The sequence below is a fragment of the Siphateles boraxobius genome, unplaced genomic scaffold, assembly GCF_051911475.1.
Source record: "Siphateles boraxobius isolate OS27281-9 unplaced genomic scaffold, OSU_SipBor_1 61, whole genome shotgun sequence".
NCBI lineage: Eukaryota > Metazoa > Chordata > Actinopteri > Cypriniformes > Leuciscidae > Siphateles > Siphateles boraxobius.
Window position 1 is genome coordinate 1,903,558 of NW_027509188.1, and position 144,179 is coordinate 2,047,736.

Consider the following 144,179-nt stretch of genomic DNA (forward strand, 5'->3'; position numbering starts at 1 on the left):
TTGATTTTGAAGAAGAAAGGTTAGTTAGAAAGAAAGAAAGAAAGAAAGAAAGATTAGTTAGAAAGAAAGAAAGAAAGATTAGTTAGAAAGAAAGAAAGAAGAAATATTAGTTAGAAAGAAAGAAGAAATATTAGTTAGAAAGAAAGAAAGAAAGAAGAAATATTAGTTAGAAAGAAAGAAAGAAAGAAAGAAAGAAAGAAGAAATATTAGTTAGAAAGAAAGAAAGAAAGAAAGAAAGAAAGAAAGAAAAAGAAAGAAAGAAAGAAGAAAGATTAGTTAGAAAGAAAGAAAGAATTAGTTAGAAAGAAAGAAAGAAAGAAAGAAAGAAAGAAGAAAGAATAGTTAGAAAGAAAGAAAGAAGAAAGATTAGTTAGAAAGAAAGAAAGAAAGAAAGAAAGAAGAAAGATTAGTTAGAAAGAAAGAAAGAAAAAGAAAGAAAGGAAGAAAGATTAGTTAGAAAGAAAGAAAGAAAGAAAGAAAGAAGAAAGATTAGTTAGAAAGAAAGAAGAAAGATTAGTTAGAAAGAAAGAAAGAAGAAATATTAGTTAGAAAGAAAGAAAGAAAGATTAGTTAGAAAGAAAGAAAGAAAGAAGAAAGATTAGTTAGAAAGAAAGAAAGAAAGAAAGAAAGAAGAAAGATTAGTTAGAAAGAAAGAAAGAAAAAGAAAGAAAAAGAAAGAAAGAAAGGAAGAAAGAAAGAAAGAAAGAAAGAAAGAAGAAAGATTAGTTAGAAAGAAAGAAAGAAAGAAGAAAGATTAGTTAGAAAGAAAGAAAGAAAGAATTAGTTAGAAAGAAAGATTAGTTAGAAAGAAAGAAAGAAGAAAGAATAGTTAGAAAGAAAGAAAGAAGAAAGATTAGTTAGAAAGAAAGAAAGAAAGAAGAAAGATTAGTTAGAAAGAAAGAAAGAAAAAGAAAGAAAGAAAGAAAGAGAGAAAGAAAGAAAGAAGAAAGATTAGTTAGAAAGAAAGAAAGAAAGAAAGAAGAAAGATTAGTTAGAAAGAAAGAAGAAAGATTAGTTAGAAAGAAAGAAGAAAGATTAGTTAGAAAGAAAGAAAGAAAGAAAGAAAGAAGAAAGATTAGTTAGAAAGAAAGAAAGAAGAAAGATTAGTTAGAAAGAAAGAAAGAAAGATTAGTTAGAAAGAAAGAAAGAAAGAAGAAAGATTAGTTAGAAAGAAAGAAAGAAAGAAAGAAGAAAGATTAGTTAGAAAGAAAGAAAGAAAGAAAGAAAGAAGAAAGATTAGTTAGAAAGAAAGAAAAAGAAAGAAAAAGAAAGAAAGAAAGAAAGAAGAAAGATTAGTTAGAAAGAAAGAAAGAAAGAAAGAAGAAAGATTAGTTAGAAAGAAAGAAAGAAAGAAGAAAGATTAGTTAGAAAGAAAGAAAGAAAGAAAGAAAGAAGAAAGATTAGTTAGAAAGAAAGAAAGAAGAAAGATTAGTTAGAAAGAAAGAAAGAAAGATTAGTTAGAAAGAAAGAAGAAAGATTAGTTAGAAAGAAAGAAAGAAAGAAAGAAAGAAGAAAGAATAGTTAGAAAGAAAGAAAGAAAGAAAGAAAGAAGAAAGATTAGTTAGAAAGAAAGAAAGAAAGAAAGAAGAAAGATTAGTTAGAAAGAAAGAAAAAGAAAGAAAGAAAGAAAGAAAGAAAGAAGAAAGATTAGTTAGAAAGAAAGAAAGAAAGAAAGAAAGAAAGAAAGAAAGAAAGAAAAAAGAAAGATTAGTTAGAAAGAAAGAAAGAAAGAAGAAAGATTAGTTAGAAAGAAAGAAAGAAAGAAGAAAGATTAGTAAGAAAGAAAGAAAGAAAGAAAGAAAGAAAGAAGAAAGATTAGTTAGAAAGAAAGAAAGAAAGAAGAAAGATTAGTTAGAAATAAAGAAGAAAGATTAGTTAGAAAGAAAGAAGAAAGATTAGTTAGAAAGAAAGAAAGAAAGAAAGAAAGAAAGAAAGAAAGATTAGTTAGAAAGAAAGAAAGATTAGTTCCCTTTCAGTCGATAACGTCGGACGTAGTCGACGCGACTGAAATGGGATCACGCTAGGGAGCCTATCGTCTTCGAGTATTATTGAACGAGCCAATACACATTGGCGTGCGAGATTTGCATCTCACACTCCGCCCCGCAGCGCGGGTATAAATACGGAAGTGGATGCACGCACCATTTGCCTTTCGCTTCGGAGCCGAGCTTCATGTCTGGATCTGAAGAGTGTTGTTGTACAACGAGCGAGTGTGTCGGCGCTTCTTTGGGAAGTCTCTCCTGGTGTCGGTGGTTACAGCGCGAGTGCAGCGGTGATCGCGAGCTTCAAGCTCTCAACTGCTGTTTTCACAGCAACCAAATTTCTGTTTGTGTTTGTTTGTCTGACGGTCGGTTGAGGGCGAGAAAGTGAGTGCTTCACTGGCACAGGGTGCACCATTCCTGTGTCAGTGTTGCCGCGGTCATTCCCCTGTGTGCTCCGGCACTGGTGAGAGGTTTTCACTTCCTAAAAGAGCAACACGGGTGCGTTTGCGTCTTTTTCAAGATGTCATTCCGCCCGTGCGTTTCTGGGTGCGGTCGTTCCCTGTCTCTCTCTGATGGTCACAATTGTTGTATCACGTGTTTGGGCTTACAGCACGCTGAGGCAGCTTTTTGTGGACAGCTCATGTTTTCACTGTGGGAACATGACTGTCGCAGTGTTGAGGGCGAGACTCGCCTTCGTCCGCGGAGAGCGAGTCCCCATTGCCATGCCCCACCCCCGGGTGCTGCATGGGATGGGTGACCGGAGGGTAGTGTTGGATGTCCCGCCCGGTAACCATTCCCTGTGGGCTCCTCACCCCTCCCTTCCACTGCTACCATTGGAGCCTCCGGTGTTATCTGCTGGTCCATCTGTAATGGGTGGGCCAGCGGTTCCACTCGGGGCTCCCCTGGGGGACAGGATGTCGATTGCAGCATCGGAGGGTGAGCTGATGTCTGGAGATGACGACTCGGCTGCGTTGTCTCCCTCCGGGAGTTCAATGTTGCCCGAGCCGGATCCAGAGTTATCAGCTATGCTGAAACGGGCCGCCGAGGCTGTCGGGCTCGAGTGGAACCCTCCACCGTGTCCTGTTCAGTCTCGGTTGGATGATTGGTATCTCGGGGCGGGCCGTGCTGGTTCTCAGCACGCCGCCCCAGTGCCCTTCTTTCCCGAAGTGCATGAAGAGCTTACTTGGTCGTGGACGGCACCTTTTACTGCTGAAAACGACTTGAGTAGTTCTTCCTCCCTCACTACCCTTGTCGGAGGAGCGGTGAAGGGTTATGAGGCTATCCCTCCAGTGGAGCGGTCTGTTGCGACTCTTTTATGTCCAACGGCCGCTGCATCCTGGGTGGGGGATCCTTGTTTCCCCTCGCGGGCCTGTGAGTTCGCGTCAGGATTGGCGGTCAGAGCTTACAGGCAAGCCGCTTCCTCTTTGCATGCCTTGGCGTTGTTGCAGGTCTACCAGGCCAAAACACTCATGGACATGCACGAGGGTAGTTTGGACCGGGCGCTCGTGAGTGAGCTCCGCACCGCCACTGACCTCGCCCTCCGGGGTACGAGTGTCGCGGCGTGTGCGGTCGGTCTAGCGATGTCCACTTTGGTGGTCCAGGAACGCCATCGTTGGCTCAGCCTGGTTGAGATGGCGGATGCGGACAAGGTTCGGTTCCTGGACTCCCCAATTTCCCAGGTTGGGTTGTTCGGCGACGTGGCGGAGAGCTGCGCCCAACAGTTCTCTGCCACCCAGGTTCGGACGGAGGCTCCCCGACACACCCTATCCCGGCGGCCCGCTGTTGCCTCCACCCTGCCGCCGGAGATAGTCCCTCCGCCCGTTCGTCACCGAGGGCGCCCCCCTGCCGCTGCCTCCGGTTCCGCGGGGTCTCCGCAACAGCCTTCACCCAGGCCCCAGCGTAGAACCAGCAGCAGGCAGGCCGCCCAGTCTGTCTCAGTCACCGCCCAGCCAGGGGGCGAGTGTAAGAAACGTTCCTGAGACAGGCCACCCAGGGATGGAGGGACTAGCTCTTCAGATGGTTACCGTTCCACCATTGGTTCTCCGGAGTCCAGTGGTACCCCAATTGTCAGAAGAGCGAATTTCTCCGTCCCTGGGTCCCAAGAGGGCGAGGCTGGCGGCTTGCGACCCTGTGGAACAGCCTTGCTCCCCCCAGCCCCCTCTTGTTCGCCAGCCCGCAACACGAGGCGGTCGAGGACCCGGTCATCCGCCTTCTCTCCCGTCCTCTGTTGCCCCGTGGAGACAGGTAAGTGCAGCACGGCTCACTCAGACCCCGCTTCGGGCCGCCCACGGGCCTTCCGAGCCGGGTCCCTGCCCTCCACCGCGCTGCCCCACCCCGGGTATGCCTGTGTTACCCTTGGTCCCCCTGGTTCGGTTCGTCGAGGCCTGGAAAGTGCTCTCCAACCCGTCCGGCTGGCTCCTCCGTACCATCAGGCTCGGCTACACGATTCAGTTCCGCCGGAGTCCGCCCAGGTACAGTGGCATTCGCCACACTTCAGTGTCGAGCGAATCTGCTCCTGTCATGCGCGCGGAGATCGCGGTCCTGCTGGCGAAGGACGCGATAGAGCCGGTGTCGGTAGCCGATATGAAGGCCGGCTTTTACAGCCCGTACTTTATTATACCCAAGAAAGGGGGTGGGTTACGACCAATCCTGGACCTGCGAGTCCTGAATCGGGCCCTTCACAAGCTCCCGTTCAGAATGCTGACGCAGAAACGCATCTTCCAATGTGTCCGTCCCCAGGATTGGTTTGCAGCGATCGACCTGAAGGACGCGTACTTTCATGTCTCCATCCTGCCGCGACACAGGCCATTCCTGCGTTTCGCGTTCGAGGGTCAGGCGTATCAGTACAAAGTCTTACCCTTCGGGCTGGCCCTGTCACCCCGTGTCTTTACGAAAGTTACGGAGGCAGCCCTCGCTCCCATGAGAGAGCAGGGCGTTCGCGTTCTCAACTATCTCGACGACTGGCTGATACTAGCTCAGTCTAGGGAGCTGTTATGCGAACACAGGGATTTGCTGCTCCAGCACATCAGCCAGCTGGGTCTTCAGGTCAACTGGGAGAAGAGCAAACTCGCCCCTGTGCAGAGGATCTCTTTTCTCGGTTTGGAGCTGGACTCGGTCCAACACACGGCGCGCCTCACAGAGGATCGCGCCCGGTCGGTGCTGAACTGCCTGAATTTTATCAAGGGCAGAACAGTGGTTTTTCTGAAACAGTTTCAGAGGCTCCTGGGGCATATGGCAGCCGCAGCCGCAGTTACGCCGCTCGGCCTGCTTCATATGAGACCACTCCAGCACTGGCTTCGCGACCGAGTCCCGAGGTGGGCGTGGCGGAGAGGCACGCTCCCTGTGAGAATCACCGCGGCCTGCCTCCAAACCTTCAGCCCGTGGTCGGACCTTTCGTTTCTCCGGGCCGGTGTGTCCCTAGAACAAGTGTCCAGGCATGCTGTGGTCTTCACAGACGCCTCCAACACTGGCTGGGGGGCCACGTACAACGGGCATGCAGTAGCTGGCACCTGGACGGGGTCCCACCTGCATTGGCACATCAACTGCCTCGAGTTGTTAGCAGTACTCCTTGCTTTGAGACGCCTCAGGACGACGCTGCTTGGCAAGCACGTACTGGTCCGGACGGACAGCACTGCGGCCGTTGCGTACATCAACCGCCAAGGTGGTCTACGTTCCCGCCGCATGTCACAACTCGCCCGCCACCTCCTCCTATGGGGTCAGAAGCATCTGAGGTCGCTTCGTGCCGTTCACATCCCTGGCCTGCTCAATCGTGCCGCCGACGAGCTCTCACGACAGATTGTGGCCTCGGGAGAATGGCGGCTCCATCCCCAGGCGGTCCAGCTGATATGGGACCACTTCGGGGCCGCACAGATAGATCTGTTTGCCTCTCCGGACTCGTCCCATTGCCAGTTGTTTTATTCCCTCGAAACGGATGCACTGGCTCACAGCTGGCCCCGGGGCCTCCGCAAGTATGCGTTTCCCCCAGTGAGCCTTATTGCACAACTACTGTGCAAAGTCAGGGAGGAAGAGGAGCAGGTTTTGCTAGTTGCCCCTTATTGTCCCAACCGAACCTGGTTCCCCGAACTTTTTCTCCTCTCGACAGCTCCTCCCTGGCCTATTCCTCTGAGAGAGGACCTACTCTCTCAGGGACGGGGCACCATATGGCACCCGCGTCCAGACTATTGGAGACTCCATGTGTGGTCCCTGGACGGGACGCGGAGGTTTTAGGTAGTCTACCACAGGCAGTCGTAGATACCATCACGTCAGCGAGAGCCCCCTCTACGAGGCTTGCTTACTCCCTGAAGTGGAAACTGTTCGTTGAGTGGTGTGCTTCTCAAGGAGAAGACCCCCGAAGGTGTTCGGTCATTTCCGTGCTTTCTTTCCTGCAAGAGGCTTTGGAGCGTCGGCTGTCCCCCTCCACCCTCAAAGTGTATGTCGCCGCTATTGCCGCACATCACGATGCAGTAGACGGGAAATCCCTGGGGAAGCATGACTTGATCGTCAGGTTCCTGAGGGGAGCGAGGAGGTTGAATCCGCCTCGCCCCCCCTCTATACCCTCTTGGGACTTATCTCTGGTGCTAACCGCACTGCAGAGACCGCCCTTCGAGCCTTTGCAGGTAGCAGAGTTAAAAATTCTGTCCCAAAAGACAGTTCTCCTACTTGCTTTGGCCTCCATCAAGAGGGTAGGGGACCTGCACGCATTTTCGGTCAGCGAATCGTGCCTGGAATTCGGGCCGGCTAACTCTCACGTTATCCTGAGACCCCTGCCTGGATATGTGCCCAAGGTTCCTACCACCCCCTTTCGGGACCAGGTGGTGAACCTGCAAGCGCTGCCCCCGGAGGAGGCAGACCCAGCCCTGGCTTTTCTCTGCCCCGTTCGCGCCCTGCGCTTGTACGTGGACAGAACGCAAAGCTTTAGGACCTCAGAGCAGCTCTTCGTCTGTTATGGAGGTCAGCAGAAGGGAAAGGCTGTCTCCAAGCAGAGGTTGGCCCACTGGATAGTGGATGCCATCATCTTGGCGTATGAGTCCCAAGGTGAACCCTGTCCCCCCGGACTGCGAGCTCACTCCACAAGGAGTGTTGCCGCTTCTTGGGCGTTGGCGCAGGGTGCCTCGCTGACAGATGTCTGTAGAGCTGCGGGCTGGGCGACACCTAATACGTTTGCTAGATTCTATAGCCTACGTGTCGAGCCGGTTGCTTCCCGTGTGCTCTCTTCTCGTAGAAGCCAGTAACACCGTGAGCCCCGGTTCAGTGTCGGCTTGCTGCGCCATTCCCCTCTTACGGACCGGATACGTGCGCCATTTCGCTCCGGTGGAATTCCCTTGTCCGGAACCTGTTGAGCTCCTCCGTACCCCCCCCGACGTCGGACGTGGCGGAACGTCTGGTGTTAGGCCTACCACTCGTATGCAGTGTGGAACCTGTGTTAGGCTGGGTCCATATGTTGCGGTCCCTACGGCGACCCCATATGTGTATTCTTCCACGATACGGCTCCCCAAGGTGAGCCCGTGTCTTTCCCTTGGCAGAGTCCTGCCGTCACTGTAAATTGGTGTGTCTCCCCCCTCTCTAGGCTGGAGCCACCCCAGTGACATTCCATATGTTATACTACCCGGCTCTCCGCCCAGTTCATATGTGTATTTCCCCCCCCCTTTCGGGTTGGTTGGGCTCCGCAGCGTCCCTTCCTTCCAATGTTGGGCACGCTTTCCCAGTGTTACCAAGTCTAACTGAGTGGGTCTTGTGGAACAGCAGCGACTTCCTGGCCTAAGCCCTGTCCTTTTCCGCTAGAACGTCGGGAGGATCAGAAGGCTTTTGTCTAGGCACTGGAAGGTGGCAGCGTTAGTGGCGTGTTCAATGGTTGATCCCATTTCAGTCGCGTCGACTACGTCCGACGTTATCGACTGAAAGGGAACGTCCTGGTTGCGTATGCAACCCACCGTTCCCTGAAGGAGGGAACGGAGGACGTAGTCCCCTTGCCACTACCGCTGGACCACCGCTGACTCCGAGTTACGCTCGGCTCCTCAGCGAAAAGCAAATGGTGCGTGCATCCACTTCCGTATTTATACCCGCGCTGCGGGGCGGAGTGTGAGATGCAAATCTCGCACGCCAATGTGTATTGGCTCGTTCAATAATACTCGAAGACGATAGGCTCCCTAGCGTGATCCCATTTCAGTCGCGTCGACTACGTCCTCCGTTCCCTCCTTCAGGGAACGGTGGGTTGCATACGCAACCAGGACGTTAGAAAGAAAGAAAGAAAGAAGAAAGATTAGTTAGAAAGAAAGAAAGAAAGAAGAAAGATTTGTTAGAAAGAAAGAAAGAAAAAGAAAGAAAGAAAGAAAGAAAGAAGAAAGATTAGTTAGAAAGAAAGAAAGAAAGAAGAAAGATTAGTTAGAAAGAAAGAAAGAAAGAAAGAAGAAAGATTAGTTAGAAAGAAAGAAAGATTAGTTAGAAAGAAAGAAAGATTAGTTAGAAAGAAAGAAAGATTAGTTAGAAAGAAAGAAGAAAGATTAGTTAGAAAGAAGAAATATTAGTTAGAAAGAAAGAAAGAAGAAATATTAGTTAGAAAGAAAGAAAGAAAGAAAGAAAGAAAGAAAAAAGAAAGATTAGTTAGAAAGAAAGAAAGAAAGAAGAAAGATTAGTTAGAAAGAAAGAAAGAAAGAAAGAAGAAAGATTAGTAAGAAAGAAAGAAAGAAAGAAGAAAGATTAGTTAGAAAGAAAGAAAGAAAGAAAGAAAGAAAGAAAGAAAGAAAGAAAGAAAGAAAGAAAGAAGAAAGATTAGTTAGAAAGAAAGAAGAAAGATTAGTTAGAAAGAAAGAAGAAAGATTAGTTAGAAAGAAAGAAAGAAAGAAAGAAAGATTAGTTAGAAAGAAAGAAAGAAAGAAAGATTAGTTAGAAAGAAAGAAAGAAAGAAAGAAAGAAGAAAGATTAGTTAGAAAGAAAGAAAGAAAGAAAGAAGAAAGATTAGTTAGAAAGAAAGAAAAAGAAAGAAAGAAAGAAGAAAGATTAGTTAGAAAGAAAGAAAGAAAGAAGAAAGATTAGTTAGAAAGAAAGAAAGAAAGAAAGAAGAAAGATTAGTTAGAAAGAAAGAAAGATTAGTTAGAAAGAAAGAAAGATTAGTTAGAAAGAAAGAAGAAAGATTAGTTAGAAAGAAGAAATATTAGTTAGAAAGAAAGAAAGAAGAAATATTAGTTAGAAAGAAAGAAAGAAAGAAGAAAGATTAGTTAGAAAGAAAGAAGAAAGATTAGTTAGAAAGAAAGAAAGATAGATTAGTTAGTAAGAAAAAAAGAAAAAAGAAATATTAGTTAGAAAGAAAGAAAGACAGAAAGAAAGAAGAAAGATTAGTTAGAAAGAAAGAAGAAAGATTAGTTAGAAAGAAAGAAAGAAAGAAAGAAGAAAGATTAGTTAGAAAGAAAGAAAGAAATAAAGAAAGAAAGAAGAAAGATTAGTTAGAAAGAAAGAAAGAAAGATAGATTAGTTAGTAAGAAAGAAAGATAGATTAGATAGATAGATAGATAGATAGATAGATAGATAGATAGATAGATAGATAGATAGATGGATAGATGATAGATAGATAGATAGATGGATAGATGGATAGATAGATAGATAGATAGATAGATAGATAGATAGATAGATAGATAGATAGATAGAAAGAGATAGATAGATGGATAGATGGATAGATAGATAGATAGATAGATAGATAGATAGATAGATAGATAGATAGATAGATAGATAGATAGATAGATAAGTTCATTAGTACATATAGAATGGTAGTTTAATTGAGTCTTGGGCTTCAGGGAGTTTAGATTTGAGTTTTTGTGTTGTACACTGCTGGGCCACCGTAGCCTTGGCTCAATTTGAACTGTTGCAATGAAAGTCAATGGGATTTTTATGATTTTTAATATTAATTTTTAAGAAATCTGAAAGTCAAATCAGTCTGAAAAGATATAGCACACTAAGTCAGAACAGTCTGAAGGTCTGACCCGAGTTTGGAGTTTGTAGAGTTAAAGCTCTAGGAGGAGTAGCAGTCAGAAAATTTTGGTTAAGAAAAAGAAGAAGAAAAGGAATAATAATAAGTTTAAATAGGATTTCAGTAAGTTGGCTTTCACAAACCAACTTAATAATAAATAATAATGGTAATAATAGGATAATAGCTGGTAGCAGGCCAAGCAATGGAGAAAGCCTACCTGATATTCATGATATGTAGTAGGCTAGCTCCACCATCTTATAGGCTAGCTATACTGTCTTGAAATTGTCTTTTGTTTCAGGGAAAAGGCAGAAGACATAAACAGTACAAACAGTACCTTTGCAGCACTGGTGTTGAAGTCCCTGACAGAATTTTAGGACGTCATGACAGAGAAGTAAGCTAGCATATATAAAGTATTTTTTTTATGATTATGACATTGCATGGATTACAACGTGTAATGTTTTAAGGCAAAAAAACTAGCTTAATTCCCAAATTGCTTTGACACACTGCAAAAACTGCTTATCTAATAAACATTTAACCAAGTGATATTAAACTTATATCAAGATCAAAAAAGTAGTTGGTATTGTTTTCAGACCTACCTAGCTCTTTCTCGTACAATCATTTGACTTAATTTAAGAAGAGTTTGACTTAAGACGTCTCATCCTGAAAACAAGTAAATTTGCCTCCCAGTGCGTTGAGCAAATTGGTCTTGATAAGACTCCTTCAAATAAGTCAAAGTCTTTTTAAATTAAGTAAAAATTATCTTTCAAGAGAGTAAGTCTCTTCATACTAAAAACAATACCAAAATCATGTTTTCGTCTTGATATAAGATTAATTACACTTGGGTAGATTTTATTTTCTGCACTGACATGGATGGTGACAATTGTTTTGCTTACAGCCTCCAGCTCTCCATGATGCACCACTGCAGCCAACAGCAGGAAAACAGAAGAGAACTGACAGTAAGGTCAGGACACTGACAATGCATAATTAATTCCTTATAGCCTAATTGTCTATTCTTTACTTTTTTACTTTGTAACAATGTGACCAACAATTGTTGAATTACTTACATTTGTATGGTTTCCTGTAGACAGCAGTATGCCTGTGTGCCAGTCTACAGCCTAATGTAATGAACTATCCAGTAACCCATGTCTGTACCGGATGTCTGTGTGGAAACTTATGTCCAGTAATAACAAAACAGTCAGTCTTCATGATGGAACAATGTATGATATTCACATAAATCATACACCAAATTGTTCAGGATGGCCAAAAAAGTGGGTTTCTGTCTATATGTGTTTGGGTGTGTGTAATACAATATGGGGCAGAGTGTAGTACAACAAAATATCTAGTAGTAGTAACCTATAGGTTAGTGGCAATAGTGTGCAGAATTTAAACAAAAAAAAAACATGCAGGTCAGGACACAGGTAATACACATTTGTTCACTGTGTTAGTTTATTGGTATTTTGTACTTAGAGGAACTGACTCCTACAACGTAACAAACTAGCTCACACATTTTTCAAATTTCAGAGTGGAGCAGTTGGAGCAAGTTGCCAAAATAACACCAGATTCAGTGACTAACTTGCCACACACTTTTTGCCAACTTCAGAATGGATCAGCTGCTGAGGACGATGTGGTTGATATAGGAGAGCACCAGACCATGCAAGGACCAGAGGCTGAGAGACCCAACCCAAATCTGCCACTGGTAAGATTACAATTACTTACAGGCCAGCGTTCATCTTTGTGCGTTAAGTTTATCTTTTACCGGAGTGATTTGCTATGATGACTTGATGCACACAATCTGAACAACAAATTTCATTCCTCTGCCATAGAATAGAATAGAATAGAATAACAAAGACTTTAAGTTTATTGTCAGGCACTTCAATTTTGCTCAGTTGGCCACAATAAAGCTGAATTGAGATCTCTGGCTTACATAAAACCATGCCCAAAGAGTGCAGCAAGGCACAAGATTCTAGAAATTATTGATCATAGTGATGATAGACGTAGCATTTTACTATATGGTCTGATGTTTGAACTCAAAAAATATTTGAGATACTGTGTTGGACCACCCAAAACTAGCTACACACAAGGAATAATGAATATATTTCATGTGTAATCATATTTAGCAAATAACATGTCAGAAATAATTATAATCTTTTACTCGTGTTAGATTTTGCTCGGGTAGTAGAGCAAAGTTAATTTGTACTGTGTCATTCATATTGGGCATTTGTAAATGATTAGAAACTTGACAAGATATGATAAACCTGAATACTTGAGAATGTTTTGTTCATTGTACTGAATGTTTTTTTCATTCTCAGTGTATCATTTTGTAGGATGGAAATTGTGGAGATGACCTTTTGTACCCTGGAGCACCAATTACCAAAGGTCAAAGTTTGCTCCTTCTAATGGCCTACGTCCTGAGGCATAACCTGACCCGGGATTGCTCTGGACCATCTTTTACGGATTTTTCATGAACTTTTCCCGGCACTGATACCAGCAACCTCGTATCTCTTCCATAAATCCTATGGCCAATATGGCGAGTATGTGCCCCATTTCTACTGCCATCAGTGTTCAAATTACATTGGAATAAAAGAATGTGGTTTGACACAGTGTGTTCTGTGTGAGGCAGAATTTGATGTGGATGCTAGTCTAGAAAAGGGTTCATATTTTTTGGTTATCAGTTTATCTTTGCAAATTAAAGAGATTCTGGAAAATCCCAACATCAAAATCCAAAGACATACATCAACTCCAGGTTTAATTTGTGATGTGCAATGTGGAGGGGAGTATAGGAGGATGAAAGATAGTGGTGAAATAGGTGATGATGACATCAGTCTGATCTGGAACAGTGATGGGATCCCTGTTTTTACAAGCTCTAGATGCCAAATATGGCCTATTCAGTGCCAAATCATAGAACTACACCCTACAGACAGGAAGAACAACATATGTGTTCCTTGTCTTTGGTTTGGAGAGAACAAGCCTAATATACAGACGCTCCTAATTCCATTTGTAAAAGAGCTACAGGAACTTCAAAGTAATGGGATCACCTGGGGAGATGGTTGCACTTCAAAGGTGCATGCACTTGTATGTAGTGCAGATTCAGTTGCAAGGCCACTTCTACAAAATAAGAAACAGTTTAATGGCATTTATGGCTGTGACTTCTGTTACCACAGAGGTGGAGGCTCCTATCCATATGTTATTCCTGAACCCTGTCTTTGTATAGATGTTTTGACAATGCCATGAATGCAACACCTCAGCAGCCCATAATGGGAGTGAAAGGCCCAAGTCAACTAATGAAACTAGACAAATTTCAAATGGTGCGAGGCTTTGTTCCAGAATATCAGCATAGTGTATGCCTTGGAGTTACAAGACAGCTGACCTCTCTGTGGTTAGATTCCACAAACCATCAGCATGGTTGGTACATAGGCACCCAAACTTAGCAGATCGACGAAGTGCTTAAAAATTTTTTACCACCAACTGAGATCACAAGAGTACCACGATCTATGCAAGAAAGGAAGTTCTAGAAGGCGTCTGAGTGGAGGACGTTTCTTTTGTTTTATGCTTTGCCTGTTTTAAATGGCATCCTCCCCAGAAAATAATGTAATCATCTTTTCCTTTTAGTTTTTGCAGTATATCATCTACTGCAAGAAAGGATCAGAGAGGCCGAGGTGGTGATAGCCGAGCAGGTATTGAAAAAAATTGTCAGGGAGTTTCAGCGGTTAAATGGCACAGCTAATGTGTCATTTAATGTGCACCTCATGACACACTTGGCTGCGAGTGTGAGGAACTGGGGACCATTGTGGGCCACATCCACATTTTCCTTTGAATCTTTTAACGGCACCCTGTTGACATTTCAATGGCACAACTCATGTCCCTGTCCAAATAATGAAAAGGTACCTTAGGGAGAGGAGTCTCACAAAGAAAGGAGCAACAGTTATGCATAATGCTAATGAGTATGTCAAAGATCTTTTCTATGAACTACAAGGCAGAAAGTGTTCAACTGACAAATCAGTTCAGATCAGTGCCCATGTCAGAGCTTTTGGTAAATCAGTACAGACAGATGTCTCGGTTTTACACATGGTTGCAATAGATGACTTAATAGGTGTTAGAGTGAAACAAGCCTCCTACTACAACCGTTTCATTGTGAATGGAATACTGTATCACTCTGACACAAACAACCGCCTACAGAAAAGAATCAACTCTGTTGTTGAGTTGCAGAATGGCACATTAGTCAGAATTGTGAATTTGGTCGTTTCTGGTGCAACTCACTGTGTTTTGGTCAAGGAGCTTGTTAAGTCTGGAAGGAAGCTGTGCAGAGACATAACACTTAATATTGCATCAAGCTTTGTGTATGAAGTGTCTGAGTGCAATATAGTGTATGCCATCCATCCAGAGTCATTGAAACGCAAATGTGTCATGGTTGAATCCAGGAAGAAGGTATACGTTATTCCTCTGCCAAACAACATTGAACGAGACTAATTGGCATCAAGAAAATTGCCGTAATACTGCCAAGAAGTCCAGAGATTCCCTGAGACCTATTGAATTGACATTTAAATACAATATCTGTACAAAGAATGGTAACACTTTAGAATACGGTTCCTTCGTTAATGAATAACTACACAAGAACCAATGAGTAACACAATATTAACAATCTAGTAACTACTATTAACTAACAAGAAACTCTGATTAACGAACTAGTAAGTGATAGCGCACAGATGAAAGTGATAGTTCACTATTAATTAATCAATAACTACTATTTTTTAAATGCTTCCCAGAGAACTACTGAACATTTTTATTAACAATCTAGTAACTACTATTAACTAAAAATAAAATCTGATTAACAAATTAGTAAGTAATAGAGCACAGATGAAAGTGGTAGTTCACTATTAACTAATCAATAACTACTATTATTTTAATGCTTCCCTGAGAACTACTGAAAAAGTTTAATAATTCATGCAAAACTAATCAATAACCAATGCATGACAAATGACTAGCACTACATTAACATTTTAACTGCTACTGTAAATGAATACACAAGGTTGTTTAGGACTGGCATTGAATCACTAGAATCATGGTGAGTACTGGAACATATTCAGTCATCAGCCATCCAAATACCATACACAGTGATTTTATTATTTAACATACCTCACAAAAAAATATGTTTTTATGTATGTCTCCTAGCTCTCATATATATATATATGTGTGTGTGTGTGTGTGTGTGTGTGTGTGTGTGTGTGTGTGTGTGTGTGTGTGTGTGTGTGTGTGTGTGTGTGTGTGTGTGTGTGTGTGTATATCTTGTGAGTGAGAAGATTCTACACTTTATTGGCTTTTCATTAGTAACTACTGTAAGAATCATGGGAACTAACTAGTAATGACTCAAGTGTTGCTACATACTTCTAAAGGAATTACTAATTATTTGGATCCGTATTCTAAAGTGAAGATCATGGGAACTAACTAGTAATGACTCAAGTGTTACTACATACTTCTAAAGAAATTTTCTAAAAGTATACTATTTAAAAGTTCACCGAAAATTTCAAACGCTTGAAATGACTTTTGTGTTTGGTTGATCATGAATCATTGAAATCATGAAAAATTGCTTTAAACATGAGGCATGAAACAAGTAACTTTTATTAACATTTATACTTTTTATAATTATTTATTAAGCGTCTGGTACTATTTCCATTTAATGTAACAGCTTCACATAAACATAAAACCATGTGATGCCTGAAGTGGAAAAAACAATTTATTGCCTTCTAGCATACAGTATTTAATTGCTGTAATGCCTTCTAATCCTAGAGGACCTTCTGTGTGCTTGTATCCCAGCCAGTAAGTCCACTCAATAAAAGACAAATGTTCTTTTAGAAGCTGCTCTGTCCTATTTCCTCTCAGTCCCCAAATTTGGCTTTTGTAGGTTAACCAAGCTCTTTCAATATTTTGTGTGTGTCCACCATGGAATGGATCAACAAACCATCTGCTATGGTTTACTGAGTAGTGAGTGTAACCAAGACTTGATAGAGCTCTGTAGGGTCTCCACTCGTCGCTTAAAATGGTTGACCCTTGGCGAACATGTCTTCTAATGATGGGAAGCAGGTGATTTCTGGAGCGCCGTTCTACAAGCCGCAAAATTGGCAGTCTTCTTTGACCCTTTATGGCCAGCATGCCAAAGACCCACTTCTTTGTCCTCCATGTCTGACCAGCTCTTCCTTGTCGATACTACAATTTAAAAAACAACTTCAATAACTTCACATCTTAAACAAAACAAATCAATGGCATTGACATATATTAAGATATGCTAGTGCAAGTTGCTTTCAGTTAAAACAGCTCAAACATGCATTTTAGTAGGACTAGGATTAAGCCTTGTCTGTGAAATCAGGGGTAAAAGTGCAAAAAACAAGTAAATGACTAGTATTTCCAAGTTGAATCGCAGCGATATCGTTTAATTGACAACCAATGTAGTTAACTAATGTTAATGCCTTTATTCTCTATTTGTGGCTCCACAGTTTGGTTTGTTTCCCAAAAGCATCATTAACCAACTATGGTTGAACAATTCATTGTTACCAACACAGTTCAAAGATTTGGTGTTTCCAAAAAACACAGTTCCAAAGAATTTGTGTGGTTGGAATTTAAGCCCTCAACCTGTGGTTAAAATCTTTTGCAACATTATAAATGGTTTTACTGTCACTTTTGATCAATTAAATGTATCCTTGCTGAATAAAAGTATTAATTTCTTTAATTCCCCCCCCCCCCCCCCAAAAAAAAAAATATATATTTTTTCGAACTGACCAAAAACTTTTGAACGGTAGTGATAATGTTACAAAAGCTTTCTATTTCAGATAAATACTGTTCTTTTGAACATCCTTCTATTCATCAAATAATAATGATTTTTTTTTTTTTACACAACACTGATAATAATCTTAAATGTTTCTTGATCATCAGATAATCATATTATACTGATTTCTGAAGGATCATGTGACACTGAATACTGGAGTAATGATGCTGAAAATTCAGCTTTGATCACAGGAATAAATAATTTTTAATTGTAAAAATATGTCACAATATTACTGTTTTTGCTGTATTTTGGATCAAATAAGTAATGCCTTGGTGAGCAGAAAATAATTATTTTAAAACATTAAAAAATCTCACCGTTCTAATAATTTTGGCCTCCATGTATGTATATATATATATATATATATAATGTATATATATATAAGTTGTTCGACCTTATTTGTTTTCACTTTAAAAAATAATTAAAAGGATATCCCACCTTCCTTTTATGGCGGAAGTTGCTTTCATCTATCACAACAAATTCCGTTCTTCCCCCCATGTGTTGTCCTGTCTTCCTTTTGAACTTCTTCAAGGCTTTCCTGCAGACTAATCTCAGTTTACAGGTCATTTTAGTAAGGGTGGCGGAGCTTCCAGCAATGCCATCCTGGACCATGTCGACCTGCAGCAAACGTAATCCTTGACAGAATCTGTCAGCAATAGTGAAATATTTGTGTGAAAAAAAAGAGATTAATGTTTTAACTTTAAAAGGCAAAAATAGGTTATTCAGCATGTTGTTACACCTACCTATATATAAAAGTCATCCAATTTTGTAAACTCAACTTGGTCTTGTCAAAAATTGATTCTGATATGCATGATTTTGTCACTTTTTCATTGTGTGCTCCTCGTTTGCATACCCTTAAAATACAAAAGTACAGTAACACTTAGCATTTAGATTTAAATTAGGCTACCAACCTGACAAAAAAGGATCTTAAGGATCTATATTTACCATAGGTATCCATCTTTGTTGTGTGTCTTCCTCAATTTCATATTTCGTTTACATTGTCTGCATTTCTTTGTAGAATCCATTAGCTTGTTTTTTTGAAAAGCCATTTAGTTAACTTTCTGTTTCCTTTTATGTCCTTGTGCTGACAGAGCGATACAATCTTTCTTGAAAGTCCCATTGTTGGACTATAGCTACTCTCAGTCCTTATACATAACGACGTAACCTTGAAGGCGCATTTTCCCACGTGATTATCCGTGAAAAAAAAATCTGTTGTATGTCATCTGTCGTAATGTACACTTATTGATACAAAAGTTTTTTTTTTTTTTTACATCTTAAAACGGTCAGGAAGCATATTAAATAATTGAACTGAAAAATATTTAATTAGTCCTTAATAAGTAAATAAATATGTAAGTAATTCAAATTTGACCGGATGTGCCTACTAACCAACCACAATCGAGTGTTCTGTCTTGTTTAAGCAAAAACATAAAGATGGATTTTATAACTGGTAATAAAAACAAGGGAAAATCTAAAAATATAATTAAAATGTTAAAAGATTTGAGAATGAGTGGTGTAAGGCCAGTGATTAATTTTATAACATATTGGGACAACGTAACTGAAGGGGAGGAATCACTTACGGCGGTCGAGTTCATCTGTTGGGACGGAAATTGATTTTTATTTACAAGACGTTGGATCAACGGCGACCTGATTCGGCAGAAAGTTCAGCAGGAGAAGGCATGGCTGATCGAAGAATTCCACGTAAAAGGGTACCACCCAATCGCCTAGTAGAGGAAAATGATGATGATACTGCCGGTAATTTATGTATTTGAAGTTCTATGGATATTATCATACGATTAGCAGCACATGCGTGTAGTAACAGTTAGGCCTAATTAGCAAATGCTCGTTGACAAGGTCGGTCAAATAGTAATTGGCGAGGCAATTTAAAGTTTATTAGCAAAACTGGGTCAATATTTCATTCAGCAATATACAAATTCGTTATTTAAGAAATCAAGGAAAGGTCTGAATTGCACATTTGATTTTATTCTCCTCTAAACCCAAAAACCATACTGTTTGCAACAACTTGAGGGTGAGTAAATGATGACAGAATTTTCATTTTTGGGTGGAGTATCCCTTTAATATGGCGAGATCTCGTGGCATGAGATCTCGTCACACCCCCAATATTTATTGTTTCTACATTAACCCTACATTAAAAAGACACGGAATTTTCCGGGTTTTATGAAAAAACGCTTCCACGCCAAACACGGAATTTTCCGGGTATCCGTTTTTTAGGTGGTATACGGTAAGGAAGACCAGTGCGCATGTTTTGAAAGAGTACGCAACTTTTTGATCAAAGAAACAGACTGCGATCGTCTCTAACGTGAATGAGTGGAGTAGTGAGAATGTAGGTCAAAATATCAGACAGACAAATGCAGAGGTATAGCTACGGCTGATCACGTACTGGAGGTGTTGATGGACTCGGAGTCCGATCACTCATTATTTGATCATTCTGGATCTGATCGGGATGAAGTCAGTGAGAGAGATGCAGATGTTGTCTCAGAAAGTTCTAGTCATGGACGTGACGCAGATAGATTATTCACCCGCATAGACTGTAAAAAAAAAGACCCGTCGATCTGGACGAAGACAAAGTTCACCTGTGTGTCGAAGATTGGACAGTGACAATTCAGACTGTGATACTTCGGACAGTGAGTGGACGCATTCAAGGCCAAGATCTCATTCGTTGTTCCAAGGTGCCAGAACGCATAGAGGTGAGACAAGATAAGAAAATATTTGAGAAAGTGTTCTATCTTTATGGGATAATAATAATAATAATAATAATAATAATAATAATAATAATAATAATAATTATATATATATATATACTATAATTTTTGTGTGTGAGTGTGCAGGCATTTATGTGTGGCTGTGTGCATAAATATGAGCGTGTAATGGCCAAATTGTTTCTCTCTTTGTGCACATTTGACACATTGTAATATGTATTTATATATATGTGTGTGTATCTAGGTCTGTTTATTAAAAGTAATTCAAATTATTCATATCATTATTCACAGGTAGAACACAGCGAGGCAGAGGCAGAACGCATAGAGGTAAGACAAGATAAGAACATATCTGAGAAAGTGTTAAATCTTTATGGGATATATATATATTTGCACTATATAAACACTATATTTGTGTATATATATATATATATATATATATACACTATATTTGTATGTATATATATATATATATAAACTACAATATTTGTGTATATATAGTGCATGCATTTATGTGTGGCTGTCTGTAAATATGAGCGTGTAATGGCCAAATTGTTTCTCTCTTTGTGCACATTTACCACCTTGTAATATGTATTTATATATGTGTGTGTATGTCTGTTTATTGAAAGTAATTCCAATTATTCATATAATTATTTACAGGTAGAACACAGCGAGGAAGAGGCCGGATGCGTCAAGTACATCAACATGGTGGCACTGTAGGGGTTGCGGAAGGAGACCTCGTTCTACTGCAAAAGTTGTGGTGTCCCCTTACATCCTGGGAAATGTTACTCTGTGTACCACTCAAAAGCAAATTATAGTGCCTAAATTGGATATATTTTACATTTATTTATATTTTAAATTTCTTTTGGTTTTATATACGAAGGAAACGACATCTGAATGTATTCCGCTTGAAAATGCACTTATTTGATAAAAAGGCCTTTTTCTCAGCTTTTTGTCCAAAATGTTGTGTTTTTGACAAAACCTACCTCTGTTCAAGTGGCAATAAAAAAATAAAAAAATGAAGATAAAAAAAAAAAAATTGTTTAAAAGTAGAGGCTCAGATCTTTATTTTGATATATAGCATCTTCATATATTCATGGAAGAAAATATTCTGCAGGCCATTAAATTTGAGCAAAAATCGTAAAAAAACCCTGGCGGTGACTGGAAACTTTTTTTAAAAACGCTGGCGGGGAAAGAGTTAATGGGATCTCCTTAATCAAAGCTTTCATATTCTTTAATTTTGTTTTTTTGTTTTTTATTAAACAAAAATACATTTCCTGTAATTCCTTCTAAATACATTACTGTATTACCATATTCTTGACTTAATTAATTATGCATCATGCATTATCTCACACCTTGGCAATAGCATCGCCATTGGCAAGTAAATGTTCTAGTTTACTCACAGAGACTAATATAGATATAATATAGCTATTTAGATAGAGTGTTAAAGTGCAACAGTGTTTACAGTGTTTTTTATTATTATATATTCCATCAGGAGCATCAGCAACAGCACCAACTCAGCAGGTGTCCCTACAAAAAATGAAGGAAGAAAATGCTTTTTTAAAAGCTAAAATCAAGTTCCTTGAGGATAAATGCAAGGACATCGAAAGTGAGAGAGATTTCCTACGTAGCAGTCTGACCAATGGTAAATTGCTGAATCTCTAAAAGCAACTATACCTTACAACCTGTTTTAAGAACTAAGGGATTAAAGTTCTCCGTCGCTACGACGGATTTCCGTTAATGGGCTCTATGCACGGCGGTGCATGACCTATTTCCGGTGAAATCTAAGGATGCTGGAATACTTCCGCCGATCGTAGAGTGCTGCTATACCGAGAACTTATATGGGCTTCTATACTCTTTGGCTATACACTAAAGCAACGTTAGTCACAAAAACAGCAACCTCTCATTTTGTTTATGCTTATTTGCTTTATTTTAAATAAAAATAACTAATATATATATAATGACATCTAAACGTATGAAAGTATCGTTTCAAAGACGGGAGGACAGCACCTCTAGCCACCACTGCTGTGTACAGCATCTGCTAAATATAACACATTTCTCAGTTTCCACACGTTTCCTAAAGACAAGGAAATACAGAAGAGATGTATAGTTAATATAAGACGAGACCATTTTACAGTTACAAACCAGACAAGAGTGTGTAGCCGACATTTCCAAAGTACAGACCTGATCGAGCCGCAAACGGCAACCGGACGCAGACGTCTGAAGAATGGAGCTGTCCCGATGCTTTTTCATTGGAACAACTTCAGTCTTCCAGCCCCACGGACTGGGGTTTGGGTTTGCATACCGAAGCCCCCTCTATGGATGTGGAATATTCGGACCACGACTACTGCTCCAGTGCTGAGCCCTGCTGCCCTGGATTTGTTCCTGGACCACACTGAAGATCAAAGTGCGGAAATAGCGAGGCTGCAAAAACGAATTGAGGAGATAACCCTCAGTAGCAGGTTCTGTTTGGAGCGGTTTGCTGCCTCCGATGATGACAGTAGGTTTTTCACAAGGTAAGCACACATTAATTTTCCTTCACCTAACCATATGTACTGCAGGAGTGACCAACAACAGTAATCTCATGCAATCCCTCTCTTGCCTATGGCAAGTCCCAAAGGACAGAATATGTTACACACCGATATGTGTATTATTCTGTAAACGCTGGCATTAGGATTTGTATTCCATCTCATAATATGTTGTTGTATTAATGGGAATTACATCAAGGATGCTAATAAATCTGCTTTTTAAAACGGTCTATGGGCACTTAACATACCATCAAATAAAATATGGGTTGAGAATAACACTATATTTGACGGTGTCCCTGTTAGTGTAATTTTATATTTAAGTACTGAGTAATATTAATGAAATAGATATACTTACTGTAGGGTTAGGTGCATGTAATTATGTCTAATTTATAGTTATCACTATAATAAATACATGCTAAATCTGTACATTTAGTAACACATTAAAGTAAGGAGTTACTTAAATACTGTATGTCCCACAGGTTTGCAACTCATGGCCACTTAATGGCCTTTTGGAGGCAGATAGAGCCAGCAACAGGCAAGATCGTGCGCGTGACAAGAGGACGGACTGCAGCCAAGACAGATGAGGTTCCTCACACTGCCAATGCAACGGTACATGTATTCTGAAACATTTAATATGATTAAGATATCTTTTTGTTTTACAATCAAACTTTCTGTGCCAGTTATGGTGTTTGTGTAATAGTAATAAATAAAATATATTTTCTTCATTTCAGTCTCTTCAACCCATGGATGAGTTTTTCCTTTTTATGACATATCTGTCATTGGGTCTGGTGCAGAAGGATCTGGCCCACAGATTCAGAATCCACCAATCAACTGTAAACCGCATAATCAACACATGGGCTAACTTTCTCTACACTGTGCTTGGAGCTGTGGGCATTTGGATGGATGAGGAGACTGTCAAAGCTCACATGCCAGATGTTTTACAGTCTTACTCTGATACACAAGTGATTTTGGATTGTACTGAACTGCGGTGCCAAACACCAAACTCTCTTCTCCTTCAGAGCGAGGTATTCTCTAACTACAAATCTCACTGCACTTTCAAAGGCTTGATTGGGATGGCCCCTCATGGTGCTATAACCTTTGTATCATCTCTCTATGAAGGAGCCATCAGTGATAGGGAGATACTTAAGCAGTCTGGTATTGTGTCTCTTCTAAAACCAACAATGGCTGTAATGGTGGATAAGGGTTTCCTTGGGGAAGACTGTGTGCCCTGCAAAGTCCACATACCGACCTTCCTGTCAAAGAGAGCACAACTGTCTGGGCCAGAGGTCAGGAAAACACAGTCTATTGCAAGACTCAGAGTCCATGTTGAGCGACTCATTCGAAGGGTGAAGGAGCACAAGATATTCAGTACAGTAATGCCTCTTTGACTCACAGGAAGCATCAATCAGCTTTACACAGCAGCCTGTCTCTTTGTTAAATACCAAAACGGGCCCTTAGTTAAAGCCTGGGCAAGCGATTTCTAATGCTGAAGAAGCAAAATTAGACAGGCCGAAATGTAACGGAATATCTAAAAATGTTTTTTATTACTGTATAATGACCTGAAATAATAATTTTGGTTTTAACCTTAGAATGAGTCCTTATTCGCTGTACATAAATTTTAAATGAAATTGTCAAAAAATATATAATTGTGAAACAAATCTTTTAATCAGATGACATTACAAAATAAAATTACATGTTTGTAAAATCATGCATCAAGTCATTTCCTCAACACTCTTTAGTTACTTGTGCATAGAGAGGTATTTTGGCAGATATGTAAAAAAGAAAAACAAATCACACCTCTGTTTCAGGGAGCTTAACACAGAAGTGTCTCTGTAAATGCGCTGCACAAACATGTCATCATGGGCACAGACAACAAAGTCGCACCATTCCATACCTGTCATAAGCTACTGCCGCTGCACTTGCCAATAATAAGCATGGCTTTCCTTCAATGTATATGTTCCATGATCAACTCTGAGGTACCTGCAGTCAATGTAGCTTAGTGCCTTCGGACATTTCATCTCCACCAAGCCGAATGATGGTCTCTCAAGCGGGTCATATCCCAGCCCATCAGGTGACGCACCCAGCCAAGGAGCATCTGGATGAATTACCAGTCCACATTTCCTCAAGTTCAGGTTTTTAGAGTTGCATAGTCCTTTAAGGCATCTGCCTCCATATTCAGTCCCCTCTTCATGTGTGTTGTTTGTCGTGTCCCTCGGATGATCCTCTCAGCTAGGTTTTCTGCAGCATTTGGACCTCTAACATGGCTAACCTCCCTAAAATTTGAAGCAGTCACCCTCTCTTTCCTCAGTGAATGACACTCAGGTGCTGCACTCTGACACCTGGTTGCCTTTCAATGAGGTGTGACTGCAACAATGTCACAGATAGTGAGTGGAGATGCAGCTGTTCCTGGTTTGTTGGCACATATGTACAGTCGGTTGGCTTTAACTGGTAGCCCTCTGGTGGCACTTTTGGGAATGGGGGTGCATCCTTATGGGTGATAACACCATCAGGTGTAGGTGGTGGATGCTGATATGATAGGATACTGCCAGCTTGTACCTTACCGAAAATAGAGTCCACGAGTGGCTTGTCAGGTGAGATATGCATTGTGCAGATAAGGGGAAGAGATCCTGGTTTGAAGTCAGCATAGGCAGCTTTAGGGTCGAGTGTTGATGGATCTGGCAGCTCACCACTGTAGGCCTTGTAAAGTGCAGATCTGGAATAACATGATCAGGGAATAAATAAACATTTTTGCTACACAGTGTAGTATGGCATTCATGGTTACACTGACTGCATACCTGATTCAACTTGCTGAAGTAGCACCTGATTTGGGCTTCACTACCACCATGGTATCCACCGGTCCCGGCTTCACTCCCTATTTATTAGATGCCATCAAAACTATAGCAAAAGACTATAGCAAAACAAACATTGTGCCAGATATTTAGGTGATACAAACCATTGTTCGTGGTTTATGCCACTTCTGTTCTGTTTGGGTGCATGATAGGACAGGAGGCGCGACAGACATTCCACATTCATAGTAATGGGCTGTTTGGTAAAGCAAAGCAACCAAATGGTTTTACATCCCACTCCCAGCCACACAGGAGCAGGAGCTGTGAACCAGCACAACTGGCTCTGAATCACGTAATGTCATCTGAAATACACAAACAAAATGTGTTAAAAAAAAATCAAGTATAGTCATCAAGTATACCAGCTACTCAACAAAGTTGGAACCATGTGTCTATGCTGTGAACAAGTAAAGACAACAACAGTTTCAAGGTAGAACATGAGCAGTAGCTGAGTAATATGGCGTCAAATGGTGGACAAAACAGCGCAAGCGCATAAACACAGCGCGCAAGTGAATTGCAACAGTGTGAGAAAAAATGTAAACATGCAGAACTCTCAAATCCCAAACTGGAGCACAAAAAATATGATTGTGCGCACAAATTAACAAGTCGCAAGCAGAAATAAAAGCCGCGAGTCCTGACAGGTTCTACACGCTCGAGTTCTTATCTACACGCGCGCGCAGATTTGAACACACGCTCGAGTTCTTATCTACACGCGCGCGCAGATTTGAACACACGCTCGAGTTCTTTTCTACACGCGCGAGCAGATTTGAACACACGCTCGAGTTCTTATCTACACGCGCGAGCAGATTTGAACACACGCTCGAGTTCTTATCTACACGCGCGCGCAGATTTGAACACACGCTCGAGTTCTTTTCTACACGCGCGCGCAGATTTGAACACACGCTCGAGTTCTTTTCTACATGCGCAGCTGAAATCTTTACGCACACGAGTCAGTTTTAACACTGTAAGGGGCGGGGCTCAGACTTTCCTGTTAACAAATGCTATTGGCTGCTGGCCAAATCCTGTATTGATTGGCTGCATCTCTTCAAATCTCTCGTGATTGGCTGTTGTTGGGCGAGGACAGACAGAAAGCGGAATCGATGGGAATCGATGATGGCAGACAGTAAAGAGGTAAGTTAACGCTATGGGTTATGTCTAAATTCATATTTACTTTCTTTCTTGTAGATGTAAGATGTTTCGTGTATTTATTTCTATAAATCTGTCTTTGATAATAACTTAAAATAGGTGGAAATACAGAATTCAGCAAGGCGTTTACTGAACCTGTTAAGCGATACCCTGATGCAGGCCCATCTAACGTTAATGTTGAAGGGAGCGTTAGTGTTTCACAAAATGGTAAGTGTAAACAGCTATTACGTTATGTGTCAGATAGTTAAACAGCTTAGTGGCCATTCACTAGTCAAAAGCCTCCATATGAATTCATAATGTAGATGAAATGCAGGCACAGAGAGGAAGCCAGTCAGGCCCTGGGACTCTTGGGGCTGGGAAAGCACAGTGGGTGCAGCAGAATATGGCCAGGTTAGGAAATTAAAGGGTTAGTTCAGTTTTTCTCTAAAAGATCTCTTCTTAATTCATGTCTTGTGCATTTTTCACAGAGCATTTCCTGGGCTTTTTAAATCAAAAGTGGCTGGAAAACTGGCCAGAAAAAGAGGTCGAAAGTCAACTCCAGTGCAGTTCTTCCTTCTGGATAAAAAACCGGGATCGAACACCAAAAGAAAATGAAGATGCTATTCTCCTTCAGGCAGGATTGGGCCGAAGAACCATAAGTGTGCCTGAAGAAGCTGACCACTCAGAGGTAGGCCAACCCATCCACTTTCTTGCTTCACAACTGATAGGTGTAAGAAAAATATTTTAAACTATTAATATTTTAAATGTGCAAGAAGCACATCCTCTGTGCTGTTGTGTCACGAGACTCTGGTCTCACAAGTTTCACGCCATGCACTTCACCGATTTCAATGGTATTTAGTTTAACAAGTTTAAAATAGTTTATTAGTATTTATCTTACACACACTATCGTTTTGCTTCAGAAGACATTGATTCATCCACTGGGGTTGTATGAATTAGGGCTGCTCGATTATTGAAAAAATCATAATCACGATTATTTTGATCAGTATTGAAATCACGATTATGTAACACGCTTATTTCACATGAATTTGGGAACGTGTTGCAATTATTAAAAATACACGGTAACACTTTACAATAATGTTAATTAGTTAACATTAGTTAATATATTAACTAACAAACTAACAATGAGAAATTTACAGTATTTATTAATATTTTTTAATGTTAGTTAATAAAAATACAGCTGTTCATTGTTTGTTCATGTTAGTTCACAGTGCATTAACTAATGTTAACAAATACAACCTTTCATTTTGATAACGTATTCGTAAATGGTGAAATTAATATTAACTAAGATTAATAAATGTTGTAGAAGTATTGTTCATTATTAGTTCATGTTAACAAAGGAAGTTAACTAATGCTAATTAATGAACCTTATTGTAAAGTTTTAACAAAGACACCTTTCAACAATTCTTAAAAAAATCGAAATTTGAACATTGATTGTACTTTTTGAACCATTAAAATAAATAATATAACAGATAATACTTCAATGAGTGTTTTAATAATTCCCGCAGGTCTACCACTTATAATGCGGGAAATTCCCCCACAAACATTGATTCACTTTAGCATGTAGACGAGTAGCCTAAATGAATTCACACAGATTATAAAATCAAATCAATAATTAAAAAAAAAAAATTCCAAGACGCAATTTCACAAACCCCGTGAGTGTTCAGCGGTGCTGCGTCTTTGCTCTCTCTGTCTCTCAAAATGGGTTGGACAAGGTAAGCGTCGAAACTACACTTTTGCGTTTAGGAGTTGGGACATGACGGAATTGTCACTTGCACAATCGGGCCAGCATTGCATCGTAACTAAAGTTGATCATTTTCACTTCTTTTTAAAGGAACACTCCGACTTTTTGGGACTTTAGCCTATTCACCTTATCCCCCAGAGTTAGATAAGTCCATACATACCTTTTTCATCTCCGTGCGTGCTATAAGTCTGTTTGACGAGCATACTAATCCAAATAAGTGACAAAATAACGCAAACATTTTCCTATAAACATGTTGTGATTTGAATAGACACGCCGTGGTGAGGAGCAGAGAGTTCGTTCAGAGTTTTTTGACAGAAGAAACAACGGTACGTCTCAGGTGCTGTGGTTATCACTCCACCCAAGTAGCAGTGCTTCGCCTTAGTTCCCAGTATTTATACTGTTAAAATAAATCTGTGTCTCATGTGACTTTGTTTTTTGTACACTCTGTGACTATACAAATCACAACATGTTTATAGGAAAATGTTTGCGTTATTTTGTCACTTATTTGGATTAGTATGCTAGCTGCAACCATTTACATCCAGTCTTTTTTGCTAAGCTATTAATAATAATAAAGTTATATGAAATTATATACAAATTTAAATGGTGGCTGTCATAAAAAACTTTCCAGATTTATTCAAACAAGCATTAAATATTGATGAACATTAAAAAGTATAATGAAATATGTAATATGGTGCATATATTTAACAAAATGCTCCTCTCTAGAATTATTTTTTCTAACTGACTAACAAGTTTATGGTCACTTGATATGGTTTTCTGAGGCAAATTTGACGTTACATGACATTGTTTACTAACGTCTTTCCACGGTTGAAAAACTGATTGAGCGATTCCATGTGACATGATATGGACTTCGATAAGTTATACTCTATTTTTTAAGACACTTTCAGACGCTCATTCATGTTTATTTCGCGCTGTAACTGGTATTAAAGGCGTAAGAGAAGATCATGTGCTGCTGCTTCTCTTAAGCTGAGCTCAGAGCTGCGCCAGAGCGATCTAAAGCCACAGTGCCTAAATCAGGGTGTCCGCGGGGTCTTAAAAAGTATTAAAAGTTGATAAATCTATTTAGAGAAAATTAAGGCCCTTAAAAAGTATTAAAAAGTCTTAAATGCCATTTTCCAAGGTATTAAATTTTGTATCATCTTTTCGTTATGTATATTTGTCCATAAAGTATAAAGTTTGCCTGAATTTAAACATTGCGTCGGCGAATAGTGGGGTTCTGTGTAGTTTATGGAATCCTGCTAGATATGACGTCATATGTTACCGCGCTTCATGACTGACTGCTGCGTGATAGCGCATATGTCCCGTACGCGCGGTTGTTAAACAACATCGTTGACTAATAGGGAAATTAAATATACGCAACAAGCTTAAGTTGCATCTTAAGGTTTCCTTTCAGTTGAAAACATTAAACAATATGTGTAAACAAAAATTGTAAAGAAGCATTTAAGATCAATCAGTACGAAAGGGAAAAAACGCTAATAAAACGGACCGTTCCACTTATCGCACAGAACGAGGGTATACAGGTCCTTCTCAAAAAATTAGCATATTGTGATAAAGTTCATTATTTTCCATAATGTAATGATAAAAATTAAACTTTCATATATTTTAGATTCATTGCACACCAACTGAAATATTTCAGGTCTTTTATTGTTTTAATACTGATGATTTTGGCATACAGCTCATGAAAACCGATATTGCGATTTATTGGATGAGATGCACGCTACAATGTTCCAGTCATTCATCAACTGAAAACAGGATGACTGATCGATTCTTGGGATTTAAGAATCGATATAGTTTCGTAAAAATGAGAATCGATTAATATCGAGAAATCAATTTTTTTTACCCAGCCCTAAAATGTTCCGCCATTGTATAAAATAGCTTTTTGATGCATCACTTTTTGATAAAATACAAGTTTCTCTCCTCAACTCTTTAGGTTGATGCCGAATTCCTAGAGCTTGCCCTGGCTCCCATATTCAGCGAGGAAGGATCTCTCCGGTGCCACAGAGAGTGCCGCATTATTAACTTCTTACAGGACTTTATACAAAAGTTGGAGGATGATGGTGAGTTGAGTAACATTTCTTAACAAATTGAGTCATTTCTCATTTCTATTACTGAAATGTTTTTTTTTAGAAGAACTTGCCACTGCAGAGAAAGAGGAGGGCGTTGGAAACATCAGTCAAAATTCCACCACCGTAAGCAGCTTCTTCCAGTGGCTAACGGGACAAGCACACATCCCACTGATTGCTGCACAAAGAGAAGCCTTCAAAATCCGCATTGAGTTTGACCATGATTGTGACGTCCGTTATGGCCATCATAGCACATGCTACCCTGTCGTAAATGCTTGTGCTGTCTGCATTACATTCCCGACAAAACACCTTGGCACATATCAGGAGTTTCAAAATATCCTTTCAGAAGCAATAAATAATAGCCAAGAGTTTGGTCGCCACTAAGTACAAAGAACAAGAATATGAGGTCACATATTTCATTACCTTTTTATATTAAATGGTTGTTGTTGTCAATAATTTGGATACATAGTAGTAAAAGCTGTAACAGGTTTTAAGATTGTTATGACAGCATTTAAGATTTAATTTAGCTTACTGAATTGTTATGATGACATTTATGAAATAATCAATTTGCAAGTACAATTTTGAAAAGTTATTGATAGACATTTCATTTTGTGTCATTTAATGTACAATACGAGATTAGCACCAGTTCAGCATATTATGTTGAAATACTGCTCTATCAAACTTAGTCAAATCAAGGATTCCACTAAAATGACTAGAGATTACATCTGCCAGCCACATACTCACGGCAGATTATATAAAGGTCTGTAAGTGGAGTGTTGGGATCATCTGCCAGCCACATACTCACGGCAGATTACATAAAGGTCTGTAAGTGGAGTGTTGGGATCATCTGCCAGCCACATACTCACGGCAGATTACATAAAGGTCTGTAAGTGGAGTGTTGGGATCATCTGCCAGCCACATACTCACGGCAGATTACATAAAGGTCTGTAAGTGGAGTGTTGGGATCAGTCTGGTGTATAAGAGAGTTAAATTCTGCCAGTTCCTCCTCATTCAAAGGACACTCAAACTCTGGGACCAATACTGCACCATCCACATTTTCTCCGTCATGGTCTGCTGCTACTTCCCAATCTGGCTCTTGACTATTCTATTTTGCCGCAAAATAGAGTAAGAGAAAAAATTAATTAGGAAACATGTCATTGCACTTAATTTATAAATGAAAAAGATTTATGTCAGAGAACAACCTCAAGATTCTCTGGCTGATCAATTTGTGTCTGCATCAACCCAATGTGCTACTTCTGCTCTGGGCTCAAATTTCCCTCTGTGCGTAGTGGATGGTGGTTCCAGCCAGCAGCAAAAATCTCTAAGTCTGCCTTTAGGTTAGGTAGAAATATGAAGTGGACACAGAAAAGGTCCGTGCCAGAGGACAAATCAAGTTGGTGATCTCTTTCCAGGCTTTGTAGTGTATCACAGTACTTAGAGGTGACACAGACCCTTACATCACGCCATAGACGTTCAATCCTATGAATGTGAGAACAGTGCTAAAATGACTAAAAGAGAAGTCATAGAATTATTTATTTTTTTTCTATTCATCATTACATTTATATTTTAAAATGATATGGTGCACCTCTGGTTATGAACACTTTTTCCTGTCATAAAGCTCCCACGGTCAGTTCCACGGACTGAAAACATGAACTTTGCTATTTCCACATTCTCCACCCCCTGGTCTGCTCTGACTCTGGAATGAATTAAATTATTAAATATTAGTTGGAGAATTAGGAACATTGAATGAGGGCAAAGAGAAAAATACAATCTACCTCTATATCAGAAAAGTAGAGAAAAACAAATTTTTTTTGAGAGTGAGAGCCTTAAGTGGGATAATAGATTAAATTAGAGGTTAAAACATAAGACGGATGCAATGTAGCAGCTACTTAACTGAACCATGTGACATATGTAGATGAGAGTTCTTTTGGATTTATCATTCAATCATATATCATCAATATTATCATCCACTCATTCTCATGTTGTTTTAAACCTTTATAAATAAAAAAAAATCAGAACATGAAGGAAGATATTTTGAAAAATGTTGATAACCAGACAGTTTCGGTTGCCATCGTTATCCATTGTATAAAAAATACAATGAAAATCGATGGAAACAAAACTGTCTGGTTATCAACATATTCAAAATATCTTCCTTCATGTTCTGAAAAAAAAAAAAGTATAAAAGTTTAAAACAAAATGAGGATAAATAAATTTAAGACAATTTTCCTTTTTGGTGAATCTCGTTAAGTCTTTATCAAGTATGCTTGCTTAGTTTGCAAGCTCCTTTAAGAATAAATAAATGTGTTTTACCCAACCAGTAATTGCATATAGTATAACAGAATATAATCTGCTGCCATGGTTTGTTTGAGGAGACTTAAACACAAACTCTCCTGACCATGTTATGTATTGGAGAACAAACTGAATGATGAATTTTGACTCTTAAATTATTCTTATTATTATTAAAAATTGAAAATGTGTCTGAATAGCTCATGCAACTTTGATGTGAAGAAATGCTGGATAATGAAGTGGTTTTTCTTTCAAAAACTGACCTTGAGGGTACACCATATCGTTCAGTTGCCTCTTTGAAGAAGCAAAGGGCTGTCGATGCACGGTTAACTGTTGCAGCATTCAGGCACATTATCTGTAACACATGAACTTGGTGATACAACCATCCATCATATAAGAATTAGCCTAACTGCAATGACGGAAGAAAAACAACAGGAGTCCTTACCTTCCGGGAGTATCCATCCACTGCTCCAAAAATGACAATGTTATACCTATTAAGCAGGGGGTTGAAACAAAATGAGCATTTTGTATCATGATTTCTACTAATACTATGCAAGTAAACATGGGTTTATATTACATTTTCGCCCCGTTTCACATACAGGGCTTAAACCACAGACTAAAGTGCATGTTTGAGTTGTTTTAACTGCACTGATATTTATTTAAATATGTTAGTGCCATTGTTTTGTCTCAAGATGCACACCAGTAATGTTTATAAAAGCTGGGCCTATACTTAAATGCCATTATCGAACCAAGGCATAAACCTGACTTAATCTAAGCCTTACCTGTGAAACCAGGCCTTTAACTATTAATGTTTCATAACCAAAATATCTTAACATCTTATGTTAACCCTTCGGAGTCTTGGGATATTTTGGCTGTTTTTGAGTACTTTTTATTTTTTTTATTTTGCGACATAAACAAATGTTTACCATACCAATATTGGGTATCATTTTTTTCAGCACAACATCTCCTATATGACCAGATAATTAGTTTTTCACTTTGATGTACTGTATCAACATACTGGACCCAAAATCACACAAAAAACACAAAATCCGAATTGAAAAATTATAGTTTTTTTACTACAAAAAACACAAACATGCTCAGTGAAGCATTTTAAAAGGTTTAAAATATAAACACAAGTTGTACATGGCAACATATACAGGAACAATTCAGATATAATCAAGCTATATACAAAAAAAAAAAAGATTTACAAAAAAAAAGCGGGTGTAGCCATAGGCTTTTTTTTTTTCTTTCTAGCTTTGCCACTTTTTAAAACAGTTTATGCACACAATTATACAGAGAGCTATATTTAAGGCCTTGCATTCTCAGAGTATGAGGGTTCCCAAATAGGGCAAATACAACATAAAAAAGGTAAAATTGAGATAAAATCAAACTATATACAGCAAAAAAGCAGGTGTGGCAATAGGCGTTTTTATCTTTTCTTTTTTGCTTAGAAACTCAAAACAATTCATGTACAATTACACAGACAGCTAGATTACAGGGCTTTCATTCATTAAGAAGGGTTCCTAAATAGTGGAAATATACTATAAAAAAGGTGAATGAACACAAAATCAAACTATACATACTACTATTTACAACAAATATCAGGTGTTTTTTTTATTTTTTTATCTGTGCCACTCCTCAAAACAGTTTCTGTCAACAATGAGACAGAGGGCTACATCACAGGCCTTGCATTTCCATAGTGTGAGGTTCCTTTTCTTCTCCACTTGCCGGCAATGATGTCAGATCCTGCGGCCTTGTGTGGCTTTCTCTTTGACATCTGTAGCCACGCCAATGGCAACAGGAACATGGTCGGTGCTCCTCTGGATGGCAACTCCTGTCTTGTCCACTCCCCACAGCTGGGACACCAGTTCTTCCAGGAAGTTCTTGTGTGTCATGTGCTGAACCTGTTGTGTGTGGCTTATCTCACAGTGTAGGATGTAGGCATTTGTTGTAGCAATGTCCACAAAGTGCAGAAACAGGGTACGGTACCAGCGAGCAGTTCTGCGATGGGTCGAGTAATACTGGAGAAGCTGGTCTGACAGGTCAACCCCTCCCATGTTCTTGTTGTAGGCAACGATGGGGGTAGGGCAGGGAATGTCTTTCACTGCCCAGTGTCCATCTCCACCCTTCACTCTCCTCTGGACAGCCTCACCAGAAAACGCTGGATGGATTGTGGAGCACAGCGACACCTCCCGTGTGTCCATCCACTTCACAAAGACCAGGGGGCCCTCTCTGATCCATCTTATGGTGCCTATCTTGGATTATTTGTTGAGGGCATTTGCTCTTTTACTTGGACACCCTTTCCTGTTGTCCCTGTAAGTACCACAGGCTCCAAAGTTAATGTTAGCCAAACCAAGGAACAGTTTGGGGCTTGTGTAGAAGTTGTCCATATAAATATGGTATCCTGTCCCAAGATGTGATGGCTGAATGAGGTCAATGACAGCATCATACGACAGTCCATGCACGCTTGGTGTGTGTGACTTGCCCACATACAGGTTGAAGTTGAGTGTGTAGCCATTACTTGACTCTGCCAACACAAACAGCTTGATCCCCCATTTTGTTGGTTTGTCGCCCTGAATCTGTCTCTTGTCATGACAGTGGCTGACGACAAACGGCACAGACATGAAGTGGTTTTTTCTCCAGTAGTCCTGGAGACTTGGCAGTGACACTAATGATGTGTACATGAGGAGACCTAGGTATTTGTATAGTTCCTCAACTTCAACATCAGTCCATTTGTACTTATTCCCCATTCCCTGTTTTTTTGCTGCCTGCTTGTTGGTGTTTTTGCAGAGTGTCTTCATGGTATTCCTGGTAAAGTACAGCTGGAACAGGTCCATTGGTGAGTGTACTGAATGCATATTCACCTGGGCTCCTGGTGTTCTGCGGGGCATGAACCTACTGGTTTGTGGGGCAGTATCAGGATCACTCTCGGTTTTCCAGGGCTCAGAACTGTGGTGTGGCTGTCCTGACTTTGCTGGAGATCTTGATCTGGTTTGACTCTTCCTTCCACCCCCTCTCTGTGTAGGCCTCTGTCTGCTTGTTGTCGGAGTGGTAGATGAACCAGGCTGCTCATCATCTCTGTACATGTCAAGACACATGTAAAATGATTAAAGATTGTACATCAAAGTACAAGATGCTCATTGGCACATATGCACAACAATTACAGTGAAGAAGTCGTTGGCAATTAAATTCTTGTTCACAAGAGCCACACACACACACAGACAAAGAGACACACACACACACACACACACACACACACACACACACACACACACACACACACACACACACACACACACACACACACACTGACACACACACACACACACACTCACAATATAATATACAATAAGCTAGCAATAAATGTACAGTACAATACACAATGTACAATAACAGACAGACACACACAGACAGACAGAGACACACAGACAAAGACACACACAGACAGACAGACAGACAGACAGACAGACACACACACACAGACAGACAGACAGACAGATACACAGACATACACAGACACACACACACACACACACACACACACAGAGACAAAGACAGAAACACACACACACACACACGCACGCACGGAAACACACACGTGCGCGCGCGCACACACACACGCGCGGGCGCGCACACACACACACACACACACAATATAATATACAATAAGCTAGCAATAAATGTTCACAAAAAGTTTGTCTCACCTCTCGTTGTGAACCACAAAAGCCGAGTCGTCAATCTCATCATCACCACTTTCTGATTCCGACGATGAACTGTAAACAGCGTCCTGGTCGTCCAATCGATAGAACAAGTCGAGGGCTTGTTCAACCGAAAACATTTGCTTCATTTTACTTCCACAAAAAACTCTAAATCTACTCCTAAACTACCTAAACTATCTACACTACTCCACTCCTCTAAACTAGCAATAATATCTCTCTCAGTACGTCTCTCCTTGTCAACTCTGTCAATCTCCCGCCTTTCAATTTCGCTTCTTTGCTCAGTTGGCTCCTCCTCCACTCCCTAAAGTGTGCAGCCTGAAGAGCAGATTCAGCAGATTTACACATTTTTCTCCGTTTTGTTTTATGACAAAAACCGACAAAGTTATTAGAATAAATGCAACGCCTGTCGCATCCCATCTTGCGTTCTTTTACGAACGCGTCAATATTTTTCAATATTTTTTTATATAAAGTTTAAATGATCATATCTCCGTTTTTACTTGGTCAATCAACACAAAACAAAAAGTAGAATAGAGTTTTAAGCCAGCACTTTCGACAGAAGTGGACGGCAGTGCTCAACGAGACTTTGTTTTTATGCTTCGACGTCTTAAACTGGTCATGTGACTTGATCACGCCGGCGTGATCGGCGACTCGGAAGAGTTAATAAATAAGAAATACTAATAAAAGTATATGACAATGGCTCAACCTTATTAACTTGTGATTAGTATCCACATGCCAGAGAGACAGGGGCCCTCTTACAGAATATGTGCGGCGTACCACACATCCCAATCCATACATTCTGGACAGGACTCCTATCGAATCCACTTCATGCATCGAAGCAACTACTCTTCTCAACTGAATGTGAATCCCCATGGACTGAAGCCTGCCTTTGACCATTCGGAATCCAGCAGAGGGCATTTCATTTTTAATCTGGGCAACCAATCTATTGAGGTCTTGATCACTGAGATTACTGTATTTTTTTGTGGAAAGACCAAACTCTTTGATTAGTCTACTGACAGTGCAACATTAAACTCCCAGAAGTTTTGCAATGTAGTGTACAGAGAAGTTTAGTTTGCAAAGTTCAGACAAAGTCTCTATTTCAATGTTATATTTCGGACGCCCTGTCCTGCTCTGTCTGTGGGGCTGTATATTCGATTTGCTGTCTGACAAGGGAAAAGAGCTCCTGCAGGGCCTGGATGACTTGTGATGGCACATCAACATGTCTTGACAGGGTCTGAAATAAGTACATTTCTTGGCGACATGTAAATTCCAGAAAATCAAGATCAACTGGTGATCTTATGAGAGCTATTTCCAATTTGGACAGCAGTCTTGAAAGAATTTGAAATCTCAGAATTTCCTAAGAACACAAAGACAAATAAGTATCAGTAAGCAATCTTTTAAAATAATACTGTTAGTCTACATTCCACTAATACAATGAATGACACATTTACTTTAACCATAAAAGTGTTATATATCCAGGGAATACCAAACAAACTCACACACATGTAACCAGGTTGAAATTATATTTTCTTTTTTTTGTTGAAACTTCACCAAATCCTGATAAATATTGAATAATATGTGTTTTATTAAGTTCATAACATGTTTTGTACGGTTTAGAGTATATTCAAACTGAAGTGTTAATACCTGTACTGTCGCTTTAAGAGGTCTCAGTATTACGACGTCAACTCTGCGCCTCTCTCAGTTCACGCTTTGCTCACTGAGAGGAGGTAATGATTTTTCCGCTGGTTATCATTAAGAGTTTATTTCGTTTTGTAGATAATATAATATAACCATATGCAGTTATAAAGTGAATGCTAGTCTTAAGAGTGTAAACATGCAGCCGTGTTGTCAAAATGTAAGCCCTGTAAATACACTTTTGCAAGTTATACGGGAGACACATGTTTTTCAGTGCTACGGGGTTTCCTGTGTGTTTATTTGCTAATAGGAGACTGACGAACTACGTGTGTGGAAGAGATTGCATGTTAAAGAGCATTTTTCTGTCTTCTACTGATTTGTACAGATACCACTGCCATACGGCTTGCATTAAAGAAGCAACCAGTAGCTGTTTGTAGTCCGGGTCCTTCCTTCCATCCATCAGCCTAGTCACAATCACAATCACAGAACACAACGCAGATCACGCAGACGTCAACGGATGTGCATTTAGCCAGATATACGGCAGACCACGCACACCCGTTACAATGGTGCCGTGACCTTTCCAGGATTGGTCTAAAGATCGACGTCAGCTCGTTCACCGAGGGAGGCTGTTATCACTTTGGATACTCAGGTATTTCTCTGGACTGTGCCAAGTATTTCACTGGACCTTTTTTTTTTTTATATATATAGTTAAACCCACGAACTGGGCTGTTTCAGCGAAGACCGGACATAAAAAGGAGAAAAAAATATTGGCCAATATAACAACATCTATGAGACTGAACGATATGGTTGTTCAACTTTGTTATTTGATGCTCTTTGATTTTTACCACATTGTTGCTGATTCTATTTGATTTTGTTTTTCTCAGTTTCATTTGTGTGCAGAGTGACTGAAACATGGCAGAAGGTAAAACATATTCAGTTGAGAGTGAAGGTGATGATGCCGAACGTGCTTCCTTTGAGTGCCAGTTTGGTGTGGGTAGGGGGTTTCTCCATCGACCTCTAGAGACCAGAACACCAGGGCCTAGTGTTGCAGAATTAGGCTCTCCACGATTTACCTCTACCCGATATGTAGATCATGTCAGGTCAAGGCAGGGTGAGCAAAGCCCAGACTTAGGTTCACTAATTACACAGTTAGCTGAACAGCTAGGCAAGTCAATTACAGCTCAGCTACAATCTGACAGGGCCTCACATAGCATCACAACACCCACCCCTATACAGCCTACAGAGACGACGCTACCTAATGTTAGTGTCATCATGCGGTCAGATGCAAGGGAGCCACCTATATTCAGAGGTGACGGCTCAGACAAGTTTACAGTTCACGAATGGGAAAATCTAATGTCTTTGTACTTAACGAAGCGAGCAGTCCCAGTCTCTGAGCATTCGCAAGAAATCCTGGCAAGGCTTATGGGCAAAGCAGGGGATGTGGTAAGGATAAAGCTGCGGAATGACAAATCTATTGACCACTCTGCCAATCCTCACATAATCTTTGACATTCTGAAACATTACTTTAGCAAACTAACGTACTCAAGCATGCCTCTAGCGGATTTCTATAATACACTGCCCATGCCAGGTGAAGACGCTATGGAGTATTGGATCAGGCTGAATAAGACAGTGGATGTAGCAGTTGAGTGTCTAAAGAGACAGGGCCGTAGCATCGATGACCCAGGCCATGAAGTCAGCATGATGTTTATTAAACACTGCCCTGATGAGTCTCTCGCAGGTGTTTTCAAGTTCAAGTCTGCAGAGAAATGGTCGGCCTGTGAAATCCAAGAGAGGCTTGATGAGCACATGCAGGGTAAGAAGGCTCGAGCTGCAGCTGTTAAGCCACCTGAGTCATGCACAGCAGTGCACAAAGTTCACTCCCAGTGTCAGGTGCCTGTGACTGACTCACCTGTTTCGCACATCGCTGTTCCTGTAACTTCCCCGAATATTGCTGGTGTCGACAATGACTGCATGAAGAGCTTGGTAAGCTTGTTAGACCGACTAGTCACACAACAGACACAAGTGCCAGCTAAATTCGTCACTCAAGCGGCTTTGCCACATTTCTCCCAGAGGGCATGTAGGGTCTGTGGGACTCCTGATCATTCAACACTGTCTCACTGCAGACGGGAAAACAGATGTCTGAAGTGTTTATCCCCTGGTCACTGGAAAAGGGACTGTCAGCAGACCAACCAGCGCAACCGCTTTCAGCCTGGCGACGGTGCTGGTGGGCAAAATCAGCAGTTAAACTAGGAGACCCACACCCGGGGAGGGGCGGTGTGGGTAACGTGGATGAATCCCTCTTTGACACCTGCGACCTGGCAAACCTGTATGCGGATAGTTGCGCTGCTGCACCTAAGGGGTCCCGCATAGTCATCCAAGCTGCTCAGAAGATCCAAGCCTTTGGCGAGCTGTTCTACACACCTGTCCTTGTCAATCACGATGTGCAACTTACAGGCATGTTAGACTCTGGCTCGATGGCATGTAGCATCAGTGAACACGCAGTTGAGAGACTCAGCTCTGCCGGTGTCTTGCCTGAGAAACAGCACCCTGAAGAGAACATTGTCCTGATTGGCTGTGGTGGCTTGCAGGCTCGGCCTGAGGACTTTAATGACTTGGAGATGCAGATTTACGGTGTTCGCATTGTTGTACCCACCTTGGTTGTGCCCGGTCAGCATGACGATCTCATCTTGGGCTCCAATGTCATTAAACATCTGATACGGGTCCTGAAAAGTGACGACGGTTACTGGGATATTGCATCCAGACATGACCATCAGTCTGAACCTGAGGTTGATCGCTTCTTGTCGATGTTCACCAATGTCGAACGCTGGAGAGGGATTGCAGCCCCGGAAAAAATAGGCACTGTCAAGCTCACTCAGGCGGTGACACTCCTACCCAGACATGAACACTTGGTTTGGGGCAGACTACCTGCTAATGTACCTATGTCACCTGGCAGCACAGTTGTCGTGGAGCCGACCAGTTCAAAGGCCGTGCCACGAGGTGTGCTCGTAGGTCGTCTTGTCACACCTCTCTGGGGTGATGGGTGGGTGCCAATGACAGTTGTGAACACTTCTGAGAAAGCGATCACCCTAAAGAGAAATTGCAAATTGGCGGATGTATCTCCATGCTTGGCAATCGAAGACCTAGATGCATTCCAGGGTCTACAGGTTGCAGAGAAACCAAATGACACAGAGCAACAACAATCCCAGGCATTTAAGCAACGGCCTAACAGAGATAAACAACCAGATGCAAAGAATCCGGGAACTAACATCTCTTCCAGTGCCTGTCCTGATACTCCGCTGACAAAGAGTTTGGTTGAGTTAGGCCTTGGCGACATTGACATAAGCTCGTGTCAGGTTAGTGAAGCCTGTAGGTCTCAGCTAACGCAGCTGCTAACCGAATACCAGGACATCTTCTCCAAGCACCCACTGGACTGTGGTGAAGTCCAGGGGTATACGCACCGCATTCATCTCACTGATGATCGGCCTTTTCGCTTACCATACAGGAGAGTTCCCCCAGCCCATTACCAGAAATTGAGGCAGGTTCTCACTGATATGGAGGAGAGAGGGATTATCAGGAAGTCGTCAAGTGAATATGCTTCGCCACTGGTGATGGTGTGGAAGAAGGACGGTGGGTTGCGTATTTGCACCGACTTCAGGTGGTTGAATGCCAGGTCTTTAAAGGACGCCCATCCATTGCCACACCAGTCTGACTGCTTGGCTGCCCTTGGTGGCAACTGCCTCTTCAGTACAATGGACCTCACCTCTGTCTTTTTCAACATTCCGATGCACGAAGACGACAAGAAATACACAGCTTTCACGACTCCCCTTGGACTGCATGAATACAACCGTATGCCACAGGGGCTGTGTAACAGTCCGGCATCCTTCATGAGGATGATGACTGGGATCTTTGGGGACATGAACTTCACGAAACTCCTGTGTTATCTTGATGATCTTTTAGTCTTCGCACCATCAGAGGAAGAGGCTCTGTCCAGGCTCCACACAGTGTTTCAGAAGTTACGGGAGAACAACTTAAAACTGGCCCCTAAGAAGTGCTATCTGCTGCAAAAACAAGTCGGCTTCCTTGGTCATGTCATCAACGGTGGGGGTGTGTCCGTTGACCCCACCAAGGTGGAGGTAATTTCTAGAATGAAAGTTCAAGACCTGATGGAGAATGATGAGTGCACACCCTCTGTTCGGAGGATTAAATCATTCCTTGGCATGGTGTTTTATTATCAGCACTTCATCCCAAACTGTTCCTCCATTGCAAAACCTTTGTTTGCACTAACGGCAGGGCAAAAGAGACGAGGGAAGTTGGCGAACGACAGGAGGTCTCTCGGTGTCTATCGCAAGCTTACTCCTGCAGATTGGTCTGTGGAATGTGAGGTCACCTTTGACCAGTTGAAAACCATGCTGTTGGAATGTGTCGTACTTGCCCACCCAGACTTCGATGAACCATTTATCTTGTCAGTTGACGCGTCATTGGACGGGCTTGGTGCGGTGCTGTCTCAAGTGCCCCAAGGGGAATCCAAGGCCAGACCTATTGCTTTTGCGAGCAAGACACTCAGTGCATCACAGCGGAAATATCCTGCCCATAGACTGGAGTTCATGGCTTTGAAGTGGAGTGTATGCGATAAGTTTAGCCACTGGCTGAAGGGGCATAGCTTCACTGTTTGGATGGATAATAATCCACTTACTTACCTTCTAACTAAGCCAAAGCTTGACGCGTGTGAAATCCGCTGGGTGTCTAAACTTGCATCGTACAACTTTGATCTCAAACACCTGCCTGGAAGGAGAAATGTGGTGGCCGATGCCCTGAGCCGTGAACCTTTTTCAAAATCCATTGGACGGAGGCTGCTGAAGGAGCCGTATTCCAATCTGATTCAGGTAGCCAATGCAGTGGAGGAGGATTCTGTGCAGGATGTTTTCAGGGTCAGCTGCCAGTCCCAGACCCACAGATCTATAAACAACTCTGTGTGTAATGCGGCCGAGATCAGAGCTCTTTGTCAGGCACACTGTGACTGGGTGGATGCGGCAGAGTTCAGAGCACTCTGTTTAGCCCAACACGTTCAGCAGCTATCAAGTGGTCTGGATCTTTTGCCAGTGCTCTCTGCCCAGGAGCTACAGTTGAGTCAGCAGCAAGACATTGTCATCTCTCAGGTTTTGCCCTTCATTGCCACCAGGAGGCGACCATCTAGGCGAGAAAGGCATGGTGCTGACTCAAATGTACTCAGGTTGTTCAAACAATGGGACAAGCTGGAAGTTCGTGATGGTGTTTTGTATAGGGTGACAAGGGACCCTGTTTCCAAGCAGAAAAGATCCCAGTACGTGTTGCCTCAGGGTCTAAAGGATAAAGCGTTGTCAGGCATCCACGATTTGGCAGGTCATCAGGGTCAAGATCGTACTCTTTCACTTGCGAGGCAGCGCTTTTATTGGCCTGATATGGAGAAAGATGTACGGGCGTATGTCAGATGTTGCCAAAGATGTGTGGTTGGAAAAACACCGGAACCTGCTACTCGTGCACCCCTGGAAAGCATCAAGAGCTCTGCCCCAATGGAGTTGGTGTGCATGGATTTTTGGTCGGCAGAAGACAGCAAGCTGCGATCTGTGGACGTTCTAGTTGTCACCGACCACTTCACCAAACTCGCTCATGCATTCCCATGTCCCAATCAAACAGCAAAGCAGGTCGCAAAGAAGCTCTGGGATAATGTGTTCTGCGTTTATGGTTTCCCTGAAAGGATACATACTGATCAGGGCGCCAATTTCGAGAGCAGTTTGATTGCAGAGCTACTCCGGCTGGCTGGTGTTGCGAAATCCCATACAACAGCCTACCACCCAATGGGCAATGGGGGGACAGAGCGATTCAACCGCACTTTGGGCAGTATGCTCCGTACTCTTCCCCTCAAAGAAAAGCACCAGTGGCCTCAACAGATCCAGACCCTCGCGTTCGCTTATAACGCCACTGTTCATGAGACTACAGGCTACGCGCCCTTTTTCCTCATGTTTGGGCGTGTCCCTAGACTGCCAGTTGACGTCATGTTCAAGCAGGGGTTGAATGACCCTGGAGTCGTTGACTATGACTCGTACGGCAAGTCTCTGCTTTCCTCTCTGCAAAGTGCTATGGAGATCGCCCAGAAACACTCATCAGCCGAGCAGCAACACCAGGCCCGGCAATACAACAGACGTGTCAAGGGTACTTCCCTGTCTGTAGGTGATCGTGTTCTGGTGGCAAATAAGACAGAACGTGGGAAGAGAAAGTTGGCCGACAAGTGGGAGGATGGGGTGTACACAGTTGTGGGTGCGAATCCCAGCATCCATGTCTACAAAATACAAGATGCAAATGGACACACAAGAGTTGTGCATAGGAATCTGTTACTTGAGGTCAACTTCCTGCCATTCCTTGGGATGTGTCAAGATGAATCTGAACATGCTGGTGACGTGTCATTGGAAAGTGAGGAGTCTGATCAGGAAGATTGCGACTCTGGTGATGAAACAGCTATTATGGTTGGAGTGATGCCTCAGGAAGACACTGCACAGGACTTGTCATGCTCTGGGGATGAGACGGAGCCTGCAGTCTTGTCGCCTGGAGACTGTCCCGAGTCTAAGTTGGCTGATTCACAAGAACTAGTCCCATCCAGTCCAGTTCCTAGTCCTGCTAGGGTCATTGTTGACAGTCCATCCACTGCACCTGCACCACATGTTGACACCTCAGTTCGCACTGACTCACACTCACACAGTGGAGCGGATAGCCACATTAGGACACGTGCAGGGAGACTGGTGAAGTCAGTTAACAGATTGATAGAGTCAATGATTCAGAAACCATTTCAAAAGGGTCCAAATATTTTATTTAGTGACTATTGAGCTATAACATATGTTGAAAGTTTGTATGCACTGAGATTTTTGGTTGAGTGCCAAAATTTGAGTGATAGTATGTGTACAAATGTCTACAGGATAATATTTTCTGAGGTCAAGTGTTGTGTGGCGTACTAGGCGTCACATTAATCTAGGGGAATTTAGAGACCTGATCAACCTCTTTCTTTCCTGAACCTCGTATTTGAGGTAACCTTTAAGTTAACTGTGGACTAGGTCTACCTTTTCACTTGTGCCAGTTTGTGTCAGTAGTAGACATTTCCTCCTGTAAGACATTCCTCAATCAGGATGTTGGTGAATTTCAGGAGGGGTGAATGTAACCAGGTTGAAATTATATTTTCTTTTTTTTGTTGAAACTTCACCAAATCCTGATAAATATTGAATAATATGTGTTTTATTAAGTTCATAACATGTTTTGTACGGTTTAGAGTATATTCAAACTGAAGTGTTAATACCTGTACTGTCGCTTTAAGAGGTCTCAGTATTACGATGTCAACTCTGCGCCTCTCTCAGTTCACGCTTTGCTCACTGAGAGGAGGTAATGATTTTTCCGCTGGTTATCATTAAGAGTTTATTTCGTTTTGTAGATAATATAATATAACCATATGCAGTTATAAAGTGAATGCTAGTCTTAAGAGTGTAAACATGCAGCCGTGTTGTCAAAATGTAAGCCCTGTAAATACACTTTTGCAAGTTATACGGGAGACACATGTTTTTCAGTGCTACGGGGTTTCCTGTGTGTTTATTTGCTAATAGGAGACTGACGAACTACGTGTGTGGAAGAGATTGCATGTTAAAGAGCATTTTTCTGTCTTCTACTGATTTGTACAGATACCACTGCCATACGGCTTGCATTAAAGAAGCAACCAGTAGCTGTTTGTAGTCCGGGTCCTTCCTTCCATCAGCCTAGTCACAATCACAATCACAGAACACAACGCAGATCACACAGACGTCAACGGATGTGCATTTAGCCAGATATACGGCAGACCACGCACCCGTTACACACACACACACACACACACACACACACACACACACACACACACACACACACACACACACACACACACACACACACACACACACACACACACACACACACACACACACACACACACACACAAAAGGCTAAGGGAAGGAGCTGTGAGTGGGCCACATTTCTGATAAAATTACTGAAAATTCGGTTCCTGCAAATGCTGAGGTCATGTGACTCTTAGATCGCTATTAAGCAATAAGTAACATGTTGTGAGAAAACAACTGACATAATGGAAAATGTTAATATCTTTAACACATTTATTAATTATTTACACAGAGAAAAAATGTGTCTAGCTATTTTTAGTTTATAACATCAAGAGTTGGCTGTGTTACCTTATCTTAAGTTACACATGTCAATTATGTAAAAATCTCCTAAATATTTAAATCACTTACATGCAAACTTGGATCGGCCATTATAGAAGAATCAGGTCAAAAGACATCCTTATATCGAAAACATAAACAAAAAACACATAAAAAAGACATCAGGCATTTGTAAATGAACAATTTTGTGTTAATTCTACCTAAATGATAAATTTAACATATAAACACGTGTGTATAACTTTGAAAGAAAACGTACCTTCTTAAGGTCTGTCACCCCGCTTTCTGTTTTGAGTGTCTTCGTTCGGAGAGAGCCAACAACAGTCAATCGCAACAGGAGGACATCAATCACGGCATAGCAACCAATCAAAAGATTTTCAGGTCTGAGCCCCGCCCCTTAAAGTGTTAAAACTGACTCGTGTGCGTAAAGATTTCAGCTGCCCGCGTGTAGATAAGAACTCGAGCGTGTGTTCAAATCTGCGCGCGCGTGTAGGAAAGAACTTGCGCGTGTAGAACCTGTCAGGACTCGCGGCTGTTATTTCTGCTTGTGACTTGTTAATTTGTGCGCACAATCACATTTTTTGTGTTAATTTATGCGCACAATCATATTTTTTGTGCTCCAGTTTGGGATTTGAGAGTTCTGCATGTTTACATTTCACGTGCGAGCTTTGTCACGTTGCTCACACTGTTGCAATTCACTTGCGCGCTGTGTTTATGCGCTTGCGCTGTTTTGTCCACCATTTGACGCCATAGAGTAAGTCAAATACAATCTGCAACTGCAGCCACCACGTCCGGTAAAACAACATTTCATATCACTATTCTTCAGATTTTTAAAATATAGTCCCATTTACAGTGTTATGGACTAACTAGAAAGCCTGCACACTCTGCTACCCTGTATCTGCAACTGCAGTAAAGTTAGTTTCATATATTCAGATGTTTGCCCTCAACAACTTTCTTATGGTGTATGCAAAATTATTAATGAGTAAATTATTTTTAAAAACAAGTATGACTATCACCTACAACTCTTTCCTCTTGTAGTCGTTTTTTACATACAAAAAAGATTTTTTTTGTAGCTCATTGTCAATGATATTAACTCTTTTGCATCCACTGTTGGAAAGCTACTGACAAAAAGTCTGCATGTGCTAATAGGAAACAAACTTTGCAGAAGTGTATCTCCATTACCACTGTTTCAGCTAGAATTCGCAATAACGCAGTGCTATTCATCTGTCGTTGATAGAACTGCATTACATTTTTATTATTATTAATTTTGTACAATAAACATCCATACTAGTTAAGATAACATCTGTGGTTATCCAAAATGAACAGTGGTAACGTTAGAAAAGTAAAAACTTAGAACATGTTCAACAGAACTTTGAACGTCACTTTCAAACTACCAGTCCTACTCTTAGTTGGTGTGGAGTCTCTGCTGTCCTCATAGAGCGGTAACACTGAGCTTTCACTGAGATCTCATTTGTGGCCCTGATTTTACCTGACACTTTAAGACAAAATTACAAACACATTACATGCCAAACATTTATATTAACGTGATTAGCCTGCTGCTGGCCGGAATGTAAAAATAATAGCACAATGTTAGCCATACTAGTTCAGGCTAGCTGAATTTACCTTCGTAATTGCAGAGATAAGACGACACATAAAACTTGAAACCTTTCTCAAGCTTGCTCTGTGGCGTTGTACTGCACATTCGTACAATTCTTCGCACATCATGAATACTAAATTTGGGCAACTCTAGCAAACAACGAGAAAATTTTGAAGACTCTGCCATAATCCCGTTTTCCTCCGCTTTAAATCTCCGCAACCGGAAACGGAAGAGCAGCCTTGCGTCAAAGGCGGAAGTTATGCGTGCATATAGCCAATCGCAGCGAGTCTATGACGCATGATAGAAAACAGAACGCGGGTCAATATTGGCCGTTTCTCAATACCAAGTACGCAAACTTCGGACTTGCCAAGTTCGACTCGGGAGAACAATTCCCGAGGACGCAAGTCCGGTTATTCTGCAAACAGAACAGTGCGTTCTTGATCGCGTCACTCAGCACGCTCTGGCTGCTCCGGTTATCTTTATGTATATGGGTTAGTTTAGAATAAATATATAACATTACACAACCCTGTCTCTTTTTGTTAAATGTCAGTTTTAATGATCAATAATATCCAGTATAAAAGTATAAGTAGCCTAATAGGCCAGGCTACAAGAAGCTATACAATGAGAAATAAATCAAACAATTCAGTCAAACATTAGTCAGCTCTTAAAATAGGCTACAAAGTTAAAGTTCAATAGCCTAAATATATAAAGTTATGAAACTTCACTTTGCCCTCAGCCAAAACGATTTGCCATGGAACAAACTATATATTAATATAGTTTAGCATTGTTTGGTCTTATAAGATAAATAAAAAACATGCAGTGAAGAGTTATGTAGATGGTTGATTATTTGTCAAGCTAATTAAAAAAATTTCATAGATTAAAATAGCTTTTAAAATATGCAAACAGGCAATATTAAAGTGGTTTAAAACATCTACCCTTAAAACGCTATTGGTCTCGACTATTTAAATAAAGTTAAAGGAATATGACTTGGCCTGAAAAAAATTTCAGTCAGAAGAATTTTTTTCACTTTAATCCCTGTATTTAGTAATGTGTACTACAAATTCTGTTGGCTCTTATCAGAAATTGTTTGATGTTCCTCATTTTTAATTTGCTTTGAATAAATGTGTCTGCTAATAATTGTTACTGTACAGCATTATATGGTCATAACACTTCCGCCTCTTGCACATTAAGAATAGCTTTTCACATGTCAAGCCACTGGCATGAGGAATCTTCATCTCATACAAGTGTTTCAAAAGTGATATTAATTAACTTTTAACTGTGGAAGGCTTACAGAGTCTACATTATAACATATCCTGGCATAAAAGTGTACAGTGTACTGTAGTCTGAGGCCTATCTGTTCTTGTTTTTGTTTTAAAGTTAGATCTTGTGGTTTTCGTTAACAAAGGTAGCAGAATATTTACATTAAACAATGCCATCAAAGCTGGTAAACGTGGAAGAAATTAGATGTAATCTTAATATGATGTATTCCTTATCAGCCTTGTCAGCAAAGGAAGACATGATGGGAGCTCCCTGCAAATCCAAATTGGATGATGCTGTATCACAGTCTTCCAGTACGGAAGATGACCTTCATACAGAAAGGGGAAAAAAGGCAAAGAGAAGAGGAAAAGTGCTGAGGAAAAAATAACATTGCAAAGTTGACTCATCGTCCTCCTGTGTATCATCAACCTCATATGAATCCTCTTCATCCCCTGCACCCCGTAAATCCAGCAAAAACAAGGATAAAACCAAGAAAAGGAATGCAAACAAAAAGCAGAAATTCACAATAGGTATGTATTTTAAATGTCCTTATAGTAATCGTTGTGTACAGTAGGGGTGTTTTGGTTCAGATTATTCACGGTTCTGGTTTTTATTACGGTTTTAGGGTCGCAGTTTCAGTACAGTTCGGTATGTGCTATGTTCAGTAAAACATAGGAGAATGAAGGCTTTTTATTCATTTCAATAACTAAATTAAATTAGTTCCCTATCAGGGAACTCGAGCTGCATGACAACGCTTTGGGAACGCCCCTGTGTGAGTGCGTCATGTAGCACTTATGAAATCAGTCCAATGGCGAGACGGACCGTCATAGGCGGGTGACGTCATCGACCAGGAAACTATAAGCACCCCAAAACACAAGCGCGTCAGCTTCTGAGTCTTCAGCAAGCGCTCTGTGTGTGAAATCATATCAGTCTGTCTCTCAAGTGTTTTTGTCTGTCCCTAGAAGTTGCTAGGCAGGAGTTTTTCACATTTAAAAAAACTATATAAAAAGATGATATACACACACATATATATATATATATATATATAATGGCGAGCGAACAGCAGTTCAGAAAGTGTGTTCATCCCTGCCCACGAGGGACTCGAGGGAGCTGATTGTGTGCATTGCGAGCGTTTGTCCATGAAAACGCTCCGCTCCCGCCGAGCCCTATTCGAGAAGAATGGTTCGCTGCGCTCTCCCCGCGGTTCGGGTCCCGCTGCTGCCGAGGCACAGCGGAAGCGTCAATCGTGGGGCTCGCAGATGGATCTATCAGCGGGGATGGAGACGGGCTCTGCCCTATCTCTGCCCTTACCTGGTAGATCCAGCGCCTCATATCCGGGTTTGGAAGCACGCGCTGCGGTTTCTTCCGCCCGGGCTGAGGCACCATCACTTCAGCTATCCAGTTCTGAGGAACTGGACGTTGAAAGTGTGGATACTGCAGAGACTCGGGACTCGTCACTTCAGTCTCCTGCTAGTGAGGAGCTTATAGAGGTATTAACTCGTGCAGTTGAAAAATTAAGCATTGAGTGGCCAGCTGATAGACAGGAGTCTAGATCTGAGAGCAAGCTGGATGAGAGATTTTTGCCATCTCGCGCTGCACCTCTACGCCGGTGTCTGCCATTCTTTCCTGATCTCCACACCGAGGTTTCGAGATCATGGAAAAGACCGGTTTCATCCAGAATATTCACACAACAAACATCGTTATATTCTAATATTTCTGAGGCGAAATCTTATGGCTATGGGGCAATGCCTAAGGCTGAGGAAGTGTTGGCGAGTCACCTTTCTCCTGACACGGCATCGTCCTTCAAGACACCGGCGTTGCCCACCAGACCACTAAGAAACACTTCGGCTCTGGTGGGCAAAGCTTACTCGGCGGCTGGACAGGCAGCATCCTGTTTACACACTATGTCGATTCTTCAAGCCTATCAAGCTGATCTGTTGAAAGATATTAGTGAGGGGCAGGAATTGAGTGCGGATGTATTGAGAGAGTTACGTCAGGCAGTCGATCTCTCTCTCCGTGCCACCAAGGAGACGGCCAGATCAGTAGGCCGTTCTATGGCAGCCCTGGTGGCAACGGAGAGGCACTTATGGCTAAATCTTTCCAACATGAAGGAGAAAGGGAAATCCTTCCTTCTGGACGCCCCGCTGTCGACCGCTGGCCTCTTCGGTGACTCGGTAAATACGGTCATCGAGAGGTTTCAAGAAGAGAAGAAGCAGGCGGCGGCACTCCAGAAGTTCCTCCCCCTCAGGGTGCATGTCCCCGGGGCTGCTGGGCGGAAAGAGCAGCCCCGGCCGTCGAGTAGCTCCTCGCACAGGGCGCAACAGAAAAGGAGCGTCGCGTCTCGCGCTCCTCCCCAGCAAGACTGGGCCGAGGCGCGGCGCTCTCAGTCGAGGCCTTCCAGTGGCAAAACCGATTTGAGGACGGTTATTGTCGCCAGGAAGGCTTCGTCGAAGAAGCCCTGACGCCACAAACTTCAGGGTACTGAGGGTGGTCCCCACCAAGAGAGAAAGGTGTTCGTCGCAGTACACGGCGCCCGTTCTCTCTCGGTGCCCTCAGGGGCCCGTTCTGCCAACCCCGCCTGCGTGCCGGGGCGTAGATGGTCCCAGCGAGCGCTTTCCCGAGGGACGCTCGCTCGCTCCGAGAAGCGGTGTGGTGCGGTTAGACCGGTTGTTCCCAGCCGGTGCGCCGTTACAGGGCACTGCGTCTGCCACTCAAAATATTCCAGAGGCCAGTCTCGAGAGACTGGTACCCTTAGTAGAATTTTTGGCAGAGTGGAAAAGCCTTCCAAATGTATCTCATTGGGTCCTGCAGACTATCGAGCACGGTTACGCGATTCAGTTCAGATCACGCCCGCCACGCTTCAGAGGGGTTCTTCCCACAGTGGTGGACCCCGAGCAGGCTCTGGTTATGGAACAGGAGGTGAAAACTCTGCTGCTGAAGGGGGCTATAGAACGAGTTCTTCCTCCCAGCAGAGAGTTGGGTTATTACAGCCGATATTTCATCGTTCCGAAAAAGGATGGGGGGTTGCGTCCAATTTTAGATCTGCGCCTATTAAATCGCTCAGTAGGGAAGCTCAAGTTCAAGATGCTGACTCTCAAGCAGATCGTGTCACAGATCAGGTCCGAGGACTGGTTTGTCACGATAGATCTAAAGGACGCATACTTCCACATTTCCATCCTTCCACAACACAGGAAGTTCCTGAGGTTCGCTTTCGGGGGCGAAGCCTACCAATATCGGGTTCTTCCTTTCGGCCTAGCACTGTCTCCCCGAACTTTCACGAAATGTATGGATGCAGCCCTGGCTCCGCTGCGACTCCAGGGCATCCGCATTTTAAACTATATCGACGATTGGTTGATTCTGGCTCAATCGGAGCATCAGGCAATTCGGCATCGAGATGTCGTTCTCGCCCATATAAAGAAGTTAGGATTGAGGCTCAACGCCAAGAAGAGTGTGCTTTCTCCAGTACAGAGGACCACCTTTCTGGGCGTGGTTTGGAATTCGACGACGATGCAGGCACGTTTGTCTCCTGCTCGTATACCTTCGATTCTCTTAACTGTCAAACAGGCAAAGCTAGGCCAGTCACTCACTGTAAAAGAGTATCAGAGAATTCTGGGTCTAATGGCAGCTGCGTCCAACGTTATATCTTGCGGCCTGCTGTACATGAGACCACTGCAGTGGTGGCTCAGGTCCAAGGGGTTCTCCCCGAGAGGAAACCCGCTCCGCAAGATCAGGGTCACGCACGGTGGCTCTGTGCTCTGGCTATGTGGAAAGAACCTTGGTTCCTGACCCTAGGTCCTGTGTTGGGGGCTCCGTGTCGTCGTGTAACACTAACAACGGACGCCTCTCTCACAGGCTGGGGGGCGATCATGAGTGGTCGCTCGGCCCAGGGTCTGTGGCAGGACCATCATCTTCATTGGCACATAAATTGTCTAGAAATGATAGCGGTGTTTCAGGCTCTGAAACACTTCCTCCCAGACCAGAGAGGTCACCATGTTCTTGTCCGATCAGACAACACATCGTTGGTCTCTTATATAAACCATCAGGGGGGTCTGCGTTCGCGCCCGTAATACAAGCTGGCTCGCCAGATCCTTCTATGGTCCCAGGGGAAGCTTCTTTCACTGAGGGCGATTTATATCCCAGGGTATTTGAATCAGGGGGCATACATTTTTCTAAGTCCCCCCCTCTGGGTTGGCAATAATTGCATATTTCCTCTAAGCTATGGGATATGCTCCCCAGTGTACCTTGGTATTCCTGTGCTAAATAGGAGTCCTTCGTCCGTGCCAGTCTCAGGACAAGGATCTCAGATTTACGCAGGGCACTGGAAGACAGCCGAGTGGCGTGATTAGACTGGTAACCCCATTCGTCGTCATCCGACATAACTCGGAGTGACAACGAAAGGGAACGTCTCGGTTACGTATGTAACCCTCGTCCCCTGAGTAGGGAACAGAGACGTTACGTATGCCTGCCACTTTCCGCTTTACCGCGGGTATCGCCTGAGCTCAGTCTTGGCTCCTCAGCGAAGAAACATCTGCATGTTGCCGGCGTCCTCCTTTTATACCCACGAGGTGGGGCGGAGATACGCTATGCAAATTCCGCAGACCCATGGAATTTCTTTGCCATTGGCTCGTTTGGTAATACTCAAAGTCGATAGGTGTTCTAAGCAAAACCCCATTCGTCATCATCCGACGAAACGTCTCCGTTCCCTACTCAGGGAACGAGGGTTACATACGTAACCGAGACTTTTCTTATCTTAGACAGTAGCCTATTTATAGCCTGGACAACTCACATTTCCCACATATTGAAACGGGCCATATGAATGGGTTTCTTTTCTGTAAACGAAATGTCCAACGATAACAACCTTTTGAGCTAAAAATGGTAAAAAAAAAAAAAAAAAAAAGACTACTGTGTCCGTGACTATGGAAAGTGAATGTTTTGCCGTCACATTGTGACTCAACTGAAAACATTGTGATATCAACACTTGAACATGACAATCAGGCCACGTTTACATGCACAACTTTTGTTTCAATCGGACTGGATTCATTCCGATCAATGAATCCGTACTTAGTGTTTACATAAATGCTAAACATGTGATCGGGTTGATGTGCGTGTCACAAGCTACAAATATATAAAAAAAAATTTAAATGCCCAAAACCAGTCGTCTGTGGATCAAGGTTATTATAGTTTTGCATTTTTCATTAGTTTTTATTTTTATTTCGTTTTGAATTTTTGTTTTCAAATTCAGTTAAGTTTTAATTAGTTTTTAAAGCGGGTTTGCTAGTTTAGTTTAGTTTTTATTTTTTTGAAAATGCTTAGTTTTAGTTTATTTTTATTAGTTTTAATGTTAGTTTTAGTCTTTTTTTGGATTTTGGGTTATTTGTCAGGGGCAAGATTCAAAAAGGTCAGAAAAAGAATTGTGTAATAATAACTCAACGAAAACATCATACAATTTTAGAAATATCTATTCAACAATAAAACCAGTACATAAAATGTACATATGGGCACAAATATGTAAACAGTCTGCACAAGACTCCGCAGTAAAGTGCAAAATGTGTAAGTGACGTGTGCCAGGAAAAAAAACTAAATAGCAAATAGACTAAAGACGACATAAACTGCATTTCTAAATAAGTAAGAAATATTGTGTATTGCCTATCTTGCTAGGTAAGTCTTGCTAGTCTTTGTCCTATTTAAAGTAGGCTAATACTGAACGTGAAACAAAATCTGGAACAAAAAAGTGGATTAACAGTTTTCTAGCAATATTAATTATTAAAATTAAGCACAAAAAAAGAGTTCATACCCAAACAGAGTATTAAAAACCTCCTTGCAAGGTAAGTATTGCTAGTCTTTGTCCGATTTAAAGTAATACTGAATATAAAAAAAAAAAAAAAAAAATGTGGAACAAAAAAGTAGATTAAAAATGTATTAAAACAAAAATAATACTCAAGAGTATTAAAAAACTCAAAATACATGGAGAAAATCATTGAGCAAATACAGGCTATTTCTCATTAAAGAGCAGTGAATTCTTTTCTCTTTTTATTTTGTTGTTTGATTGATATTAAGTGCACAGACGGCATTAGGTTTATTACGCACTGTCACTTTAAGACCGAGTGCAGATCCAATTGCACTGATGCACATCCGATATTCTCACAACTGTATGTTCTGTAAAGACATAACTGACTGTGTTTACATGAATACTCACCTAAACGGACATTTATACATAATGCTGTGTATTTGTCCATTCAGACGCGAAAGAGAGCTCAATTCAGTTCTCGCGCGCTGTATAGCTGTCTATCATTTGTCATATAGTAATAACACCTTGTTTTATTTTATTTTTTATAAGTTATGAGCTATAAATAATTAAAGTGTGATATTTAAATTACGCAATTGAAAGTGCGCAGCTCTGAATGCACGAGCTCTGCCTAGCACACACAAACTGACAGCTTTACCGCTTGTTTCGCTATTTGTTGCGCTTATCAAGTTAATGGTTACATTTCGGAGATATCAAGTAGCTATATAAAGCTACATTAAACATTCCACACACATCGCAATGACGATGATAAATGTTATTTTTTATTAATTGACCCACGGATTATCCAAAGCGTCCGACTCCGCGGTATTAAACATATAGGCTACATATAAGGCACACTGTCTAACATTCGCACAACCTTTGAACTAAAAATAAAATAAAAAGTGCATTCATCTTTTGCATGACGCGGGCCATAAAATTAATGTCGGACCGGCTACTCATCTGTATTGAATAATGACATAACATTATTTAATATTTGAATCACAGCTTATATATTTGACATCAACAACCCAAGTGCATTTTACCTCAAATTTGCGACTAGTTAACTTTCTAAAGAAGGCGCAATCGCTTCTCGGGTCGACATTAACACACAGACAATAATGTATTCAGAATTAAAAATATTTTTGCACCACTTTTTAATGTGTGATTGTGTAAAGGTGTTCACGAGATACCAACCTTTCGCAAACTTGCTTTCAACGTCGAACCCTCGTTTTGATGGAGACGCGGTGTGCACGGAGGGGAGGGGCTGTGTGTGTGTGTGTGTGTGTGTGCGCGCGTGCATGTGACAGAGAGACGGAGGGAGAGCAGGGAAAGGAAATGCAGCTGAACGAATACACTGCGTGTTTTAAATAGCGTTAAAATGAAAGACATTGACAAGGACGAAAACTAAGGACATTTACTCTATTATTTTATTTTATTTTAGTTAGTTTTGCCAAACACACATTCAGGGACGTGCACAGGGGGGTTGCTCAGGTTGCCCGGGCAACTGCCCATATGCCCTTCTCGACTCAGGTTGCCCTTCCGAGAAAAAAATAATAAAAATCGTACAATGGCTGCAGAATTTCACATAGGCCTAGATACATTTTTTATTTATTTATTTTAAATCGCAAAGCCTCATTCACTTCCATTCGTGCACCGAAAGTGAAAGTCAGTAAGGGAAGGGCAAACTGTTTACGTGGCTGCAGCGCTGCACGCGACCGGTGCGTAAGACCCCACAAATTACTTAAGGCCCCGCCTCCATCTCGTGTCATAGCGTGTCAATTAATGTGTACAACATCCTTGACAAAATGAAGCGAAACTATCCTTCTGGTCACGAAAAGATGAAGAAGAAAAAACCCATGAGAGTGAATTGCGGGAACAAAAATCAGGTAAACTTGTGTTATCTCCTCTCTAAGTTTGATGTCAGCAAAGTTTGATGTTTTTCGGTCTTGCTAACCTAGCTGGGCAGGCAGTGCATCTCTTGCATCACTTTGTAGGTATGTGACAAACTGACCTATATACGCACGAGCGCTTTGTTCCCGCGGCTGTGTTCCCAGAAGGTAATCAGCGCCAGACGCGTTGGTGACTTAGGAAATATGTCGTATCTTTGCTTTGTGAATACCTCTAAAGCCCATATACTAGTGACGTAAATTACGTCATCACGTTGATTCTCACGTTCAAATTTCCAAGATGGCTGTAGTAAGAAGAAAGTTATAAGCAAAGCAAAATTTCTCTCAAGTTTGGCATCAAAATCCGCTATGAAGGTGAGTATTTTTTTGTTTCAAACCCAATACTTTTGATAGATTATACATTTAACTTGAATTAGGTGAAGTTTGGGATTGATTGTAACATTCGCATGTGTTTTTTTACGATCCGCAAGTGACGTTGTTGTCAAAAGCAGAATCGGCCATTCGATCATATTGGCTTCCAAAACTTCTCCCAGTTTTCATTGATCCGTGCAGTATTTTTCAAAGTAATCATACAAAACGAAGGTTTAGAATTTCTAGATTACATTATTGGCATGATTTCGTCAAATATATAAATAAATGCCATGGATGGTTATAGATTTGTTTAGGAACAACTGTGCTTCTGGCTGCCTGCCAGGTCATGTGACCCGTTTCTAGCAAGCTGATTGGCCGAATCTTACAAACATTTCAGCCCATGTGTGCTGTATTATTCTGCACAGAGTTGGTAAAATTTAATTATTTGCACAATTACTGAAATGTCTTCTTTTTTTTCAAAAGTAAATCAAAGCAGAAAAAACAACCAAATCTCTGTAGTACTTGAAGGCCTCATAGCTGTGTGTTGTGAGAATGAATTTCTTTGGCCTACTGATGTTTATTCTTAAACAAAATTCAACATACATGCGATGCATTTATTGATTTGTAAATGATAAATAACATAATCATCAATTAATATTACTTATGAGAAATAAATAATTGTCTATTTTGTAGGTATTTTTACTAATATTTTTACTTCTTGATGAAACGATGCCAGTGGTGGGAAAATAACTTTACGTCCATATCATCCAAGGTGAGTCGTTTTTCACTGAAATAAATAGAATTATGGAATAGTAATCTTAATATATATTTATTTTAAATTATACTGAAAAACTGGAGTAGGTCCTGTGGTGTTTACTAGTGGTGGAACGGTACACAGAAGTCACGGTACGGTTCAGACATCATGGTTCGGTACGATTTTGGTGCAAAACAAAAATGTATTAGGCATTTATCTCACCCACTCACCTCACACACACACACACACACACAAACTCACCCACTCACTCACACACACACACACACCCACTCACTCACTCACTCACTCACTCACTCACTCACTCACTCACTCACACACACACACACACACACACACACACACACACACCCACACCCACACCCACTCACTCACTCACACACACACACACACACACACACACACACACACACACACACACACACACACACACTCACCCACTCACACACACACACACACACCGATCCGATGTACCGTTCCACCCCTAGTGTTTGCATATTTATATTTCCACAACAACAAAATAGAAATTTCTTCTAGATGAGCGATTTTGGAACGACATTCAATATTCATGAATTAAATTGGATATAAATTAAATAACTTCTTTTTTCCCCCTAAGTTATACCATCATGCCACCTAAGAAAAAGTCAAAGCGGGGATCGTTTTCTCCTCAGCCTGGCCTGTCTCGTCAGTATTTGATGGAACATTTCACTGCTGTACCAGCTAATCATGAGGAGCTAAAGAATGGTCACGTGTTACTCTAATTCATCTCTAATGACCATTCTTGGACAAATGTTGTCCGGGATGTAAGCAACAAAATTCCTGGAATCTCAATTCTACAGCATCAAGTTGTGTCCCTTGTGTCCAGATCATTACACAGATTTAAGAACCTCTCTCGTGATGCAGAGATGGACAAATTTAAGGAGATCTGCAATGAAGTTTTCCCTGTACATCATTCCACTAGTTCCAAGACTGATCCTCCTACCTCTATGAGTGACAAACCCACCTCTCCACAGTTAGAACCTACATCATCAGTTGAGAATACACCTTCACCCTCAGCCTTGAGCCCTGAATCGATCACCCTTCCACAGCTAAGGGGAGATGTCTTGACTCCACGAAAACTCAAAATGAGGAGAAGACTGGAATTCATGGCAAAATCTAGAAGTGAAATGAAGCAAAAGCATGCTATAGAGATGAAGTTGTTAAGAAAGCAGCTGAGACCGCATAAGAGGGAGAAGTACCTGAACCAGTGTCTTAAAAGGAAAGATGAAATCATAGAGAGGAAAAAATCTACAATTAGGATTATTCGACATAAACTGAAAACCACAAAATGGGCTATTGAACTAGAGGAAACTAAATTTAAGTTGGCCAGACTGATAAAGAAGCACCGGAGATTGAAGCAGTCCAACAAGAACAGGCGTCTTACTACCATTAGTAAAAAACGTAATGAGAATGACCATACTAGACTCTCAAACTTGTTAACGGAGAAAGATGACGAGATAAGGTACTTAGAGAATGAAACACTCTGTCTTAAAGAATCCATTACTAATGAAGCGTCTGTTGTGGAGAAAAAAACTAAGAAAGATGAGAAAACCTTCTCATTAGATATGAGACAGATGGTGTATGATTCAATAATCAACCAAGTTCCTACTAAGAATATACCAGTACTCATCAGAAGGTTTGCTATGCGATTTGGAGTAGAGATTACTGCTGTTCCCCACAGAAATACTGTCGAGCAGATGGCCCGAGAGCTTGGTGTGATATCGGACCTACAAACCGCTGAAGTGGCAATGACTACCGAGAACCTTACATTAGGATTTGACTCAACAACACAGGAAGGTGTTCATATAAATAGCATACATCTTACAACTAAAACAAAGTGCTTTGTAGTAGCCATCGATCAGTTACCCGGTGGCACTGCAGAAGACTATGCTGAACATGTGACAAGTTCTATTGATGAACTGGCTAATGTTTATTCAGTTTTATATTCCTGTGATTACCAAGACTGCCGTAAATCTATTATCATCAACATTTCAAATGTTATGACAGACCGCGCAGTTGTAAACCACGCTGCAATCCAGAGAATTTCAGAGTCGTGGGGCAAACCTCTTAATGAGCTTAACTGCCACCTTCATCCCATCGACACCATTGCCAGTTCATGTCGGGCTGCATTGAAGACATTGGAGACTTCTAAGGGACATGTATTTGGTAAAGACTGTATGGCAGCAAACATTGTCCTCCAAATGAACAAACTTCGTTATAAGGATGGGAAAGGAGACCCAAAGGGTTTCACTACTTTTCTTGAAGATGTCAATTTGCCCCGTGGCTTGTTACCCCGTTATCGCGGGAATCGTCTCCATGTACTTTTTCACCTATGTGGCAAATACATAGAGCATTATGAACTGTTTGAGAAGTTTTTGAGAACTGGGACCGTCTCATGTGGTGGATTGCTGTCAGGCTTGCACAAAGACTTCATTAACCCAACTGCCAAGTTGGAAATCCAGGTCCTCGGCTTGAATGGAAAACTATTATCAGGCCCTTGGATGAAGAAGTTTTACACTTCCGTCGAAAAGCAAGTTGATCACCTGGAAGGAATAAGTATTGTCAAAAATGTTCTGTCATCCCTCAAAGAAGCTCAACAGGATCCAATCAGTGTCCTCACTCGTGATACCGATTTTTTTGGTGGCACTCTTGACAAGTGTGACTCAACATTAGCCAGACTCCTAGAGTTTCCATCGGACAAAGATTCTTTTGTCAGTATGATGTCTGTCTGTCTTTCTGCTACAACTGCTGTCATAGAAAGACAGTACAAACGATATTTTGAACTGGTTGTGACTGATGAATTACGGAAAGAAACAGAAACAGCTAGGCCACACAACATTGACTCTGAAGAAATTATGGGTATGTTTAGTGCTGCCAAACACCGAGCTCCTAATGCCACCCTATGCTTCATGTCATCTAGGATGAGGGCTCAAAAAAACCATCTAGTTGAGTACCTCGATGAACTGAAATATCCTAAAAAGGAAAAGATCATCTATTGGGCAGTAGGTATGGCTCGAAAGAAAAGACAAATTAATCGGCAAAGTCATGTGGAGATGAGGCGTGAATTATCACGAAGGGCTGCCCTGAAGCGTCAAAAGAAGGATCAAAAGGAGCGAAAAGCAATTGAAAACAAACTTAAAGTGTTAGACGTGTCCCTGATCGAGAGTGAGTTTCCTGAGTTGGAAGAAAACTCCATTTCTGCTGTGACTGAGATTCTCTCTGGTGCTTTAGTGGGCCGTAATATTTGTCATGTATGGTTTGATAGTGATTCTGGGGAGAAGACTGTTTTCTCAGGACGTGTCGAGAAACTGAAAAAAAAGAAAAAAGGAACTTATGTAATTGCCTATTGGGGTGAGAATGAATCATATGATGATGCTGTAGACTTTGAAGTGTCGGTGTATGAATTAGCAGCAGACTTTATATGCCAAGATCTAACATTATCCTAGAGCTGAAACGAGTAATTGACGACTGATCAATTATTAAAATAATCGTCAACTATTTTAGTAATCGTTTTGTTGACAGAATTGTCTGATTTTTAACCGGAATTAAAATAAAATTTTGTATTTTTTGATGAAACCTTGAACCCTGTCTTTTTAGATCTTGTGATGTAAATTAATCTCTAACATATGTAAGCAGAAGTAAAATTGCTTTGTAGATTAAGATGTATTAATAATATTTTACCATTTAAATTGCTTGCCAGCATTTAGTCAAGAAATGGCCTAAGAAACAATGAAATTCATGTGCCAATGCCAATTGTCTGTTTAATACAATAAATATGTGAATACAGCTTTTATTTGAGAGGATTTTGATTTCATATGGGAAAGATATGTGTGGATTGATGCTCTCGGTTTCATCAGAGGAAGTGGTTAATTAGAAATAATAAAATTTTATATATTCATTTTAAAAATAGGTCATCTTAATCTTGTTGGGCTTTTAATTACCTACACTTCGGTGTTTGAATTATACAAATAGACCAAGAAATGAGGAAGTTATGATATTTTGAAGTGTTTGGTCAAGCGGAAGAGGTCACAGTTTTTCATTGTTTTATTGTTTTAATTAGGTACAAAAATGACCCCTAATTTCCGAATTTAAAAATTCCATAACTTTCTTAAATATTATCCGATTTTAATCATTTAAAAACCATTTTAAAGGTATTTTTACTATCTATCATATGGTTATGATTATATATGAATTTTCTAGTATTTTTTTTTTTGTCACATACCTACACTTTGTGCCTGACAAAAGTGAGAGTAAAATAAAAAAATGTATTACGTTTGTTTTTGATAAACGACAAAGTGCAACGGTGTTTGTTTACTGCAGCTCGGAAAACATAACCGCGTCGCGTGTGTTATCGTGCGTTCATATGCGCGTGCACGAAATGAAACTCGCATTTTTCAAGCAGAAATATGTGGAGACCAGACATACTGTACAATACATGCACGTGAATGATGGCACTCCCAATCAAAGTCACATTTATAAAACAAGAAACTGATTATCTAGTCTCAGTGTAGTTAAAAACTCTAAACAACTGCACTAATTATGCAAGATAGAAAGCAATGTATTGACAATTTGACATTGATTGACTATTGATTTATAGGCTATATTGAATTTAAAATGTTGATTAGCTGGACATACTGGTCAATATGGATGCACATCCCTCAGTAAATAATAACCATAAATCAAGAATTGCTTCAACATGCATAATAATAAATAAATAAAAATCATACTGATGCCGAAAATACCCAGGCTGTAGAGAGAACCAAAGTTAATCCCAAAAGCCAAAGCTCAGGGTTATAATTTATTATTTTCTTCTTATTTATGTTTACGTTAATATTCACTTGTTATGTTAACATTCTATAGAAAATACTCTATTCAAAAAATATTGTTTGTTTGAACCTCATTCTGTACTATATTGTTGTACTTATTCTTTGACTGTTTTGTTTAAAGGAGGGAGGATTGTATTGGGAGCACTGAAGTGTCAGGTGTGATTGTGTGGCAATGGCAAATGGTTTGCATAGCTCACGGCGTCACAGGTCAGGTAGAGGGCCCCTTTTGCTTAGGGCCCCAGGGGGAGTTCAGGATCGGCCCTGGGTTTAGCAGTCGATTCTGTTCCCTACCGGAATTCCTGTTCCCTTTACGCAATCATACTACAAATCATGCGTAGTTGCCCGTAGCCTACCATCAGAACTGAATACGAGCAAGAAGCACAACTGAATGTAGGGGAAGCCCTTTTTTCAGGTCAGAGCAACTGCCCCTCATAATTCCTGTGCACGTCCCTGCACACATTACAGTTTTAGTTAGTTATCGTTTTTTTATAATGCCTCGTTTTTATTTTTATTTTAGTTAACGACAATGTTTTTTCCCACCTAGTTTTCGTTTTTTCGTTCGTTTTCGTTAACGATTATAACCTTGCTGTGGATGAGAGTCTGAAACAAGGACTGGTGGGACGTTGTCCTGCTCCACTTCACAGACACAATGACAGGAAAATTTTAGAATGACTGGGGGACACTCGTTTATATGTCAGCTTGTTCAGCGTGACATACGTCATTACGCTATTTCGACTTCATTGCATATGCGCAGTCCTTTCGGTTTCGGTTTTCAATCTGATCAAGTGTTTACATGTTCTCTCGATCGGGAAATAATCAACCCCTTTCAATCGGATCGAAATTTCGTTCGTATCGAGCCCAACCGGATCGATGTGTTTACATGAAGGCTTTTCGCTCCAATTGAGACTTCAATCTGATTACTAATGGATTGTTTAACGTTATTTGATTGCATGTAAACATAGCCCCTGATGATTTTAAGAGGACAGCTCACCTTAAGCAGACTGCCAGACGCTGCTCGGGTCGATTGGTTCCCTGAAGTTTGTGGTTTGTCTCGTCAGATGCGGTGCCACTGTCTGAAGAAGCTCCTCAAATTGTCCCACAGACATCCGAAAGTAAGTTCGGAACCGGCCATGATAAAGTTTTAGCTCCTGTACAAGGTTAGCGTACTCCCATTCAGACTCTCTGTTCTGCAAGATCGGGTGCACCCAAAACCTTCTTTTTTGTCTTTTAAATAAAATGAAAAGCTCGTCTTCACTGGATGATGACGATGAAGTGTCCATGTTTTCTCAGCTGTCGGCACGAAAGTTTTGGAATGTTGAAGCTCTAAACGTCGCAAATTCGCGTCGCGGCTGATGTGAATGGTTTTTAAACGAACTATTCGCACGCGAACTTTTCGCTTTTTCGTTTCGTTTTTCCGTTACGCGTCCAGTGTGAATGGGCCTTTACTACTACTTCTATTAACAATAAACTCAAATAATAATAAAAAAGGTTGTAAATTCTCATCAGATGCATTACTGCATTCTTCTCATGCATTTTCATAAATCAAGAGCCTTTATTAACTTTTGGAATTTATACCATGAAAATAATTATTTTCTTCTCTTTTTTCAGTATATGTTGCAGTCTGATTATTGTAAGTGATAAATCTAGCAGTCATCCTGATTAATCAAAAATCATTGCCGATATTAAATGCACTTTAATTCATACAGATATATCTCACTCATATTTAGACATGTTTCTACTTTCTCTCCCCTTTCTTATGTGTCAACAGCAGCGAATTACACCCCAAAGGCTCTTCTAAGAGCCCTAGCACTGAGTGACTTTGGCTTGTAAGTATCTACGTTTTGAATGCCTGTCAGATACCTTCTTAGTATTTAAAAGTCAGATGTTGGCCCTGGGACTGATATAGATTTCATGATTTAATTTGATTCACAAGCTCTTGAAGTCTATGATCTCATTTCGATTCATGATACCAATATTTACCTACACCAACCCAATCCTAAATTGTGTCACAGTGGATGATCTTTTTTTCTATTTATTAGATTCTACATCATTCTCAAGTTTTTTTCTTGGCACCTTTTATTTCAAGGTAAATAATATTCTTATAAACTCCTGCATTTTTGATTAGTCAAAGATGATTAATGAAAACTGAATGTATTCTGTCGCAGCATTGTAGCACATTAAACTATTAACGTCAATTAACAAAGTAAACTGTGTCAATAGACTGGTTGAACGTTCCCGAGATCTTCTTCAGTACTTTAATGTTGGATAAAGCACTGTTGGTATATATCGCCACTTAACGGAATAACTGTTATTAACATCAAGACCAAACTATGCACAAATCTTCACAGTCACAGATTTCGAGATAAAAAATAAAAAAATAAAAAATCCAACAGCAGCATTAGGGAAACACTAGCAAGACCTGGTCGAGTCCTGTCATGACTTTTTTTTTTTTTAAACCGAATAGATCAATTGAAATAAAAACATTTTTTTCATTACTTAATGACAACCTGAAAAGAATCAATGAAAGTGAATGGTGATAATGTCGACACAAACTACTTTAGGAATATTTTCCAATACCAAAATACAATAACTAATAGTCCTTTTTTTCCCCAGCCTCTGCCTTCTGATTTTTTCAGAGCTTTTCATTAAACCAACTGACTGAGGTAAGTAAAACAAACCTTAACAGATTTATTGTGAGGAATACAATTCAGCTTTTGGGAATACATTGAAAGTATTATCTTATAATTTTAGACATAATACACAACGAGTGAAGAAAAGAGGGAAAGATCAAGGGAATATCTGAGATCTTGGAGAGCAGCCAAACGTGTTTTTGAAAAAAATAGAAAAAAGTACCACAGAAGTCAGAGAACAAGTCTCAGAGTGTCAGACTGACTCTGATGATGCCTCAAGTTCTATGGAGGACTACCTGTCCACTGGAGCATCATTCACATGGGAAGAAAGCGACTGGGTGGATGACTTTGTGGAAGCCATGGACCTTGAGGAAAATGACACAACTGACCAGGAAGACAAATTATCACTTGCAACAGATCTGTTAACCTGGGCATCCCAGTTTCAAGTGAAGAACAATGCTGTTGACCATTTTTTAAAGGTCCTTCAGCAACATGGCCACACAGATCTTCCATCTACTGCCCGTACTCTGCTGAAAACACCTCGGCATGTAACAACCATCCAAAAATCTGGAATGGAGTATTTACATTATCCCCAACATCAAAAGTTACTGGACTACCTGGAGATGTACCCTGTTGAAGAGCTGCAAGACCATGACACCATTAATTTGTCTTTCAATGTTGATGGCCTACCATTATTTAAGAGTTCAGCGAAAGTCATGTGCCCTGTCCTCTGTGCGATCCACCTCAATCCCATTGTAGTTTTCCCTACAACATTAGCATGTGGAAACAAAAAGCCAAATGATCTGCATTTTAGATGTTTTAGCAGACCTCAAAGACCTCCTGTCTAGAGGCATTCAATGCAAAGGTAAAATACACAGCATAAATGTTCTCTGCATTGTCTGCGATGCTCCAGCAAAAGCTTTAGTCCGTGGCACAAAGCTGTGCTCTGGATATTATGGCTGCGATAAATGTGACCGAAAGGGTGAATGGTTGACAGAGTCACCTTTCAGGACACTGAAAACCTCACTCTGAGAACAGATGCCTCATTCAGAACTCAGATTCAGCCCCAGCATCACAAAGACAGCACACCACTGGTCCAGCTTTCCAATGATATGATCAAAAGCTTCCCCATTGATTATATGCATCAGTCATGCCTGGGGGTGATGAAAAAGCTGCTGCACAGTTGGACAAGTGGAGCGAGAGGAGTAAGGCTCTCCAACACTCAAAAGCAAGTAGTAACAACTAGGCTTCTTCAACTCAGAAGTGAAATTCCCTCCATCTTCAGTCGCACGCCTCGAGGTCTTGATGAGGTGGAGAGGTGGACGGCAACGGAATTTCGCCAATTCATGCTTTACACAGGCAAGCTGGTGCTGAAAGGAATCCTTGGCGACGACATGTATCAACATTTTTTTACTTTCAGCGTTGCCATGTCCTTGTTAGTGTCACAAACACTTGTCCAGAGGCATTCAGAGTACCCAAGAAACCTGCTCCACTTCTTTGTCTGTAGAGGACGAGAGCTCTATGGTCAGGAGTTTATATAATTTGTGACCCGTCACAGAAACCAGGGACACAAGTCGGCAGCACAACTTTCGAGCAAAATGAGAAAGAAGAGGTTTTTTTCAAAATTGGTGATTTTAAATTTTTTGGAGAATCTGTTAATTGAAATCACGAAGAAGCCTCTTCATGTTTGAGATAGCAGTATTGGTATATTTAAAAGCTTACATTTTGAGGTTGAAATCGGCTTGTTTTCGGAGATTCTAGCATGCAGTAGGGGCGTGGCGTGTCATTGTCTGTGTGTATTTCCATACTGAATAACCCGGCGCTTTTGCCCCCGCCCTCCAAGTGAACCGCATGGCTACTTATTATGCTGTGCTCTGGCCGGCTCTATCTGATATCAAAATTCAATGAAGATGGATGCCGCAAAGATTGTCGCAGACGAGCTGAACCGTCTGGCAGTTACACCGAAAATGTTTTCGCCGCACTTCGTGGGCTCGGGAAACTGAACCGGAGGTATGGGCGCGGCGCGCGCGCCCTCAGTGCTTGAATACGGCGGCTCGGCTCGCTGACTGCGGTGGCTGGCTGTTTCATATGTGACGTCCCGATTGCATTGAATGGGGAACGTTTTGTGAACAGGGAACAGAGTTAATGGACTGGCAACAATCTCCATAGAACATGAACTGGCACAGATAATCGAAATAGAGGATGCAGTTAAGACCTTTGCTGCGATGAAGGCCTGACGTGCGTGTTTCTGAAATGTAAGTTAAGCTTCATTTGCTCTTTAGTCGTTATTTAAGATGCTGAACCTGCTGATGATATAATGTGCTTGCGGACATTTCATTTGTGTGTGTATACGCACATAAGAAAGTGGTGTAAAGAGATTTGCAACAGTAATTTGAGGAGGTGAAATGTGATTATTTGGAAAATTCCAGAAATGACTGCTTAAAGAAAAATGCCAGCAGGCATTTGCCTCCTGCATAAACTTGAATATTGTTGACATTTTGGGCACACGAGCGTTGCGCACTATTTGCGTTATATGTAGGCCTATGGCTTATTGGTCTTTGTGTGTTGTTGCTGGATTTGCGTTATATGTATATGGCATATTGGTCTTTGTGTGTTGTTGCTGGTTTTGCGTTATATGCAGGCTATATGGCATATTGGTCTTTGTGTGTTGTTGCTGGTACGTTGCAAATAGAGGGGCAGCACAATTGTTTTTCGCCTAGTGCGGCAGAAGTGCACTCATTCGAAGTGCAAAAAAAGCTGTAAAGCACATGGAGGAGCTTTACAGGGGGTATGGTTTATCTAAATGAGATGTAAATGAGCCCTATTGTCACCCCCAGCAGCAGAGACAGGTGAGAACTGCACAATCTTTAGAGGTCGTTTTCTCCTCTTTGAGCTTTTTTAAGTGCCTACTTTAAAATGGCCACAACTTCTCCAAATATACACTTCCAGAATCTATGAATAACTCAAAATGCCCCAGAACCGACTTGTGTCCCTAGTTTCCGTGACCGGTCACATTTATATAAACACGTGTTTTTTCCAGAACTGGTAAAGTTCTATATATGGCTGGATATTTTTAGATTATAACTGAATATATTATGACATTTTGATTTCCTAATCCCATTAACATTACATTCCTAGGTGATTTTGAGAAGGCAGTAAAACGAAGTAAAAATGCTGCAAACAATTCCTCTGTCGAAAGTGATGATAACTGCTTTAAGAGGCCAACAACAAAAAAACAGCATATTTGAAGACAGCAGAGATGGTATGAGAACATGACAAGCCCAGAAAACATTAATTTCACATTAATTTCAATAAGTAAATGAAGTATTCCTTTTTTAAAGATGAGTGGGGAAGAGATCACTGGACACCTACCACAAAAAGAAAGCGTCAAGGTACATCTTTAATTTCCAAATTAGTTACTAAATTCAGCTCCAACATTTAAGTAATTCACATTTTGAATACCATTTAGATGAACCCTTTCCTCGCCTCAAGATAACTGAAAGGGCAGACAAAGATATATATATATATATATATATATATATATATATATATATATATTTTTTTTTTTTCTTTTCTTTTTTTCTAACCTAACATAAGAATTATGGAGATCTAAATTAAAAAAATTCTTTTCATTAAACCATAATCAACAACAACCTATAAATTATTCAACACAATCATAATAGCAATTAATATTGATATTGTTTGGACTGGGAAAATGTGCTTTTAAGTAATATATGATCTGAATTTTTACTTGCCTTATGCACACACTGCAAAAAATTGCCGATGTTAAATTTCATCTACTGAATTGTTTTATTTTTTATGTTTTAACAACAGAAGCAGCTAAACTTCCAATTCCACCCAACCTGCAACTTAGTAATTTTCACTTTTTCCTTTGTACAAATACCACATTAAATAAAGTACAATATTAAAAGTAAATATACGTTAGGGTTGTGCGATAGACAATTCTCATTTTCTAAAATTTGTTTGTTAATTAGACAGTATTTTAGAGTTGTTGTTTTTTGTGTGCTAGTACCTCCCAAGGCTTTGTGGTTAGTTTGCAACTGTAGAAACAATGGAAATCAAATTAATTTACGAAAAGTGCTAAAAATTAATGAAATCCATCTAAATGTTTTGCCGGCATGAGAATGCAAATATATTCTTTGTGTAAGTTCAGCTTTTTGAAATACAACCAAACTCACAAATGGTTAAAAACAACAATTAGACAACACAAATTGCACACCCCTAACTGTGGGCAAATACTAGTAATCTACCTTAAAAAATAAATATCTGAAGTCTTCACAGAATCTTCCCACCGTGCTACATGTGACACTTCAGTTCACCCATCGCATGATTTACCTGAAGGTAGAATTTGATTCATCAATGTAACTTAATATGGGACCTTTAACTTAAGCTTAACAATTGTGCATTCATCTTGCTTGCAGATGTTGAAGAGCCTCCCAGATCGTCCTCAATGGCAGCTACAGATACAAATGGTAAATACATTTATAGAAAAATGTGTAAAGAGTTTAGAGCAAACAACTTGAGCAAACAACAGATTGGTCTATGTATTACAAGATATTTAAACATATGAGACAAGCAAGTTCAATGTAATGCACATTGCACACATAACTTGTTACACACAGATCCAGGGCAATGTTTCAGCTCATTCAAGTACCTGCTATTGAAAGCCTGCCTACTTGTATAATATAAAATTGTGATGTTACTGTTGTGTAATCACATAAAGATAAATGAGAGCACACCCTACTTTCATATCTAGAACAATTTCTCCATTTAGTGTGACATTTATCAATTAGCAACGTAATAAGAGAACACGACAATTACCTTTTTCAGTGGGGAGACAATCAAGGACAAAGGCTTCCAGAGAGGTTCCCATGGCAAAAGATCTAAAAGGTAAGAGATACAACAAGACCACATGTATTTAAATGTGATCAAAAATGATTATACAACTGCATTTACGTAAGGAATAATTGACAACAGGCCGTTGAATTATTAGAAAAAAATTAAATGCACATCCGAGGTGGTAATACGGTCACGACGCGAAGCGGAGTAAGATACCCTTACTTAAATTAAACTGATTTGGGGGTGAATTATTCTGTTAATATTTTACAAGTAAAAGTTACCTTTTTCAATCCTTGAAATATAAATAAATAAAAGTTCACCTTAATTGCAGAAACACTGCAGGTGCTGCTGCAGAAAGTAGACAGTCTGGCAGCCTCCCAGAAGGAAATTCTACTTCTGTTGCGGAGGAATCAGGGTCATCAAAGGGAGGAGGATATCTTGGACCTTCCGACTGCTCAGTGCAAGGATGAACTGGAGGACATTGAGAACCACCTTAAAGACCCTGAATTCCGAAAGAAAGTGGTGGGTGCTTAATTCAGAAGACAAAAATACAATGTTAAAATATGCGACCCCATTTACCTTCTCTTTTCAGATTTTATATCAATGCCGAATATCATTTATAGGATTGGGTAATTTAGAAGTAAATTTTACATTTACCTAAAAATTTCATTTAGAAAATGGCTAAATATGTTTCATATAACGAAACCGGTATAACATTTTACGGCATAATTAGTACACTATTACTTTTGGTTACCTGTATGCCAAAAAATAATTATCTTCCAGATACACCATTGCCTTATTGGTGGGACCAATCCAGGAGATTTTGTAAGGGGGGTCATGCGGGCAGTGGCAACCAACAATGTGTGGAGCCACTAGAGTCTGCATGGGAAGCGGAAGAAGCTGCCTCTGATAAAAACATCAGTGTGCAAGGCTATCACACGTGAGTCAATGTTCAGTTTATGAACAACAGAGATAAATGTGCTATAAATAACAAATTTGACACCGAAATAATACATAACCTTCCGTTTTCTTTTCACAGACAAGGCTTGAGACTAAAATAGACTTTGCTAGTCTCAGACTAAAATGCATGTTTGAGCTGAAATGCTTGAGTTTTTGAACTGAAAGCAACTTGCACTGGCATCTCTTAAAATATGCAAGAAATAAAATCTCTGCTCATGTTTGAGTCATACTTCGATATGTTTACAAGACTATTTACCTGTCTGTGTATTACATAATAAACTAAAATAAACCTTCTATAGCCTATCATATTTTATAGCTAGTTTACTTTAGTTTTTATTTTATTTTATATATATATATATATATATATATATATATACACACACACACACACACACACACACACTATACTTTTACCCAAACTGAATAATTAAAAACAAGTTTAAATGGGTAAACCTTTTTATTTATTTTTTATTCATTTTCTTTTCTGACAAAAAAGGGGGGAGGCTTCCGGTCGGAACATCAGCCATGACGGTCGCACAGTAGATAGCTCCCGATAGAATCCACGAAATTCGATCAAAAGCCCCCTCTATATCGAAGATACAGTAAGAATTTATTTTAAAGATTGGGGCAAATCACTACCGTAAACATTTATCTTGAGTAGTGAAATACAGTTTTACCCTCAACGGTCAAGGCTAACTAGCTCTATTAGCAAATAACAGAAGATGAAGGACTCAGAGATTCTGCATGAACTGAGACAATTCCGCCAGGAGAATAGACAGCAATTTGAGGAACTAAGAAGTGACATATCGGGTCTCAACAACAGACTGGGAGAGGCCGAAGACCGGATCGAAAAGGCCGAAGAACGGATACAGACCTCAGAAGATGCAGCTACACATGAGGTTAGATGAGAAGCTAACAGAAATGGAGAGCCACAGCAGACGCTATAATCTAAGGATTTATGGGGTAGCCAAAGAGACCGAAAAAGAATCCGTTGACATGCTGTCTTTTGTGGACAAACTTCTTCGCGAGGGCCTTCAACTGTCTGATGAAGTGCCTGATTTGCAAATTCAGAGGGCGCATCGCTCACTAGGCCCTCAGCCGACAGCGGGTTCACCGCCTCGCTCTATTGTGGTCAAGTTTTTGAGCTTTAAGGTGAAGGAGATGCTAGCGTGGCAGACAAGAGGATTCAAGTGGAAAGACAATCAGGTAAACCTCGATCATGATTATCCGCCATCCATCATCGCTAAACGGAAGGAGTATGTCGAAATCCGGCGGGTTCTGAAAGCTAACAATGTGAAGTTTCAAACGCTATTCCCTGCAAGGCTACACGCGATGCACGAAGATGGAACCAGAATATATGATTCACCAACTGAAGCAGCCAAAGACCTTGTGAAAAGAGGCTATGTGATCACGACAATGCCAGCACCGCCACTGGCATCTTTGGCCGAACGGATAAAACGGCTGTCCTGGACCCGAGTGAATCGGCACGCATAGAAAGCCATACGCGACCCCACTCGAGACATCTGCTACAAAGAGAAGCTTCGCACATTCCGGAGGAACACCCCAGGCACGACAACGGATTAAATTGAAATGAAGTGACGTGGAAAACCTCCAAGCGATTTCAGTTATTATTAAGACAAGGTGGTGAAAGAATTGTGAAGTCTGAATAGACGGGTTATGGAGGTAGAGCTTTCAAGATGCTGTGTACCAATAAGGACCCCCTTCGCTGAGTCTCAGCTGAAGGGCTTTGCCTTAGAGCACCCCTGGGGGATATTAGGGTCTAAAGGGAAGACCCCCACATAGGAAGTCACCTTTTTATTATTTTGGTACTTTATGTTGTTCTGTATGTTCATGTTTGGAATATGTTTTTTTTCTGTTATACTCTGCTGTTTTGCGCAGGGAAGGGAAGAGCACCGTGTCCATTTGTTTGGTTAACTATTGATTAAGTCACATGTTTAATAGATCTATAAAACTTGTATCACTTAACATAAATGGCATACTTAATCCAGTTAAGAGGTCAAAAATGTTAACTCAACTGAAAAGAGACAAGGTCCAGATAGCATATATACAAGAATCCCACCTTAGTGATAGTGAACATGCTAAATTAAACAAAATGGGATACACAAAAGTATATTTCTCTTCACATAAATCATGTAGACGTAGAGGAGTGGCGATTTTGTTGTGCAATGCACTAAATTTCGAATTCATATCTGAACACAAAGATGTAGAGGGGAGGTACATTATGGTAATTGGCAAAATTGAGGGAACCTTAGTAAGTCTGTTCAATGTTTATATTCCACCAGGAAGTCACTGGTCATTCTACAAACATGTACTTGAAACAATGACAACAAAAAGTCAGGGAGTGTTAATTGGTGGGGGAGATTTTAACATTCGATTAAATCCGAAAAAAGACAGTTCAAATGGCAAACCCGATAAGAAAAAATTACATAAGAAAGTAAATAATTTCATTAAAGAAGTGGGAATAGTAGATGTATGGAGGGAATTTAACCCGACAGGGCGGGACTACAAGCATTATTCTGGGGCACACAATGTTTACTCCAGAATAGACTTAATCCTGATGTTCAAAAACGATATGTTTTGAGTAATAAATTGTGACATAGGAATAAGTGCACTCTCAGATCACAATCCGGTATATTGGTCACTTAACCTTAACGGTAAAATAAAGTCTACCCTATGGAGATTAAATAAGAACATTCTGAATGACAAGGGAGTCAGGAATAAATTGAAATTCGAAATTGAATCCTATCTGGAATATAATGACAATGATGCAGTCGCGCCAGGTATATTATGGGATGCTTTAAAAGCAGTGCCCGTGGGAAAATTATTGAAATTTCTTCTAATGTAAAGAAAAGGAAAAAACAAAAATTACTAGACCTCGAGACTAAACTTAAAGAATTACAGAAAGAGCATTTATCTTCTTCACAGGACTCAGTAAAAGCAAAAATGTTCGAAATAAAGAAGGAGATAAATGAAATAAACACACAGGACATTCAGAAAAAAATATTTTTACAAAACAACAATATTACGATACTGGAGGGAAAGCGCTTAAACTTGTGTCATATAGATTAAGGAAACAAAAAGCGGAGAGAAATTTTTTTTAAATTAAACATCCTGAAACAAACCAAATCGAAACTAACCTAGAAAAAATACAACAATGTTTTGAGGATTATTATCGGACACTATATTCTCAATCACAATTAAGAAGTGCTACTGAAATTGATTCATTTTTATCTTCACTAAATCTACCGAAAGTTACAAATGATCAGAAAAAGAAGAAATTATATCCGCAATTAAGAGATTAAAAAATGGAAAAGCCCCCGGTGCAGATGGATTCAATTCCGAATGGTATAAACTCATGCAAGATCATTTGGCACCGACATTAATAAAAGCATTTAACGGGGTGCTCGAAACGAAGATTATTTCTCCTTCACGGAGAGAAGCTATTATTTCAATTATCCCCAAAGAAAATAAAGACAAACTTGAATGTTGAAATTATCGACTACAAATTATTTACTTCCATATTATGTAAACGCCTCGAGGAAGTGTTACCTGAACTCATACACAAAGACCAGACAGGCTTTATTCGACAGAGGCAGACGCAAGACAATATTAGGAAAGCGCTTCGGATAATGAATCATGCCGGGCAATGCAAATTAGAAACTCTTATAATAAGTTTGGGTGCCGAAAAAGCGTTCGATTCAGTACGATGGACATTTTTATATAAAGTAATGGATGCATTCGGTTTTCATTCCGACTTGATTGGGACTTTTTCTGCACTGTACAACAAACCTACTGCCAGAATAAAAATAAACAGGGACTTATCCAAATCTATTAAATTAGAAAGAGGAACCCGCCAGGGCTGTGGTGCATCGGCTCTACTTTTCTCTTTATTTATTGAGCCTTTAGCTCAGTGGATTAGACAGAGCACGGAAATTCAAGGGGTTTCTTTAAAATCAGGCGAACAAAAATTAGCTCTTTTTGCTGACGACATACTAATATTCTTGACAGATCACACTCAGTCACTTCCTAAATTAATGAAAACATTGGAAGAATATGGTTCTTTCTCAGGCTATAAAATCAATGTTACTAAAACTCAGGTTTTAAGGCTGAATTACAATCCGCCCACAAAGATCAAAAAGGCATATAAATGGAAATGGGAATCAAATAACATTAAATATTTGGGAGCTGTTCTGACATTAGAACCGTCTAGATTGTTTGATGCCAACTATGAGCCTCTAATCTCAAAAATTAAATCAGACTTACAAAGGTGGAATAATGTCCCATTTTTGAGTTTACACTCTCAAGTAGATTCAATTAGAATAAATATCCTCCCTCGCTTCTTGTACCTCTTTCAATGTCTTCCTATTTGGATAACTCAAAAACATTTTGATGAATGGGATAGCATAGTGGCAAAATATATTTGGCAAAATAAAAGGGGTAGGATAAAATATCAAACAATGCAGTTGACGAAGGAGAAAGGGGGGCTAGGCCTTCCCTGCCTCAGGAATTATTATTACGCTGCCCAAGTTAGACCTTTAATCTGTTTATGTTCACCCATTTATTTGGCGGGTTGGAAAGATGTTGAAAGGTCTATTATGAAGAATATACCCATTATGGCCCTTGTAAGTGACAAAAAACTTCAAATGAATAACAATATAACTGAAGATGTTATGTATGAATCTCTCTTGAACTCCTGGAACAGAATATTGCAAATATGCAACTTAAAAAAAGTGTCTAGAATTTTAAGGTGGTGTGCATATGATTCTGACTTCAGACCAAATGCCCTGGATGGAAGATTTAAAGGCTGGGTCTCAAAGGGAATTACAACCTATTACTCGTTTATGCACAAGGGAGCATTTATGAGTTTTGAATTCTTACAGAACAAATATGGTTTAGGTCAAGACGATTTCTATATATACTTACAGGTTAGGCATTATTTTGAACAAAACATAAAAATATCGTTGGGAAAAAACAACTTGGGGTTCCTACAGACTTTCTTAACATTAATTACATCCTTTTCCCTAAATGGGTTGGTTTCTAGGTTGCACAGAGCCATTCAGCATGGGAAAAAAACCCAGCACAGAGTACATTAAGGGGAGATGGGAAATGGAAAGTAAGATACAAATTACAAATGAAAGCCGGGTGAATATATGTAGAGTACAATGGAACACTACTAGTTCGAACACCTGGCGCGAGTTTGGTTGGAAGAATATAATCAGGTTTTTTTATCACACCTATTCAAAAGCGACACCAGGGTAGTGGTGACTCATGCTGGAGGCTCTGTGGTTTCTCGGGAGCCGGCCATTTCCATATTTTCTGGGACTGCCCAATGTTAAGCATTTATTGGTCACAAATATGTGAGCATATTAACCATATATTTGGTAGTAAATTACCTTGCAATTTTGAAAATGTGTATTTGGGCAATGTTGATGTTAATAACTGGAGAAATAAGGACAAGAGGTTGCTTTGGATACTACTGGCAGCGAGTAAAAAAGCCATAACCAGGAAATGGTTAAAACCGGACCTTCCGACCATCGAAGAGTGGGTCAACATAATCTACGAAATCTACAGTATGGAAATGCTTTCATTCACTCTCAGGAATCAAAGGGACATGTTTTACAAAATCTGGACAAAGTGGTCTGAGTATGTCAAGCCCATAAGATCGGATTTTGTATGAATGTTACAGTTTTAAGTGTAAGAAAAACGTTTCTGAACCGATGCTCTTCCCATTGTTGTTCATATTAAAAACAAGGTTAAAAATAAAAATTTAATAAAAAAAAGGGGGGGAAATACGCGCTTGAGTCTGTGAAACTACGACATTTTGCACATTAAGACATTTGAATAGCCTACTTTCTGTAAAGATAATTTAATTAGTGAGGTTTGTATAGTATGACAAATTAATACAAGTAGCCTAATACGATTAATTATTTCAAGTATACATCTACAATTGAACGTATTATAAACACACTGATAAAGCAAGCATGAACAACGTACAATATAATACTTACTGTAACGGTTGTTCTCAGGGACGTGCACAGGGGGGTTGCTCAGGTTGCCCGGGCAACTGCCCATATCCCCTTCTCGACTCAGGTTGCCCTTCCGAGAAAAAAATAATAAAAATCGTACAATGGCTGCAGATTTTCACATAGGCCTAGATACATGTTTTATTTATTTTTTTTAAATCGCAAAGCCTCATTCACTTCCATTCGTGCACCGAAAGTGAAAGTCAGTAAGGGAAGGGCAAACTGTTTACGTGGCTGCAGCGCTGCACGCGACCGGTGCGTAAGACCCCACAAATTACTTAAGGCCCCGCCTCCATCTCGTGTCATAGCGTGTCAATTAATGTGTACAACATCCATGACAAAATGAAGCGAAACTATCCTTCTGGTCACGAAAAGATGAAGAAGAAAAAACCCATGAGAGTGAATTGCGGGAACAACAATCAGGTAAACTTGTGTTCTCTCCTCTCTAAGTTTGATGTCAGCAAAGTTTGATGTTTTTCGGTCTTGCTAACCTAGCTGGGCAGGCAGTGCCATAGATATCATATAGAGACTAGATGCCCTATTTGCCGCTGAGCACCGAGAAATGCGGCCGCCATCTTGAACCGGTCATACTCCTAGTTTCGTTGCTTGGCAGCAGATAAGATGCCAGAGCATTGTGTAGCATTTTCCTGTTCTAATCGCCGGACCATCGAAAATAGGGCTTTTCACAAGTAAGTCTTAATATTACTGTACTATTGGTTGTATTTTGTGAATAGAATATTACCAGATAATCGAGAAGGAGCAAGGATATTTGCTATTACTACTGAAATCGTTGCGAAATACTGTTTAACTTACTGCATCAGCCGGTGTTCACCCGGCATGGAGAGGTGGGGTAACGTTAACTGTTAAAGTAATAATTACAAGAGCTTCTAGGTTATCAGATAAGCATTCAACTGCCCTGTTGTATAGGTTATTTGTGTTTGCGCACAAGATATCAGGAAGCAATGTAATACACGCATGACAGCGATGCGCAAATTGAGTTAGCCCTCCAACTTCTAGTGTTATTGATAACCTATATCTTATCACAAGCGATTTGGCTATTGATATTACAGAAGTCCTGTGGTAAAATTACATTATTAACTTACTCCATCTACCCTTGTAAAGTTAATCCGAATAGGGCTTTAGTCTCGACATTTTCCCCTCCCACATCCACATACAATAAAAAAGGTATAGGCTTAATGTTGTCCGAATTTAATTTTTAAAAATTTCTGATGCAAACACGTTGAAAATCTTCTTCTCAATTTTTATTACAGGTGGCTGCGTTCGGTGGATTCGGTGGCTGCGTTCTGTGTGTGTGTGAGAGAGAGAGAGAGAGAGAGAGAGAGAGAGAGAGTGTGTGTGTGTGTGTGTCTGTTCGTGTTTGTGTGTCTGTTCGTGTGTATGTGCGTGTCACAAATCATAAATTGTTTCTTCAACTTATTAAAATATCTTACTTTACTGCAACTATCTGTTTCTGCTTCTTTATTATATTTATAGTGTGTGATTTATAAAATACATTATATCCTTCATCACACCTTATGTGTCTGGTCACTTTATATCTTATATCAGAATATTATATTACTGTTAAGCCTACTATGGATATTAAAATACGCCGAACCATGTGTCCTGTATCATAGCTACATGAATGACCTTTGCAGCAAAAAAAAACGCGTGAAAATCAGTTCAGTATTCAGTGAGATATGATTAATTTAATGCGCTGACAGCTCATTTCACCTGCCATTCAGATTACACTGAGCGGAGCGGGTGACCGGTTTAAGATGGCGGCTCCAATTCTCGTCCGTGCCAATAGGCAGTAGCGGTCGATAGGGCGTCTACCTATATGATGTCTATGGGCAGTGCATCTCTTGCATCACTTTGTGCCTGACAAAAGTGAGAGTAAAATAAAAAAAATTATTACGTTTGTTTTTGATAAACGACAAAGTGCAACGGTGTTTGTTTACTGCAGCTCGGAAAACATAACCGCGTCGCGTGTGTTATCGTGCGTTCATATGTGCGTGCACGAAATGAAACTCGCATTTTTCAAGCAGAAATATGTGGAGACCAGACATACTGTACAATACATGCACGTGAATGATGGCACTCCCAATCAAAGTCACATTTATAAAACAACAAACTGATTATCTAGTCTCAGTGTAGTTAAAAACTCTAAACAACCGCACTAATTATGCAAGATAGAAAGCAATGTATTGACAATTTGACATTGATTGACTATTGATTTATAGGCTATTGAGAATGAGGAGATGCGTCACGGTAGCTTGCTGTCACGTGACGAATTGAGGCCGCCCACCATTTTGGGAGGACACGCTATTGGTTGCCAGGGGCAACAGTGTAAGAGCGATACAGAGACGGATACAAATTGAAACGGATACACGGATAGAAATTACGAGAAATTATATAAATAATATATATATATATATATATATATATTATATAATATATACATATATAAATAAATATATATAATATAGAAATTAAGAAGAAATGGAGAAGAATGCAGCAAAAGAAAAGGGTCCTTACAGGGAGAAACTTACTATCAATGCCAAACAGAGGTATTTGGAGAAATTGGCTGATATTAAAAACGTCGACCCATACGAGCTGCCTGCAGCTGAATGGAACAGAGACCTAGACTCTTTACCACCTTGTACGTATATGGAAATAGTTAATTACTTGGTTTTTGGCATCAGTTATTACACTATGCTAGAATTCAAAAGCCTGAAATCCTTGGAAAGTTACGAGACATTCTGCTGTGGCTGGGTGCGCGACTTGGCAGTGGCGGTTCTAGACCATTTAAACTGGGGGGGCCAAGATGGGGCCAGTTGTACTGTTAGAGGGGCCAGTTACATTTAGACTTTATTGTTGTCATATCATTTTCTGCACTGCACTGCAGGCATTAACAGGCAAAATACCATGTTTATAATCATTCAATGTATTTGCATTTCCATTATATTTTTACATTTGCATTACATATTCAGTATTAGTCACAGTAACTGTAATTGACATGATGTCCTTCTTTCTCTTCATTTTGGTGAGAACTATAGAGCAAAAGCAATGGGGACCAAGAAGCTTATTAATTCATTTACTGAAAATAACTGACTTGCTAGGTAACTATGTCTAACCGTTTACAGGGTTCCTGCACACTTTTTAAAGTCAAATTTAAGGCTTTTTAAGACCTGAAGAAATCTAAAATTAATACCGTACATTAGGGGTGCGCAATATTGACAAAAATATATCTCAATATTTTCAACGTTTTGTTGATAATAATTAGATGATACTGATTGTGTTTTTGTGCTGGTGCCATGGCTGGTTTAGGCCTGTTGTTGACAGCAGACTCACAAAGATATTCATATTTTCATATTCTATGCAGTGGTCAGCTCACAGCAGTGACAGAAATTAATTTTTTAATTAAGGGCAAAATTTGCCACCTTAAATTGATTTCCAGGGGCAATTTCACCTATGGACATTCTTTCTAAACTTATTTAGAGTTATGCATCAACTTTTATGTCAAATACTAACATTCAAATTATACAGTAATTTTACTTATTTATACAATAATACTTAATTATACAATAATTATACAGTACCACTGTTACCAGTCAAATTAAATCATTCAATCAAAATCCATCTTTGCAGTGCAGAGGAGACACAGAAGCGGCATTAATATATTTACCCTCCATTTACAATTGCATAAATAAAGCTATGAGATTTTTTTTTAATCAATGTTTAAATATGAAATGATTTCGAATTTTGAGTTTTAATTAAAGGGTACTTTAAATATGAAACTAAAACCGCCAGTAGGCCGCGGTAAGTCCCTGTCTTAAGTGAGTTGAGGGAGTCATTCATTCAACCGATTCGTTCAAACGGCTGATTCATTCGGGAAAGAAGCAAGTGATTCCTTTCCAAACGCGGATTTCAGTCAAGTAATCATCGCTGTCTGACTCTGCTACGGTTTCATTTTGAAATTCTAGTCGGCGAAATAAAGGGAAAACAAACAATATTGACAATATTGTGTCTAAAAAGTAACTCCCAATGTTAACTTATTGTTAATTTAATTGTTGTATAACATCAATCACAGTTGCAATTGTGCACGGGAAACAGCGCACTTGTTGATTTGATATTCTAATATAAGAACATAATATGATATAAATATAAGACAAAAACTAATTTGGGGGCATAGGCTACCTATGAACTGCACACAGCAGTGAAAGGACGATAGACAAATGCGATGTCAGCTCACAGTGCCTCCTACTATAGTTTTGATTACAATATCATAATAAAAAATACACATCGCACACCCCATACGCACATAAAGAATGAACTTACAACTGAACTGACATTTACCAGCTTTCTTCTTCTCTCCTCTCTCGCGTGCATGAGACAGACGTTATTCTGCCGCGATTCCCGCGAATGTGATGCGAATTGTCACGTCAACAAGCAAATCCACAAAAATAGAATAATAAAAAATGATAGGCATACAACGATAACAATGATAAACAACGATAGCAAAAAACAGTTTTGTAACTTTGTAAGTTTTGTAATTATTTCACACTCCACATTTAGGGGGGCCACAAGGGGGGCCAAGCTTGTTGTCACAGGGGCACTGGCCCCCCCTGGCCACCCCCTAGAACCGCCACTGCGACTTGGTCATCTACAAGCCCCCAAACTGTGAAAACACCGTTGTACTGGCAAAGGTAAGTTGCTTCACATTTGTCAAGTCACTTTTATTTATATAGGGCTTTTTACAATCCAGATTGCATCAAAGCAGCTTAATAATAGGAAAATAACAAAGTTTGTTTCTGCTGTACAGGAGCTCTGAATCAAACAGTGATGAAATTCAGTTCAAAGAAAGTAGTGTCAATTGGGGCTGTAACAATATTGTGTCACAATATATCGCAATACAAAAATGCAACAATATATCGTGGATAGTGACAGTAGTGTGTATAGTTCACCCAAAATTAAAATTACTGTGTGAAAAAAACAACAACAAGTTTACAGTTTTAGTGTCAGTACTACATTAAACTTCTATATATAAATGTTGAATATAATGTAGAATAATGCACTGGGGGAATATTTGTGGGTCCTGATAATGCAGTATGTCTGATGTTACCAGTAAAAAGTGGCCTACATTATTTTAAATATATTTTGTTAGTGACAGAGTGCAAGCATATTCGTCTAAAATAATTCTGTATTTTCAGCTTCGGAATCATGAATATTTTTATTCTGGTGTCTCTATTGTCCTGTGCATTGGGTTTCCAGCACCAAGTCCAAGCCTATTCATTTACATCCACATTTACATTGTAATGTTGTAGGTTTGTGTGTTGGGGACTTGAGTGCATTAAGGGTGAGAGTGCATGGCGTATTTGTGATCCAGGCAAGGCTGCAGACAAATGGAAATGTGATGTGTGTAACTTGAAAAAATGTGACTTTGTAATATATACATATAACCTCTTGTATTTAACAGGTCATGCATTCAAGGCGGCTCAGCGAACCTCCTCTCACACCATGGGTCATCCTTACACCATCGGGACAAGTGTGTTCAGCCCACTGCACATGCATGGCTGGTGTAGCTGAGTCATGCACCCATGTTGGAGCCCTGCTCTTTATGGTTGATGCCTGTGTCCGGTTGAAGGAAAAGGCCACAGTCACTGATGAACCGGCCTACTGGATGCTGCCAAGCAGCATTGACAAAGTCCATCCAGAGGTTGGCCACAGCATTGACTTCACATCTGCTGCTGCCACACGCAAGTCTCTAAACAGACGCATTGATGGTGAGACCCACAACAGTCCTGCGTTGAGAACACGTTCAACCAAAACAACAAAAAAAACACCCACACCAACACCGGAAGAGCTGGAAACATTCTACAGGGATCTCCATAACACAGGCTCAAGATCAGCCATTTTGAGTGTGCTACCAGAATACTGTGAGGAATTTCGAGACCCTATTCTGCCCATCAGAAGCTTACAGTCTCTGGCAAATGTTTGTGGCACTAGCTTTGATAGGAGTGACCTGTCAGCACTGCAGAAGCACTGCCAAGCCATAAGAAACGTCGCTGATGTGTCAGAGGAACAGGCAGTGCAGATTGAGAGAAGGACGAGGGGACAGCACACCTCGTCACTTTGGTTTGCAGCAAGGGCAGGCAGAATCACGGCCTCCTCAATGCACAGTGTCTATGCAACAGACATCAGCTCACCAGCTCTCTCCACCATAAAGAGGGTTTGTTACCCTACGCGCGGGCCAGGAACAGCAGCCACCAGTTGGGGTATCAAACAGGAGGAGACAGCGAGGCTGGCATACATCACCCAAACAAAAGACCAGCACAGAAATCAACAAGTGCAAACTTGTGGGGTTTTTGTCAACCCAGCCTTCCCACAAGTAGGAGCATCACCAGATGCCATTGTGAGTTGCACCTGTTGTGGAAAGGGCTGCATTGAAATAAAATGCCCAGCTAAGTACAAGGACTACATAGTCCTTGATGCATGTTCATCAGATGACCGCAATTTCTGCCTGCATGTGGTTGATGGTCAGGTGCACCTCAAGAAGAACCACCAGTACTACAGCCAGGTCCAGACTCAACTTTTTGTAACCGACAGTGCATACTGTGACTTTGTAGTATGGACACTGAAGGACTGTGTGATTCTACGCATATCTCCAGACACCTTTTTTTGGAAGGCACGGCTTCTGAAGGCACAGGAGTTCTTCCTGAAGGTGGCTCTCCCTGAACTCGTGATGCAATATTACACAGTACCACCTACCTCCCAAGCATCGTTTGGCCCCAGTGTGCTAAAGCAACAACAGCCACTGGAAGTGCGCATAAAGACGCCAAGAAAGCACCCTGCCAAAAAAGACAAAGCACCTAAGAGAAATAAGTCAGTGTGGTGTCTCTGTGCTGGACCCGAGAAAGGTCAAATGGTGGCATGTGACAACGAGAACTGTACAGTACAATGGTTTCACTTCCATTGTGTGGGGCTTGTGGACACCCCTTCTGCTGATACTCCTTGGTTTTGCCCTTCTTGTGCTGAATAGTGTTTGATGTACATTACATTAACGCACTTTTTATTGTTTACATTAACGCACTTTTTATTGTTTACATTAACGCACTTTTTATTGTTTACAATAACGCACTTTTTATTGTTTACATTAATGCACTTTTTTGTGTTTTTTTATCATTGACTGTTTACATTGAGATTTTTGTTTGTTATTGTTTACATTGCATTTTTTTATTGTTTACATTAATGCACTTTTTATTGTTTACATTAATGCACTTTTTATTGTTATTTATTTAGAGCATATTGTGAAAACATTAATACACTGTTCATTGTCAGTTCTCAATAAATACTGTTAAGTCATATAAAGGTGTTTAAAGAGTTTATTTCATATTTACATTAATTTCATAGTAGATTAGATTACACTTTATTTTAAACAAAAAGTCTGCACTCAGACAACACTTTTGCATATATTTACCAAGGCACAGCAAACAGTGACAATCTTGTCCAACGCCATTATGTTTTCACCTTCACATTTGAGAAGCATGTTCACAGGTACAGTTGAGTGTAGGAATTTAAATTTGTTCCGCACAACACCAATCACCCTCTCCACATGAATCCTGAGATGTGCTATGGCCCTAGTCTCCTCCACATCTTTTGCCTCCAGCTGTGCACGACCCCTTGTGAAAGTAGTTACCTTAACCTCAGCACACATCATACCCACACTTTCCCTGATATTAAATCCTCTATCTTCCAGCACAATGTCACCTGGCAACAGTTTGTTGAGGAAACCACTCTGCTCTGTAATGTGTTTGTCACTAGCGCGCCCACCCCACCCTTCGGATATGAAAGAAATTACAGCCTGGGGTGTAATCACAATCAGATATTTCATTGTGTATGCATGTTTATACTGAGAAAAAGTCTGTGCCCTTGCAAGTACATTTGAGGGTTTTTCAATAAAAACCTCAAAACAGTCCACAATTGCAGCCACATGTTTTCCGAACGATTCCACAAACTGGTGTGGCATACTGGTCAATAAACTTTCTCTGCATGGCCAGTACACCAAAGGAGACAGCCGTGCATACATCACACTAAGAGTGTGGTGAAAGGCATCACTGGCTGTTGTCCTGTGCACCCGAAACATATGGCCGAGATGCTGTATTGGCAGGTCCAGTCTAAGGCGCATAAGAGTCATCAGGACAAGCTGGAAGGGTGAGAGCTTCTTCAAACTACCTTGAGGCAGATATGGCATGAGACTGAACAGAAGTGTCTGAAACATTACATAGGTCGGAAGTCCCGTGTAGTACTTCACTCTGTTATCATCACCACTCAGAAAGTTCTCATTCATCCGGTACTCTTCAAGTTCCTCCTTCAGCTTTCTATTTTCCTCCAAAAGACTGTTAATAACATCCTGTCTAGATGAGCAGAGTGCACATTCCTGTGCCGGGGATGGCGGCTCCTTGTGCTGCGCCAGCGGTGGCACTTGCTCCTGTTGCTGTACTGGGGATGGTGGCTGCTCCTGTTGCTGTGCTGGGGATGGTGGCTGCTCCTGTTGCTGTGCTGGGGATGGTGGCTGCTCCTGTTGCTGTGCTGGGGATGGTGGCTGCTCCTGTTGCTGTGCTGGGGATGGTGGCTGCTCCTGTTGCTGTGCTGGGGATGGTGGCTGCTCCTGGTGCTGTGCTGGGGATGGTGGCTGCTCCTGGTGCCGGGTCCTGCGATTTACTTGTCGCAGAAATCTTGCTTCATCTGTTTGCTTAACATCACTGTGGCCTAACCGCAAAGATGGTTTCCAGTCAGGGTGGTTCTCCTACATCTCATATGATGGTTTACCTAGAACAGAATAATTTGATTAAGAAATTTGATTTGATTAAGACATCTTGCAGAAAAAAGGCTAAGGACATGAGGGAATATGCATCTTTGTGATGCATCCAAAGTGGGGAAAGTTATTGTAGAGAACCACTGTGTGGGGCAAACACATTACTGCGAGCACATTTCACCGACAAGCAAGCATAATGTCATGAACACTAGTTTTGTTAAAAACAACAACATTGATGGCTGTCCAAGTATTTTCAAAGAAACAACAGTTTGATAGATACAGTGCTAAGCATAAGTGAATAGACCCATGCTAAAGTTGACTAAAAAGAGGAATAAAAAATGGCATCTTTTGGAAATTTATCTAAATGCCTTAATTTAAAAAAAATCCAACCTTTCAGACACCAACTTTCTTTGTGAATGAATAATGTATCGTAAATAAATTAATGTTCTTCCTTTATATACAGGGTGCATAAGTCAGGACACCCCATGTTAAATTCCCATAGAGGCAGGCAGATTTTTAAAGGCCAGTTATTTTATGGATCCAGGATAATATGCATCCTGATAAAGTACCCTTGGCCTTTGGAATTAAAATAGCCCCACATCATCACACACCCTTAGTACCAAACCTTGATAATGGCATGGTTTTATTTCAGTTAGCCTAATAGCTGGTTGGATTTGCATTGAGAGATAATCTTATGGAAACTACCCCATGCCAATCTCTAGGTAGAGTGATTTTTACTATTTTTTTTAATTAAAGCAATAAGATCAATTTACAAAATATGATTTTTATTCCTCTTTTTAGTCAAATTTAGCATGGATGTATCACTTTTGCTTAGCACTGTAACTTAGTTAGCTAACGTTAGCAGGCTAGGCAATAACGTCAGGTTAACTTCATGACTTTAAAAGCTGAACATAAACACATTTAAAGCATTTTTAGAGAACATACCCGAATGAAAATGCATAGAACACACTCTCATCGAGTCGGAGATGCGGTCGAAAGTAATGTCCTTTCTTCTAACAGCTGCAACCCAAGAAATCCGACGTCTCTTTGTCACATCGGAGACATGCTCTCCTTCATGCTTTTTCCATTTAGGGAAACGAAAAAAATGTAACAAATGGTTGCTACAGTTCCCACGACGATCGTGTGAGACACTGGAGCAGTTTTTTACACAGCAGTGTTTTCCAGGCATTCTAACACTGCGACAACCTCCTCTACTACCAATATAAACAATACGCGTTGCTAGCGGGTGTCCTCCCAAAATGGCGGAAAGCTGTCTCCGGGGGGCGGGGCGCTGTGTCGTGACGACATCTCCTCATTCTCAATATTGAATTTAAAATGTTGATTAGCTGGACATACTGGTCAATATGGATGCACATCCCTCAGTAAATAATAACCATAAATCAAGAATTGCTTCAACATGCATAATAATAAATAAATAAAAATCATACTGATGCCGAAAATACCCAGGCTGTAGAGAGAACCAAAGTTAATCCCAAAAGCCAAAGCTCAGGGTTATAATTTATTATTTTCTTCTTATTTATGTTTACGTTAATATTCACTTGTTATGTCAACATTCTATAGAAAATACTCTATTCAAAAAATATTGTTTGTTTGAACCTCATTCTGTTCTATATTGTTGTACTTATTCTTTGACTGTTTTGTTTAAAGGAGGGAGGATTGTATTGGGAGCACTGAAGTGTCAGGTGTGATTGTGTGGCAATGGCAAATGGTTTGCATAGCTCACGGCGTCACAGGTCAGGTAGAGGGCCCCTTTTGCTTAGGGCCCCAGGGGGAGTTCAGGATCGGCCCTGGGTTTAGCAGTCGATTCTGTTCCCTACCGGAATTCCTGTTCCCTTTACGCAATCATACTACAAATCATGCGTAGTTGCCCGTAGCCTACCATCAGAACTGAATACGAGCAAGAAGCACAACTGAATGTAGGGGAAGCCCTTTTTTCAGGTCAGAGCAACTGCCCCTCATAATTCCTGTGCACGTCCCTGGTAACATTGATTTTATAGCCTGAGAAAGAACCATATTCTTCCAATGTTTTCATTAATTTAGGAAGTGACTGAGTGTGATCTGTCAAGAATATTAGTATGTCGTCAGCAAAAAGAGCTAATTTTTGTTCGCCTGATTTTAAAGAAACCCTTGAATTTCCGTGCTCTGTCTAATCCACTGAGCTAAAGGCTCAATAAATAAAGAGAAAAGTAGAGCCGATGCACCACAGCCCTGGCGGGTTCCTCTTTCTAATTTAATAGATTTGGATAAGTCCCTGTTTATTTTTATTCTGGCAGTAGGTTTGTTGTACAGTGCAGAAAAAGTCCCAATCAAGTCGGAATGAAAACCGAATGCATCCATTACTTTATATAAAAATGTCCATCGTACTGAATCGAACGCTTTTTCGGCACCCAAACTTATTATAAGAGTTTCTAATTTGCATTGCCCGGCATGATTCATTATCCGAAGCGCTTTCCTAATATTGTCTTGCGTCTGCCTCTGTCGAATAAAGCCTGTCTGGTCTTTGTGTATGAGTTCAGGTAACACTTCCTCGAGGCGTTTACATAATATGGAAGTAAATAATTTGTAGTCGATAATTTCAACATTCAAGTTTGTCTTTATTTTCTTTGGGGATAATTGAAATAATAGCTTCTCTCCATGAAGGAGGAATAATCTTCGTTTCGAGCACCCCGTTAAATGCTTTTATTAATGTCGGTGCCAAATGATCTTGCATGAGTTTATACCATTCGGAATTGAATCCATCTGCACCGGGGGCTTTTCCATTTTTTAATCTCTTAATTGCGGATATAATTTCTTCTTTTTCTGATCATTTGTAACTTTCGGTAGATTTAGTGAAGATAAAAATGAATCAATTTCAGTAGCACTTCTTAATTGTGATTGAGAATATAGTGTCCGATAATAATCCTCAAAACATTGTTGTATTTTTTCTAGGTTAGTTTCGATTTGGTTTGTTTCAGGATGTTTAATTGAAAAAATTGTTCTCTCCGCTTGTTGTTTCCTTAATCTATATGACACAAGTTTAAGCGCTTTCCCTCCAGTATCGTAATATTGTTGTTTTGTAAAAATATTTTTTTCTGAATGTCCTGTGTGTTTATTTCATTTATCTCCTTCTTTATTTCGAACATTTTTGCTTTTACTGAGTCCTGTGAAGAAGATAAATGCTCTTTCTGTAATTCTTTAAGTTTAGTCTCGAGGTCTAGTAATTTTTGTTTTTTCCTTTTCTTTACATTAGAAGAAATTTCAATAATTTTCCCACGGAGCACTGCTTTTAAAGCATCCCATAATATACCTGGCGCGACTGCATCATTGTCATTATATTCCAGATAGGATTCAATTTCGAATGTCAATTTATTCCTGACTCCCTTGTCATTCAGAATGTTCTTATTTAATCTCCATAGGGTAGACTTTATTTTACCGTTAAGGTTAAGTGACCAATATACCGGATTGTGATCTGAGAGTGCACTTATTCCTATGTCACAATTTATTACTCGAAACATATCGTTTTTGAACATCAGGATTAAGTCTATTCTGGAGTAAACATTGTGCGCCCCAGAATAATGCTTGTAGTCCCGCCCTGTCGGGTTAAATTCCCTCCATACATCTACTATTCCCACTTCTTTAATGAAATTATTTACTTTCTTATGTAATTTTTTCTTATCGGGTTTGCCATTTGAACTGTCTTTTTTCGGATTTAATCGAATGTTAAAATCTCCCCCACCAATTAACACTCCCTGACTTTTTGTTGTCATTGTTTCAAGTACATGTTTGTAGAATGACCAGTCACTTCCTGGTGGAATATAAACATTGAACAGACTTACTAAGGTTCCCTCAATTTTGCCAATTACCATAATGTACCTCCCCTCTACATCTTTGTGTTCAGATATGAATTCGAAATTTAGTGCATTGCACAACAAAATCGCCACTCCTCTACGTCTACATGATTTATGTGAAGAGAAATATACTTTTGTGTATCCCATTTTGTTTAATTTAGCATGTTCACTATCACTAAGGTGGGATTCTTGTATATATGCTATCTGGACCTTGTCTCTTTTCAGTTGAGTTAACATTTTTGACCTCTTAACTGGATTAAGTATGCCATTTATGTTAAGTGATACAAGTTTTATAGATCTATTAAACATGTGACTAAATCAATAGTTAACCAAACAAATGGACACGGTGCTCTTCCCTTCCCTGCGCAAAACAGCAGAGTATAACAGAAAAAAAACATATTCCAAACATGAACATACAGAACAACATAAAGTACCAAAATAATAAAAAGGTGACTTCCTATGTGGGGGTCTTCCCTTTAGACCCTAATATCCCCCAGGTGTGCTCTAAGGCAAAGCCCTTCAGCTGAGACTCAGCGAAGGGGGTCCTTATTGGTTCACAGCATCTTGAAAGCTCTACCTCCATAACCCGTCTATTCAGACTTCACAATTCTTTCAACACCTTGTCTTAATAATAACTGAAATCGCTTGGAGGTTTTCCACGTCACTTCATTTCAATTTAATCCGTTGTCGTGCCTGGGGTGTTCCTCCGGAATGTGCGAAGCTTCTCTTTGTAGCAGATGTCTCGAGTGGGGTCGCGTATGGCTTTCTATGCGTGCCGATTCACTCGGGTCCAGGACAGCCGTTTTATCCGTTCGGCCAAAGATGCCAGTGGCGGTGCTGGCATTGTCGTGATCACATAGCCTCTTTTCACAAGGTCTTTGGCTGCTTCAGTTGGTGAATCATATATTCTGGTTCCATCTTCGTGCATCGCGTGTAGCCTTGCAGGGAATAGCGTTTGAAACTTCACATTGTTAGCTTTCAGAACCCGCCGGATTTCGACATACTCCTTCCGTTTAGCGATGATGGATGGCGGATAATCATGATCGAGGTTTACCTGATTGTCTTTCCACTTGAATCCTCTTGTCTGCCACGCTAGCATCTCCTTCACCTTAAAGCTCAAAAACTTGACCACAATAGAGCGAGGCGGTGAACCCGCTGTCGGCTGAGGGCCTAGTGAGCGATGCGCCCTCTGAATTTGCAAATCAGGCACTTCATCAGACAGTTGAAGGCCCTCGCGAAGAAGTTTGTCCACAAAAGACAGCATGTCAACGGATTCTTTTTCGGTCTCTTTGGCTACCCCATAAATCCTTAGATTATAGCGTCTGCTGTGGCTCTCCATTTCTGTTAGCTTCTCATCTAACCTCATGTGTAGCTGCATCTTCTGAGGTCTGTATCCGTTCTTCGGCCTTTTCGATCCGGTCTTCGGCCTCTCCCAGTCTGTTGTTGAGACCCGATATGTCACTTCTTAGTTCCTCAAATTGCTGTCTATTCTCCTGGCGGAATTGTCTCAGTTCATGCAGAATCTCTGAGTCCTTCATCTTCTGTTATTTGCTAATAGAGCTAGTTAGCCTTGACCGTTGAGGGTAAAACTGTATTTCACTACTCAAGATAAATGTTTACGGTAGTGATTTGCCCCAATCTTTAAAATAAATTCTTACTGTATCTTCGATATAGAGGGGGCTTTTGATCGAATTTCGTGGATTCTATCGGGAGCTATCTACTGTGCGACCGTCATGGCTGATGTTCCGACCGGAAGCCTCCCCCCTTTTTTGTCAGAAAAGAAAATGAATAAAAAATAAATAAAAAGGTTTACCCATTTAAACTTGTTTTTAATTATTCAGTTTGGGTAAAAGTATAGTGTGTGTGTGTGTGTGTGTGTGTGTGTATATATATATATATATATATATATATATATAAAATAAAATAAAAACTAAAGTAAACTAGCTATAAAATATGATAGGCTATAGAAGGTTTATTTTAGTTTATTATGTAATACACAGACAGGTAAATAGTCTTGTAAACATATCGAAGTATGACTCAAACATGAGCAGAGATTTTATTTCTTGCATATTTTAAGAGATGCCAGTGCAAGTTGCTTTCAGTTCAAAAACTCAAGCATTTCAGCTCAAACATGCATTTTAGTCTGAGACTAGCAAAGTCTATTTTAGTCTCAAGCCTTGTCTGTGAAAAGAAAACGGAAGGTTATGTATTATTTCGGTGTCAAATTTGTTATTTATAGCACATTTATCTCTGTTGTTCATAAACTGAACATTGACTCACGTGTGATAGCCTTGCACACTGATGTTTTTATCAGAGGCAGCTTCTTCCGCTTCCCATGCAGACTCTAGTGGCTCCACACATTGTTGGTTGCCACTGCCCGCATGACCCCCCTTACAAAATCTCCTGGATTGGTCCCACCAATAAGGCAATGGTGTATCTGGAAGATAATTATTTTTTGGCATACAGGTAACCAAAAGTAATAGTGTACTAATTATGCCGTAAAATGTTATACCGGTTTCGTTATATGAAACATATTTAGCCATTTTCTAAATGAAATTTTTAGGTAAATGTAAAATTTACTTCTAAATTACCCAATCCTATAAATGATATTCGGCATTGATATAAAATCTGAAAAGAGAAGGTAAATGGGGTCGCATATTTTAACATTGTATTTTTGTCTTCTGAATTAAGCACCCACCACTTTCTTTCGGAATTCAGGGTCTTTAAGGTGGTTCTCAATGTCCTCCAGTTCATCCTTGCACTGAGCAGTCGGAAGGTCCAAGATATCCTCCTCCCTTTGATGACCCTGATTCCTCCGCAACAGAAGTAGAATTTCCTTCTGGGAGGCTGCCAGACTGTCTACTTTCTGCAGCAGCACCTGCAGTGTTTCTGCAATTAAGGTGAACTTTTATTTATTTATATTTCAAGGATTGAAAAAGGTAACTTTTACTTGTAAAATATTAACAGAATAATTCACCCCCAAATCAGTTTAATTTAAGTAAGGGTATCTTACTCCGCTTCGCGTCGTGACCGTATTACCACCTCGGATGTGCATTTAATTTTTTTCTAATAATTCAACGGCCTGTTGTCAATTATTCCTTACGTAAATGCAGTTGTATAATCATTTTTGATCACATTTAAATACATGTGGTCTTGTTGTATCTCTTACCTTTTAGATCTTTTGCCATGGGAACCTCTCTGGAAGCCTTTGTCCTTGATTGTCTCCCCACTGAAAAAGGTAATTGTCGTGTTCTCTTATTACGTTGCTAATTGATAAATGTCACACTAAATGGAGAAATTGTTCTAGATATGAAAGTAGGGTGTGCTCTCATTTATCTTTATGTGATTACACAACAGTAACATCACAATTTTATATTATACAAGTAGGCAGGCTTTCAATAGCAGGTACTTGAATGAGCTGAAACATTGCCCTGGATCTGTGTGTAACAAGTTATGTGTGCAATGTGCATTACATTGAACTTGCTTGTCTCATATGTTTAAATATCTTGTAATACATAGACCAATCTGTTGTTTGCTCAAGTTGTTTGCTCTAAACTCTTTACACATTTTTCTATAAATGTATTTACCATTTGTATCTGTAGCTGCCATTGAGGACGATCTGGGAGGCTCTTCAACATCTGCAAGCAAGATGAATGCACAATTGTTAAGCTTAAGTTAAAGGTCCCATATTAAGTTACATTGATGAATCAAATTCTACCTTCAGGTAAATCATGCGATGGGTGAACTGAAGTGTCACATGTAGCACGGTGGGAAGATTCTGTGAAGACTTCAGATATTTATTTTTTAAGGTAGATTACTAGTATTTGCCCACAGTTAGGGGTGTGCAATTTGTGTTGTCTAATTGTTGTTTTTAACCATTTGTGAGTTTGGTTGTATTTCAAAAAGCTGAACTTACACAAAGAATATATTTGCATTCTCATGCCGGCAAAACATTTAGATGGATTTCATTAATTTTTAGCACTTTTCGTAAATTAATTTGATTTCCATTGTTTCTACAGTTGCAAACTAACCACAAAGCCTTGGGAGGTACTAGCACACAAAAAACAACAACTCTAAAATACTGTCTAATTAACAAACAAATTTTAGAAAATGAGAATTGTCTATCGCACAACCCTAACGTATATTTCCTTTTAATATTGTACTTTATTTAATGTGGTATTTGTACAAAGGAAAAAGTGAAAATTACTAAGTTGCAGGTTGGGTGGAATTGGAAGTTTAGCTGCTTCTGTTGTTAAAACATAAAAAATAAAACAATTCAGTAGATGAAATTTAACATCGGCAATTTTTTGCAGTGTGTGCATAAGGCAAGTAAAAATTCAGATCATATATTACTTAAAAGCACATTTTCCCAGTCCAAACAATATCAATATTAATTGCTATTATGATTGTGTTGAATAATTTATAGGTTGTTGTTGATTATGGTTTAATGAAAAGAATTTTTTTAATTTAGATCTCCATAATTCTTATGTTAGGTTAGAAAAAAAGAAAAGAAAAAAAAAAAAATATATATATATATATATATATATATATATATATATATATATATATATATATATATATATATATATCTTTGTCTGCCCTTTCAGTTATCTTGAGGCGAGGAAAGGGTTCATCTAAATGGTATTCAAAATGTGAATTACTTAAATGTTGGAGCTGAATTTAGTAACTAATTTGGAAATTAAAGATGTACCTTGACGCTTTCTTTTTGTGGTAGGATTCCAGTGATCTCTTCCCCACTCATCTTTAAAAAAGGAATACTTCATTTACTTATTGAAATTAATGTGAAATTAATGTTTTCTGGGCTTGTCATGTTCTCATACCATCTCTGCTGTCTTCAAATATGCTGTTTTTTTGTTGTTGGCCTCTTAAAGCAGTTATCATCACTTTCGACAGAGGAATTGTTTGCAGCATTTTTACTTCGTTTTACTGCCTTCTCAAAATCACCTAGGAATGTAATGTTAATGGGATTAGGAAATCAAAATGTCATAATATATTCAGTTATAATCTAAAAATATCCAGCCATATATAGAACTTTACCAGTTCTGGAAAAAACACGTGTTTATATAAATGTGACCGGTCACGGAAACTAGGGACACAAGTCGGTTCTGGGGCATTTTGAGTTATTCATAGATTCTGGAAGTGTATATTTGGAGAAGTTGTGGCCATTTTAAAGTAGGCACTTAAAAAAGCTCAAAGAGGAGAAAACGACCTCTAAAGATTGTGCAGTTCTCACCTGTCTCTGCTGCTGGGGGTGACAATAGGGCTCATTTACATCTCATTTAGATAAACCATACCCCCTGTAAAGCTCCTCCATGTGCTTTACAGCTTTTTTTGCACTTCGAATGAGTGCACTTCTGCCGCACTAGGCGAAAAACAATTGTGCTGCCCCTCTATTTGCAACGTACCAGCAACAACACACAAAGACCAATATGCCATATAGCCTGCATATAACGCAAAACCAGCAACAACACACAAAGACCAATATGCCATATACATATAACGCAAAACCAGCAACAACACACAAAGACCAATATGCCATATACATATAACGCAAATCCAGCAACAACACACAAAGACCAATAAGCCATAGGCCTACATATAACGCGAATAGTGCGCAACGCGCGTGTGCCCAAAATGTCAACAATATTCAAGTTTATGCAGGAGGCAAATGCCTGCTGGCATTTTTCTTTAAGCAGTCATTTCTGGAATTTTCCAAATAATCACATTTCACCTCCTCAAATTACTGTTGCAAATCTCTTTACACCACTTTCTTATGTGCGTATACACACTCAAATGAAATGTCCGCAAGCACATTATATCATCAGCAGGTTCAGCATCTTAAATAACGACTAAAGAGCAAATGAAGCTTAACTTACATTTCAGAAACACGCACGGCAGGCCTTCATCGCAGCAAAGGTCTTAACTGCATCCTCTATTTCGATTATCTGTGCCAGTTCATGTTCTATGGAGATTGTTGCCAGTCCATTAACTCTGTTCCCTGTTCACAAAACGTTCCCCATTCAATGCAATCGGGACGTCACATATGAAACAGCCAGCCACCGCTGTCAGTGAGCCGAGCCGCCGTATTCAAGCACTGAGGGCGCGCGCGCCGCGCCCATACCTCCGGTTCAGTTTCCCGAGCCCACGAAGTGCGGCGAAAACATTTTCGGTGTAACTGCCAGACGGTTCAGCTCGTCTGCGACAATCTTTGCGGCATCCATCTTCATTGAATTTTGATATCAGATAGAGCCGGCCAGAGCACAGCATAATAAGTAGCCATGCGGTTCACTTGGAGGGCGGGGGCAAAAGCGCCGGGTTATTCAGTATGGAAATACACACAGACAATGACACGCCACGCCCCTACTGCATGCTAGAATCTCCGAAAACAAGCCGATTTCAACCTCAAAATGTAAGCTTTTAAATATACCAATACTGCTATCTCAAACATGAAGAGGCTTCTTCGTGATTTCAATTAACAGATTCTCCAAAAAATTTTAAATCACCAATTTTGAAAAAAACCTCTTCTTTCTCATTTTGCTCGAAAGTTGTGCTGCCGACTTGTGTCCCTGGTTTCTGTGACGGGTCACAAATTATATAAACTCCTGACCATAGAGCTCTCGTCCTCTACAGACAAAGAAGTGGAGCAGGTTTCTTGGGTACTCTGAATGCCTCTGGACAAGTGTTCGTGACACTAACAAGGACATGGCAACGCTGAAAGTAAAAAAATGTTGATACATGTCGTCGCCAAGGATTCCTTTCAGCACCAGCTTGCCTGTGTAAAGCATGAATTGGCGAAATTCCGTTGCCGTCCACCTCTCCACCTCATCAAGACCTCGAGGCGTGCGACTGAAGATGGAGGGAATTTCACTTCTGAGTTGAAGAAGCCTAGTTGTTACTACTTGCTTTTGAGTGTTGGAGAGCCTTACTCCTCTCGCTCCACTTGTCCAACTGTGCAGCAGCTTTTTCATCACCCCCAGGCATGACTGATGCATATAATCAATGGGGAAGCTTTTGATCATATCATTGGAAAGCTGGACCAGTGGTGTGCTGTCTTTGTGATGCTGGGGCTGAATCTGAGTTCTGAATGAGGCATCTGTTCTCAGAGTGAGGTTTTCAGTGTCCTGAAAGGTGACTCTGTCAACCATTCACCCTTTCGGTCACATTTATCGCAGCCATAATATCCAGAGCACAGCTTTGTGCCACGGACTAAAGCTTTTGCTGGAGCATCGCAGACAATGCAGAGAACATTTATGCTGTGTATTTTACCTTTGCATTGAATGCCTCTAGACAGGAGGTCTTTGAGGTCTGCTAAAACATCTAAAATGCAGATCATTTGGCTTTTTGTTTCCACATGCTAATGTTGTAGGGAAAACTACAATGGGATTGAGGTGGATCGCACAGAGGACAGGGCACATGACTTTCGCTGAACTCTTAAATAATGGTAGGCCATCAAAATTGAAAGACAAATTAATGGTGTCATGGTCTTGCAGCTCTTCAACAGGGTACATCTCCAGGTAGTCCAGTAACTTTTGATGTTGGGGATAATGTAAATACTCCATTCCAGATTTTTGGATGGTTGTTACATGCCGAGGTGTTTTCAGCAGAGTACGGGCAGTAGATGGAAGATCTGTGTGGCCATGTTGCTGAAGGACCTTTAAAAAATGGTCAACAGCATTGTTCTTCACTTGAAACTGGGATGCCCAGGTTAACAGATCTGTTGCAAGTGATAATTTGTCTTCCTGGTCAGTTGTGTCATTTTCCTCAAGGTCCATGGCTTCCACAAAGTCATCCACCCAGTCGCTTTCTTCCCATGTGAATGATGCTCCAGTGGACAGGTAGTCCTCCATAGAACTTGAGGCATCATCAGAGTCAGTCTGACACTCTGAGACTTGTTCTCTGACTTCTGTGGTACTTTTTTCTATTTTTTTCAAAAACACGTTTTGCTGCTCTCCAAGATCTCAGATATTCCCTTAATCTTTCCCTCTTTTCTTCACTCGTTGTGTATTATGTCTAAAATTATAAGATAATACTTTCAATGTATTCCCAAAAGCTGAATTGTATTCCTCACAATAAATCTGTTAAGGTTTGTTTTACTTACCTCAGTCAGTTGGTTTAATGAAAAGCTCTGAAAAAATCAGAAGGCAGAGGCTGGGGAAAAAAAGGACTATTAGTTATTGTATTTTGGTATTGGAAAATATTCCTAAAGTAGTTTGTGTCGACATTATCACCATTCACTTTCATTGATTCTTTTCAGGTTGTCATTAAGTAATGAAAAAAATGTTTTTATTTCAATTGATCTATTCGGTTTAAAAAAAAAAAAGTCATGACAGGACTCGACCAGGTCTTGCTAGTGTTTCCCTAATGCTGCTGTTGGATTTTTTTATTTTTTATCTCGAAATCTGTGACTGTGAAGATTTGTGCATAGTTTGGTCTTGATGTTAATAACAGTTATTCCGTTAAGTGGCGATATATACCAACAGTGTTTTATCCAACATTAAAGTACTGAAGAAGATCTCGGGAACGTTCAACCAGTCTATTGATACAGTTTACTTTGTTAATTGACGTTAATAGTTTAATGTGCTACAATGCTGCGACAGAATACATTCAGTTTTCATTAATCATCTTTGACTAATCAAAAATGCAGGAGTTTATAAGAATATTATTTACCTTGAAATAAAAGGTGCCAAGAAAAAAACTTGAGAATGATGTAGAATCTAATAAATAGAAAAAAAGATCATCCACTGTGACACAATTTAGGATTGGGTTGGTGTAGGTAAATATTGGTATCATGAATCGAAATGAGATCATAGACTTCAAGAGCTTGTGAATCAAATTAAATCATGAAATCTATATCAGTCCCAGGGCCAACATCTGACTTATAACTTTTAAATACTAAGAAGGTATCTGACAGGCATTCAAAACGTAGATACTTACAAGCCAAAGTCACTCAGTGCTAGGGCTCTTAGAAGAGCCTTTGGGGTGTAATTCGCTGCTGTTGACACATAAGAAAAGGGGAGAGAAAGTAGAAACATGTCTAAATATGAGTGAGATATATCTGTATGAATTAAAGTGCATTTAATATCGGCAATGATTTTTGATTAATCAGGATGACTGCTAGATTTATCACTTACAATAATCAGACTGCAATATATACTGAAAAAAGAGAAGAAAATAATTATTTTCATGGTATAAATTCCAAAAGTTAATAAAGGCTCTTGATTTATGAAAATGCATGAGAAGAATGCAGTAATGCATCTGATGAGAATTTACAACCTTTTTTATTATTATTTGAGTTTATTGTTAATAGAAGTAGTAGTAAAGGCCCATTCACACTGGACGCGTAACGGAAAAACGAAACGAAAAAGCGAATAGTTCGCGTGCGAATAGTTCGTTTCAAAACCATTCACATCAGCCGCGACGCGAATTTGCGACGTTTAGAGCTTCAACATTCCAAAACTTTCGTGCCGACAGCTGAGAAAACATGGACACTTCATCGTCATCATCCAGTGAAGACGAGCTTTTCATTTTATTTAAAAGACAAAAAAGAAGGTTTTGGGTGGACCCGATCTTGCAGAACAGAGAGTCTGAAGGGGAGTACGCTAACCTTGTACAGGAGCTAAAACTTTATCATGGCCGGTTCCGAACTTACTTTCGGATGTTTGTGGGACAATTTGAGGAGCTTCTTCAGACAGTGGCACCGCATCTGACAGGAGAAACCACAAACTTCAGGGAACCAATCGACCCGAGCAGCGTCTGGCAGTCTGCTTAAGGTGAGCTGTCCTCTTAAAATCATCAGGGGCTATGTTTACATGCAATCAAATAACGTTAAACAATCCATTAGTAATCAGATTGAAGTCTCAATTGGAGCGAAAAGCCTTCATGTAAACACATCGATCCGGTTGGGCTCGATACGAACGAAATTTCGATCCGATTGAAAGGGGTTGATTATTTCCCGATCGAGAGAACATGTAAACACTTGATCAGATTGAAAACCGAAACCGAAAGGACTGCGCATATGCAATGAAGTCGAAATAGCGTAATGACGTATGTCACGCTGAACAAGCTGACATATAAACGAGTGTCCCCCAGTCATTCTAAAATTTTCCTGTCATTGTGTCTGTGAAGTGGAGCAGGACAACGTCCCACCAGTCCTTGTTTCAGACTCTCATCCACAGCAAGGTTATAATCGTTAACGAAAACGAACGAAAAAACGAAAACTAGGTGGGAAAAACATTGTCGTTAACTAAAATAAAAATAAAAACGAGGCATTATAAAAAAACGATAACTAACTAAAACTGTAATGTGTGTTTGGCAAAACTAACTAAAATAAAATAAAATAATAGAGTAAATGTCCTTAGTTTTCGTCTTTGTCAATGTCTTTCATTTTTAACGCTATTTAAAACACGCAGTGTATTCGTTCAGCTGCATTTCCTTTCCCTGCTCTCCCTCCGTCTCTCTGTCACATGCACGCGCGCACACACACACACACACACACACAGCCCCTCCCCTTCGTGCACACCGCGTCGCCATCAAAACGAGGGTTCGACGTTGAAAGCAAGTTTGCGAAAGGTTGGTATCTCGTGAACACCTTTACACAATCACACATTAAAAAGTGGTGCAAAAATATTTTTAATTCTGAATACATTATTGTCTGTGTGTTAATGTCGACCCGAGAAGCGATTGCGCCTTCTTTAGAAAGTTAACTAGTCGCAAATTTGAGGTAAAATGCACTTGGGTTGTCGATGTCAAATATATAAGCTGTGATTCAAATATTAAATAATGTTATGTCATTATTCAATACAGATGAGTAGCCGGTCCGACATTAATTTTATGGCCCGCGTCATGCAAAAGATGAATGCACTTTTTATTTTATTTTTAGTTCAAAGGTTGTGCGAATGTTAGACAGTGTGCCTTATATGTAGCCTATATGTTTAATACCGCGGAGTCGGACGCTTTGGATAATCCGTGGGTCAATTAATAAAAAATAACATTTATCATCGTCATTGCGATGTGTGTGGAATGTTTAATGTAGCTTTATATAGCTACTTGATATCTCCGAAATGTAACCATTAACTTGATAAGCGCAACAAATAGCGAAACAAGCGGTAAAGCTGTCAGTTTGTGTGCGCTACGCAGAGCTTGTGCATTCAGAGCTGCGCACTTTCAATTGCGTAATTTAAATATCACACTTTAATTATTTATAGCTCATAACTTATAAAAAATAAAATAAAACAAGGTGTTATTACTATATGACGAATGATAGACAGCTATACAGCGCGCGAGGACTGAATTGAGCTCTCTTTCGCGTCTGAATGGACAAATACACAGCATTATGTATAAATGTCCGTTTTGGAGAGTATTCATGCAAACACAGTCAGTTATGTCTTTACAGAACATACAGTTGTGAGAATATCGGATGTGCATCAGTGCAATTGGATCAGCACTCGGTCTTAAAGTGACAGTGCGTAATAAACCTAATGCCGTCTGTGCACTTAATATCAATCAAACAACAAAATAAAAAGAGAAAAGAATTCACTGCTCTTTAATGAGAAATAGCCTGTATTTGCTCAATGATTTTCTTCATGTATTTTGAGTTTTTTAATACTCTTGAGTATTATTTTTGTTTTAATACATTTTTAATCTACTTTTTTGTTCCAGATTTTTTTAATTTTTATTTTCATATTCAGTATTACTTTAAATCGGACAAAGACTAGCAATACTTATCTTGCAAGGAGGTTTTTAATACTCTGTTTGGGTATGAACTCTTTTTTTGTGCTTAATTTTAATAATTAATATTGCTAGAAAACTGTTAATCCACTTTTTTGTTCCAGATTTTGTTTCACGTTCAGTATTAGCCTACTTTAAATAGGACAAAGACTAGCAAGAGTTACCTAGCAAGATAGGCAATACACAATATTTCTTACTTATTTAGAAATGCAGTTTATGTCGTCTTTAGTCTATTTGCTATTTAGTTTTTTTTCCTGGCACACGTCACTTACACATTTTGCACTTTACTGCGGAGTCTTGTGCAGACTGTTTACATATTTGTGCCCATATGTACATTTTATGTACTGTTTTTATTGTTGAATAGATATTTCTAAAATTGTATGATGTTTTCGTTGAGTTATTATTACACAATTCTTTTTCTGACCTTTTTGAATCTTGCCCCTGACAAATAACCCAAAATCCAAAAAAAGACTAAAACTAACATTAAAACTAATAAAAACTAAACTAAAACTAAGCATTTTCAAAAAATAAAAACTAAACTAAACTAGCAAACCCACTTTAAAAACTAATTAAAACTAAACTGAATTTGAAAACAAAAATTCAAAACGAAATAAAAATAAAAACTAATGAAAAATGCAAAACTATAATAACCTTGATCCACAGACGACTGGTTTTGGGCATTTACATTTTTTTTTATATATTTGTAGCTTGTGACACGCACATCAACCCGATCACATGTTTAGCATTTATGTAAACACTAAGTACGGATTCATTGATCGGAATGAATCCAGTCCGATTGAAACAAAAGTTGTGCATGTAAACGTGGCCTGATTGTCATGTTCAAGTGTTGATATCACAATGTTTTCAGTTGAGTCACAATGTGACGGCAAAACATTCACTTTCCATAGTCACGGACACAGTAGTCTTTTTTTTTTTTTTTACCATTTTTAGCTCAAAAGGTTGTTATCGTTGGACATTTCGTTTACAGAAAAGAAACCCATTCATATGGCCCGTTTCAATATGTGGGAAATGTGAGTTGTCCAGGCTATAAATAGGCTACTGTCTAAGATAAGAAAAGTCTCGGTTACGTATGTAACCCTCGTTCCCTGAGTAGGGAACGGAGACGTTTCGTCGGATGATGACGAATGGGGTTTTGCTTAGAACACCTATCGACTTTGAGTATTACCAAACGAGCCAATGGCAAAGAAATACCATGGGTCTGCGGAATTTGCATAGCGTATCTCCGCCCCACCTCGTGGGTATAAAAGGAGGACGCCGGCAACATGCAGATGTTTCTTCGCTGAGGAGCCAAGACTGAGCTCAGGCGATACCCGCGGTAAAGCGGAAAGTGGCAGGCATACGTAACGTCTCTATTCCCTACTCAGGGGACGAGGGTTACATACGTAACCGAGACGTTCCCTTTCGTTGTCACTCCGAGTTATGTCGGATGACGACGAATGGGGTTACCAGTCTAATCACGCCACTCGGCTGTCTTCCAGTGCCCTGCGTAAATCTGAGATCCTTGTCCTGAGACTGGCACGGACGAAGGACTCCTATTTAGCACAGGAATACCAAGGTACACTGGGGAGCATATCCCATAGCTTAGAGGAAATATGCAATTATTGCCAACCCAGAGGGGGGGACTTAGAAAATACACATATGACCCAGAGGGATGCATATGGAGAACACTGGGGTGTCCAGCCGCAGGTGGAATATTTCAACCCCAGGGGTGGCAAGGTGGCTTGCCAAGGGAAAGACACATGCTCAGAGAGGCTTACAGTGGAAATACACATGTGGGGGTCGCTCAGAGGAGGGACCATGCACACAGGAGGCACCTAGCCGACACGCAGGCAATAGACACTGGCGCCGACGTCAGGAGTGCTGGAGGAACTCAGGGCTTTCGGAGAAGCTCACCTGAGGAGAAATCGCACGTATCCAGTCCGTGGAGTGGAATGGCGAGCAAGCGAAGACACCTGAGCGTGTCCGGTACTAGCTGGTTGAAGCGAGTACATGAGAGGATACTGGCTCCACTCGGAGATTGTAGAATCTGGCGAATGTGTTAGGTGTCGCCCAGCCTGCAGCTCTGCAGATGTCTGATAGCGAGGCGCCATGCGCTAGAGCCCTAGAGGACGCCACACTCCGGGTGGAGTGGGCAGTCACACCAAGGGGGCACGGTCGACCTTGCTGCTGGTATGCCAAAGCAATGGCGTCTACTATCCAGTGAGACAACCTTTGCTTGGAGAGAGCCTTTCCCTTCAGCTTCCCACCATAACAGACAAAGAGCTGGTCTGAGGTCCTGAAACACTGCGTCCGGTCTACATAGGCGCGGAGAGGGCGTACTGGACAGAGCAGTGCCAAGGCTGGGTCTGCCTCCTCCAGGGGCAGCGCTTGCAGGTTCACCACCTGGTCCCGGAAGGGAGTGGTAGGAACCTTGGGCACGTATCCAGGCCGGGGTCTCAGGATCACGTGAGAGTAAGCCGGCCCGAATTCCAGGCACGCTTCGTCAACAGAGAATGCGTGCAGGTCCCCTACCCTCTAGATGGAGGCCAGTGCAACCAGGAGCGCTGTCTTAATAGACAGGAATTTAAGCTCGACTGACTGCAGGGGCTCAAATGGAGCACTCTTCAGGGCAGTTAGAACCACTGAGAGGTCCCAAGAGGGAACGAGAGGAGGGCGAGGCGGATTAGTCTCCTCGCTCCTCTCAGGAACCTGATGACCAGGTCGTGCTTCCCCACCGACTTAACTTCGATGAGGTCATGGTGTGGGCAACATAGACCTTCAGGGTGGAGGGAGACAGCCTTCGCTCCAACCCCTGTTGAAGGAAGGAAAGCACAACGCTGATCGAGCATCTCCGGGGGTCTTCTCGGTGAGAAGAGCACCAGCTGACGAAGAGGTTCCACTTCAACGCGTAGACGTGTCTCGTGGACGACGCCCTAGCGGAAGTGATGGTAGCCACCACCCTTGGTGGTAGGGTACTCAAACCTGCCTCGTCCCATCCAGGAGCCACACGTGGAGGTTCCAGAGATCGGGATGAGGGTGCCATAGGGTGCCCCGTCCCTGAGAAAGAAGGTTCTTCCTCAGAGGGATCGGCTAGGGAGGTGCTGTCGCGAGGAGTACTAGTTCGGGGAACCAGGTCCGGTTGAGCCAGTAAGGGGCAACCAGAATGACCTGCTCCTCGTCCTCCCTGACCTTGCGCAAGGTCTGCGCAAGAAGGCTCACTGGAGGAAACGCATACTTGCGGCCCTGCGGCCAGCTGTGTGCCAGAGCATCCGTGCCGAGCGTGCCCTCGGTCAGGGAATAAAACTGGGCGCAATGGGTCGAGTCGTGAGAGGCAAACAGATCTATCTGTGCGTCCCCGAACTGGTCCCAACCAGCTGAACCGACTGGGGATGGAGTCGCCATTCTCCATGGAGGGGCTGAAGCCGTGAGAGCTCGTCGGCTGCACAGTTCAGGACTCCGGGAATGAAAATGGCTCGAAGCGACCTCAGATGCTTCTGACTCCATAAGAGGAGGTGGCGGGCGAGTTGCGACATACGGCGCCAGCGTAGACCACCTTGACGGTTGATGTACACTACTGTGGCGGTATTGTCTGATCGGACTAGTACGTGTTGACCCCTGAGCAACGCCCGGAAGCGGTGCAGGGCAAGGCGTACTGCCAGCAACTCGAGGCAATAGACATGCCATACTGCTCAACACTACATGCGAGAATCACTGAGCTTCAGGAGCAACCTTGCTCAACACCTAAGTGTGAAGAAATTCACTGAACTTCAGGAGCATTTCTGCTCAACACCTGGTGTGATAAATCTCACTGAATTTTTCAGGAGCATTTCTGCTCAACATGAGAGTGTGACAGCATGTACATTGTGCATGGCGCCCCAGCCCGTGGAGGCATCTGTTGAGACAACAACATGCTGGGAAGCTCGTTCCAGGGGCACTCGGACCCGTAGAAAACTGAGGTTCGACCACAGGGTGAGTACTGACGGCAGGTCGGAGTAACTGGTACTCGGGGGGACGAGGAGAGCACGGCTTGTGGACGGCGCTCTGTGTCGTCCGAGAACTCTGTATGCTCAGAGACGAGAGAGTCAGCTCTTTCTGAATAAGGATTCTTCCCCAGCCCTCCACCGGGGAAAGGAGTGGCCCTGCTACCAACTCCTGGAAAGAACTGAGTCTCATCTCTGAGCAGCCCATCTCAAAAGTGCCGTTTAACCCGGCGTTTAGCGGGGGGCGGGGCTGGAGAGGGCTGTGGCAGCCCCCCTACGGTCTTCCGGAGCCAGGCCCGGGTGAACGGGCGGGGTTGGAACCGTGGGAGGGTGCCTTCGGCGGTGGGCAGACTGAGGGATCTGAGCGGACGGCGGGGCCGTCGGGCAGAATAACCTCAATCTGCTCACGGGCGGTTGAGAACTGTTGGGCAGAAGCACTCAACCGCACCGCCGAAGAGGCTGACCTGGGAGATGAGGGTGTCGAGCAGACGGGTCCGCCCGACATCGTGCACATCAGCCGGTCAGCCCCAGAATGGTGAACATCACATGACTCCGAGAGCGTATGGCCACTTTCGTCGCTCGGAGAGCAAGGTCAGTGGCGGCGCGCAGCTCACTGAAGAGCCTCGGGTCAGTCCCGCCCTCCTGCATGTCCATGAGCATCTGGGTCAGGTAGACCAGCAGAACGGTCATGGGATGCAGTGAGGCGACTGCCTGTCTTGTGGCATTATAGGATTTCGCCACAGATTAGTGTAGACGAAAAGAACTACAGGCTTTGGACGGGTGCTTAGGATTGCGCCGGGAAGCACTCTGAGGACACAGTAGCATGGCAACAGAGCGTTCAACCGGGGGGACCCCAGTGTACCCATGGGCAGCGGCCCCTGAGGGGAGGAAAGGCGGATGAGACCAACGAGTGGACCCATGATCTCATCATGCACGTCCAGGAGGAAAGATATTGGGGTTTGCTGTGGACACGGGTCGGCGGGCACATCCAAAAACCAATCGTCCCGGGAAAGCATGGCCGTCATCTCCGGATCAGACTCAGGCACAGCCGTATGCACACCAGAGGGTGGCAGCTGTGACGAGTCGTCATTTCCAGAAGAATCAAGCCCACCTAGTGATGCTGCTACAGACAGCTGTAGCTTCAAATGAAAACATATGGGGCGACCCGAGGGTAGACTCGTGGAATCATCAGTTCGCTAGCGGGCACCGTCATTAAAGAGGGGGGCTGGGGTTGCGGACACAGAGTCGGCGCCTTGTTCCAGACCAACACCCTCAGGTCACCCTGGCCACCAGCTGAAGATCGGGGGGTGTATGAGGGGACTCTCACTCTTGCGAGTTCACAGAGTCTCGACCTATATATGACGCGATGATCACGTTCCCAGCGAGATCATTAGTCACCCACGAGCGCTGTTCAAGCATGATCAAAGCCCAAACACAATAGACAGCGCTCTTGCCCATCAGAGTCCGATACCAGTCCGCTGCAACCAGAAATGCACGGGCGGCCGTCTTGAATAAGACGTGCCGCGTGGGAGCTCTTTTATTAGAGGAGAAAAAAAAAATCCGCGATGTTGAAGCGCACAGGGAGACACACACACACTGGCAGATCACTGCACAGATCAGCAGGCACTGTGAGCTCAGACCTCATTCGAGAGACCAGATTCTATGAGCTGTGCCCTCTCAGAGGCCAAGCCCGCAACCTCCATAGATCTGGGCGGGGGTGAAGTATCGACTAGCTCGCCTGAGAGAGAAGGTCCCTCCTCATCGGAATCTCCAGAGGAGAGCCGTCGAGGAGAGAAATTAGGTCCGCAAACCAAACTCGAGCCGGCCAGTACGTGGCTACCAACAGTAGACTGACCCCGTCCCGGCGAACCCTCTCCAGACCTCCTGGGAGCAGAGCAATCGGGGGAAATGCGTACAGGCGTGACCTCGGCCACTCCTGTACCATCGCGTCCAACCCCAGAGGGGCTGGAGGACTTAGGGAAAACCACAGTTGGCAGTGTGATGTTTTCCTGGATGCAAATAGGTCTACCTCGGCACGATCCAAATGTTTCCATAGAAGCTCCACCACCTCGGGGTGGAGTCTCCACTCCCCGGGCCTCAGCCCCTGCCTCGACAGGATGTCTGCCCCCTGATTCAAATACCCTGGGATATAAATCGCCCTCAGTGAAAGAAGCTTCCCCTGGGACCATAGAAGGATCTGGCGAGCCAGCTTGTATAACGGGCGTGAACGCAGACCCCCCTGATGGTTTGTATGAGACCAACGATGTGTTGTCTGACCGGACAAGAACATGGTGACCTCTCTGGTCTGGGAGGAAGTGTTTCAGAGCCTGAAACACCGCTATCATTTCTAGACAATTTATGTGCCAATGAAGATGATGGTCCTGCCACAGACCCTGAGCCGAGCGACCACTCATGATCGCCCCCCAGCCTGTGAGAGAGGCGTCCGTTGTTAGTGTTACACGACGACACGGAGCCCCCAACACAGGACCTAGGGTCAGGAACCAAGGTTCTTTCCACATAGCCAGAGCACAGAGCCACCGTCGCGTGACCCTGATCTTGCGGAGCGGGTTTCCTCTCGGGGAGAACCCCTTGGACCTGAGCCACCACTGCAGTGGTCTCATGTACAGCAGGCCGCAAGATATAACGTTGGACGCAGCTGCCATTAGACCCAGAATTCTCTGATACTCTTTTACAGTGAGTGACTGGCCTAGCTTTGCCTGTTTGACGGTTAAGAGAATCGAAGGTATACGAGCAGGAGACAAACGTGCCTGCATCGTCGTCGAATTCCAAACCACGCCCAGAAAGGTGGTCCTCTGTACTGGAGAAAGCACACTCTTCTTGGTCGTTGAGCCTCAATCCTAACTTCTTTATATGGGCGAGAACGACATCTCGATGCCGAATTGCCTGATGCTCCGATTGAGCCAGAATCAACCAATCGTCGATATAGTTTAAAATGCGGATGCCCTGGAGTCGCAGCGGAGCCAGGGCTGCATCCATACATTTCGTGAAAGTTCGGGGAGACAGTGCTAGGCCGAAAGGAAGAACCCGATATTGGTACGCTTCGCCCCCGAAAGCGAACCTCAGGAACTTCCTGTGTTGTGGAAGGATGGAAATGTGGAAGTATGTGTCCTTTAGATCTATCGTGACAAACCAGTCCTCGGACCTGATCTGTGACACGATCTGCTTGAGAGTCAGCATCTTGAACTTGAGCTTCCCTACTGAGCGATTTAATAGGCGCAGATCTAAAATTGGACGCAACCCCCCATCCTTTTTCGGAACGATGAAATATCGGCTGTAATAACCCAACTCTCTGCTGGGAGGAAGAACTCGTTCTATAGCCCCCTTCAGCAGCAGAGTTTTCACCTCCTGTTCCATAACCAGAGCCTGCTCGGGGTCCACCACTGTGGGAAGAACCCCTCTGAAGCGTGGCGGGCGTGATCTGAACTGAATCGCGTAACCGTGCTCGATAGTCTGCAGGACCCAATGAGATACATTTGGAAGGCTTTTCCACTCTGCCAAAAATTCTACTAAGGGTACCAGTCTCTCGAGACTGGCCTCTGGAATATTTTGAGTGGCAGACGCAGTGCCCTGTAACGGCGCACCGGCTGGGAACAACTGGTCTAACCGCACCACACCGCTTCTCGGAGCGAGCGAGCGTCCCTCGGGAAAGCGCTACGCCCCGGCGCGCAGGCGGGGTTGGCAGAACGGGCCCCTGAGGGCACCGAGAGAGAATGGGCGCCGTGTACTGCGACGAACACCTTTCTCTCTTGGTGGGGACCACCCTCAGTACCCTGAAGTTTGTGGCATCAGGGCTTCTTCGACGAAGCCTTCCTGGCGACAATAACCGTCCTCAAATCGGTTTTGCCACTGGAAGGCCTCGACTGAGAGCGCCGCGCCTCGGCCCACTCTTGCTGGGGAGGAGCGCGAGACGCGACGCTCCTTTTCTGTTGCGCCCTGTGCGAGGAGCTACTCGACGGCCGGGGCTGCTCTTTCCGCCCAGCAGCCCCGGGGACATGCACCCTGAGGGGGAGGAACTTCTGGAGTGCCGCCGCCTGCTTCTTCTCTTCTTGAAACCTCTCGATGACCGTATTTACCGAGTCACCGAAGAGGCCAGCGGTCGACAGCGGGGCGTCCAGAAGGAAGGATTTCCCTTTCTCCTTCATGTTGGAAAGATTTAGCCATAAGTGCCTCTCCGTTGCCACCAGGGCTGCCATAGAACGGCCTACTGATCTGGCCGTCTCCTTGGTGGCACGGAGAGAGAGATCGGCTGCCTGACGTAACTCTCTCAATACATCAGCACTCAATTCCTGCCCTCACTAATATCTTTCAACACATCAGCTTGATAGGCTTGAAGAATCGACATAGTGTGTAAACAGGATGCTGCCTGTCCAGCCGCCGAGTAAGCTTTGCCCACCAGAGCCGAAGTGTTTCTTAGTGGTCTGGTGGGCAACGCCGGTGTCTTGAAGGACGATGCCGTGTCAGGAGAAAGGTGACTCGCCAACACTTCCTCAGCCTTAGGCATTGCCCCATAGCCATAAGATTTCGCCTCAGAAATATTAGAATATAACGATGTTTGTTGTGTGAATATTCTGGATGAAACCGGTCTTTTCCATGATCTCGAAACCTCGTGTGGAGATCAGGAAAGAATGGCAGACACCGGCGTAGAGGTGCAGCGCGAGATGGCAAAAATCTCTCATCCAGCTTGCTCTCAGATCTAGACTCCTGTCTATCAGCTGGCCACTCAATGCTTAATTTTTCAACTGTACGAGTTAACACCTCTATAAGCTCCTCACTAGCAGGAGACTGAAGTGACGAGTCCCCAGTCTCTGCAGTATCCACACTTTCAACGTCCAGTTCCTCAGAACTGGATAGCTGAAGTGATGGTGCCTCAGCCCGGGCGGAAGAAACCGCAGCGCGTGCTTCCAAACCCGGATATGAGGCGCTGGATCTACCAGGTAAGGGCAGAGATAGGGCAGAGCCCGTCTCCATCCCCGCTGATAGATCCATCTGCGAGCCCCACGATTGACGCTTCCGCTGTGCCTCGGCAGCAGCGGGACCCGAACCGCGGGGAGAGCGCAGTGAACCATTCTTCTCGAATAGGGCTCGGCGGGAGCGGAGCGTTTTCATGGACAAACGCTCGCAATGCACACAATCAGCTCCCTCGAGAGCTGACTGAGCATGCTGCACTCCCATACAAACAACACACAGATCGTGAGTGTCCCCACCTGTGATATAGCGTGGGCAGGGATGAACACACTTTCTGAACTGCTGTTCGCTCGCCATTATATATATATATATATATATATATATATATATATATGTGTGTGTATATCATCTTTTTATATAGTTTTTTTAAATGTGAAAAACTCCTGCCTAGCAACTTCTAGGGACAGACAAAAACACTTGAGAGACAGACTGATATGATTTCACACACAGAGCGCTTGCTGAAGACTCAGAAGCTGACGCGCTTGTGTTTTGGGGTGCTTATAGTTTCCTGGTCGATGACGTCACCCGCCTATGACGGTCCGTCTCGCCATTGGACTGATTTCATAAGTGCTACATGACGCACTCACACAGGGGCGTTCCCAAAGCGTTGTCATGCAGCTCGAGTTCCCTGATAGGGAACTAATTTAATTTAGTTATTGAAATGAATAAAAAGCCTTCATTCTCCTATGTTTTACTGAACATAGCACATACCGAACTGTACTGAAACTGCGACCCTAAAACCGTAATAAAAACCAGAACCGTGAATAATCTGAACCATTACACCCCTACTGTACACAACGATTACTATAAGGACATTTAAAATACATACCTCTTGTGAATTTCTGCTTTTTGTTTGCATTCCTTTTCTTGGTTTTATCCTTGTTTTTGCTGGATTTACGGGTTGCAGGGGATGAAGAGGATTCATATGAGGTTGATGATACACAGGAGGACGATGAGTCAACTTTGCAAGGTTTTTTTTTCCTCAGCACTTTTCCTCTTCTCTTTGCCTTTTTTCCCCTTTCTGTATGAAGGTCATCTTCCGTACTGGAAGACTGTGATACAGCATCATCCAATTTGGATTTGCAGGGAGCTCCCATCATGTCTTCCTTTGCTGACAAGGCTGATAAGGAATACATCATATTAAGATTACATCTAATTTCTTCCACGTTTACCAGCTTTGATGGCATTGTTTAATGTAAATATTCTGCTACCTTTGTTAACGAAAACCACAAGATCTAACTTTAAAACAAAAACAAGAACAGATAGGCCTCAGACTACAGTACACTGTACACTTTTATGCCAGGATATGTTATAATGTAGACTCTGTAAGCCTTCCACAGTTAAAAGTTAATTAATATCACTTTTGAAACACTTGTATGAGATGAAGATTCCTCATGCCAGTGGCTTGACATGTGAAAAGCTATTCTTAATGTGCAAGAGGCGGAAGTGTTATGACCATATAATGCTGTACAGTAACAATTATTAGCAGACACATTTATTCAAAGCAAATTAAAAATGAGGAACATCAAACAATTTCTTATAAGAGCCAACAGAATTTGTAGTACACATTACTAAATACAGGGATTAAAGTGAAAAAAATTCTTCTGACTGAAAATTTTTTCAGGCCAAGTCATATTCCTTTAACTTTATTTAAATAGTCGAGACCAATAGCGTTTTAAGGGGAGATGTTTTAAACCACTTTAATATTGCCTGTTTGCATATTTTAAAAGCTATTTTAATCTATGAAAATTTTTTAATTAGCTTGACAAATAATCAACCATCTACATAACTCTTCAGTGCATGTTTTTTATTTATCTTATAAGACCAAACAATGCTAAACTATATTAATAAATAGTTTGTTCCATGGCAAATCGTTTTGGCTGAGGGCAAAGTGAAGTTTCATAACTTTATATATTTAGGCTATTGAACTTTAACTTTGTAGCCTATTTAAGAGCTGACTAATGTTTGACTGAATTGTTTGATTTATTTCTCATTGTATAGCTTCTTGTAGCCTACCTATTAGGCTACTTATACTTTTATACTGGATATTATTGATCATTAAAACTGACATTTAACAAAAAGAGACAGGGTTGTGTAATGTTATATATTTATTCTAAACTAACCCATATACATAAAGATAACCGGAGCAGCCAGAGCGTGCTGAGTGACGCGATCAAGAACGCACTGTTCTGTTTGCAGAATAACCGGACTTGCGTCCTCGGGAATTGTTCTCCCGAGTCGAACTTGGCAAGTCCGAAGTTTGCGTACTTGGTATTGAGAAACGGCCAATATTGACCCGCGTTCTGTTTTCTATCATGCGTCATAGACTCGCTGCGATTGGCTATATGCACGCATAACTTCCGCCTTTGACGCAAGGCTGCTCTTCCGTTTCCGGTTGCGGAGATTTAAAGCAGAGGAAAACGGGATTATGGCAGAGTGTGTGTGTGTGTGTGTGTGTGTGTGTGAGTTTGTTTGGTATTCCCTGGATATATAACACTTTTATGGTTAAAGTAAATGTGTCATTCATTGTATTAGTGGAATGTAGACTAACAGTATTATTTTAAAAGATTGCTTACTGATACTTATTTGTCTTTGTGTTCTTAGGAAATTCTGAGATTTCAAATTCTTTCAAGACTGCTGTCCAAATTGGAAATAGCTCTCATAAGATCACCAGTTGATCTTGATTTTCTGGAATTTACATGTCGCCAAGAAATGTACTTATTTCAGACCCTGTCAAGACATGTTGATGTGCCATCACAAGTCATCCAGGCCCTGCAGGAGCTCTTTTCCCTTGTCAGACAGCAAATCGAATATACAGCCCCACAGACAGAGCAGGACAGGGCGTCCGAAATATAACATTGAAATAGAGACTTTGTCTGAACTTTGCAAACTAAACTTCTCTGTACACTACATTGCAAAACTTCTGGGAGTTTAATGTTGCACTGTCAGTAGACTAATCAAAGAGTTTGGTCTTTCCACAAAAAAATACAGTAATCTCAGTGATCAAGACCTCAATAGATTGGTTGCCCAGATTAAAAATGAAATGCCCTCTGCTGGATTCCGAATGGTCAAAGGCAGGCTTCAGTCCATGGGGATTCACATTCAGTTGAGAAGAGTAGTTGCTTCGATGCATGAAGTGGATTCGATAGGAGTCCTGTCCAGAATGTATGGATTGGGATGTGTGGTACGCCGCACATATTCTGTAAGAGGGCCCCTGTCTCTCTGGCATGTGGATACTAATCACAAGTTAATAAGGTTGAGCCATTGTCATATACTTTTATTAGTATTTCTTATTTATTAACTCTTCCGAGTCGCCGATCACGCCGGCGTGATCAAGTCACATGACCAGTTTAAGACGTCGAAGCATAAAAACAAAGTCTCGTTGAGCACTGCCGTCCACTTCTGTCGAAAGTGCTGGCTTGAAACTCTATTCTACTTTTTGTTTTGTGTTGATTGACCAAGTAAAAACGGAGATATGATCATTTAAACTTTATATAAAAAAATATTGAAAAATATTGACGCGTTCGTAAAAGAACGCAAGATGGGATGCGACAGGCGTTGCATTTATTCTAATAACTTTGTCGGTTTTTGTCATAAAACAAAACGGAGAAAAATGTGTAAATCTGCTGAATCTGCTCTTCAGGCTGCACACTTTAGGGAGTGGAGGAGGAGCCAACTGAGCAAAGAAGCGAAATTGAAAGGCGGGAGATTGACAGAGTTGACAAGGAGAGACGTACTGAGAGAGATATTATTGCTAGTTTAGAGGAGTGGAGTAGTGTAGATAGTTTAGGTAGTTTAGGAGTAGATTTAGAGTTTTTTGTGGAAGTAAAATGAAGCAAATGTTTTCGGTTGAACAAGCCCTCGACTTGTTCTATCGATTGGACGACCAGGACGCTGTTTACAGTTCATCGTCGGAATCAGAAAGTGGTGATGATGAGATTGACGACTCGGCTTTTGTGGTTCACAACGAGAGGTGAGACAAACTTTTTGTGAACATTTATTGCTAGCTTATTGTATATTATATTGTGTGTGTGTGTGTGTGTGTGTGTGCGCGCCCGCGCGTTTGTGTGTGCGCGCGCGCACGTGTGTGTTTCCGTGCGTGCGTGTGTGTGTGTGTGTGTTTCTGTCTTTGTCTCTGTGTGTGTGTGTGTGTGTGTGTCTGTGTATGTCTGTGTATCTGTCTGTCTGTCTGTCTGTGTGTGTCTGTCTGTCTGTCTGTCTGTCTGTCTGTGTGTGTCTTTGTCTGTGTGTCTCTGTCTGTCTGTGTGTGTCTGTCTGTTATTGTACATTGTGTATTGTACTGTACATTTATTGCTAGCTTATTGTATATTATATTGTGAGTGTGTGTGTGTGTGTGTGTGTGTCAGTGTGTGTGTGTGTGTGTGTGTGTGTGTGTGTGTGTGTGTGTGTGTGTGTGTGTGTGTGTGTGTGTCTCTTTGTCTGTGTGTGTGTGTGGCTCTTGTGAACAAGAATTTCATTGCCAACGACTTCTTCACTGTAATTGTTGTGCATATGTGCCAATGAGCATCTTGTACTTTGATGTACAATCTTTAATCATTTTACATGTGTCATGACATGTACAGAGATGATGAGCAGCCTGGTTCATCTACCACTCCGACAACAAGCAGACTGAGGCCTACACAGAGAGGGGGTGGAAGGAAGAGTCAAACCAGATCAAGATCTCCAGCAAAGTCAGGACAGCCACACCACAGTTCTGAGCCCTGGAAAACCGAGAGTGATCCTGATACTGCCCCACAAACCAGTAGGTTCATGCCCCGCAGAACACCAGGAGCCCAGGTGAATATGCATTCAGTACACTCACCAATGGACCTGTTCCAGCTGTACTTTACCAGGAATACCATGAAGACACTCTGCAAAAACACCAACAAGCAGGCAGCAAAAAAACAGGGAATGGGGAATAAGTACAAATGGACTGATGTTGAAGTTGAGGAACTATACAAATACCTAGGTCTCCTCATGTACACATCATTAGTGTCACTGCCAAGTCTCCAGGACTACTGGAGAAAAAACCACTTCATGTCTGTGCCGTTTGTCGTCAGCCACTGTCATGACAAGAGACAGATTCAGGGCGTTATCGTGGAACATCCACCTCAGTGATCCAGAGGAGGATGTCAAAAATGACCAGAAGAAGGGAACACCACAGCATGACAAGCTGTTCAGAATCCAACCTTTGATGGATGACATTCGGAATGCCTGCAACGCTCATTACCACCCAAGGAAGGAACTGGCAGTCGATGAGAGAATGGTGGCAACCAAAGCAAAAACTGGCATGACCCAATATATGAAGGACAAACCAACAAAATGGGGGATCAAGCTGTTTGTGTTGGCAGAGTCAAGTAATGGCTACACACTCAACTTCAACCTGTATGTGGGCAAGTCACACACACCAAGCGTGCATGGACTGTCGTATGATGCTGTCATTGACCTCATTCAGCCATCACATCTTGGGACAGGATACCATATTTATATGGACAACTTCTACACAAGCCCCAAACTGTTCCTTGGTTTGGCTAACATTAACTTTGGAGCCTGTGGTACTTACAGGGACAACAGGAAAGGGTGTCCAAGTAAAAGAGCAAATGCCCTCAACAAATAATCCAAGATAGGCACCATAAGATGGATCAGAGAGGGCCCCCTGGTCTTTGTGAAGTGGATGGACACACGGGAGGTGTCGCTGTGCTCCACAATCCATCCAGCGTTTTCTGGTGAGGCTGTCCAGAGGAGAGTGAAGGGTGGAGATGGACACTGGGCAGTGAAAGACATTCCCTGCCCTACCCCCATCGTTGCCTACAACAAGAACATGGGAGGGGTTGACCTGTCAGACCAGCTTCTCCAGTATTACTCGACCCATCGCAGAACTGCTCGCTGGTACCGTACCCTGTTTCTGCACTTTGTGGACATTGCTACAACAAATGCCTACATCCTACACTGTGAGATAAGCCACACACAACAGGTTCAGCACATGACACACAAGAACTTCCTGGAAGAACTGGTGTCCCAGCTGTGGGGAGTGGACAAGACAGGAGTTGCCATCAAGAGGAGCACCGACCATGTTCCTGTTGCCATTGGCGTGGCTACAGATGTCAAAGAGAAAGCCACACAAGGCCGCAGGATCTGACATCATTGCCGGCAAGTGGAGAAGAAAAGGAACCTCACACTATGGAAATGCAAGGCCTGTGATGTAGCCCTCTGTCTCATTGTTGACAGAAACTGTTTTGAGGAGTGGCACAGATAAAAAATAAAAAAAAACACCTGATATTTGTTGTAAATAGTAGTATGTATAGTTTGATTTTGTGTTCATTCACCTTTTTTATAGTATATTTCCACTATTTAGGAACCCTTCTTACTCAATGAATGAAAGCCCTGTAATCTAGCTGTCTGTGTAATTGTACATGAATTGTTTTGAGTTTCTAAGCAAAAAAGAAAAGATAAAAACGCCTATTGCCACACCTGCTTTTTTGCTGTATATAGTTTGATTGTATCTCAATTTTACCTTTTTTATGTTGTATTTGCCCTATTTGGGAACCCTCATACTCTGGGAATGCAAGGCCTTAAATATATCTCTCTGTATAATTGTGTGCATAAACTGTTTTAAAAAGTGGCAAAGCTAGAAAGAAAAAAAAAAGCCTATGGCTACACCCGCTTTTTTTTTGTAAATCTTTTTTTTTTGTATATAGCTTGATTATATCTGAATTGTTCCTGTATATGTTGCCATGTACAACTTGTGTTTATATTTTAAACCTTTTAAAATGCTTCATTGAGCATGTTTGTGTTTTTTGTAGTAAAAAAACTATAATTTTTCAATTCGGATTTTGTGTTTTTTGTGTGATTTTGGGTCCAGTATGTTGATACAGTACATCAAAGTGAAAAACTAATTATCTGGTCATATAGGAGATGTTGTGCTGAAAAAAATGATACCCAATATTGGTATGGTAAACATTTGTTTATGTCGCAAAATAAAAAAAATAAAAAGTACTCAAAAACAGCCAAAATATCCCAAGACTCCGAAGGGTTAACATAAGATGTTAAGATATTTTGGTTATGAAACATTAATAGTTAAAGGCCTGGTTTCACAGGTAAGGCTTAGATTAAGTCAGGTTTATGCCTTGGTTCGATAATGGCATTTAAGTATAGGCCCAGCTTTTATAAACATTACTGGTGTGCATCTTGAGACAAAACAATGGCACTAACATATTTAAATAAATATCAGTGCAGTTAAAACAACTCAAACATGCACTTTAGTCTGTGGTTTAAGCCCTGTATGTGAAACGGGGCGAAAATGTAATATAAACCCATGTTTACTTGCATAGTATTAGTAGAAATCATGATACAAAATGCTCATTTTGTTTCAACCCCCTACTTACTAGGTATAACATTGTCATTTTTGGAGCAGTGGATGGATATACTCCCGGAAGGTAAGGACTCCTGTTGTTTTTCTTCGGTCATTGCAGTTAGGCTAATTCTTATATGATGGATGGTTGTATCACCAAGTTCATGTGTTACAGATAATGTGCCTGAATGCTGCAACAGTTAACCGTGCATCGACAGCCCTTTGCTTCTTCAAAGAGGCAACTGAACGATATGGTGTACCCTCAAGGTCAGTTTTTGAAAGAAAAACCACTTCATTATCCAGCATTTCTTCACATCAAAGTTGCATGAGCTATTCAGACACATTTTCACTTTTTAATAATAATAAGAATAATTTAAGAGTCAAAATTCATCATTCAGTTTGTTCTCCAATACATAACATGGTCAGGAGAGTTTGTGTTTAAGTCTCCTCAAACAAACCATGGCAGCAGATTATATTCTGTTATACTATATGCAATTACTGGTTGGGTAAAACACATTTATTTATTCTTAAAGGAGCTTGCAAACTAAGCAAGCATACTCGATAAAGACTTAACGAGATTCACCAAAAAGGAAAATTGTCTTAAATTTATTTATCCTCATTTTGTTTTAAACTTTTATACTTTTTTTTTTTTCAGAACATGAAGGAAGATATTTTGAATATGTTGATAACCAGACAGTTTTGTTTCGGTGTGGAGCTCTCCAGCTATTGTGTTGTTTTTGTTCGTTTGTTCTGCGTTTAGTCATTATTTTCCTATCAGTTTCACCAAAGACGAACTACTGGACATTAGGAAACACACACCAGAAACCTTTTCTACAGTTTTTGATTATTCAGACGTTTTGCTGGACATTCTCGTCGGAGGTGCAGCGTTGTTGTTCAAACGCGCGTTCAGACGCAAACGCGGGAAGCGAGCCGGCGCGCTGGTTAAACTCCGCGAGCGCGGCCTGCGCACTGCACTCCCCAGTATTCATCTCGCGAATCTCCGATCCCTTCCTAACAAAACGGATGAACTTCTTCTCCTCACCCACACTAACAAGGATTTTTTAAACTCTGCTGCTTTGTGCTTCACTGAAACCTGGCTGAGTGAAGCCATACCGGACAACGCAATACATCTGCCGGGCTTCCAGCTGTTCCGAGCGGATCGCATCGCGGAGCTAACGGGGAAAACGAGAGGTGGTGGATTGTGTTTCTACATTAACGAAAGTTGGTGTTCAGATGTAACAACACTGAAGAAGATGTGCTCTCCTAATTTAGAGGCACATTTCATAAACTGTAAACCCTTCTACTCGCCTCGGGAATTTTCCTCTTTCATTCTCGTGAATGTTTACATCCCTCCAGATGCGTGCGTGAGCGCGGCGCTACAACAGCTGGCTGAACAAATATCTGAAACGGAACAAAGGTACCCAGACTCTCTTTTAATCATTCTTGGGGATTTTAACAAAGCAAATCTTTCCCGTGAACTACCAAAATACAGACAGCACGTTACATGTCCCACCAGAGACAGTAATATACTGGACCACTGTTACACCACAATAAGAAATGCGTATCACTCCGTCCCACGGGCAGCTTTGGGGCTCTCTGATCACTGTTTGGTTCATCTCATACCGACCTACAGGCAGAAACTGAAATCAGCTAAACCTGGAATAAGGACTGTAAAAAGATGGACTAATGAAGCAGAGCAGAATCTACAGGCCTGCTTCGATTGCACTGATTGGACTGTTTTTGAAGCTGCTACCAATGATCTGGATGAGCTCACAGATACTGTAACATCATATATAAGTTTCTGTGAGGATACATGCATTCCTACCAGGACATTCTTATCATTCACTAATGATAAACCATGGTTTACTGGGAAACTCAAACACCTTCGTCATGCCAAAGAGGATGCTTACAGAAGTGGGGATAAAATCTTGTATAACCAGGCCAGAAACAGATTGACAAAGGAGATCAGAGTTGCTAAAAGGAACTACTCTGATAAACTGAAAAAACAGTTTTCATCCAACGACCCATCATCAGTCTGGAATGGCCTGAGGAACATCACCAACTACAAGTCACCATCCCCTCGATCTGTGGACAATCAACACCTGGCTGACGATTTAAATTCATTTTACTGCCGGTTTGAAAAGCCCTCATTCACACCACACACCCGGTCTGATCTGCACTTCACACTTTCACCATCACCTCCTGCACTCCAATTATCACTCCCCCCTCCTGCCATCCAACCTGAGCTTAAGGTCTGTGTGGAGGACGTGAGCCGAGTCTTCAAAAAACAGAAGACTAGGAAAGCCTCAGGCCCAGACGGCATCTCATCTGCTTGTTTAAAAGCCTGCGCTGACCAACTGGCCCCGGTCTTCACGCAGATCTTCAACAGATCATTGGAGAAGTGTGAAGTTCCCTGCTGCTTCAAACGCTCCACTATCATTCCTGTCCCCAAAAAACCCAAAATCACTGGACTTAATGACTACAGACCTGTCGCTCTCACGTCTGTGGTCATGAAGTCGTTTGAAAGACTGGTGCTGGCCCACCTGAAGGACATCACTGGACCCTTGCTGGATCCCTTTCAGTTTGCTTACAGAGCAAACAGGTCTGTGGATGATGCAGTCAACATGGGACTGCATTATATCCTGCAACATCTCGACAGACCAGGGACTTATGCAAGGATCCTCTTTGTGGACTTCAGTTCGGCCTTCAATACCATCATGCCTGGTCTTCTCACAGCCAAACTGACCCAGCTCTCCATACCATCCTCGATCTGTCAGTGGATCACCAGCTTCCTGACGGACCGTCAGCAGCGAGTGAGACTGGGGAAACACACATCCAGGACTCTCACCACCAGCACTGGTGCTCCCCAAGGGTGCGTTCTCTCCCCACTGCTCTTCTCCCTGTACACTAATGACTGCACTTCTAAAGACCCCACTGTCAAGCTCCTGAAATTTGCAGACGACACCACTGTCATCAGTCTCATCCAAAACGGTGACGAGTCTACTTACAGACTGGAGGTTGAACAGCTGGCTTTCTGGTGCAGTTATAACAACCTTGAGCTGAACACGCTCAAAACAGTGGAGATGATTGTGGACTTCAGGAGGAACAGCCCAGCACTCCCCCCACTCACCATCATGAACAGCACTGTGGAAGCAGTGGAGTCATTCAGGTTCCTGGGCACTATCATCTCTCAGGACCTGAAGTGGGACAATCACATTGACTCCACTGTAAAAAAGGCCCAGCAGAGACTGTACTTCCTTCGCCAGCTGAGGAAGTTCAACTTGCCACAGGAGCTGCTGATTCAGTTCTACTCAGCCGTCATTGAGTCTGTCTTGTGCGCTTCCATCACTGTCTGGTTTGGTTCAGCTACCAAATCAGACATCAGGAGACTACAACGGACAGTCCGGACTGCGGAGAGGATCATTGGTGCCCCCCTGCCAAACCTCCAGGACCTGTACTCTTCCAGAGTGAGGAAGAGAGCAGGTAAAATCATCACAGACTCCACTCACCCTGGACACCACCTGTTTGAACTGTTACCGTCAAGACGGAGACTCAGATCACTGGCCACAAGAACATCTCGGCACAGGAACAGTTTCTTCCCACAGGCCATTCCCCTCCTGAACAGTTAACACTCCTCCCAAGGCATATGCCTTAAGTGCAATACTCCCACTGTTTAGTGCAATATCCTACAACTCAGGTGATACTTATATGTAGATTTATTTATTTATAATATTCAAAACACTGTATATAGGTTCATAATCTGTAAATCTGAAAATGTCTATTCTGACTAAACCCAACTGTGATAGTTTTATTCTCATATATTTATATATATTTTTTTATTTTATTCTTATAATTTGTAGTATTATGTTTCATGTTGTATCTGTATTTGTATATGTCCACTGGAAGCCTCAGTACCAAAACAAATTCCTTGTGTGTGCAAGCACACTTGCCAATAAAGCTCTTTCTGATTTCTGATTCTGATTATGTTTTAACCTCTAATTTAATCTATTATCCCACTTAAGGCTCTCACTCTCAAAAAAAATTTGTTTTTCTCTACTTTTCTGATATAGAGGTAGATTGTATTTTTCTCTTTGCCCTCATTCAATGTTCCTAATTCTCCAACTAATATTTAATAATTTAATTCATTCCAGAGTCAGAGCAGACCAGGGGGTGGAGAATGTGGAAATAGCAAAGTTCATGTTTTCAGTCCGTGGAACTGACCGTGGGAGCTTTATGACAGGAAAAAGTGTTCATAACCAGAGGTGCACCATATCATATTAAAATATAAATGTAATGATGAATAGAAAAAAATAAAAATAATTCTATGACTTCTCTTTTAGTCATTTTAGCACTGTTCTCACATTCATAGGATTGAACGTCTATGGCGTGATGTAAGGGTCTGTGTCACCTCTAAGTACTGTGATACACTACAAAGCCTGGAAAGAGATCACCAACTTGATTTGTCCTCTGGCACGGACCTTTTCTGTGTCCACTTCATATTTCTACCTAACCTAAAGGCAGACTTAGAGATTTTTGCTGCTGGCTGGAACCACCATCCACTACGCACAGAGGGAAATTTGAGCCCAGAGCAGAAGTGGCACATTGGGTTGATGCAGACACAAATTGATCAGCCAGAGAATCTTGAGGTTGTTCTCTGACATAAATCTTTTTCATTTATAAATTAAGTGCAATGACATGTTTCCTAATTAATTTTTTCTCTTACACTATTTTGCGGCAAAATAGAATAGTCAAGAGCCAGATTGGGAAGTAGCAGCAGACCATGACGGAGAAAATGTGGATGGTGCAGTATTGGTCCCAGAGTTTGAGTGTCCTTTGAATGAGGAGGAACTGGCAGAATTTAACTCTCTTATACACCAGACTGATCCCAACACTCCACTTACAGACCTTTATGTAATCTGCCGTGAGTATGTGGCTGGCAGATGATCCCAACACTCCACTTACAGACCTTTATGTAATCTGCCGTGAGTATGTGGCTGGCAGATGATCCCAACACTCCACTTACAGACCTTTATATAATCTGCCGTGAGTATGTGGCTGGCAGATGATCCCAACACTCCACTTACAGACCTTTATGTAATCTGCCGCGAGTATGTGGCTGGCAGATGATCCCAACACTCCACTTACAGACCTTTATATAATCTGCCGTGAGTATGTGGCTGGCAGATGTAACCTCTAGTCATTTTAGTGGAATCCTTGATTTGACTAAGTTTGATAGAGCAGTATTTCAACATAATATGCTGAACTGGTGCTAATCTCGTATTGTACATTAAATGACACAAAATGAAATGTCTATCAATAACTTTTCAAAATTGTACTTGCAAATTGATTATTTCATAAATGTCATCATAACAATTCAGTAAGCTAAATTAAATCTTAAATGCTGTCATAACAATCTTAAAACCTGTTACAGCTTTTACTACTATGTATCCAAATTATTGACAACAACAACCATTTAATATAAAAAGGTAATGAAATATGTGACGTCATATTCTTGTTCTTTGTACTTAGTGGCGACCAAACTCTTGGCAATTATTTATTGCTTCTGAAAGGATATTTTGAAACTCCTGATATATGCCAAGGTGTTTTGTCGGGAATGTAATGCAGACAGCACAAGCATTTACGACAGGGTAGCATGTGCTATGATGGCCATAACGGACGTCACAATCATGGTCAAACTCAATGCGGATTTTGAAGGCTTCTCTTTGTGCAGCAATCAGTGGGATGTGTGCTTGTCCCGTTAGCCACTGGAAGAAGCTGCTTACGGTGGTGGAATTTTGACTGATGTTTCCAACGCCCTCCTCTTTCTCTGCAGTGGCAAGTTCTTCTAAAAAAAAAAACATTTCAGTAATAGAAATGAGAAATGACTCAATTTGTTAAGAAATGTTACTCAACTCACCATCATCCTCCAACTTTTGTATAAAGTCCTGTAAGAAGTTAATAATGCGGCACTCTCTGTGGCACCGGAGAGATCCTTCCTCGCTGAATATGGGAGCCAGGGCAAGCTCTAGGAATTCGGCATCAACCTAAAGAGTTGAGGAGAGAAACTTGTATTTTATCAAAAAGTGATGCATCAAAAAGCTATTTTATACAATGGCGGAACATTTTAGGGCTGGGTAAAAAAAATTGATTTCTCGATATTAATCGATTCTCATTTTTACGAAACTATATCGATTCTTAAATCCCAAGAATCGATTAGTCATCCTGTTTTCAGTTGATGAATGACTGGAAAATTGTAGCGTGCATCTCATCCAATAAATCGCAATATCGGTTCCCTTTCGTTGTCACTCCGAGTTACGTCGGATGACGACGAATGGGGTTTCGCTTAGAAAGCCTATCAACTTCGAGTATTACAAAACGAGCCAATGGCAAAGAAATGCCATGGGTCTGCGGAATTTGCATGGCGTAACTCCGCCCCACCTCGTGGGTATAAAAGGAGGAAGCCGGCAGCAAGCAGATATGTTTTCGCTTCGGAGCCAAGTGTATTCTTCTCTCCACAAGCCATCTCTGAATTGTCAGCTTTACAAACGAGTACCTCGAGTGTTGGTGTGACGGCGATCTACGGCGAGAGCGTGCTTCCTGCTGATCTGTTGCAGTGGTCTGCCAGTCGGTGCGTTTCTCCCCGGGTGCTTCAACACTTGAGTTTTCTCTCACTAAAAGAGCTTACACGTGGCACGTCTTTTTAAAGACGGCTCGCCCGTGCATTTCTGGTTGCAGCGGACTGGTATCGGACTCTGATGGGCACGAGCGCTGTCTAGTGTGTTTGGGCTTTGATCATGCTTGAACAGCGCTCGTGGGTGACTCATGTTCTCGCTGGGAACGTGATCATCGCGTCATATATAGGTCGAGACTCGGTGAACTCGCTAGAGTGAGAGTCCCCTCATCCACCCCCCGATCTTCGGCTGGTGGCCAGGGTGACCTGAGGGTTACGGTCTGGATCTAGGCGCCGACTATGTGTCCGTGTCCCCAGCCCCCCTCTTCAATGACGGTGCCCGCTAGTGAACTGCTGATTCCCGCGAGTCTACCCTCTGGTGGCCCGCGTGTTTCAGTTGAAGCTACAGAGGAAGATGCCATGTCTGTTGCAGCATCACTAGGTGGGTTTGAGTCTTCTGGAAGTGAGGGCTCGTCACAGCTGCCACCCTCCGGTGTGCATACGGCTGTGCCTGAGTCTGATCCGGAGATGACGACCATGCTTTCCTGGGACGATGGGTTTTGGGTAAGGCCGCCGACCCTCGTCCACGGCAAACCCCAATACCTCTCTTCCCGGACGTGCATGATGAGATCTCGAAGTCCAAGAAGACCCCCTTGTCTTCTCGGGACCGCTCGCTGATCTCATCCGCCTTTCCTCCCCTCGATGGGGCCGCTGCCCATGGGTACACTGGGGTTCCCCCGGCTAAACGCTCTGTTGCGATGCTATGTGTCCTCAGAGTGCTTCTTCTCGGCGCAATCCTAAGCACCCGCCCGTGGCCTGTAGTTTTTCGTCTACGCTTGTGGCGAGATCCTATAGCACCACGGGACTGGCAGCCGCCTCACTGCATGCCATGGTCATTCTGCTGGTCCACCTGACCCAGATGCTCATGGACCTGCACGAGGGCGGGACTGACCCAGGGCTCTTCACTGAGCGCCGCCACTGACCTTGCTCTCTGAGCGACGAAAGTGGCCGTACGCTCCCTGGGTCAGGTGATGCTCACCAGTCTGTGGCTGAACCTGTCTGATGTGCTGGATGTCGCGCGGACCCGTCTGTCCGACATTCCCATATCCCAGGTCGGCCTCTTCGGCGGTGCGGTTGAGGGCTTGCCCAACAGCTCTCAGCCGCCCATGAGCAGAGTGAGGTTGATTCTGTCCCGACGGCCCCGCCGTCCGCTCAGATCCCTCGTCTGCCCACCGCCGAAGGCGCCCTCCCGCGGCTCCCACCCCGCCCGTTCACGGGCCGGCTCTGGGGGCCGCGGGCGGACGCCACAGCCCTCTCCAGCCCCGCCCCCCGCTACACGCCGGGTTAAGCGGCGCTCGTGAGACGGGCACCTCGGCGATGGAGCAGACTGAGGTTGATTCTGTCCCGACGGCCCCGCCGTCCGCTCAGATCCCTCCGTCTGCCCACTGCCGAGGGCGCCCCCCCGCGGCTCCCACCCCGCCCGTTCACCCGGGTCGGCTCTGGAGGCCGCGGTCGGACGCCACAGTCCTCTCCAGCCCCGCACCCCGCTACACGCCGGGTTAAGCGGCGCTCTTGAGTTGGGCTCCTCAGAGATGGGACTCAGTTCTTTCCAGGAGTTGGTAGCAGGACCGCTCCTTTCCCCGGGGAGGGCCGGGGAAGAATCCTTATTCTCCAAAGAGCTGATTCTCCCGTCTCTGAGCACAGAGTTCTCGGACGTCACAGAGCGCCGCCCACAAGCCGTGCTCTCCTCGTCCCCCTCTGTCCCAGAGGTGGTTGACATGGCGTGCCGTCCACGGACCGCTTCGCCGCTGTCCCCCTCTGTCGCCAGACCCCTGGCAGAGCAGGCCCCCGCGGGATGACCAGCCTGGTCCTCCCCTGGCCCCCTCTGCCAGGGCGCGGTTGCTAACTGTGCCCCCTCTCCGGGCCGCTATGCCGTCCACATCTGGGCCAGTTACTCCGCTTCGCTGCCCCTCCGGGGGGACGCCTGTGGCTCGCATGATCCCGTTGGTTCAGTTCCTGGGAGCCTGGCTAGAGCTTCCCCGTCTGTCCCACTGGATCGTGCGTACCGTCAGGCTCGGCTATGCGATTCAGTTCGCACGGTCTCCTCCTCGCTTCAGGGGAGTCCGCTCCACTTTGGTTGGTGGCAATGCCCCTATCATGAGAGCAGAGATTGCCACCCTGCTGGCGAAGGGTGCAATCGAGACTGTCCCTCCAGCCGAGATGAGGTCCGGCTTCTACAGCCCCTACTTCATTGTCCCCAAGAAGACCGGCGGGTTACGGCCAGTCCGGGACTTGCGCGTGCTGTACCGCTCCCTTCACCGGATGCCGTTCAAGATGCTCACCGCCAAACGCGTTTTCGAATGCATACGGCCCCAGGATTGGTTTGCAGCGATCGACCTGAAGGACGCCTACTTTCATGTCTCCATTCTTCCTCGACACAGACCGTTCCTCCGGTTTGCTTTCGAGGGGCAGGCATACCAGTACGCGGTTCTCCCTTTCGGGCTAGCCCTGTCTCCTCGCATCTTCATGAAGGTCGTCGAGGCGGCCCTTGTTCCCCTTCGAGAACAAGGGGTTCGCATCCTGAGTTATATCGACGACTGGCTGATCCTAGCTCACTCTCGAGATCAGGTTTGCGAACACAGGGACCTAGTGCTTCGGCACCTAGCCCGTCTGGGCCTTCGGGTCAACTGGGAGAAGAGCAAACTTTGCCCCGTGCAGAGGATCTCTTTTCTCGGTATGGACATCGACTCGGTCGCCATGTCCGCGCAGCTTACGAGCGAGCGCGCGCAGTCACTGCTGACTTGCCTAAGACAATTCGAGGGCAAGAGTGCGGTTCCACTGAAACTTTTTCAGAGGCTCCTGGGGCATATGGCATCTGCAGCCGCGGTCACGCCGCTCGGATTGCTTCATATGAGACCGCTTCAGCTTTGGCTTTGCGACCGAGTCCTGAGGTGGGCATGGCAACACGGCACGTTCCGAGTACCAGTTACTCCGACCTGCCGTCAGTTCTTCTCCCCGTGGGCGAACCTCGGTTTTCTCAGGGCCGGTGTCCCCCTGGCACGAGCTTCCCGGCATGTTGTTGTCTCAACAGATGCCTCCACCACGGGCTGGGGCGCCATGTGCAATGGACATGCTGCTGCGGGCTCCTGGACAGGACCCCAGCGGCTGTGGCATGTCAATTGCCTCGAGTTGTTGGCAGTACGCCTTGCCCTGCACCGCTTCCGGGCGTTGCTCAGGGGTCAACACGTACTAGTCCGTTCAGACAATACCGCCACTGTGGCGTACATCAACCATCAAGGTGGTCTACGCTCCCGCCGTATGTCACAACTCGCTCGCCACCTCCTCCTATGGAGTCAGAAGCTTCTGAGGTCGCTTCGAGCCATCTTCATTCCCGGAGCGCTGAACTGTGCAGCCGACGAGCTCTCACGGCTTCAGCCCCTCCCTGGAGAATGGCGACTCCATCCCCAGTCGGTTCAGCTGATTTGGGACCAGTTCGGGGACGCGCAGATAGATCTGTTTGCCTCTCACGACTCGACCCATTGCGCCCAGTTCTATTCCCTGACCGAGGGCACGCTCGGCACGGATGCTCTGGTGCACAGCTGGCCGCAGGGCCGCAAGTATGCGTTTCCCCCAGTGAGCCTTCTTGCGCACACTTTGCGCAAGGTCAGGGAGGACGAGGAGCAGGTCATTCTGGTTGCCCCCTACTGGCAACCGGACCTGGTTCCCCGAACTAGTACTCCTCGCGACAGCACCTCCCTGGCCGATCCCTCTGAGGAAGTACCTTCTTTCTCAGGGACGGGGCACCCTATGGCACCCTCGTCCCGATCTTTGGAACCTCCACGTGTGGCTCCTGGATGGGACGAGGCAGGTTTGAGTACCCTACCACCAGACCCCGGCCTGGATACGTGCCCAAGGTTCCTACCACTCCCTTTCGGGACCAGGTGGTGAACCTGCAAGCGCTGCCCTCGGAGGAGGCAGACCCAGCCTTGGCACTGCTCTGTCCAGTACGCGCTCTCCGTGCCTATGTAGACAGAACGTAGTGTTTCAGGACCTCAGACCAGCTCTTTGTCTGTTATGGTGGGAAGCTGAAGGGAAAGGCTCTCTCCAAGCAAAGGTTGTCTCACTGGATAGTGGACACCATTGCTTGGCTTACCAGCAGCAAGGTCGACCGTGCCCCCCTTGGTGTGACTGCCCACTCCACCCGGAGTGTGGCGTTCTCTTGGGCTCTAGCGCATGGCGCCTCGCTAACAGACATCTGCAGAGCTGCAGGCTGGGCGACACCTAACACATTCGCCAGATTCTATAATCTCCGAGTGGAGCCTGTGTCCTCTCGTGTACTCGCTTCAACCAGCTAGTACCGGACCCGCTCAGGTGTCTTCGCTTGCTCGCCATTCCACTCCACGGACTGGATACGTGCGATATTTTCCTCAGGTGAGCTTTTCCGAAAGCCCTGAGCTCCTCCAGCACTCCTGACGTCGCCGCCAGTGTCTTTGCCTGCGCGTCGGCTAGGTGCCTCCCGTGTGCATGGTCCCTCCTCTGAGCGACCCCCACATGTGTATTTCCACTGTAAGCCTCTCTGAGCGTGTGTCTTTCCCTTGGCAAGCCACCTTGCCACCCCTGGGGTTGAAATATTCCACCTGCGGCTGGACACCCCAGTGTTTTCCATATGCTTCCTTCGGGTCATATGTGTATTCTCTAAGTCCCCCCCCCTCCGGGCTGGCATTAATTGCATACTTCCCCTAAGCTTGGGTTATGCTTCCCAGTGTACCATGGTATTCCTGTGATAAATGGAGTCCTTTGTCCAGGCTGACAGGGATCTCGATTTACGCAGGGCACTGGAAGACAGCTGAGAAGGTGGCGTGATTAGACTGGTAACCCCATTCGTCGTCATCCGACGTAACTCGGAGTGACAACGAAAGGGAACGTCTACGGTTACGTATGTAACCCTCGTTCCCTGAGTAGGGAACGGAGACGTTACGTCTGCCTGCCACTTTCCGCTGTACCGCGGGGATCGCCTGAGCTCAGTCTTGGCTCCTCAGCGAAGAAACATATCTGCTTGCTGCCGGCTTCCTCCTTTTATACCCACGAGGTGGGGCGGAGTTACGCCATGCAAATTCCGCAGACCCATGGCATTTCTTTGCCATTGGCTCGTTTTGTAATACTCGAAGTTGATAGGCTTTCTAAGCGAAACCCCATTCGTCGTCATCCGACGTAACGTCTCCGTTCCCTACTCAGGGAACGAGGGTTACATACGTAACCGTAGACGTTTTCATGAGCTGTATGCCAAAATCATCAGTATTAAAACAATAAAATACCTGAAATATTTCAGTTGGTGTGCAATGAATCTAAAATATATGAAAGTTTAATTTTTATCATTACATTATGGAAAATAATGAACTTTATCACAATATGCTAATTTTTTGAGAAGGACCTGTATACCCTCGTTCTGTGCGATAAGTGGAACGGTCCGTTTTATTAGCGTTTTTTCCCTTTCGTACTGATTGATCTTAAATGCTTCTTTACAATTTTTGTTTACACATATTGTTTAATGTTTTCAACTGAAAGGAAACCTTAAGATGCAACTTAAGCTTGTTGCGTATATTTAATTTCCCTATTAGTCAACGATGTTGTTTAACAACCGCGCGTACGGGACATATGCGCTATCACGCAGCAGTCAGTCATGAAGCGCGGTAACATATGACGTCATATCTAGCAGGATTCCATAAACTACACAGAACCCCACTATTCGCCGACGCAATGTTTAAATTCAGGCAAACTTTATACTTTATGGACAAATATACATAACGAAAAGATGATACAAAATTTAATACCTTGGAAAATGGCATTTAAGACTTTTTAATACTTTTTAAGGGCCTTAATTTTCTCTAAATTGATTTATCAACTTTTAATACTTTTTAAGACCCCGCGGACACCCTGATTTAGGCACTGTGGCTTTAGATCGCTCTGGCGCAGCTCTGAGCTCAGCTTAAGAGAAGCAGCAGCACATGATCTTCTCTTACGCCTTTAATACCAGTTACAGCGCGAAATAAACATGAATGAGCGTCTGAAAGTGTCTTAAAAAATAGAGTATAACTTATCGAAGTCCATATCATGTCACATGGAATCGCTCAATCAGTTTTTCAACCGTGGAAAGACGTTAGTAAACAATGTCATGTAACGTCACATTTGCCTCAGAAAACCATATCCAGTGACCATAAACTTGTTAGTCAGTTAGAAAAATTAATTCTAGAGAGGAGCATTTTGTTAAATATATATACACCATATTACATATTTCATTATAATTTTTAATGTTCATCAATATTTAATGCATGTTTGAATAAATCTGGAAAGTTTTTTATGACAGCCACCATTTAAATTTGTATATAATTTCATATAACTTTATTATTATTAATAGCTTAGCAAAAAAGACTGGATGTAAATGGTTGCAGCTAGCATACTAATCCAAATAAGTGACAAAATAACGCAAACATTTTCCTATAAACATGTTGTGATTTGTATAGTCACAGAGTGTACAAAAAACAAAGTCACATGAGACACAGATTTATTTTAACAGTATAAATACTGGGAACTAAGGCGAAGCACTGCTACTTGGGTGGAGTGATAACCGCAGCACCTGAGACGTACCGTTGTTTCTTCTGTCAAAAAACTCTGAACGAACTCTCTGCTCCTCACCACGGCGTGTCTATTCAAATCACAACATGTTTATAGGAAAATGTTTGCGTTATTTTGTCACTTATTTGGATTAGTATGCTCGTCAAACAGACTTATAGCACGCACGGAGATGAAAAAGGTATGTATGGACTTATCTAACTCTGGGGGATAAGGTGAATAGGCTAAAGTCCCAAAAAGTCGGAGTGTTCCTTTAAAAAGAAGTGAAAATGATCAACTTTAGTTACGATGCAATGCTGGCCCGATTGTGCAAGTGACAATTCCGTCATGTCCCAACTCCTAAACGCACAAGTGTAGTTTCGACGCTTACCTTGTCCAACCCATTTTGAGAGACAGAGAGAGCAAAGACGCAGCACCGCTGAACACTCACGGGGTTTGTGAAATTGCGTCTTGGAGAAAGTTTTAAAATTATTGATTTGATTTTATAATCTGTGTGAATTCATTTAGGCTACTCGTCTACATGCTAAAGTGAATCAATGTTTGTGGGGGAATTTTCCGCATTATAAGTGGTAGACCTGCGGGAATTATTAAAACACTCATTGAAGTATTATCTGTTATATTATTTATTTTAATAGTTCAAAAAGTACAATCAATGTTCAAATTTCGATTTTTTTAAGAATTGTTGAAAGGTGTCTTTCTTAACACTTTACAATAAGGTTCATTAATTAGCATTAGTTAACTTCCTTTGTTAACATGAACTAATAATGAACAATACTTCTACAACATTTATTAATCTTAGTTAATATTAATTTCACCATTTACGAATACGTTATCAAAATGAAAGGTTGTATTTGTTAACATTAGTTAATGCACTGTGAACTAACATGAACAAACAATGAACAGCTGTATTTTTATTAACTAACATTAAAAAATATTAATAAATACTGTAAATTTCTCATTGTTAGTTTGTTAGTTAATATATTAACTAATGTTAACTAATTAACATTATTGTAAAGTGTTACCGTGTATTTTTAATAATTGCAACACGTTCCCAAATTCATGTGAAATAAGCGTGTTACATAATCGTGATTTCAATACTGATCAAAATAATCGTGATTATGATTTTTTCAATAATCGAGCAGCCCTAATTCATACAACCCCAGTGGATGAATCAATGTCTTCTGAAGCAAAACGATAGGTGTGTGTAAGATAAATACTAATAAACTATTTTAAACTTGTTAAACTAAATACCATTGAAATCGGTGAAGTGCATGGCGTGAAACTCGTGAGACCAGAGTCACGTGACACAACAGCACAGAGGATGTGCTTCTTGCACATTTAAAATATTAATAGTTTAAAATATTTTTCTTACACCTATCAGTTGTGAAGCAAGAAAGTGGATGGGTTGGCCTACCTCTGAGTGGTCAGCTTCTTCAGGCACACTTATGGTTCTTCGGCCCAATCCTGCCTGAAGGAGAATAGCATCTTCATTTTCTTTTGGTGTTCGATCCCGGTTTTTATCCAGAAGGAAGAACTGCACTGGAGTTGACTTTCGACCTCTTTTTCTGGCCAGTTTTCCAGCCACTTTTGATTTAAAAAGCCCAGGAAATGCTCTGTGAAAAATGCACAAGACATGAATTAAGAAGAGATCTTTTAGAGAAAAACTGAACTAACCCTTTAATTTCCTAACCTGGCCATATTCTGCTGCACCCGCTGTGCTTTCCCAGCCCCAAGAGTCCCAGGGCCTGACTGGCTTCCTCTCTGTGCCTGCATTTCATCTACATTATGAATTCATATGGAGGCTTTTGACTAGTGAATGGCCACTAAGCTGTTTAACTATCTGACACCTAACGTAATAGCTGTTTACACTTACCATTTTGTGAAACACTAACGCTCCCTTCAACATTAACGTTAGATGGGCCTGCATTCAGGGTATCCCTTAACAGGTTCACTAAACGCCTTGCTGAATTCTGTATTTCCACCTATTTTAAGTTATTATCAAAGACAGATTTATAGATATAAATGCACAAAACATCTTACATCTACAAGAAAGAAAGTAAATATGAATTTAGATATAACCCATAGCGTTAACTTACCTCTTTACTGTCTGCCATCATCGATTCCCATCGATTCCGCTTTCTGTCTGTCCTCGCCCAACAACAGCCAATCACGAGAGATTTGAAGAGATGCAGCCAATCAATACAGGATTTAGCCAGCAGCCAATAGCATTTGTTAACAGGAAAGTCTGAGTCCCGCCCCTTACAGTGTTAAAACTGACTCGTGTGCGTAAAGATTTCAGCTGCGCGCGTGTAGAAAAGAACTCGAGCGTGTGTTCAAATCTGCGCGCGCGTGTAGAAAAGAACTCGAGCGTGTGTTCAAATCTGCGCGCGCGTGTAGATAAGAACTCGAGCGTGTGTTCAAATCTGCTCGCGCGTGTAGATAAGAACTTGCGCGTGTAGAACCTGTCAGGACTCGCGGCTTTTATTTCTGCTTGCGACTTGTTAATTTGTGCGCACAATCATATTTTTTGTGCTCCAGTTTGGGATTTGAGAGTTCTGCATGTTTACATTTTTTCTCACACTGTTGCAATTCACTTGCGCGCTGTGTTTATGCGCTTGCGCTGTTTTGTCCACCATTTGACGCCATATTACTCAGCTACTGCTCATGTTCTACCTTGAAACTGTTGTTGTCTTTACTTGTTCACAGCATAGACACATGGTTCCAACTTTGTTGAGTAGCTGATATACTTGATGACTATACTTGATTTTTTTTTAACACATTTTGTTTGTGTATTTCAGATGACATTATGTGATTCAGAGCCAGTTGTGCTGGTTCACAGCTCCTGCTCCTGTGTGGCTGGGAGTGGGATGTAAAACCATTTGGTTGCTTTGCTTTACCAAACAGCCCATTACTATGAATGTGGAATGTCTGTCGCGCCTCCTGTCCTATCATGCACCCAAACAGAACAGAAGTGGCATAAACCACGAACAATGGTTTGTATCACCTAAATATCTGGCACAATGTTTGTTTTGCTATAGTCTTTTGCTATAGTTTTGATGGCATCTAATAAATAGGGAGTGAAGCCGGGACCGGTGGATGCCATGGTGGTAGTGAAGCCCAAATCAGGTGCTACTTCAGCAAGTTGAATCAGGTATGCAGTCAGTGTAACCATGAATGCCATACTACACTGTGTAGCAAAAATGTTTATTTATTCCCTGATCATGTTATTCCAGATCTGCACTTTACAAGACCTACAGTGGTGAGCTGCCAGATCCATCAACACTCGACCCTAAAGCTGCCTATGCTGACTTCAAACCAGGATCTCTTCCCCTTATCTGCACAATGCATATCTCACCTGACAAGCCACTCGTGGACTCTATTTTCGGTAAGGTACAAGCTGGCAGTATCCTATCATATCAGCATCCACCACCTACACCTGATGGTGTTATCACCCATAAGGATGCACCCCCATTCCCAAAAGTGCCACCAGAGGGCTACCAGTTAAAGCCAACAGACTGTACATATGTGCCAACAAACCAGGAACAGCTGCATCTCCACTCACTATCTGTGACATTGTTGCAGTCACACCTCATTGAAAGGCAACCAGGTGTCAGAGTGCAGCACCTGAGTGGCATTCACTGAGGAAAGAGAGGGTGACTGCTTCAAATTTTAGGGAGGTTAGCCATGTTAGAGGTCCAAATGCTGCAGAAAACCTAGCTGAGAGGATCATCCGAGGGACACGACAAACAACACACATGAAGAGGGGACTGAATATGGAGGCAGATGCCTTAAAGGACTATGCAACTCTAAAAACCTGAACTTGAGGAAATGTGGACTGGTAATTCATCCAGATGCTCCTTGGCTGGGTGCGTCACCTGATGGGCTGGGATATGACCCGCTTGAGAGACCATCATTCGGCTTGGTGGAGATGAAATGTCCAAAGGCACTAAGCTACATTGACTGCAGGTACCTCAGAGTTGATCATGGAACATATACATTGAAGGAAAGCCATGCTTATTATTGGCAAGTGCAGGGGCAGTAGCTTATGACAGGTATGGAATGGTGCGACTTTGTTGTCTGTGCCCATGATGACATGTTTGTGCAGCGCATTTACAGAGACACTTCTGTGTTAAGCTCCCTGAAACAGAGGTGTGATTTGTTTTTCTTTTTTACATATCTGCCAAAATACCTCTCTATGCACAAGTAACTAAAGAGTGTTGAGGAAATGACTTGATGCATGATTTTACAAACATGTAATTTTATTTTGTAATGTCATCTGATTAAAAGATTTGTTTCACAATTATATATTTTTTGACAATTTCATTTAAAATGTATGTACAGCGAATAAGGACTCATTCTAAGGTTAAAACCAAAATTATTATTTCAGGTCATTATACAGTAATAAAAAACATTTTTAGATATTACGTTACATTTCGGCCTGTCTAATTTTGCTTCTTCAGCATTAGAAATCGCTTGCCCAGGCTTTAACTAAGGGCCCGTTTTGGTATTTAACAAAGAGACAGGCTGCTGTGTAAAGCTGATTGATGCTTCCTGTGAGTCAAAGAGGCATTACTGTACTGAATATCTTGTGCTCCTTCACCCTTCGAATGAGTCGCTCAACATGGACTCTGAGTCTTGCAATAGACTGTGTTTTCCTGACCTCTGGCCCAGACAGTTGTGCTCTCTTTGACAGGAAGGTCGGTATGTGGGCTTTGCAGGGCACACAGTCTTCCCCAAGGAAACCCTTATCCACCATTACAGCCATTGTTGGTTTTAGAAGAGACACAATACCAGACTGCTTAAGTATCTCCCTATCACTGATGGCTCCTTCATAGAGAGATGATACTAAGGTTATAGCACCATGAGGGGCCATCCCAATCAAGCCTTTGAAAGTGCAGTGAGATTTGTAGTTAGAGAATACCTCGCTCTGAAGGAGAAGAGAGTTTGGTGTTTGGCACCGCAGTTCAGTACAATCCAAAATCACTTGTGTATCAGAGTAAGACTGTAAAACATCTGGCATGTGAGCTTTGACAGTCTCCTCATCCATCCAAATGCCCACAGCTCCAAGCACAGTGTAGAGAAAGTTAGCCCATGTGTTGATTATGCGGTTTACAGTTGATTGGTGGATTCTGAATCTGTGGGCCAGATCCTTCTGCACCAGACCCAATGACAGATATGTCATAAAAAGGAAAAACTCATCCATGGGTTGAAGAGACTGAAATGAAGAAAATATATTTTATTTATTACTATTACACAAACATCATAACTGGCACAGAAAGTTTGATTGTAAAACAAAAAGATATCTTAATCATATTAAATGTTTCAGAATACATGTACCGTTGCATTGGCAGTGTGAGGAACCTCATCTGTCTTGGCTGCAGTCCGTCCTCTTGTCACGCGCACGATCTTGCCTGTTGCTGGCTCTATCTGCCTCCAAAAGGCCATTAAGTGGCCATGAGTTGCAAACCTGTGGGACATACAGTATTTAAGTAACTCCTTACTTTAATGTGTTACTAAATGCACAAATTTAGCATGTATTTATTATAGTGATAACTATAAATTAGACATAATTACACGGACCTAACCCTACAGTAAGTATATCTAGTTCATTAATATTACTCAGTACTTAAATATAAAATTACACTAACAGGGACACCGTCAAATAAAGTGTTATTCTCAACCCATATTTTATTTGATGGTATGTTAAGTGCCCATAGACCGTTTTAAAAAGCAGATTTATTAGCATCCTTGATGTAATTCCCATTAATACAACAACATATTATGAGATGGAATACAAATCCTAATGCCAGCGTTTACAGAATAATACACATATCGGTGTGTAACATATTCTGTCCTTTGGGACTTGCCATAGGCAAGAGAGGGATTGCATGAGATTACTGTTGTTGGTCACTCCTGCAGTACATATGGTTAGGTGAAGGAAAATTAATGTGTGCTTACCTTGTGAAAAACCTACTGTCATCATCGGAGGCAGCAAACCGCTCCAAACAGAACCTGCTACTGAGGGTTATCTCCTCAATTCGTTTTTGCAGCCTCGCTATTTCCGCACTTTGATCTTCAGTGTGGTCCAGGAACAAATCCAGGGCAGCAGGGCTCAGCACTGGAGCAGTAGTCGTGGTCCGAATATTCCACATCCATAGAGGGGGCTTCGGTATGCAAACCCAAACCCCAGTCCGTGGGGCTGGAAGACTGAAGTTGTTCCAATGAAAAAGCATCGGGACAGCTCCATTCTTCAGACGTCTGCGTCCGGTTGCCGTTTGCGGCTCGATCAGGTCTGTACTTTGGAAATGTCGGCAACACACTCTTGTCTGGTTTGTAACTGTAAAATGGTCTGGTCTTATATTAACTATACATCTCTTCTGTATTTCCTTGTCTTTAGGAAACGTGTGGAAACTGAGAAATGTGTTATATTTAGCAGATGCTGTACACAGCAGTGGTGGCTAGAGGTGCTGTCCTCCCGTCTTTGAAACGATACTTTCATACGTTTAGATGTCATTATATATATATATTAGTTATTTTTATTTAAAATAAAGCAAATAAGCATAAACAAAATTTGAGGTTGCTGTTTTTGTGACTAACGTTCCTTTAGTGTATAGCCAAAGAGTATAGAAGCCCATATAAGTTCTCGGTATAGCAGCACTCTACGATCGGCGGAAGTATTCCAGCATCCTTAGATTTCACCGGAAATACGTCATGCACCGCCGTGCATAGAGCCCATTAACGGAAATCCGTCGTAGCGACGGAGAACTTTAATCCCTGTAAATATAACTTAAAACAGGTTGTAAGGTATAGTTGCTTTTAGAGATTCAGCAATTTACCATTGGTCAGACTGCTACGTAGGAAATCTCTCTCACTTTCGATGTCCTTGCATTTATCCTCAAGGAACTTGATTTTAGCTTTTAAAAAAGCATTTTCTTCCTTCATTTTTTGTAGGGACACCTGCTGAGTTGGTGCTGTTGCTGATGCTCCTGATGGAATATATAATAATAAAAAACACTGTAAACACTGTTGCACTTTAACACTCTATCTAAATAGCTATATTATATCTATATTAGTCTCTGTGAGTAAACTAGAACATTTACTTGCCAATGGCGATGCTATTGCCAAGGTGTGAGATAATGCATGATGCATAATTAATTAAGTCAAGAATATGGTAATACAGTAATGTATTTAGAAGGAATTACAAGAAATGTATTTTTGTTTAATAAAAAACAAAAAGAACAAAATTAAAGAATATGAAAGCTTTGATTAAGGAGATCCCATTAACTCTTTCCCCGCCAGCGTTTTTAAAAAAAGTTTCCAGTCACCGCCAGGGATTTTTTACGATTTTTGCACAAATTTAATGGCCTGCAGAATATTTTCTTCCATGAATATATGAAGATGCTATATATCAAAATAAAGATCTGAGCCTCTACTTTTAAACAAATTTTTATTTTTTTATCTTCATTTTTTTATTTTTTTATTGCCACTTGAACAGAGGTAGGTTTTGTCAAAAACACAACATTCTGGACAAAAAGCTGAGAAAAAGGCCTTTTTATCAAACAAGTGCATTTTCAAGCGGAATACATTCAGATGTCGTTTCCTTCATATATAAAACCAAAAGAAATTTAAAATATAAATAAATGTAAAATATATCCAATTTAGGCACTATAATTTGCTTTTGAGTGGTACACAGAGTAACATTTCCCAGGATGTAAGGGGACACCACAACTTTTGCAGTAGAACGAGGTCTCCTTCCGCAACCCCTACAGTGCCACCATGTTGATGTACTTGACGCATCCGGCCTCTTCCTCGCTGTGTTCTACCTGTAAATAATTATATGAATAATTGGAATTACTTTCAATAAACAGACATACACACACATATATAAATACATATTACAAGGTGGTAAATGTGCACAAAGAGAGAAACAATTTGGCCATTACACGCTCATATTTACAGACAGCCACACATAAATGCATGCACTATATATACACAAATATTATAGTTTATATATATATATATATATATATATATACATACAAATATAGTGTATATATATATATATATATACACAAATATAGTGTTTATATAGTGCAAATATATATATATCCCATAAAGATTTAACACTTTCTCAGATATGTTCTTATCTTGTCTTACCTCTATGCGTTCTGCCTCGCTGTGTTCTACCTGTGAATAATGATATGAATAATTTGAATTACTTTTAATAAACAGACCTAGATACACACACATATATATAAATACATATTACAATGTGTCAAATGTGCACAAAGAGAGAAACAATTTGGCCATTACACGCTCATATTTATGCACACAGCCACACATAAATGCCTGCACACTCACACACAAAAATTATAGTATATATATATATATATATATATATATATATATATATAATTATTATTATTATTATTATTATTATCCCATAAAGATAGAACACTTTCTCAAATATTTTCTTATCTTGTCTCACCTCTATGCGTTCTGGCACCTTGGAACAACGAATGAGATCTTGGCCTTGAATGCGTCCACTCACTGTCCGAAGTATCACAGTCTGAATTGTCACTGTCCAATCTTTGACACACAGGTGAACTTTGTCTTCGTCCAGATCGACGGGTCTTTTTTTTTACAGTCTATGCGGGTGAATAATCTATCTGCGTCACGTCCATGACTAGAACTTTCTGAGACAACATCTGCATCTCTCTCACTGACTTCATCCCGATCAGATTCAGAATGATCAAATAATGAGTGATCGGACTCCGAGTCCATCAACACCTCCAGTACGTGATCAGCCGTAGCTATACCTCTGCATTTGTCTGTCTGATATTTTGACCTACATTCTCACTACTCCACTCATTCACGTTAGAGACGATCGCAGTCTGTTTCTTTGATCAAAAAGTTGCGTACTCTTTCAAAACATGCGCACGGGTCTTCCTTACCGTATACCACCTAAAAAACGGATACCCGGAAAATTCCGTGTTTGGCGTGGAAGCGTTTTTTCATAAAACCCGGAAAATTCCGTGTCTTTTTAATGTAGGGTTAATGTAGAAACAATAAATATTGGGGGTGTGACGAGATCTCATGCCACGAGATCTCGCCATATTAAAGGGATACTCCACCCAAAAATGAAAATTCTGTCATCATTTACTCACCCTCAAGTTGTTGCAAACAGTATGGTTTTTGGGTTTAGAGGAGAATAAAATCAAATGTGCAATTCAGACCTTTCCTTGATTTCTTAAATAACGAATTTGTATATTGCTGAATGAAATATTGACCCAGTTTTGCTAATAAACTTTAAATTGCCTCGCCAATCACTATTTGACCGACCTTGTCAACGAGCATTTGCTAATTAGGCCTAACTGTTACTACACGCATGTGCTGCTAATCGTATGATAATATCCATAGAACTTCAAATACATAAATTACCGGCAGTATCATCATCATTTTCCTCTACTAGGCGATTGGGTGGTACCCTTTTACGCGGAATTCTTCGATCAGCCATGCCTTCTCCTGCTGAACTTTCTGCCGAATCAGGTCGCCGTTGATCCAACGTCTTGTAAATAAAAATCAATTTCCGTCCCAACAGATGAACTCGACCGCCGTAAGTGATTCCTTCCCTTCAGTTACGTTGTCCCAATATGTTATAAAATTAATCACTGGCCTTACACCACTCATTCTCAAATCTTTTAACATTTTAATTATATTTTTAGATTTTCCCTTGTTTTTATTACCAGTTATAAAATCCATCTTTATGTTTTTGCTTAAACAAGACAGAACACTCGATTGTGGTTGGTTAGTAGGCACATCCGGTCAAATTTGAATTACTTACATATTTATTTACTTATTAAGGACTAATTAAATATTTTTCAGTTCAATTATTTAATATGCTTCCTGACCGTTTTAAGATGTAAAAAAAAAAAAACTTTTGTATCAATAAGTGTACATTACGACAGATGACATACAACAGATTTTTTTTTCACGGATAATCACGTGGGAAAATGCGCCTTCATGGTTACGTCGTTATGTATAAGGACTGAGAGTAGCTATAGTCCAACAATGGGACTTTCAAGAAAGATTGTATCGCTCTGTCAGCACAAGGACATAAAAGGAAACAGAAAGTTAACTAAATGGCTTTTCAAAAAAACAAGCTAATGGATTCTACAAAGAAATGCAGACAATGTAAACGAAATATGAAATTGAGGAAGACACACAACAAAGATGGATACCTATGGTAAATATAGATCCTTAAGATCCTTTTTTGTCAGGTTGGTAGCCTAATTTAAATCTAAATGCTAAGTGTTACTGTACTTTTGTATTTTAAGGGTATGCAAACGAGGAGCACACAATGAAAAAGTGACAAAATCATGCATATCAGGATCAATTTTTGACAAGACCAAGTTGAGTTTACAAAATTGGATGACTTTTATATATAGGTAGGTGTAACAACATGCTGAATAACCTATTTTTGCCTTTTAAAGTTAAAACATTAATCTCTTTTTTTTCACACAAATATTTCACTATTGCTGACAGATTCTGTCAAGGATTACGTTTGCTGCAGGTCGACATGGTCCAGGATGGCATTGCTGGAAGCTCCGCCACCCTTACTAAAATGACCTGTAAACTGAGATTAGTCTGCAGGAAAGCCTTGAAGAAGTTCAAAAGGAAGACAGGACAACACATGGGGGGAAGAACGGAATTTGTTGTGATAGATGAAAGCAACTTCCGCCATAAAAGGAAGGTGGGATATCATTTTAATTATTTTTTAAAGTGAAAACAAATAAGGTCGAACAACTTATATATATATATATATATATACATACATGGAGGCCAAAATTATTAGAACGGTGAGATTTTTTAATGTTTTAAAATAATTATTTTCTGCTCACCAAGGCATTACTTATTTGATCCAAAATACAGCAAAAACAGTAATATTGTGACATATTTTTACAATTAAAAATTATTTATTCCTGTGATCACAGCTGAATTTTCAGCATCATTACTCCAGTATTCAGTGTCACATGATCCTTCAGAAATCAGTATAATATGATTATTTGATGATCAAGAAACATTTAAGATTATTATCAGTGTTGTGTAAAAAAAAAAAAATCATTATTATTTGATGAATAGAAGGATGTTCAAAAGAACAGTATTTATCTGAAATAGAAAGCTTTTGTAACATTATCACTACCGTTCAAAAGTTTTTGGTCAGTTCGAAAATATATATATATTTTTTTTGGGGGGGGGGGGGGGGGGGGGGTTAAAGAAATTAATACTTTTATTCAGCAAGGATACATTTAATTGATCAAAAGTGACAGTAAAACCATTTATAATGTTGCAAAAGATTTTAACCACAGGTTGAGGGCTTAAATTCCAACCACACAAATTCTTTGGAACTGTGTTTTTTGGAAACACCAAATCTTTGAACTGTGTTGGTAACAATGAATTGTTCAACCATAGTTGGTTAATGATGCTTTTGGGAAACAAACCAAACTGTTGAGCCACAAATAGAGAATAAAGGCATTAACATTAGTTAACTACATTGGTTGTCAATTAAACGATATCGCTGCGATTCAACTTGGAAATACTAGTCATTTACTTGTTTTTTGCACTTTTACCCCTGATTTCACAGACAAGGCTTAATCCTAGTCCTACTAAAATGCATGTTTGAGCTGTTTTAACTGAAAGCAACTTGCACTAGCATATCTTAATATATGTCAATGCCATTGATTTGTTTTGTTTAAGATGTGAAGTTATTGAAGTTGTTTTTTAAATTGTAGTATCGACAAGGAAGAGCTGGTCAGACATGGAGGACAAAGAAGTGGGTCTTTGGCATGCTGGCCATAAAGGGTCAAAGAACACTGCCAATTTTGCGGCTTGTAGAACGGCGCTCCAGAAATCACCTGCTTCCCATCATTAGAAGACATGTTCGCCAAGGGTCAACCATTTTAAGCGACGAGTGGAGACCCTACAGAGCTCTATCAAGTCTTGGTTACACTCACTACTCAGTAAACCATAGCAGATGGTTTGTTGATCCATTCCATGGTGGACACACACAAAATATTGAAAGAGCTTGGTTAACCTACAAAAGCCAAATTTGGGGACTGAGAGGAAATAGGACAGAGCAGCTTCTAAAAGAACATTTGTCTTTTATTGAGTGGACTTACTGGCTGGGATACAAGCACACAGAAGGTCCTCTAGGATTAGAAGGCATTACAGCAATTAAATACTGTATGCTAGAAGGCAATAAATTGTTTTTTCCACTTCAGGCATCACATGGTTTTATGTTTATGTGAAGCTGTTACATTAAATGGAAATAGTACCAGACGCTTAATAAATAATTATAAAAAGTATAAATGTTAATAAAAGTTACTTGTTTCATGCCTCATGTTTAACTCTTCGGGGTCGCCGATCACGCCGGCGTGATCAAGTTACATGACCAGTTTAAGACGTCGAAGCATAAAAACAAAGTCACGTTGAGCGCTGCCGTCCACTTCTGTCGAAAGTGCTGGCTTGAAATTCTATTTTACTTTTTGTTTTGTGTTGATAGACCAAGTAAAAACGGAGATATGATCATTTAAACTTTATATAAAAAAATACTGACGCGTTCGTAAAAGAACGCCAGATGGGATGCGACAGCCGTTGCATTTATTCTAATAAATTCGTCGGTTTTTGTCATAAAACAAAACGGAGAAAAATGTGTGAATCTGCTGACTCTGCTCTTCAGGATGCACATTTTAGGGAATGGAGGAGGAGCCAACTGAGCTAAGAGGCAAAATTGAAAGGCAGAGGATTTACGGAGTTGATAAAGAGAGACATATATACGTTATATATAGAGAGAGAGATTATTGCTAGTTTTTGGAAGAGTTTGAGTAGATTTTGAGAGTAGTTTAGGAGTAGTGTAGATAGTTTAGGTAGTTTAGGAGTAGATTTAGATAAACTGTTTTGAGGAGAGGCACAGATAAAAAATAAAAATAAAAAAACACCTGATATTTGTTGTAAATAGTTGTATGTATAATTTGATTTTGAGTTCATTTTACCTTTTGTATGGTACATTTGCACTATTGAGGAACCCCTCTTACTCAAGGAATGAAATCCCTGTAATGTAGCTATCTGTGTAATTGTACATGAAGTGTTTTGAAGAGTTTCTAAGCAAAAAAGAAAAGAAAAAACGCCTATTGCCACACCTGCTTTTTGCTGCATATAGTTTAATTTTATCTCAATTTTACATTTTTTATGTTGTATTTGTACTATTTGGGAACTCTCTTACTCTGGGAATGCAAGGCCTTAAATATAGCTCTCTGAATAATTGTGTGCACAACATTTTTTAAAAAGTGGCTGAGCTAAAAAGAAAGAAAAAAAGCCTATGGCTACACCCGCTTTTTTTTGTAAATCATATTTTTTTTTATATATAGCTTGATTATATCTGAATTGTACCTGTATATGTTG

The 144,179-nt window shown here is 41.5% G+C and overlaps 5 protein-coding genes and 3 long non-coding RNA genes across 10 annotated transcripts; 4 read left to right on the top strand and 4 right to left on the bottom strand.

Annotated features, from left to right (window-relative positions):
- Positions 1–19,319: 19,319 nt before the first annotated feature.
- On the top strand, positions 19,320–20,330 carry LOC143718481 (uncharacterized). Its single transcript, XR_013196393.1, has 3 exons — positions 19,320–19,458; positions 19,762–19,797; positions 20,128–20,330. It is a non-coding gene; the product is annotated as an uncharacterized LOC143718481 (long non-coding RNA).
- Positions 20,331–21,770: 1,440 nt separating this feature from the next.
- LOC143718482 (uncharacterized) lies at positions 21,771–23,597 on the top strand. Its single transcript, XM_077209542.1, has 3 exons — positions 21,771–21,983; positions 22,475–22,604; positions 22,727–23,597. Exons 1-3 carry the CDS (start codon positions 21,790–21,792, stop codon positions 23,381–23,383), a joined length of 981 nt encoding a protein of 326 aa, XP_077065657.1. The 5' UTR covers positions 21,771–21,789; the 3' UTR covers positions 23,384–23,597.
- Positions 23,598–24,471: 874 nt separating this feature from the next.
- Positions 24,472–25,095, bottom strand: LOC143718483 (uncharacterized). The gene is made up of 3 exons (XR_013196394.1): positions 24,949–25,095; positions 24,791–24,867; positions 24,472–24,708 (listed from the first exon to the last, which is right to left on the bottom strand). It is a non-coding gene; the product is annotated as an uncharacterized LOC143718483 (long non-coding RNA).
- A 5,970-nt stretch (positions 25,096–31,065) lies between these two features.
- On the bottom strand, positions 31,066–46,213 carry LOC143718485 (uncharacterized). 2 transcript variants are annotated; one of them, XR_013196396.1, is made up of 5 exons: positions 45,922–46,213; positions 32,538–32,583; positions 32,356–32,447; positions 31,392–31,502; positions 31,066–31,285 (listed from the first exon to the last, which is right to left on the bottom strand). XR_013196396.1 is itself a non-coding variant. In XM_077209544.1 (5 exons), exons 1-5 carry the CDS (start codon positions 36,724–36,726, stop codon positions 31,128–31,130), a joined length of 471 nt encoding a protein of 156 aa, XP_077065659.1. In that variant the 5' UTR covers positions 36,727–36,836; the 3' UTR covers positions 31,074–31,127. The 2 variants fall into 2 exon arrangements, 1 of the variants encoding a protein (XP_077065659.1); XM_077209544.1 differs by lacking the exon at positions 45,922–46,213 and adding an exon at positions 36,515–36,836 and having other exon boundaries at positions 31,074–31,137.
- An 11,041-nt stretch (positions 46,214–57,254) lies between these two features.
- LOC143718589 (uncharacterized) lies at positions 57,255–61,193 on the top strand. 2 transcript variants are annotated; one of them, XM_077209605.1, is made up of 3 exons: positions 57,255–57,331; positions 57,948–58,832; positions 59,052–61,193. In XM_077209605.1, the coding sequence occupies exons 2-3, from the start codon at positions 58,237–58,239 to the stop codon at positions 60,814–60,816; spliced, it is 2,361 nt and encodes a 786-aa protein (XP_077065720.1). In that variant the 5' UTR covers positions 57,255–57,331; positions 57,948–58,236; the 3' UTR covers positions 60,817–61,193. The 2 variants fall into 2 exon arrangements, with proteins under 2 accessions (XP_077065720.1, XP_077065719.1); XM_077209604.1 differs by having other exon boundaries at positions 57,256–57,331; positions 57,948–61,189.
- A 56,404-nt stretch (positions 61,194–117,597) lies between these two features.
- Positions 117,598–122,355, top strand: LOC143718486 (uncharacterized). The gene is made up of 4 exons (XR_013196397.1): positions 117,598–117,685; positions 121,570–121,680; positions 121,788–122,064; positions 122,162–122,355. It is a non-coding gene; the product is annotated as an uncharacterized LOC143718486 (long non-coding RNA).
- An 8,923-nt stretch (positions 122,356–131,278) lies between these two features.
- LOC143718463 (uncharacterized) lies at positions 131,279–132,860 on the bottom strand. The gene is made up of 5 exons (XM_077209523.1): positions 132,815–132,860; positions 132,592–132,700; positions 132,409–132,496; positions 132,133–132,331; positions 131,279–131,293 (listed from the first exon to the last, which is right to left on the bottom strand). Exons 1-5 carry the CDS (start codon positions 132,833–132,835, stop codon positions 131,279–131,281), a joined length of 432 nt encoding a protein of 143 aa, XP_077065638.1. The 5' UTR covers positions 132,836–132,860.
- Positions 132,861–135,276: 2,416 nt separating this feature from the next.
- Positions 135,277–136,889, bottom strand: LOC143718464 (uncharacterized). Its single transcript, XM_077209524.1, has 3 exons — positions 136,677–136,889; positions 136,056–136,185; positions 135,277–135,933 (listed from the first exon to the last, which is right to left on the bottom strand). Exons 1-3 carry the CDS (start codon positions 136,868–136,870, stop codon positions 135,277–135,279), a joined length of 981 nt encoding a protein of 326 aa, XP_077065639.1. The 5' UTR covers positions 136,871–136,889.
- Positions 136,890–144,179: the final 7,290 nt, after the last annotated feature.

What these genes read in the sequence shown, in the direction of transcription:
- LOC143718482 (XM_077209542.1), top strand. Translation starts at nt 21,790, where the DNA reads ATGTGGAATATTCGGACCACGACTACTGCTCCAGTGCTGAGCCCTGCT. An exon ending in GACAGTAGGTTTTTCACAAG is followed by an intron (nt 21,984 to 22,474) that starts GTAAGCACACAT and finishes TATGTCCCACAG; the next exon opens with GTTTGCAACTCATGGCCACT. An exon ending in CTCACACTGCCAATGCAACG is followed by an intron (nt 22,605 to 22,726) that starts GTACATGTATTC and finishes TCTTCATTTCAG; the next exon opens with TCTCTTCAACCCATGGATGA.
- LOC143718485 (XM_077209544.1), bottom strand. Translation starts at nt 36,726, where the DNA reads ATGCCCTCTGCTGGATTCCGAATGGTCAAAGGCAGGCTTCAGTCCATG. An exon ending in TGGATGGATACTCCCGGAAG is followed by an intron (nt 32,448 to 32,537) that starts GTAAGGACTCCT and finishes CATGTGTTACAG; the next exon opens with ATAATGTGCCTGAATGCTGC. An exon ending in CGATATGGTGTACCCTCAAG is followed by an intron (nt 31,503 to 32,355) that starts GTCAGTTTTTGA and finishes AATTCATTCCAG; the next exon opens with AGTCAGAGCAGACCAGGGGG.
- LOC143718589 (XM_077209604.1), top strand. Translation starts at nt 58,237, where the DNA reads ATGGACAAATTTAAGGAGATCTGCAATGAAGTTTTCCCTGTACATCAT.
- LOC143718463 (XM_077209523.1), bottom strand. Translation starts at nt 132,835, where the DNA reads ATGATGGCAGACAGTAAAGAG. An exon ending in TGATGGCAGACAGTAAAGAG is followed by an intron (nt 132,701 to 132,814) that starts GTAAGTTAACGC and finishes AACTTAAAATAG; the next exon opens with GTGGAAATACAGAATTCAGC. An exon ending in GTGCAGCAGAATATGGCCAG is followed by an intron (nt 132,332 to 132,408) that starts GTTAGGAAATTA and finishes CATTTTTCACAG; the next exon opens with AGCATTTCCTGGGCTTTTTA.
- LOC143718464 (XM_077209524.1), bottom strand. Translation starts at nt 136,870, where the DNA reads ATGTGGAATATTCGGACCACGACTACTGCTCCAGTGCTGAGCCCTGCT. An exon ending in GACAGTAGGTTTTTCACAAG is followed by an intron (nt 136,186 to 136,676) that starts GTAAGCACACAT and finishes TATGTCCCACAG; the next exon opens with GTTTGCAACTCATGGCCACT. An exon ending in CTCACACTGCCAATGCAACG is followed by an intron (nt 135,934 to 136,055) that starts GTACATGTATTC and finishes TCTTCATTTCAG; the next exon opens with TCTCTTCAACCCATGGATGA.